The sequence below is a fragment of the Phyllopteryx taeniolatus genome, chromosome 15, assembly GCF_024500385.1.
Source record: "Phyllopteryx taeniolatus isolate TA_2022b chromosome 15, UOR_Ptae_1.2, whole genome shotgun sequence".
NCBI lineage: Eukaryota > Metazoa > Chordata > Actinopteri > Syngnathiformes > Syngnathidae > Phyllopteryx > Phyllopteryx taeniolatus.
The window spans coordinates 13,695,628-13,839,806 of NC_084516.1; the positions used below are offsets into that span (position 1 = coordinate 13,695,628).

At 40.9% G+C, this 144,179-nt stretch overlaps 6 protein-coding genes and 2 long non-coding RNA genes across 12 annotated transcripts; 5 read left to right on the forward strand and 3 right to left on the reverse strand.

Annotated features, from left to right (window-relative positions):
- Positions 1-6,192: 6,192 nt before the first annotated feature.
- LOC133490329 (uncharacterized) lies at positions 6,193-52,605 on the forward strand. 2 transcript variants are annotated; one of them, XR_009792167.1, is made up of 6 exons: positions 6,193-6,569; positions 7,911-7,983; positions 46,627-46,794; positions 51,935-52,023; positions 52,143-52,275; positions 52,506-52,605. It is a non-coding gene; the product is annotated as an uncharacterized LOC133490329 (long non-coding RNA). The 2 variants fall into 2 exon arrangements; XR_009792168.1 differs by lacking the exon at positions 6,193-6,569 and adding an exon at positions 7,427-7,631.
- LOC133465153 (uncharacterized) lies at positions 18,835-24,563 on the forward strand. Its single transcript, XR_009784555.1, has 2 exons — positions 18,835-19,658; positions 22,679-24,563. It is a non-coding gene; the product is annotated as an uncharacterized LOC133465153 (long non-coding RNA).
- On the reverse strand, positions 28,222-40,957 carry nt5c2l1 (5'-nucleotidase, cytosolic II, like 1). 3 transcript variants are annotated; one of them, XM_061800270.1, is made up of 18 exons: positions 40,722-40,957; positions 39,064-39,137; positions 38,248-38,365; positions 38,046-38,141; positions 37,809-37,900; positions 36,341-36,398; positions 36,163-36,256; positions 36,025-36,078; positions 34,815-34,898; positions 34,682-34,717; positions 34,091-34,180; positions 32,226-32,292; positions 31,964-32,134; positions 31,825-31,876; positions 29,586-29,646; positions 28,682-28,858; positions 28,514-28,596; positions 28,222-28,446 (listed from the first exon to the last, which is right to left on the reverse strand). In XM_061800270.1, the coding sequence occupies exons 1-18, from the start codon at positions 40,799-40,801 to the stop codon at positions 28,377-28,379; spliced, it is 1,557 nt and encodes a 518-aa protein (XP_061656254.1). In that variant the 5' UTR covers positions 40,802-40,957; the 3' UTR covers positions 28,222-28,376. The 3 variants fall into 3 exon arrangements, with proteins under 3 accessions (XP_061656254.1, XP_061656255.1, XP_061656256.1); XM_061800271.1 differs by having other exon boundaries at positions 28,222-28,429; positions 40,722-40,955; XM_061800272.1 differs by lacking the exon at positions 38,046-38,141.
- Positions 44,523-52,402, reverse strand: slc2a11l (solute carrier family 2 member 11, like). The gene is made up of 13 exons (XM_061800273.1): positions 52,370-52,402; positions 52,153-52,251; positions 51,918-52,078; positions 51,714-51,838; positions 51,090-51,219; positions 50,668-50,816; positions 50,397-50,584; positions 48,489-48,599; positions 47,816-47,917; positions 47,646-47,720; position 47,374; positions 46,857-46,984; positions 44,523-46,768 (listed from the first exon to the last, which is right to left on the reverse strand). The coding sequence occupies exons 1-13, from the start codon at positions 52,394-52,396 to the stop codon at positions 46,553-46,555; spliced, it is 1,512 nt and encodes a 503-aa protein (XP_061656257.1). The 5' UTR covers positions 52,397-52,402; the 3' UTR covers positions 44,523-46,552.
- Positions 52,606-59,672: 7,067 nt separating the features above from the next.
- Positions 59,673-96,520, forward strand: kcnn2 (potassium calcium-activated channel subfamily N member 2). Of its 2 annotated transcripts, XM_061747269.1 has the most exons (9): positions 59,673-62,126; positions 62,516-62,611; positions 74,973-75,391; positions 76,423-76,564; positions 77,738-77,848; positions 77,935-78,062; positions 82,546-82,554; positions 88,736-88,805; positions 94,150-96,520. In XM_061747269.1, the coding sequence occupies exons 1-9, from the start codon at positions 61,428-61,430 to the stop codon at positions 94,420-94,422; spliced, it is 1,947 nt and encodes a 648-aa protein (XP_061603253.1). In that variant the 5' UTR covers positions 59,673-61,427; the 3' UTR covers positions 94,423-96,520. The 2 variants fall into 2 exon arrangements, with proteins under 2 accessions (XP_061603253.1, XP_061603252.1); XM_061747268.1 differs by lacking the exons at positions 82,546-82,554; positions 88,736-88,805 and having other exon boundaries at positions 59,674-62,126; positions 94,150-94,326.
- A 2,819-nt stretch (positions 96,521-99,339) lies between these two features.
- drg1 (developmentally regulated GTP binding protein 1) lies at positions 99,340-105,175 on the forward strand. Its single transcript, XM_061747437.1, has 9 exons — positions 99,340-99,537; positions 100,468-100,591; positions 101,604-101,779; positions 101,877-101,946; positions 102,339-102,508; positions 102,639-102,769; positions 103,815-103,982; positions 104,113-104,235; positions 104,811-105,175. The coding sequence occupies exons 1-9, from the start codon at positions 99,499-99,501 to the stop codon at positions 104,908-104,910; spliced, it is 1,101 nt and encodes a 366-aa protein (XP_061603421.1). The 5' UTR covers positions 99,340-99,498; the 3' UTR covers positions 104,911-105,175.
- Positions 105,176-118,256: 13,081 nt separating this feature from the next.
- On the reverse strand, positions 118,257-125,929 carry stard7 (StAR related lipid transfer domain containing 7). Its single transcript, XM_061800131.1, has 9 exons — positions 124,801-125,929; positions 123,970-124,133; positions 123,841-123,890; positions 121,948-122,058; positions 121,390-121,472; positions 120,924-121,023; positions 120,694-120,778; positions 119,414-119,640; positions 118,257-119,192 (listed from the first exon to the last, which is right to left on the reverse strand). The coding sequence occupies exons 1-8, from the start codon at positions 125,247-125,249 to the stop codon at positions 119,459-119,461; spliced, it is 1,224 nt and encodes a 407-aa protein (XP_061656115.1). The 5' UTR covers positions 125,250-125,929; the 3' UTR covers positions 118,257-119,192; positions 119,414-119,458.
- Positions 125,930-129,322: 3,393 nt separating this feature from the next.
- On the forward strand, positions 129,323-143,874 carry slc20a1b (solute carrier family 20 member 1b). The gene is made up of 11 exons (XM_061800124.1): positions 129,323-129,642; positions 130,928-131,588; positions 132,995-133,135; positions 133,849-133,934; positions 134,048-134,144; positions 137,310-137,429; positions 140,323-140,598; positions 140,975-141,539; positions 141,620-141,805; positions 142,120-142,204; positions 142,296-143,874. Exons 2-11 carry the CDS (start codon positions 131,240-131,242, stop codon positions 142,458-142,460), a joined length of 2,070 nt encoding a protein of 689 aa, XP_061656108.1. The 5' UTR covers positions 129,323-129,642; positions 130,928-131,239; the 3' UTR covers positions 142,461-143,874.
- Positions 143,875-144,179: the final 305 nt, after the last annotated feature.

Sequence of the window (144,179 nt, forward strand, 5' to 3'; positions counted from 1 at the left end):
AGACATTTGTGACTTGGTGGTAGGGGTAGGGGGTGGGAGAAAAAAAAAAAGGCTCAATATTTGGGACCTGAAGACCCTCTCTAAGCCTGAACTGTCAGAACAAGAAACCCATCACCTCTCCATGGACATGGCAAGAAAAGATAGATTTATATATATATATATATATATATATATATATATATATATATATATATACACCTATATAAATAGCTGAAGACGATCATTGTGGACAACTTATTTTAATGAATTTCTTTTCAGCCCAAGCGGAGGATCACAGCTCTCTAATACTGCGACTGGATGGATTCTGTATAGAAAAATGGTGACTCATTAAATTAAGAACTGTGTAGTAATTAAACATGAATCCGGATGCATTCTATCGACACACACAAAAAAAATTTGTTTCCCTCCCTCGTTCAAGATTGTGCTGTAAATAAACATGACTCTAACTGTAAACGCTGTTGTGTCTTTATTTGGGTCAGGTTCCGGACAGCAGCCGAGCTTACCACAACACATTCAAAGACGGGTTAAGAGGCTGCTGGTGGTAACATGCTTTTTAATGAAGACCTCCAGAGACAGACAAATGTTAAGTGCTCTAATGCTGGGGTGTCAAACTCATTTTTGTTGCAGGCTACATCGTAGTTATGGTTGCCTTCAGAGGGCCATTATGCCTCTGAAAACCGTATTCATAAAACCTTAGTTACAGTAATCACCCGCTAGTCACGGGGATAGGGACTGAGCCCTGCCAGAAAAATATGCAAGTGATTGATGCCACACCTAAAAGTGGTTCCAATTGCATATGAGAAGTGTGGGTGTGTGTGTGTATATATATATATATATATATATATATATACGTATATATATATACATATATATATACGTATATATATATATATATATATATACGTATATATATATACATATATATATACGTATATATATATATATATATGTATATATATATATATATATATCTATATATGGCGGCACGGTGGCCGACTGGTTAGAGCGTCAGCCTCACAGTTCTGAGGTGCGGGGTTCAATCCCCGTCCCCGCCTGTGTGGAGTTTGCATGTTCTCCCCGTGCCTGCGTGGGTTTTCTCCGGGCACTCCGGTTTCCTCCCACATCCCAAAAACATGCATTATTTGGAGACTCTAAATTGCCCGTAAGCATGACTGTGAGTGCGAATGGTTGATTGTTTCTATGTGCCCTGCGATTGGCTGGCAACCAGTTCAGGGTGTACCCATGACAGCTGGGATAGGCTCCAGCATGCCCGCGACCCTAGTGAGGAGAAGCGGATGGATGGATATCTATATATATATATATATATCTGTGTATATATATATATATATATATATATATATATACATATACGTATATATATATATATATATATACACGTGTATATATATGTATATATATATATACGTGTATATATATGTATATATATATACATGTATATATATATATATATGTATATATATATATACGTATATATATATATATATGTATATATATATATATATACGTATGTATATATATATATGTGTATATATATATATATACGTATGTATATATATATATGTATATATATATATATACGTATGTATATATATATATATATACGTATACGTATGTATATATATGTATACGTATGTATATATGTATATATATATATATATATACATACGTATGTATATATATGTATGTATATATGTATACATGTATACATACATGTATACATATGTATATATATACATATATATGTATAGCTGTGACTTGACAAGCATAGCTTATTGTGTCAAATATTAGTGAGTAATTCACAACAAAGCCTCTAAATTAATTCATACTGAACTGTGTTAACTACTATTCAGTGTTGCCAGTTTAGAGATATTGTCACTGTATTTTGTGACTTTTCTGCCCATTATTCTTGCATCTATCCATCCATTTTTTTACCGCTTACCCGAGGTCGGGTCGCGGGGGCAGTAGCTTTAGCAGGGACGCCCAGACTTCCCTCTCCCCAGCCACTTCATCCAGCTCTTCCGGGGGGATCCCGAGGCGTTCCCAGGCCAGCCGAAGGATGTAGTCTCTCCAGCGTGTCCTGGGTCGTCCCCAGGGTCTCCTCCTGGTGGGACGTGCCCGGAACACCTCACCGCGGAGGCGTCCGGGAGGCATCCGAATCAGATACCCAAGCCACCTCATCTGGCTCCTCTTTAAGAATAAAAACTAATTATTTGGAAGTCCGATGAACGACTAATATGAGTTAGTGGTTTGTGCTCAGAATGTCAGCACACTTTAAATTGTGGACACTGTAGAGATGCTTCTCTTTTTTTATTTTATTTTTTTCGGTGTGTGAATGCTGTTTAAATAGTGATGTGATGTTAATGTGTAGGTGTGTCATTTTAATGTGACTGCTTTTTTTTTTTTTTTTCCTAATCATCACAACATATGCCACAGCTACACAAGTATAGCAGCTTATTAAAACAATACAATTTGCTGCTTTATTTTTTTTTTAAAAAGCATTCATATTTAACACAATTGCGGTTAGCATATTGGTGTGGCCCTCGACAATCGTTTAAGCTTCTCACTGGCCCCTTCGAAAAAATGAATTGCCCACTCCAGCTTGATACAGTGCTGTACTGTGAGGGGTGGTTGTCCAACAGGGGGCGATACAGTACAAACATCTGCTTACGAGCACGAGAGGAATGGCGGATTTTTTTTTTTTTTTTTAATGACCTAAAACAGAACGACGCCTACTTTAGCCTATGTATGATCACTTTGTGTATGAATATCTTAATGAATCGTATTTAAAAATATATATATATATTTAGAATAACCTTATATTTTTAAGAAGTTAACATCGTCATACCATTGCATAGACATTTTTTAAAAAGCATTTCAGATAAAGTGGCCAGGGAAACAAAACAAAAGGAAAAGGGAAATGATCAAATTGTTAGAAATTAAACATTAGTGAACATTAGTAACACAATTGGTGCCTTCGGGGAGAAGAAGGTGTGGGAAGGGGAGGTGGGGGGAATTCATGAGAAGAAAATGGCCGCCTCAATGACAAAGCAAAGACGCTGAGTCAAGAGTTTGGACTGCAAAACGCTGACTTCTTCCCTCATGCTGCCGCTCTCTCTCACTACAACTTGTTTTTAAAGTGTCTTATGCCACTGAAGGCAACTTAAACTCTATTTTGTTACGTTTTAGCTCTGCAAAACTTTGTAGTGGGCAGAAGAAACCATTAGACTCCATCTCCACTGAATCATGAGTAGCTATCGTCTGTTCATCTCCCTCTATTTACCAATTTTAAGTTTTTGATCACATTTGTCAACACTGTAGCCTTGGTGGAGGTCTGTGCTCTGCTGAATGACATTGCAGTAAATACTATAATGTGCTTGTTATAAACCTTAACTTAAAACACATTTCCTGTAGATTTTGTTTATTTTTTAATCTAATGGTAGCGTTAGACTATATTGTATTCTGACTTTATTGATCCCACCAGATCGGACAATTGGTTTGAGCACATGCAATGTGAATAAATATATGGAAAAGTACTTGAAATCAGTAAATAATGTGCCAAACGATGCTCAAGGGATAGATAAGTTTAAAACATGATTTTAAAAGTCAACAATTTGTTTTTTAAAATAAATAAATAAATAACAGCTCTGTTTTACGTGGTGGTAAGACAAAGTCCTTTTGCACAGGACTATACTGTATATAAATTATTATTGTTTTAATGTCCACATTAAAACACATTTGCAAGCTTAACAGGGACAGCGGGCAGAGGAGGCAGAGCCTCACCTGCATCATAAAGGGTGAAAAAAATCAAACAAATAATGAGTGAATAACTGTGCTTTATTTGATCATCTTTTTATATCAAATAATAATTTCGTAGTCAAAAATGCTGAATTTGCATATTTCCTATTCAAATACATGGGCCAGACATGAAGTGAGGCAGCAAACAGGCAGCCTCACCCCAATCTGTCCCTAAAAGTAGCGATATGATATTATAATGTTAAGGATGAAACTGTAACTATGCCTTTCAGTCACTTCATTCCCATGAGTGGTAACAGAATACACATTCATATTCACATCTAAGCACTCCACACACAGACTCCCCGAATCGAGACAGTTCGATCTGTAATGTCCCTTTGTGTCTTTGGTCTTTAATCTTTGTTGATGTCACAACCGCCAATCACCAGGCCCACACTTAGAGTTCAGGTATTTCAATATAGCAACCACCACCAGCTGTATTAAACAATCAATCAAATTTTATTTATACAGAACTTTTCATACATAAGATATTCAACCCAAAGTGCTTCACAGAGATAAAAAAACAAAACAAAAAAAAACAAGCAAAAAAAAAAAACAGAACACACACACATGCATCTACACACAAACGCAGCACCTACTTACGAATAGTATAGAGACATGGCAAGGCAGGGCGGATCCTGGGCGAGAAAAGACAACCTGTGGGACGCCACCAAAGAGACCACCACGGCCGTGGTAGACCGGGGGGAGGGGGACTCCCCACATTGCGCAGAACCCCCCAGCAGCTGGAGGAGACTCTGGAGTAGAACTTAAAAAGACAATAAGACAGGCAATGACACAGCATAAACTTACTCATTCTTGCTCGATTTACAACTTCAGTTGCTCACCAGTCCAGGGTCTCCGTTGTCGTATTTTACGCCACACATTTTTAATAGAAGACAGGTCTGGACTGCTGACATGCATGTTTATTGTCATGAACATGCATGTCATGCATGTTCATGACAATAAAAGATGATTCTTCTTCTTCTTCTTCTTCTTCTTCTTCTTCTTCTTCTTCTGACAGGCCTGTCGAGTACTCGCACTCTTTTACTACGGAGCCACTTTGTTGTGAATGTGCAGAAAGTGGCTTGGCATTGTCTTGCTGAAATAAGCATGAATGTCCCTGAAAAAGACATTGCTTGGATGGCAGCATATGATGCTCCAAAACCTTTATGCACCTTTCAGCAATAATGGTGCCTTCAGGGATGTTCAAGTTACCCACGCCATGGGCACCAACACAACCCATACCATTACAGCGGCTGGCTTTTGAACTTTTCACTGATAACAATCTGGACAATCCTTATCCTCTTTGGCCCAGAGGACATGACGTCCATGAATTCCAAAAACAATTTGAAATGTGAACTCGTCAGACCACAGCATTCTTTTCCACTTTAGGTCAGTCTATCTGAGATGAACTCGGGCCCAGGGAAGCTTGCTGCATTTCTGGGTGTTGTTGATAAATGGCTTTGCCTTTCCATGGTAGAGTTTTAACTTGGATTCATAGATGTCGTGACAAACTGTGTTAACTGACAATGGTTTTCAGAAGTGTTCCTGATCCCACGTGGCAATATCGTCCACACAATGATGTTGGTTTTCATCCAGTGCTGTCTGAGGGATCAAAGGTCACGAGCATTCAATTTTGGTTTTCAGCCTTGCTGGTTAAGTCAGGAGATTTCTCCAGATTCTCTGAAACTTTTGATGATATTCTGGACCGTAGATGATGAAATTCCTAAATTCCTTGCAATTGTAAGTTGAGAAATGTTATTAAACTGTTGGACTATTTTCTCAGGCAGTTGTTCACAAAGTGGTGAACATCACCCCATCCTTGCTCGTGAACAACTGAGCCTTTCGGGGATGCTCCTTTTAAACCCAACCATGACACTCGCCTGTTTCCATTTAACCTGTTTACCTGTGAAATGTTCGAAACAGGTGATTTTTTTTTTTTAGCACTCCTCAACTTTCCCAGTCTTTTTTGGAATGTGTTGCAGGCATCAACTTCAAAATGAGATAATATTTGCGAAAAAAAAAAAAAAAAAAAAAAAAACATTAGTTTGAATGATAAATATATTGCCTTTGTAATGTAGGCAAACAAATATAGATTGATTTGGAAGGATTTGCAAATCATTGTATTCTGTTTTAATTTACGCTTTACACAACGTCCCAGCTTCATTGAAATTTTCCATAATCTATTTATTATATTTTTGTCAAGTATTTAACTTTGCTGATCGCATTTAACCGCAGATATTGCGCGAGTGGAGATAGTATTCTGCCTCCATAATGTGGAAGCAGCCTTTTTTAGAGCGGCATTGGCATCCACACTGAAGGGGGCGTAACAGAGCACACAGGTTCGGTCGGTGCCATTCGTCTCATTCTTCTTCTCTGCCTAGCCAATGAGCCTGTTCTTTGATTTTGTGGGACTAAAGTGGACTGTGGACTGTATAGCTCATAAAGGTGCGGAAAGAATACAAAACATCCGGACAGCTTCTCATCTTTTTGTCTGAAAAGTATTTGATGTAGACTGTGCTGGGGGGGTGACAAAGTTACTCCAGTTTGTGGAAAGATAATTCATTTTGAAAAGCTGGACTGATCAAGGAAGACTTTTGTTGCTGGCATTAACTCATTCACTGCCATCGATGACTTTAGAAGTCAAATGGCCATGTCAACTGGGAGGGCTGTCAGTGAATGAGTTGAATCGCTATTTAACCGGATCGACTTTTGATGCTCAAGGAAGAAAATAAGGACTTCATCTGTAAGGAAAGGTAAACCAGAAAAAATGTTTTAAATTCAACCTAAAATGAGATCATACTATGAAACAAATAATCAAAACATTGAATTAAAAATTTGATTTTGAACTTCAATATGTTTTTGTAATTCTTTTGTTGAATGATAGCAAAAGTTTAAAATATAAATGTAATATTTCAGTATAGGCCTAAAATAAAATTCATTTCTTGCACACTTTGTAATTTAATAAGTAGCCTTTTAAATTACTAAGAAATTGCAATTTCTAATACACTCTCTCAAAAAATGACATTCTTTATGGCTAAATACGTATGTAAAAGGCACACTTTAAAATGGCTTTTTCTCTTGTCGCTCCTCGATGCAGTGGCGTTTTTTTCAGTTTGGCCCGACTCCAATCGAGGGGGTGGGGGGCAGAATTTAAATTTTGACTGAGTATTACGGTAACATCCTATCCATTTTGTCACCGGGGGATGGGGGAGGCGTCCAGATCGAAAATGTTGACATACGAGTTTGGTTACATTATATCCATTTTGTCAACGGGGCAAGCTCAATGTTAGAGGGAACTGCCCCCCCCCCCCCCCCCCCCCACTAGAACTGCCACTATCTTGATGACCCCCCAAAAATTGTGTGTGTGGGGGGGGGTGGAATTGTGATATCTGAATTGAGTGTAGGCCTGTTGATTGGTGGTTGTGACATCAGCAAGCGATGGAAGAGTAAAGGAACAAAGGAACATTTGAGATGAAAGCGCAAAGGGACATATAAGCATGAACGTTGGCTCAAGTCAGGGAGTCTGAGTGTGGAGTGCTTGGATGTGAGTTGTTGCCGATAGCAGCTCTTAGAGGAATGTGCGTTCTGTTATGCAGTGACTGAAAATACATCCACCGCTGTGCCATACTTAAACATATACGAGGGCATTATAGTATGTTGTTGTTGTCTAATGTCTAATATTACATTTATTTCAATTTTTTTTATGATGCCCTGTGATTGATTGGCTGGCGACCAGTTCAGGGTGTACCCCACCTCTCGTCCAAAGTCAGCTGGGATAGGCTCCAGCACACCTGCGACCCGAGTGACGATAAATGGTATGGATGGATTGCCTCATGATGCTGCCTACTTCACCTTAAATTACCTCCATCCTCAATTGAACAGATCAGGCAATTCCACCCTGAAGTGAAATTACTAATGAATGTAATGTATTCAATATGTTATTCACTTTTTTATGTATAGGGAAAAACTGAAAAAATGGCATAGGCCATTGCTTTAAGAGGGTATCAATCTTTTCTGTCGTAGTAATTATGCACTCAATTTGTTTCTCTCAACATACATGCAACCCTGTGACAAAAACCTTTTTAACCATCTAGAGGAAGAGAAAAAAAGTGAGCCACATGACTCAGCAGAAATGACATCTTCAAGCTGACCAGAGGTCGACCTAAGGTAAGTTTTGTTTTGTTTGTTTCCCAATTTTGTCAGCCATATCATCGTGTCACTCAAACCAACTCAACCCTGTTACTCATGTTATCAGAAAAAGACATGTTAATAAAATACAAAAGTTTTAATTATTATTTCGCTAAGTTTGTTTTTGCCCAATTAGCAGAGCAGCTAGTATAGTTAGCATGTCTGCTTGAGCAAAAACTCTTAACATTGGCATTAAATATAAACCCTGTTACTCTCAGTAGAGTACAGTGATGCTGGAATTAAATTAGAATTTAAAAAAAATATGTTTTTATTTGATTGTAAAGGATTTATTCATAAAATATGTTTTTCAGGTGCCTTAGCAGGTTTGCACTAAACACAGCAAAATATGTGCATGAAAAATAAAATAGTTCATATAAAGTGTACTACTGTTGATGGTTGAGCTGGACAAATCAAACCGTATGATGGGTTATTACCTGTTTTTCTTGAAAACGTAACAAAAATGTTATTCTGCAGTCACAATGTAAACAAGTAAAAAGTGCAGTGAGATATGATCTGAGTCAAAGAATGGCATAAAAGTACGGTATAAATGTAATATCTGATTTTAAGCAATAGAACACCTGGGTATACATACTCATGACACTACTTAAAGGAGGAAAAAATGCTTTTTTTTTAAGGTTAAGGATGAATCAAATGAGTGCTAATATGATTGCGCTCTTCCAGCAAAGGCCAGTTGACTGAATGCACGTCATCTTGACTGTTAATCATTTCAACGAGAAAATGAAACCATTCAAAGTCGGGCTGGAAACTTAACGTGTGAAAATTCCATGCGTCCGTCCACTTTGTACAGCACGTCTCCTCATAAAGGTCATGGCTGAGCTGGAGCCTGCCCCGGCTGACTTTGGGCGAGAGGCCATGTGCACCCTGGACTGGTCTAATAGACAACCAACCATTCACACCTACGGACAATTTGAGGCGCGTTTGTAAATTCAATCCGACGCCCTAACTCGACTGCGAGAGAGCGAGTGTGCCGAGAGGCAGAGCGTGCGCTTTCTTTGACTGTACCAACATTTTGTTGTCAAATCCATTCAAATCTACGACCGTACCTGCATACGAGGTTTCTGGGTTATGAATGGCGCCCAATCAAGTGGTTTGCGCAGCGGTGTAAACTGAGGACCCCGCTGTACAACTTGTCACATGAAAGCAAAGCCAAGTATTTGTCAATCATTTATACAATATTTTGTTGTAATGATTAGTAGCACATTGTCTTGTGTCGGCCTAATAACCAACAGGTGTTCACAAATTCCACATCTAATCTGACGAAAAAAACGAATCAAAAACATACAGGTATCTTTTGTCTCTTTAGCTAATTTAAAACTTGGTCGTTTTGGTTTGTTTTGTTTTGTTCAGTCCTGATTTTCCTGTCAGAATTTCGCTTGCAGCAAAGGTGTGTCCTGTGATATGTTTTTTCTTCACACTATGAGCACTTTGCAAGTTAATCAAAGAAGGATACTACTTTTGTGTGCGAAGATGGGTTTTATATTTGTTTAGTTTCATTGTGCAAAGTGATCCAAAAGATTATTGTATATTTTGCACTTGGCAGTAAAAAATGTATTTTTGCATTTAAACATGTATACTGTAAGTACATTTCAAAGTGCATACTTTTTTACATTTACTAAACTAACGGAGTTGAATTAGTAATTGGGCTTTAACCAGAGTCTTACCCAAGTATCTGTACTTCTGCCACCTCGGCTTGGCGTTAGATTACGGCTCGTTCAGATTTGTACAAATCGAGGTTACGTCGCTGCTGTAGGAATGGAACGCCGTCGTAAACTGAGGAGCCCCCCCCCCTCAATATTTTATGGCCACACGTAACATATTGTGTCAAATATTTGCGATGAATTCATTGCAAAGCCTCAAATGAATGAGATTACTGTACTTAGTTGCATGGACTTGCAGCGCTGGTTAAAAGTGACAGATGTTAAGAAAGGAAGGCTCAAGTGACCAGTCGCTGGCTCGTGATGGGCTCACTGACACGGAAGGTGGGGGGTTGCGGCACAGTTCAGCGAGAGGGGGGAGGGGGGACGAGGTTGGGCGGAAGGTCGGGGAGGTCAAGGCAGGCGGGGGCCCGCCCCTCGTCCGTCATTGGCCGCTCGTCCCGGCCGGCCCTGCGCCGCTTTGAAGCGGCCAGAATTCCACCACGGCCATGGGGATTGTAGCACGTCATTTGAAAGGAAATTTGGCGAGGTGGTCCTAAAAACAGAAGATGGGGGGCGCGCTGGGAAGTCTGGGTTTTGTTGTCCAGGGATGCTCATACGTCACATGACCGGGCCAGGTGATGAGGGCCAGCTGCTATTAGACGCATTCATTTACATTTAGAGCACGGTTTCATTCATTGGAGACCGACAACACTCCCACTCCCTGCACCACACACGGACACAAACGCACACGCACACACTAACCAGTGAATTGATTCTTGAATTGATTGATTCTTATTGTTGTAACCTTCTCAGAGAAAACTATTTTATTGCATTCTGAGGACCCAAAAAAGAAATCCTTAGCTTTTTTCACTTTAATGACATCCCTCATTTGAATAGAGTAAGACTATAGAAACACTTGGATACATATAATAATGATATTTAATTAGGGTTTCATTATAGATCTTAAAGCAGCGGTTTTGCGAAAACATCAGTTCCCACTTAATATTTGACAGTTAAGCCTGGAAGCTTTCCATGAACTTTGTTCAGGTTGTAATGTAATAAAATGCCTCCTAATAGTTTTGCACACTTTCTATATTAATTGTATATATACTGTATATGTGTACTGTATATATACAGTCTTGTAATTTGGTGAGTTCCACTAGGTTTATGATATTTTGTTCTGGTTATATTGTAATTGGGGAAATGGAGAAATAGTACAGTTCAGTTTGGATAGAGGCAGTTTCCTGCTTTTGTAATGTAAATGCAGTTCACAGAAACACTTTTTACTGGTTATAAAATAATCCAAAATAATTGATCACCATAAGTCAACAAATATGAGGGTGTCCTAATAATATTATGTTGCACAGTATTGTATATATGTAAAAAGTCTTAAAGAGACTTATTGTAAGATGTTTATATTTTTTCTAGTTATATCATAATGAAAAGGCTTTGAAATAATTATAAAACACCACATTTATGGTGACCTAATTTGTTGCACAATATTGAATATCGTTAACAAAATCAAATAAACACACTTTTTGTGTGAATCATATGATTCAGGAAGTTACACTATGTTTCTATTTTTCTGAAGTATTTTCCGTTTTTATTTCTGGTTATATCCTAATAAAAAAACAGAGAAATAATTATATACATCACCACAAAACACAAAATTGAATAAATACACAATAGTACACAATAAATCATTAAAACTAGTTGTACGAACAGACTTTTTGTCCAATATGTTGTGATGTTATTGAAGTTGGGCTGATTTTCTTAATGAGAAGTGACTGGTGTGTGTGCGGTCTTGGTTGGAGGGACTCTTCGAAACGGGCCCATACCTCAAGAAGACGAATTCAGCGTCCACAAATTCAAAAAAGTGACACAAACTACGCATTAATGTAAACAAATTTACCTTTACGTGCAAAAAATGTTAAAAGGCGGTCCGTAAGCACAACCTGTGGGGGCATTGAATTAAACTGAAAATTCAACGTATTGCTTCTTTCGGAAAAGAAGAGTCGAATCATTCCTAACGCTCAAGGAAGTGAGGCAATGTCGCAGTATTTGTTGCCAACAATTTCGCCACATATTTCGAAGCATGGACAGCAACAAAATGAGCAGTTGTGAACAACAGCAGAGCATTTTATTGCCGGTATAGTCACCGGCCACTTCATTAGGTACACCTGCGCACACTAATGAGATCCAGTGCTGTACATAAAAAAATATGCTCAGGAAAATGAAATAATAATAACAGTTTTATAACAACCCACTGTTATGGTTTGTGCCAAACTGACACATTTTGAAATTAGTAACAAAGTAATAACTCGAGTCATTTTTCACTATGAAACCTCTGCTTAGTTCATGTCGTGTCATCAGCACATCACCTTGCAACTGCACTTGAGTGAATAATGACTTATAAGTTTTTTATGCGGTTGTTTGTTTGTTTGTTTGTTTGTTTGTTTTGGACAATTTTAAATACTTAAACAATTGCCCTGGTTCCACATTTTGCTGTTGGTGAAAAATAACATAACAGAAGGATAACAATACGTTTATTATTGTGGTTGTGTGGAACTGCACTGTGAGCATCTTCCAACTATTTTGCACCTTTAAAGTGGCTAAATAAGAACAATCCAGTGAGAAAATGTCCTTACTGCTACTTTCAAAGCAACTTCTACTGCGACATTGTCGATCAAAAGTAAGTGTACGACTCTTTTGAATTGGGTGTGAATATTGTCTTGAGTGTTGAAGCTCTCAATGAGGCGTTAGAGGTCGTTTTAAAAAGTGTTGCTATTTATTGACCCCCCCGTGTTCATGTTCTTGTTCTTCTTCTTCTTCTTCTTCTTTTTCTTGTTCTTCTTCTTCCTGCACACAAGCAAGCAGGCAAAGCAGGCATTCCAGGCTTGTTTAAATAAGGCCGTCCTGCCTGCCTGCCCGGGCGCGGGTGGATTCCCCTCTGGCCCTTTGCCCTTCGACCCTGAGTGCATTCCGTATGTAAAGTGAGGAATTCCTCTGAAGTTCATTTAATGGGCCTGAGTTTTTTTTTTTTTCTCTCTCTTGGACTCGGCTCATGCGCTATAGTTGAAGTGGAAAGGGGGAGGAGGAGGAGTGAATGTATGTATGCACCGTGTGGAGGGAAAGGAAGACGTCGACTGTGAGTTGCGGACGAGGCCTCTTGTTCTTGATCACGTGCACTGCATGCACACTAGGAAATGATCAATAAGTAATCAATGCGCTCATCAATAAGTGAACACGGGAGCGTTTCAGGGTCACCGTTCGCTCACTGGCAGCACTTCGGTTTGCTTTATGTATTTTACTCGTAAAAAAACGACAGCAAGGTGCTAATATCTCTATATAGTGTGTTTATGCAAATATGATGTATCTAGATGGTAGAGAGTCAACTAGAAGCTCTAAAATGTGTCTACAAATGGTTTATTTTCTATTTTCAGTGACAAAAGCGTGCAGATATGCAAGCGTTTCCCCATGAGTGATGATGGCTGTCAATCAATTTGTTTAAAGAAAAAGTACAAATGAACTATTTCGTATAATCAAATAGTAAATCCCAAAGACTCGACTTGTGCACTTCTTACTTTTTTAGGACCTTTCAGACTGAAATAATAATAGTGTATTGACCGAGGTTGTTATTTAAAGTGACGGTTTCCATGTAACAATTATGTTCAGTAAAAAGGAAGCTTTTAACTTTGGCAAAAGGGCCCCAAAGTCTTGATTATGACTCTTATTGTCCTTTGCAGCAGGTAGAAAGCCATTGAGAAGCGATTTTCGTTTGCAAGTCAGTGAATTGTACAAAATATTGTGTTAGTGTAGCATACCGCTCAAGTGCATAAACTATATCATGACTACATGAACAATGAAGTGAAAGAGATGATGAAGTCCGTTTTGGAAATAATGTTCTTCTACGGGATCCTACTTAAAGCTGTTTTAAAAAATGAAGTGTTCATCTGCTCAAAAAAAAACAAAAACAAAAAACGAATCTTCCATTTTCTGTGATCTTTATCTACTGTATACACACTCAAAAGACACGGACGGGATCACCTGCACAGTTTAATGAGATCCAATACAAGGGCTATATTCAGAATTCTGCTTTACACGTGTCATAATTCTATCAATACATTATCAGTAGTGTGTAAAATTGTTGTCTAGTTAAATGAAAGCGTCACAATATTAGAAACGGTAGTTATTCACATAAATGAAGTTCTAATAGCTCTTCAAAGCAGATTGTTGTCTTTGTGCGCTCCTGTGAATTGTTTTTAGTTGCAGTTATTACCCAGCATTCATTGTGTGTTCAAGACAAAAGGATTCTCAGGCAACGAATTGGATTTGGATTCATGACGAGTCAGTCCTGACAACAAAATATACGTATATATGCCCACAGCCCACAATATTAGGTTAACGTCTAATTCAAAAATTCTGCATTCACCATGACAGTAACGCCAAGTTTATCCAAGTACTGATGGCTATTTCTATTGTTTTGAGTACTTTGTGGGGGGAAATACAGTATTACCCCGCAAGAGTCAGTCCAACAACAACAGCAAAATGTATAGAGTACACCCACAGACGGGGGGGGCATTTCTAGAGCCCCTGGGGGCGAGGGCAAGAAGCGCCCTGCCCCCACCTCATCGCCACTCCCCCCCCCCAAAAAAACAACTAAAGCCAAAACCCAGATGATGGATAAACAAAGATATCTTTTATCAAATAATTGACATGTACAATAACAAATAACCAACTCTAAAAGTAAACATAAAACTTTGGCGTTTATTTAGTTAGCTTGCTTTGATACGTTCATGCCAGTAAAGAATTGAACTCGTAGCATTTTGGACAGACCAATCTGACAGCGGAGTTTAAGGTTGCGATCATTCCATAACAAATGCGTTATTCTGCTAATAGGAGCAATTGCATCATGACTAATGACATATACCTGCACTGTGTGAACAAATTCAAACGGCTATATCGTGTTATGTCTCAGCTAGTTTCTTTTAACTAATGTTAGCCAATAATAGGCAGTAAACTTTTCTGGTGCTTGGTGGGACTGTGACAAATTGGCCTCAGATACATATTCACATTTTGACCACGATCTTGTTTCTTTCTGTTCATCCTCCTCTTGTTTTGATTCTCTCTGCGTGCCCTGACTGATGACTTAGTTTGACTTTGTTGTACTTTATGTGGTCGTATTCCAACAAGTCTGCTCGTAAGCGATACACGTTGTTGTCGTTGCGGTGCTTTGTCATTGATGCGAGACGATCTCGGCCATCTCTGGAAAGCAACTTCAGCTCAGGCCCCGAGGCAACAAAATCTTAGGTGCGCTGAGCTGTAGCCAAAATTCTGCCTTTACAAAAATAATCATGCTTGCAATGAAAAAAAAATGATTAGCATTGTCGTTTGTCGGGATGTAGAACTGGACTGCATTTGGACTGCTTCCTCGGGTGAAATATTACCCAGCATGCATCTTGAGCCGAATTTGTCCTAAAAATAGTCAACAAACTCTCTCTGTAAATCCACCATTGCAAACTACAACTAGTATCACTATTAACTTAGTACCCAAGGAGAAGTACATAATATTGTCTTCATAAAGACAGAATTATGGATACTGTGAGTGACAGTACATCACAAGATAGTATCATGATAACGAAAGATTTGACAAATGGGAGGAAAAGAATATCTACGTTGCATGAACGGGCAAACAAGCGTAGGTGAAGTATTGATATTAAAAATAACGATTACTATGCTGCAGGAATCGGAATATACTGTCTGCAACAGTATAGTAGGGAAGGGGCAAAATATTGATATTGTAATGTATCATAGCATCATTATCTCTTGTGTTCTAGTATCAATACACCAGCAATAAATGCCAAAAGTGATATCGATTTCATGCAGCGCGTGTCCATCAAACTCACGTTTGTGGTCGTTGTTTTTTTTGTTTTGTTTGTTTTTTATAAGAATGTTCTTTCCACTTATGCTTGTTGCTGTGTGAAGAAAGAAGGTGTTTTCCCCTGCAGTATGCTTGTCATTGACCTAATTATTGATCATTCTGCCTTCATAAATCAAATAATGCTCACTTTAGTTATTGTGATTTGCTGGTCAGTGCAGGTACACGATACTGAGTGATTTGGATTACCTTATTTAGGGTCATTTTCTTAGAAACAGCTCTCAGCGCAGTTGCACACATACCGGAGCGTCATTCTCTTCATAAAGGTTTACATTTGGGCTCTCATTAGATCGTGCGGTAGTACCTAATGTTGTGGGGTTGTTTTCAGCCAGGTAAAATGGAGGCTGAAGAAAGATGGATGCCGGGGTGGCGGCTGGCCGTCCTTGCTGTTGGGAGCTTCAAGAGTTGCTATGTACTGTTGGAGACGCAGTTTAAAAAAAAAAAAAAAAAAAAAAAAAGGCGTGCCACCCACACAGCTGGAATGTCATGCATGCAATCCATAGAGTCTGTTTCAAGGGGGAGAGGAGGAGGAGGAGGAGGAGGAAGAAGGGTGGGGGAGGTGGAGTCCAGCCACTGCTCCTTCATGAGAAAGGACAAGAAACCTCCCACGGCCACCCGAAACTTCACCATTGAGCTTCTTCCAAATTATCAATGACGATCCATCACACTGCTGTGGCCTGATGGGGGAGTTTGGGGGTGAGGTGGAGGCCGTCCGTGTGTGTCTAAATATGCCTATGTGTGTGTGTGTGTGTGTGTGGGTGGGTGGTGGTGGGCATGGGGGAAGGGAAGAAAGAGGTCAAAGTGCAGAGGAAGAAAGGAGGTACATTTTGGGAGGATGGGAGCTGCTGCGTGGGGGGGAAGCAAAAAAAAAAAAAAAAAGAAGTGCAACAATAAGTGGTATCTTTTAAAAGTCTTTTCTCACCCAGGCCCACGTGACACCTCACGCACACACACACACACACACACACACACACAGGCAGCCATACTACTACTACTACTACCACTGCATGCATGGTTGTTAAAGACCCCCCCGACCCCCCTTACATCCATCCCCTTAGGCTCATTTTAAACAGAAACATTTTCCAAAACATGAAAGTGATTTTTTTCCCCTCCCCTTTTCTTTCTTTCTTTCTTTCTTTCTTTCTTTCAAATCATCTGCTTGAGTCATAAAAACAAGGTTATTTCCTGACAAAACTTCTCTTTTTCAAAAGGGAGAACCACAGGAAACACTTTTTCAATTTATCTCTCTTTTTCCATCACAATTATTCGAAATATCTCCAGAATAAAAATACACAATCTTAGCCAACAGTTACAAATTAACAACGCATGTAAGGCCTTTTTTGTTTGTTTTTTTTTTTAAAGAAAAATGTAAAATACATTCAAAGTGTATGTGACCACCTTATTAGGTACTAAAATGTATTAGTTCACAAACTGCACACTGAAACAATCCTTTTAAATCCTACTTGTCATTTTCCAAATTTTACAATTATTACTCAGTGATTTTAACTACACGACTGGTTCACATGAGAACATAAAAATCAGTTAAACTAAATTAGAATTCATATGTAAGCAAATTAGCCATAGTGTAGTTATTCTCCCAAAGTTTGTAGCCGAAAAGATACTATTTCCCTTGCATTGTTTCATTAATTGTATTTGATTGTACTCATTATTAAATGCAAATGAGATGAAGTGAGAAAATGTAACATTTTAATTAGCAAAAAAACAAAAACAAAGGGGAAAAGCAGCTGAAGTTCATTTCGAAGCAGTTGAACCATTTTTAATTGAGTTTTATTTAGTTTATCCTTAAAGTCATTAAAACACTTTAAAAATAACGCATGTATTTTTGTTTTTGTTTAGTTATGAAATCAGTTCCAACAATTAATGTGTGCACTTTTTCTGTTGTAATTTTCATTCAGCAAGCTCATTTCATGGCATTTTACATAGTTTTTGTTGTCTCATTTGTTTTAATCATACAATGGCAACACTTTTAAACAGATCATACTCACTTTATGTGCAGAGTTTTGGTTTTTTGGGGATTTTTTTTACAAGCGTGTAAATGAGAATGATGTCCAAATAAGATGAGTTTCCTCCCCTTTTATTCCCATTTGAATCTGTCGTATCGTTCCTCCAGCCGACTGTCGCCCAGCGTGTGTGTTTGTGTGCGCGCCCCGCAGTAATGAATGAGCTAATCAGGCGTTTGGACATTAATTCCCTGCTCGACTGTGCGTCCTGGTGCAGTTTGTGTATTAGCAGCAGGACGCTGTGGACCACCAGCCGTCGCTATCAGAACTTATTATTGGAACTTGAGAGACGCCCAGAGAGAAAGAGGGAGAGCTCGTGGATCGGTGCCTGAAATTAACTCGCGTGTCTTTTGACGCGACACTTTTAGAGGAGGAGGAGAGTCGAACCATCATCACGCCCCGCCTTATAGATTAAATCAATCAATAAATAAATAAATTGTAAAAAAAAAAAAAAAAAATGTAAAAAATGCACCGAGTTGGCTGCACAATCAGATGTGAGTGGACCGAGTGGGGGGTTGGGATAATGCCATTATTTCAGCTCCTCTGGGCCAGGAATGCCAAATTTCACAGGCCGCTTCGCCTCTCTGGGCGTCAATCACACCAAAAAAAAAAGAAAGAAAAAAAAAGAAAAAGGCTGGCCGCGCTTCCATTTTGTGCACCCACCAAGGTGACAAAATGAGCCGCTCGAACGTGACATTTTGTCACCCTGGTGGTGCAGCGGTTCGACTCCACCGTGCGCAATTACGCATTTTTTTAATTTTTATTTTTATTTTTAAATCCAAATCGGTTGTCTTCATCCAGATTTAGTGCAGAAGTCAGCGAGGAGAAGTCATATTTGACGAAATGTCCAGCCTCGCTAACGGCAATTAAGGCCTGATTATAGTATTAATATATTAGCTTCCTCCTTGTTTTAAGCGCCCCCCCCAAAAGAAAAAAAGTGAATAAAATAATCAGGATACCGCGAGGGGAAGGAGGCGGAGCTTGGGTCGGATTTTGTGAATGGGACACAGCTCATCAGGGATTCGCTGCACCGGCCAACGCGTCATCGCGCCCGGCCAATGAGCGGCGCGCAGGGAGCGGGGAGGGCGCTTCGGGCCGGCCAATCCGCGCGGACTAGCGCAGGAGGCAGCCAATGGGCGCGCGGCAATGCAAAAGCGGCGACAGGAGCCTGGGCAGCTTGTGAATGTCAAGTAGTCAAAGATGGAGTCCGGTATGCGCGAGGGCCGTGTGTCTTACGTGTGCGTGGAACACTTTTTCCGCCCGCACCGCCGCAAGAGGAAGAAGAGGAAATTCGTGCGGGATTCGACGCTCGTTTTCGGAAGCTTTTCGGCTCCGTTTTGTGCGGTTATTAACGACGCGGGGACAACGAGTACCGAAGCCATCTAGCCCCCCCTCCCCTTCTTCCCCCCCCCCCCCCCCCCTTCCACGCGGCGTGATTTCGAGGAAAGAGGCTCGCTTTTCCCTTGTCGTTATCGTTTTTCTTGGCCTATGCACGGATTCTCCTGCTGATAGTATTCCGTGGGAAGACGAGAGGTAGAAAAAAGGGGTGGGGGTGCGTGTGTGTGACGAGAGGAGGAGGAGGGGGGTGGGGGGGTCTCTCCACGGTGAGTTGTAGCTTCTTTTTATGCGTAAATCTCGCGCGAAAACTTGATTCCACGCGTGGAGAACAGACCGTGGATGGGTTGCTGGAGTGGTGGGTGGACTTGAAGAGGATAAAGTGCACCTTATTTGGCCACTTAATGGGTATCCGATGATAGGGAGGAGGAGGAGGAGGAGGAGGAGGGAGGAGGGAGGGGTGTCGTGGGGCGGGTGTGGGGTTACATTTTCACGTTGCGGGCGTGTGCGTGCAGCCAAGCCTGTTGTGCAATCGAACAAGTCGTCAGTGTTGCGCCGCGAGCTGGCAGGAAAGAGAGACTCCGGGCGGGCTGGCTGGCGTGGAGGAGGCGCATAGGCCGCGCGCACTCCTTCTCCTTCGCCAGCTTCCTTGTAGACATGGCGGAGAGAGACAGAAAGAGAGAGAGAAAGGGGAAGAAGCAGGTAAACAGCACCGTGCGACCACATGATGTTCTCGTTTTTGGTTTTTTTTGCGTCATACTATGGATTGTGGACGTTGTGTAACAGGCTGCCACGGAAGCCGTTGCGCAAACGCCTCACGTGCACTTTTGAAGGAGGAAAAAATAAAAAGAGAGGCGCTTTTCTCCATTTTTCCAACTTTATTTTCCCACCTTGCTCTAGAGACAACTTGCACACGCGAGAGCTGCAACTTGGGACTTATGTCAGAGTAGTAGTTTGATAGTGAAGGTGTGGAAGGCTTTAATGTGCACCCCCTCCTCTCCTCTTTCCTTTTCTTCCTCTCTTTAACCCCCACCTCCCTCACTCCTCCTCCTCCTCCTCCCCAAATTAGAATGCATGTCATTGCCTGAAGAGAATAGTATGGGCCCACATGCTGGGAAATTCCCATTCTCCCAGGGCAAGAGTATAAGCAACGCTGTTAAATTTAGGAAGTTAATTCAGCACTCCAGCAGCTTTTTGTTAATGTGCCTTTCCCCCCCCCCCCACATCACACACAGGCATGTGCTATTTTTACATTTTCTGTGTTCATCCAATTTCTATGTGTGTGTGTTTTTTTTCTCATTCAAGTTTTTCTGTGCAATGGAGGCTCCATGGTTGTTGACCACTGCCCTTTTTCTGTTGCACTACTGGCCATTGGGGATGAGCAGTGCAATATTAAAAGGGCATTGGTTGATGGACCCACACCACTCTTTGACTTAGAATCTAAAAGAAAAAAAATTGCATGTTTAATACAGGGGTGGGGAACCGTTTTTCCCTATTTCAGTTTAAGTGTTAATGGAAAATATATGCGAAAATAATCGGACAAATGGTTATTACTGCATATTGTGAGCATTTATGGACTTTTTGTACAGTTTTAGTTGACTTTAAAATTGCATGGTTCTCCCAATCAAACTTCACGTGGGTTGTGTTTGGCCCACCAGCCGTATAGGTTGGATCGAGAACTCAACAATGGGTTAATTTGACCCAACAATTTGGTTACTTTGAGAAAATTAAACCAATAAATATGACCTAATCAAAAATAACTCAGCAATCGGGTTACCATATTAGTCAGAAAACCCAATAAATTGTTAAATCTGACCCACCACTTTGGTTACTCTCAGGAGAATAGCCCAGAAATTTGACCTAACACAAAACAACCCAGGAATTGGGTAAATGAAACAACCCAACTGTTTTTAGTATATCAGCGAAAACAGCTTCCAACATGAATTATTAGCATGCATTGCAGTCTGGCGCAATTGCTCCGGTGGATCATTCATGGCTCGGCAGCTGTAGCTTCCCCAACTGTAATCTTTCAGTTAAAAGAACTTCCTACTTAACATTAATATCATGTATGATGGGCTTTTTAAAACGTTGTGTGTTTCTTTTTGAAATTCGTGGCGGTCCCAATTAAAATCTCCGACTGGCCTCATGTGATCAACCAGCTGTAACTTCCACGCCCTTGGTGTATTGGCTGAAATAGCTTACTATATTATTATTATTATTATTATCGTCTTCATATATAAAGAGCATTTTGGAGTTTTTAATCAAGTATTTATTTGCTTTCCGATTGGATGACGGTCCCAAATAAATGCTCCCGACTGGGCACATATGGTCCACTTGCTGTAGCTTCCCCACCCTTGGTGTATTAGCTAAAACCAAGTATTTAAATACCATCCCAGAATTGCAACTAAACCTTTTTAAATGTAGATTGGCAGCAAAAACAATGGCCGCCCCCACCCCCCTACTCTCTGCTCTCTTTCTCTTTATGCTGTTCGTGTGCTGACACATGCTGAGGTCAGCTGCTTTGACAATGTTGCACTACTGTACCATCCATTCTAGCAGTGCAATAGTATTGTCATAGCATTTGGCTTCAGAACTGGCCAGTGGAAGTGGACTGGTTGACTTGACTTGACTTGACTTGACTTGACTTGATGGCTGGTGGCAGGTGGTGGAGCCTCCTGCACTGTTTACTCATCTTTTTTTTGTAACTGACCAAACAATGTGAGTCACCTTTTTTTTTTTTTTTTAAGATGGTGAACATGCCAAAAGTCACTATAAAACCTCCCCCAAGGCAGAACAATCCTAATTTGTACCAAAATGTACGTCTTATTACTGCATACGTCTGGTTTTTGTCACGCATTCTCTCAGAAATTGAGGAAAACATCTTCTGAGTGTTAAAACGGATTATTAAGAAATTCTGGATTCACACGTGTATCCAGATCTGGTCTTGGTTTAAAACAAACAAAATGAAAACGGCCTCCTCAGTGGAAGTAATACAACTACAATGGTGGTTTGCAGACATCCACCAAGGCAAAATTGTTCGCCTTCATAGATAACCACCCCGTGCCTTTGCCTGAATTTCGCCATTGGGGATTAATGTATTGTTCTAAGTACACAAGAATATTTTCTTTTTATGCCCACATAAAAAGTGAAAAAACAATTCCTGTATCTGCATCATGATGGAATGGCTTCTTCCTTGGCCCATTACTCACCCCTCCATAAAGTTTAGTGGGAATTGGTCAAGTTGTGAGGGTAACGTACACACAAAATTAAATCAACCTCTTTAGTGGATCTACTAAAACTAGAACCCACAGAAGCCTAACAATTCAAATTTAAATGCCTGAAAGTTCTCAATTTAAGTAATTTGATTCACAGATTAATTCAACCCAAAAAAAAAAGCCCTCAGAACAACAAAAGAACTGTATCTGCACCTTTTATCCACATCTGCACCAAAATGTAAGGGCTTCTTCCTTTACCCATTCCCCACTGTTGAAAGTTGAGTGGATATTGGAGTAGATTTTGTATTTATTTATTTTTTTCAACCTCATCCAGCTATATTGATAATAGAATGCAAAGAGAACAACCTCCTTGGTGGATGTAGTAAATCTAGAATGGGCATATACCTCTATTTTTTACATCATATTCATAGATTTAAAAAATGTGCTTTTTTTTTAATGGCCACTCAAAGCTGAAAAATACATCCTGTGTCTGCAACCTTTATCCAGGTCTGGCTCCCAAAATGAAATGGCATCTTCCTTGGCCCATTCCTTACCCACTCTACAAAGTTTTGTGGTAACTGGTGAAGCAACATTAGTGAAACTAACAAGAAAGAAACCTCCTTGCATGGTGGAGGTAATAAACCTCGACCAGCACTCCATAGAATTCTACCAAGACCTAAAAAAAAAAAAATTTTTTAAAAACTTGATTTTTGTCATTGTTTTAATGCTTTTTCTCAACTCAGAAATTAATGAAAGTATCGTGTAAACATTAAAATATTCCACATCCACAACTTTTCCATGGGTCCACCTCTTCACAAAGTTTTATGGCTACAAAACGTTAACAAAAGTGATCAAATTGTTGAGTTGAAGTCGTTTTTGGCACGCCATAAAAGTCCAGACCAGAGTTTCAAATTGCAAACCTCATACAGATTATAGACCACCTGCAAAAACTAAAATGTCCTCAATATTCATGGGCTCAGATGAAATCACTGAGAGGTTAAGGAAAAGTGCATGTTAACCAAATAAGTGGCCAAAAAAATGATGCTTTTGCAGGATTTGCACTAGAATGATACTCAAAAGTGCTACATTGATCTCTTCATAAAACTGTGTGACAATCGGAGTAGTTTTTGTATAATTCTGCAAACTCACAATGAAAGTGTATGCACGGGTCCCTTAAATATTAGCAAAAGTGATAAAAACAAATTCCCTTCATTTTTTTTTTTGCCCGGGACTAAAACCCTGCCAAGGCCTAATAATCCTTATTTGGATCAAATGTACCAAATCGGACACATTTTACAGATCCTAAAAGTTGCATAGTCTTGGAATGTCATGCATTTACTGAAAAACGAAGGAAATTGAGCCCAGCAATGTCCCATTTGCACACTTTTCAAGAAGAATGTGGCGTTCCCCAGTATTGGCTTGCTTCAGTGGTTGGGAATCCACACCAAAAAGAAAAGAAACATTTGAAGTAGTTTTTGTGTGGCCTTAACTTACAAAACATTATAAAATTAACCTCCATGGCTGAGGTGAAATTTGTGTTTATCACATTCAACAGTAACATGAGGTTTATTTACACCCACCGCCCTCACCCGTGTGTTGTTGTGTCATCAAACACGGTGACACGGGAGTGGGAGCTTTTGCTCAAAGGAAGAAGTGGAGTGCAGCAGGAGGGTGAGGGTGGGCCTCTCTGTTTTTCAGCATCCTTGTAGTGTATAGCAAGTCTGGGGGGAGCTGGGGGGCGTTAGGGGAGGAATGTAGGCCCCTCGCCCTCCCCCAACCGTCCCTCTTGTCGTCCTTTTCTCTCTCTAAGGTTGTGTTGAGATTAGGTGTCAGTGCTCCCGTTTGTGCCTCATGTTTGAACCCCGAGGGAGACCTCCCGAGCAAAGAGCCTTGTTTGTTTGCACCTTGCTAAAAGACCCTTCCCCCCCCCCCCCCCAAGACCACCGGTGCATATAGCTTAAAAAAATCCAATGTCTTGGTCATGACGCTAACTGACTCATTTACTTGTTTCTGCAATTGCACACCACTATGGTCGGAAAAGTGTTGGCCGAGGGCCCCCCTGAAAAAGAAAGAGAAGCCGCCGCAAGTCACTTGACTGTGTGAAATTCCGCCCCTGTGCAAGAACGTGACTTGTTTGGGCTTGCTTGCAATGCTTGCTGGGAAATCCTGGAATGTGTGGAATGGGGGACGGTGGTGCTTGTGCATCTGCAGTCCACACAAGAGCGCACAGTATCCTGCCATGAGAGCCACACATGGCTGCTAAGAAGCACTTCCAAGTGCAAAAGAGTAACACTAACAACTGTTAAAACGAAAGCTTCATATTTTTTTTTACTTAAATGTGTTTGTACATGTACTTTTGTATTTGTGCTTCATTAAAGCTGAAAAAAACCCACCTATTTTGCCTCTTTAGTGCTTCCAAAGACCTTGGTACTCATAAGTTATCCATCCTATTAAAATATACTGCTCAAAGCCTCGTACTCACTAATATGATATCTTTTGTTCTTTTAATATGGATTAAGTGCCAGGAAGAAATGGCTGCATGTCACTTACATTTTGAAGAATTTAAAAAGCAAAACAAAGTAACTGGTTGGTTAAAAATAATGGGCTTTAAATGATGTAAACCTTTGTATAATGCAAACAACTTTTGTTTTTGTTTGCTTTACAAACTTCCCAAGTCCTGTAAAACACTCCAATGATGATGATTCAAGATGTGTACTTTGCATGTAACTGCTAATTATGGGAGGGGAAGAAACAATACAAGGGGGCCTGGGTTTGTAAAAGCAAAGTCCAAAGTATATATATAAAAAAACAAGACGAAGAATATAAAGTCAAATAATTACACTAAAGAAGAATGAAGTGAAAGGTTTGTGTTCTATTGGATTAAAAAAAGAACAAAATCCAATTTATATAGTTATTAATTATTTTATTTAATGCAGTATTTCAAAAGTAAATGAAAAATATCTATTTCATCTGTTGAAATATGAAAAGGTGTATTTTTTCCACTTTGAAAGACTAAGCAAACTAAATCCCACGTTTAGGTTTAAAATATATCTAATTTTGTACTGTGATCACTTGTTTACTATGACTTGAATTTATATATACTACGGGATATGGAAATAGTTGCTTACAGTTTACAATATTTTGATGTGATTTGTTAAAGGTGAAACTGAACACAAAGCTTTTTCATAGTCACACAGTGTCTTATATGAATTAAATTTAGAGTTCTTTTAAAAAGAAGAGTGTTTAAAAAGCATGTATGTGATTTTGTGTTGATTACTGTGTGTGGTACTGTTCCTCCAGTTGAGTTTAAACGAGGTTGAAATACCACTTAGGAATCAGACAAAATAACTCCATTATTTATACTTGTTTTTTTTTTTTTATTCAAATGAATATAATAAATGAATTTTTTCTTGGATTAAAGTATACAGAAACAGTTTAACGGTCTCTCAAAAGCAGTTCACCAAAGTATCTCATTTAATTATATACGCTGAATAAATATAAGTATATATAACTAAAAATGAAAGAAAAACTATGAAATGTGTGAATTTAACCCAAGTGCTACTAAAACAAAACAATGATTATTTAAAAAAAAAAGAGAGAGCGAGAGAGAGAGAGAGAGACAAAAACTAACAGTAACAATAATAAATCCAGCCGACAAGCAGACAATGAAGAGGGAAATCCAAATAAACCGAAATAGCCCATAATACAGGAAATGAAATCATCTGGGAAGTGTGTGTGTGTGTGTGTGTGTGTGTGTGTGCGCGCGTGGGGCCTATGTGTCTAGTTGTAGAAGGAGGCGGTGCCAATAAAAGCAGTGGGTGTATCCTCTTGGTGACTTCCTTTCATATTAGAGGCGAAAGAACAAGTGAACATCCACACTGCATCACTATCAACTTTGGTGTTCAGACAAAAAGGTGCCGGCAGCCGCCTTCTTCACGAATCCACCTTAAAATAAACACAGTAATAAACCACCAACTGCTTTCAGGATCTTAATCAACATTTCTCAGCATCCTCACCCAAAGCTGTTGTGACCTCTTTGCACATTTCCCACTGTTATTATCATCATTATTTTTGATTTGGATTGTACCGCCGTTATTATTTCAATCGTTATTATTTTAATCACAAGGAGACACGCAAACGCACACGCTCCAACACTGACACACACGCATGCGGTGGTGACTTCCGCAGAACAGACAAATTCCATATGAGCACTGAACCGGCTCTCCAAACTTGTCTGGTGAAGTTCTGCAACACAAGTGAAAAAAAATGGGAACATCTCCACCCCTCTGCCCATCATCTATCTGTCGGTCTGTAAAAAAAACGGTGCTAATATTGCTACAGTTTATACAAATACGCTGCCTGTAGCTATATGCTCAAGAATCAAGGCTCTCTATCTATCTATCTATCTATCTATCTATCTATCTATCTATCTATCTATCTATCTATCTATCTATCTATCTATCCATCCATCCATCCATCCATCCATCCATCTCTATCTAGTTTTCTAGTGTTTCTCTCCCAACAAACAACAAAATGTCACAAAAAGTATGGCGTACTCCGTTTGAAATCTGGGCCTGTTTAATTGAACACAAAGTTGATCTACTCACATCAAGCCATGACTTATTCAAAGTCTGTTGTACAAACAGCAACAAGTGGGTACACAGGTTTATTGTTCTCTCTTACCATCTAGCAGAAGAACATGTAATTGTTCTGCCTGTCACTGGCATAGATAGATGAACAAATATTTATTTGTCATCACTGAATAATTATTTACAGAAAAATTAAGTGAACTTGAATAATTTCCTGATTGGGAATCACAGATCTATTTTTATATGGTTTCTCCTTTACTGTATGTTAAAGGCAAATCATGTACAGGGGTCTTGGTTAACATCTGTCCTGAAATATATGACTGAATAATAATTGGAAAAAAAAAAACACTTTTAATTGTACTAATCTAGTTCTAGATAGATTTAAAAAGGTTGTGTAAAGTTTCCTTTTTTTAAAAATGGAGGCATGAAGAGATGCAACAAAGACGAACACAAAGCCTAAATGATCTCCTTAGAGCAAAATTTGTTGCTGCTAGCACGGACACCACGGCTAACGTTAGCGCCAATTGTCATTCTTGTTAGCATTGTTTTAGCATTAGCATCCTGAGTACACAGTAGGCAGAAATGTCTTCTTCTTTTTCTTCTTCTTCATTTGTTTTGACAGTTGGCGACAGTTTGAAAGCAGCCTGTCGGGCTTTAGTGAAACAGTAACAACTGATGTTTAAGTTCCAATATACCGGAGATCCACACTTTTTTGCGACTTTTCTTAAGACATTTCTAAGTCTCGAATGGCGCGCAACGAGCTAGTTAGCCAGCGGCGTAAGGCAATGTCATCACGCAGCGCAAGAGGGCACACACTCAGTTACCACCATACTTAGTTTTTTTTATTAGATTGTTTTATATTTATGGCTTAGTGTTCTTCATACAAATATTTTCTGTAATTATGACTTTATGTCTGCATTTGGAAAGGTTAGTGATCGACTACGACGTGTTCCAACCAATCCCATAGTAATTAAAAAACACGTTATTTATTTCATAGTTTGTGTGGAATGTAAAACAAATAAAATAAAAAATCACATCCGAGTATCCAGCTGTAAATAGTTTATAAGAAAACAGTGATATTAGCGGTATGTGTTTTTGCATTATATTGCAGCACTACTCTATACAATACAATATACTTTGTGTGTGCGCGTGTGATTGACGAGCAGGTTTGCTGCAACGGTGGTTTACTGCCATCCAGTGGCCAACCAATGGAGATCAGAAGATTACATTCTTTTAAAGGGCTTGAGGCTTTTCGTACAAGTGTCATTTGCGGTTTTTGTGGTAGCATATTTCTTTGGAGAGTTCAAAGCCCCAATTGTGAGTTTACGTTAAGACTTTTTTTTAATGTTAAAATGTTACATTGTATTGTTTATCTCTGTATTCTGTGTTTTTACCAAGATTTTTTGTAAAGTTTTGTAAGCACAATAAAAGGGAACACAAATAACTATACTGAAATTAATATTATTTTCTTCCATACTCCAATTTATTTGATGCACTTTTAGGGGTTCACTCAATAGTGGATGAAAAGCAACTCCCATCCAGCTGGGGGAGCTGCACATTAGGCAACAAGTTGTGTGTCCTCATGACTGCCACGGAGTACTCCAACATGCAAGTCTTTATGCAGAGGCTCTTGAGGAACTGTCTTTCTCATGCTGTCTTGTTTTTAACGCTGCAGTGGAGACAAAACTGTTCATAATTCGACTTTTCTTTCTATTTTAAAGATTTGGTGTAAAGCAAAACAAACCAAAACTACCTTAGCGTCTCCTCACACTGACAGTTGGTGAGCGGCGTCGAAGTAACGTCTGCAGAGTTGAGCGTCGGGGCCTCGTGGGGCATCTGGGAAGAGCGACACTTGACGTTTGACCAACTGGAGGAAACGTAGTGTACTGTATACTTCCGGTGTGAGCAAAGGCGGACTGACCAGCACGGGAGGAGCCATGAAGAGGTAATTTAGGGGGTATTGGAGCAGGCTGATGCAGCTGGCCGAGTAGAGGTCAGCGTAGCGCATGAGCTGGCCGGCAAACAGCGTCTGTCTGGAGCCGCTCCGAAGTAGGCTGCCCATCTGGCCGTAAGACATGTCCATCCAGGTGGTCAGAATCTGGGAGAGGGGGCACTCAGACCATCAACTAAATCACAATTTGGAGATGCTTTTCATTAGTTCTGAGTTTTTAATCAAATGTTATTCAAAAACCAAATAAAACCTTTTTTGTTTTTTTAGATTAAAAAAAAAACCGCACAAAATGTAGAGATCAATGGTTTTCATTAGATACAGTTTGTGAGTTTTTTTTTTAAGTAAATGTTTTTTGAAAACTAAATAAAGTATTTTTGTTGCTTTTTTGGATTTAGAAAAAAATCACAATCAGTTCCTTTCACCAGAATTTTTCTAAATCCAAAAAATGAACAAAAGTGTCCAGTAAACAAACAAATAAATTCATATTTTATCATTCTAATTTGAAGAAATCACAAATGGCCATTCATGATTTTCATTAGACATATTTTGTGAGGTTTTTTCTCCGTTTTCCAAAAAACACATTTTTTGCAGTTCTTCTTTGTTTAACAAAACAAACAAAAAAACAACAATTCTATATCACCAAATTTGAATTGAGCTTTTCATTTTGGGGATTTTGCTTGCATGAAGTTTCAAATGAAATGTTTCAAATGAAATATATATTTACCTTAGTGAGACAGTCATTTTATTAACATAGTGATAGAGTTAATTGTATAGCTTCAATGAAGACGTGTAGGGACAAATTTAACTTAATTCAATCTAATATGCTGTGTAAATAAAAGGATGAACTAATGTGTACAGTAGTTGACTACCTTACCTTCATTCTGGTCTGAGTGCTGTTGATGTCAGGAGCATCCTGACTGCCACCGTCTAGGTGCCTGCATGCAACAATGTCTTCATGTCAATAGTGCTAGTAACCAGCGAGAATGCTCATATTATGCCAACAAAGGTGATGGATTATTGTATAAGATATACAGTATATACAGTGTATATTGAAAATTATTGGAAAAAGTGGTTAAAGAAACAAATTTCTTCCCATCACAAAATGTACCTCATTAGGATTGTGGGTGAGCTGGAGCCTATCCCAGCCTTGGACTGGTTGCCATCTAATTGCAAGGCACATGTTGGCAAAAAAAACACAACTATTTACACTCACATTCACACATACAGGCTGGAGCCCCCCTAAAAATCTATCAAGCCGCCCACAAAATATTTGGTAATTTGATGGTTCATAGTCCTAGCCTCCCAAAACCCAATCTCGAGCCCCCTAAACAAATATTGTTCTCCACAAAATAACCCCCCGCACCCCTCCACACACGCACGCACACACACACACCGCCCCCCTCCTGACTTTGGGGCAAAATGATTTTTTTTTTACATAATTAGATATTTTGTGAGCTTTTTTTTTCTCGTGTTATTAAAAAAAACTAAATAAAGCATTTCTTAAATGATAAAAACAAATTGAGCGTATAAATGTTTTAAATATCTAAATCCTGACAGGTTTATTTTTGTTGACATAAGGACTCATACATATACAGGGTGATTGAAAAGTAACTCCCTATTTTTAAGTACTTGTAATTTTTTTCTGAACTATAATTCTGACAAGTGTATTGCATGGAGTTTTATTTAAAATTCGATATGGGCGCCAGCATTAGCCACCAGTTTCTCAAGTGGCCTAGGAGCCGCATTAACTGATTTCAAAAGGAACTCTCGTATTCGCCCTTCAATTTCTTCCAAAGTCGTTGGTTTGGTAGCATAGACTTGCTCCTTTAACCAACCCCATAGAAAAAAGTCGTGGGGTGTTAAGTCAGGACGTCTGGCGGGCCACTTATACACAAAAAAAAAAAAAATTTGAAAAATATTACATCATATGAATCAATTATTAGTATTTTAAAATAGGGAGTTACTTTTCAATCAGCCTGTACTACTCACGAAAAATTAGAGACTGAGATTCGACCTTTAAAAGTGAACTCAAGACTGTGAAGTCAATTCAGAAATGTGTTTCTAAATACATTATACATGTTTGAAGATAACTGCTGAAAATGTGCATAGACTGAGAACTATGTACAGTATAGTAGTCAGTTGTGGAGCTAAAGTGTTAAATTATTTGTCAACATTTTGGGGCGTGGCTAAAGGGTCCCAATGACTCACGTGAGCCTCCGCATTAGTCACGCCTCCCCCCACTATATAGGAACTTGAGCACCTCTTTTAGCGTCACTTCGTTATCAGGCGCACTTGTGATATGCAGGTAGCTAGCAAGCTATGCTTACAAACGGAAAATGCATCTTCCCTTCGGATATAGTTCACTGGCGTGGCCACTTTAGAGGGCCGCGTTGTCGGCCCTGAGTGCACGCGGGTCACACAGCAAAAGGTGGAAGAGTGAGAAGGAGGGGGAAAAGGTCAGACTTGACAGCAGCAAGTGGACTGAGACTTCGGGCAGGCGTGGCTGCTGACGGTGGGATTTATTCCAGCCACCAGACGAGGATATATTTTCATGGCACACAGTTGAGCGGTGCGTGGTTTCAGTGCATTCACTAGACGGACCCACAGCGTTATTGAAAAAAGTCCTCTTCATCATGCATGCCATTCACATTCTGACATCATGACATAAAGATGACAATTAACAAATGATCAACAGTACCAATAAATTCTACCTGCTGAGGACTCTGCGAATATTTTATTTGACGCATCGCAATGATGAGGTACTGTTGATTAATTGTTTGTCATTTCGGTCTCATGATGACAAAATGTGAACAGCATGATGAGGACTGTTTAAACACAAATTTGAATTGAACTAGGAAATGTATTGGTCAATGGTTCAAACACTTGTTGTGAATTTTGCTGTTCAGCTTCCTGTTGGAGAAAAGCTAGTAGTGCAAAAAGTAGTAAAACATGGAACATTTGGAGGTGTGCATTCAAAGGTTTAGATAATGTCAAATGACGGTCACCTGTGAAGGTTTTAGTGCATTTTAGGTTCATCCTGAAATTTCACCCGAAAGCCTAATATCACACATTTTTGAGAATAGTGTAAAAGAAACCAGCTTTTGAGTACATACTTGTAAATCTCAGCTAGGAAAATGTCGAGACGTTTCAGCTCTTCAAACCAATCTAAAAGAAACAAAAACAAATCCATAAAAAAAACAACTCAAAAAATAACAAATTAATTGTGGGAAGAAAAATGGGAGAGCGGCATACTTTTCTTCTTCTCCCACACTTGTAGCTCTTTGGTGAGCTCTGGAACCACCAGGAACGTCTTCCAGCCTTGGCGCTTCTTCGACTTAAGGATGTCGCCGAAGATATGATCCCCCACGTAGAGGATATCTTTACCTTTAACGTCCAGCAGGTCGGACACGATGTCTGACGAGCCTGCGGCCGTGTTTTTAAAATTCTTTAATTTAAAGAAGTAAATCCAGTGACAGGGAGCAATTCAAAGATGGCAAGTTCTGGTTAGTCTCACCTCCGGAGTACACGGTTCCATGCTGGAGAGCGCCAGTGTACGTCCCGATCCGAAGTTTACCTGTGTTCTGTATACCAAATACGGTTACAAATTTCCAAAGTTCAAATATATCTTGGACTACGAACCTGCGATACAAACTGTCAAACATCAAAAGGATTACTCTGCCATTGATTTGGCTTTTCCTTTGGTTGTTTTCAGATATATAGATATTTCTTTTTCTGAAAAGCGAGCGAAAAGAGGAAGAATGGCCCACCAAATGTGGTTGTGAGGTAAGCAGACTCTTTTAAAGTGGGTGTCCAATTACTTTTGTCCAGTGTTTGCCGGTAGTTTGAGATCATCGGCAGTAGTCCGACAGAGTTGCTTCTGTTAAGTCGTGTTTAGCGCTGCTACTGTTTTTAACATCATCACCGATTTTTTTTAAATGTGAGAGACTCCACATATGACATATGACAATGAAAAAGTTGCCGGGCCTTTTCTGACTTTGATCGGAACGGGAGAAAAATGCTCAAATTCAGCAGGAATTCGGTATGTGTGTAGCCCGTTTTAGTGTCTTGTCGCTTGTGATCAAAAGGTGGTGGAGTGTATGCTGTGTGCTATTTAAAACATTTCCATGACTGGAGTGGTTGATTGAATTTTACATTTGTGTGACTGTCAGTGCGTGACCTTTGTTAACCATTTAACGGTCAAATCCTGTTTTTCTGTTTCTGAGGTATTCGCGACAGACTGGTTAGCTTCTGCTTGCTGGTGTATGGATGACATGATTGTTTGAAGTCGAACTGGCTGGAATTGTGTTTTCTTTACGGCTGGTGTCTTCAGACGAAAGTTAAAATGAATACATGTATGTCATTTACTTCTACATATGTGGTATACAGTATGTAGGCCCAAACGAAGCCTAAACACAGTGGCTCTGGGGTGACATCTTGTGTTAAACAAAGACATTGTAGATGTCTTTAAAGTTCCTACGGTTGCTTTGTATCGGCCCCCTTCTCCATTTACCCAAACTGGGAGGAAGTGCCTAATGCGGAAGGAAGTAGGCTGTGCATATACCGGATTCTCGAAGTGTGGTACATGGGCTGCCTCTAGTGGTAATGATTGATGTCAATTTTGTCCGCTCCGGCTTTGCAGAGAATTTGGTCTCCGCCTCCGTCACTGATGTCACACCAAGACGTGGCTATGTATCGATTTGGCCGATGAAACGCGGCCATTCCCAGGGCAGTTAGTTATTTACGGATTGCTCCAAAACGGATGGATATTATTGGAAATGACTGCCAGTTTAATTTTCTGGAGCAAAAAACACAAAGACAAATTGCTAGTGAAATATAGGCCATCTGGATGCTATAGGTCCTTTGATTCTAAATATAACACAAACTATGGTCACAAAAAAACTTTAATTTCAAACTCATTTCAAACAACAAACCTTAAAAATAAAATGGCTTAAGGATTATTTGATTAAAAACAAATAATAATAATAAAAAAAAAAGCCCCGAAATGCATGTGTACTTGTAGCAAAGACTCTTCTTCCACTAACAACCCAGGCTAAAGTAGGTCCTCCCTGACATACAAACCTTGTCTCCCAGTTGAGATGTATCACTTCACACTTTCCTGGTAGACAAGGCTTTGGTGCCATCTTGTGTTTTCGAGGGCGTTTCGGAAAGAACGGTGGCTTCGTCACTAGTGAGTTGCGAATATGCGAGGGATGACTGTAGTACGACTTATCCCAAGTATAATCGATCTCAATGGGAAATTCACTTTTGAAAGTCGACCAAGTCAAGATTGCGGTCGTATTTCAATGTAGCTACTGTATTACTGTACAGTCCAACGTTGATGGACGGGTAAAGTGTCAGAAAGCAGGAATTCCTTCATACCGTGTCGACCTGTCTGAGCAACGTTCCCCCTGCGAAGAACAGCGGCTTCTTCGTATCCACAACGATGAGGTCAAAGAAGGAGCGCCACGACTGCGGTGGGGCAGAAAATGAGAGTAAGAACCTGCAGTGAAAAAACAGCTCTGTTGTTCCCATGGCGACCGTGCTACACCTACTTAAGCTGTGTCTTATATTGGCGGACTAGCCGAGACGCAGTTTGTTATTTTAGCACTATCGTCGGTGCTAACCTTACCAGGCGGAGTTGTGGGTTTATTTTCTCAAAGAGATAACCTTTTTGCTTCACCTTGTTCCTTATCTTTTTTGTTGTGCATCCATCCATCCATCCATCCATTTTCTGAGCCGCTTCTCCTCACTAGGGTCGCGGGCGTGCTGGAGCCTATCCCAGCTATCATCGGGCAGGAGGCGGGCAAAGACACCCTGAAATGGTTGCCAGCCAATCGCAGGGCACATATAAACAAACAAACAACCATTCGTAACCACATTCACACCTACGGGCAATTTAGAGTCTCCAATTAATGCATGTTTTTGGAATGTGGGAGGAAACCGGATATTCAACCCAAATGATCTTCTTACCTTTGCATCGTTTTCAAGAAGATATGTCATGATGGCCTTGATAAAGGTAGGAAGGAGTTCAAAGTTATTATTAGTCTCTTTGAAAGTCATCTTTGTAACAGTCTTACATGGTTTTCATCTCTTGGGGGCTTACCATAGTGTAGTTGTAGTCACTGTTGGTGGCAAGAAAAATTTTGGCCACCTTTTTAATCCGGCTCAAGAGAACAATAATATTCGGCTGTAAGAAAAATATTTAGTCGTTAATTTATTTGAATCAATGTTTTAAATGTACTCTGTCACTACCCAGTTTACTTGTCACGTCTTATGAAGAAAGATGTAAAATGTTGAATTACATCAATTTTTTTGGGGGGGGGGGGCGGGTATTGTTGGTCACTTTATCACTCAAATCTTTCAAATTTTCAAATTTAAATTTGAAAGGTTTGGGGGGCTGGTGTATCACTGGTTAGTTTAATACCCATTATTATCAACTTAAGCAACTTTTTAACATATTAATTCATGCTTTAGTGTTTTATTTCAGTTGTGTAATTTGTGTGTAATTTGTCAGTTTAATCCTCAAATTATATTCAGATATTCAATTATCGTTATAGTTATGTATATAGTTCTAATTATAGTGGGGTATCACTGCCACTGGTCACATTTTAATACAATTTATATTAAGAATATATAATGTATATATGTACTACCAGGTGATTGAAACTCCCTATTTTGAAGTACTTGTAATTTATTTCGGAACTAAAATTCTTACAAGAAATGAACATGAGAAGAATGCGTATTGCACGGAGTTTGATTTATAATTCGATATGCGCGCCAGCATTAGTCACTAGTTTCTCAAGCCGCCTGGGAACCGCATTAACTGATTTCACAAGGAACTCTCGTGGGATGGAAGCCATAACTTCTCGTATTCGCCCTTCAAGTTCTTCCAAAGTCGTTGGTTTGGTAGAACAGACTTGCTTCCTTAATCATGGATCATACACAAAAAAAATGTGTGTGTGTAAAAATTTACTTTTCAGTCACCCTGTGTGTATATATATATATATATATATATATATATATAGTTTCAAATTGTCTAAAATGTTAGAGTGGGCAGCTTGTGCAATAATCATGGAATCAGCATCTTGATTTGCTACTGCTGTGAGGTGGATGGATTATCTCGGCAAAGGAAAAATTAAAAGATTTGTAAACAATATTTGAGAAAAATAGGTCTTTTGTGTACATGGAAAAAGTTAAAGATCTTTGAGTTCAGCGCATGAAAAATGGGAGCATTTTTATTTTTGCTCAGTGTATATTGTACGATATTGAGTATTGTATTCTGTTGTATTTTTGTGTTATATTTTATTACTCACATCTTGGACGATATATTTATCAATATTCTTGATGGTCTGGTTTTTGAGGATGCCCTGCACAAGCACACAGAACGTAACACTTATTATGCATTATGCATGAAACAAAACAAAACAATGTCCGTGCTATGAAAATGTTACCGTGTCATGAATGAAGTCCATTGCATCTCGTACATCCTGGAACATGCTTCTGTACGACATGAACAGGTCGCCGTGGTGGTAACCTTTTAGCACGCTGGGGGATGTGAAGTTTTAACTTTCATTTGGCATGCAAAATAAGATGGTCGAACTAAGAGGTTAACCGAAGGTGGATACTCACGATTTGTATCTGGTACATTTGGTGAAGAAGTTCACGAGGCAAGCGTAGAGATATGTCTCTGCAAAAAGTTGGAGAAAACACTTTAGTTAGAGCTAGGCCTTTATTTGTTGAAATGCATTTTTCGAATAATATCAAACAATACTATGTACAGATTTGCATCAGGCAGATGGGGGCGGAGAAGTCGACTAGTTCCCTGGAACATAAACATGAACACACACACACACACACACAACACAACATTGTGTAGCGATCACATGTGAGTCTACTGGAATGTTAATCAAGTCTCCAAATAACATAAACTCATCTTTAATACTGCATCATCTTTAATACCGCAACTGGTGGTAAGACTCTACACTTTAATTAGTCTGAGAAATTACCTCTCTGGGTGCTGCTGTTTTGGGGAGCAACTGAATTTAAATGATGAGAAAAAGGGAGTTTTTTTTGTTGTTGGCGTCTATAGTAGAGCAGGGGACCCTGTTGTTGGAAATACTGTATTTTGTTATGCTATTATTTTGGCCAATTTTAGTTTTATGAGAACATAGAGAATTGAATTGAACAAGTTAAAGGGCAAGGCAGCCCAATGACCAAGTGGTTAGCACATCTGTCTCACAATTTTGGGGTTCAGGGTTCAAGGCTTCTACCTTCCTGCGTAGAGTTCCTCATGCACAGGTTTTCTGCAGGCACTCTGGCCTCAGGCGCTACGTTGGCAGCATGACTACTTCTTCCTATTGGAGTGTTACTATAAAACTAGATGTTGTTGCTTTAGTCGTGTATTTTTTTTAATTTACCATCATTTAACTATCAATCAATAAACTTCCCTGTTGAGCAAAAATGTTGCTAATGCCACGTCGCTTCTGAATCTTCTCAACTGCCTGAGGTCCTTTTGCTCTGCTTGTGTTTGCTAGTCTTGTGCTTAATTGCCCAACAAGGGATGGGCATTTTTTATTTTATTTTTTCTGAGGTGAAAATTCCACTATAGTTTCAACAAAGCTCCTGAAGCCCGAGGTAACATGTCTGTGTGAGGCCGCAGGGGTCTGCCCGCTCTGAGTGTGCTCATGAGTACATGAGAAATGATTGACGCCTCGTCAGTCACACCATTTGTCTATGATTGGTTGTATTTACTGCGGCGTGGCGGTTTCTTGCAAATCAAATTAAGAGGCACGAGATGGGCCAGAAGCATTTTTTTCCCCCTCCACAGCTCATGTACTACTACTGTAAGGTCATGCTGATAGTTTTAACAAATATGACAAGAAGTGACCTTTTTAAAAGTTGCAAACCACCCTTTAATGTTCAAATTGTACATAATGGTTCAGTGGCTTACAGTAATAAAAAGTCTGTACCTCATTTGTTATGAACACTTTGGCCTACTACATTACATTGTTGCTGTTGGTCATGATGGTGGTACTTATGGTGTAAAAAGTTTGGGAACCACAGGTGTAGAAACAGAAACAAGCGTTAAAAGTGACACCTGACAGGTTGAAGAGCGTGTTGAGAATGTAGAAACGGTCCGTGTCGTCTCTCTGGATAAAGTTGTTGGGGTAATAGCGGAGAATCTCCTTGCTTAAAGGCACAAACAAATATTTGTTGTCATTGTTGGAAAATTCATTGCCGTTTGCTTTTTGATCCCTCGAAACAACAACACACACAAAAAAAGATCACTTTTTTTTTTTTTTTTTTTTTTTTTGATCCCTAAAAAAAACATTACCCTTTGAGGAACCAAAAGCCATGACTGCACACTAGAATGTTCCCGTTGGAGTCCACCTTCAGGAGGTTGCCGTATGTGGTGTCGATCACTAAGCCCCTGAGGCGAGGTGGGCGACATGATTGGTGGCAGTGATGGTGGAACTGATTTAACGCCAACCGCTCACAAGTGAAAAATTGTGTTGAAGTGGAGTGGAAAAACCCACCTTGTGGGGAAGCTCGGGTCGTACGTGTATCGCAGAATCTCATGAGGGTAGCCAGCAGACACCATTCTGTCCCTTATGAGCTCAAAGCCCAGGCTCTCATACTCTGGAGACTTGTACACTATCATAAGAACGCACAAGGACAACAGCGTGACTTCTTAATCTGAAGATACCTCATTTTGCACACGGAGGCATGAAACTGTTTACTGATCAACTGTGATAAAATTTCTAACAATTTGAATGGTGCCTTGACTTAGGAATTAAATTTGTTCCATGACCACACTCGTAACGATGTGCATATCAAATCATCTTTACCCATTGAAATGAATTGAATGTCGTCCGAGTCCGAGTCATGCTTCTAAAGTGCACTCGACTGCAGTCTGCTAAAATTGTCAAGATAATTTTTGAACAATTTTGTTTGAATTTGTGCTGCTTTATTCCCGTATGACCCGCTAGTCTGTCCAGCAAACCTTTTTTTTTGTTTACATTCTTGCGACCAGTAAAAGAAGAGACAGATGGTTGTCACGTTGTTTGTTGTGATGCATTTGGGGATCTTGCGTTCCTGATTTTTTTTTCTTTCCTTAGTGTGTGAAAAGCACGTTGCTGATTTTGTATTTTTATGATATAACTAAAATGTAATACACTTATGGTGTATATATAGCATATAAAATATTATATTATTAATAACATTTGTGTCGTCTTTTTTGCGTGATTGTAATAATACCGATTTCCATGATCCTTTTGGTCACTAGAATCGTGAAATCAAATTTTGTTAGCATTTCATCTCTAGAGGTTTTTCGGAGGCGCTGCTGTACTTACTTGCGAGCGTGTAGTCCATGTCGAAGCCATAACATTTGATGTTTTCCAGCGTCAAGCTTCTGTTGACGAAAATCCTGTGAAGGTACACAAGGACACCCAGTAGTTGAGGTCGGCCGACATATGACCACCGAGAGATCACGTCTCAACTTCTTTGTCTGAGATCAAGTCTACAATGTCCTACATTGTCACAAAGATTCATTGGAAAACACGATCCAGGTATTTACGCTCATAACGTCTGTGTACAGACCCTTTAGGTCAGCCTATAGCTTCTGGTGAGCCCGTCGCTGGACTCCACCAGTCAGAGCTCTGCCAAGACGTCTCATAACAGGATCATGGTTGACATATTGACATACAGTATATTCCTGTTTAGGGCTCCAAATCTGCGATATTGCGAGAGCATCTGCTGTAAGCGGCCGTTTGAGGTCACCCCATAGTTTTTAAAAGGGTTTTTCCCTTTTATTCTTTAGGTAGTTGCCCAACAGTGTAAAAGTAAAATTACTTTTCATATTTAGCTTGCTAACAAACGCTAGGAGACTTCCGACAGTTATCTGAAACAAGTAGTATTTGGATATTGGCCATAATTGCGATGCTGTGTGTCCAAATCCACCGCTGGCCAGAACCAAGAAAGAGGCCTCTTTAATATTAGTCAGAGTTTATTTATTAAAAATACTAAAATCAATCCAATGTAGGTCAAAATATCCTAAACAGTTAAATATATTTAAAGAAAAATAGCCTTTAAATCAAATAGCCATTACTATTTGTGTGACATGAATTTGTAACGGTTAATATTTAAACCGTTTGTTGTAAGATTATGATTTTTCTACTTTTTTTGTTTTCAGTGCAGCCTTAGTCCTTCTTCGTAATGTTCTGACGCTGGCCGTGTGAAATTATACTGAGAACAAATATTGTGGCCTAATTAAAAAATAAGATGTGTGCCACAAATGGCCCTCATCCCAAACTTTGGACACTGCTGGGTGAATTCAAAGATTTTTGAAAACAGCCTCACACTGGGCTCCAAAATTATTGTATGTACAGCCCCATCGATTTTCAGTGGGATTCCTCTTTTTTTGTTGTTGCGTCTGTATGGATTAGGTTATATTCGCCGACAAAAGAATGGCCTAGCATCTTTGCGTTTCAGCTTGTTTTTGCAGTTTCCCACAAATTGGTTTTGGATTATAGGCCCACATTCTCCTCCTTTTAATCTGTAGTTGTTATTTTGTACAGAATGACTGCCTGCAGTCTTTGCAGTAGGTAGGCCTGGGTGGAGACTCTTCAGCATTCTCAGCCTCGCCTCAATTGACTGACAGTCAAAAAAGACGTGCGTTTGCTCCGTCAGGGACCTCAATGGTCCAGTTTTCAGCGTCCTGATCATACGTAAAGGTGTCTATATGAATAATTAATACACACACACTTGTTTAAACTCTGAGGATCTTACTCCTTGATGATTCCTGCAAAATATTCCATATTCTCGCGGGACTACATTGTTCAGTATCATCTGATGACAAGTAACTCCTAAGAGCAAGGGAGAATGAAGTCGTTAACTAAAGAAATAAAGGAAGGAATATTTGGATTATTCATGTACAGTGCAGTCGGAGTGAAACATCTTTCCACTTGTGGCATCTGTCTTAGTTTCAACCATTACAAAATGTAAAACTCACTTTTGTCCAATGCTTCTGGTCACCTTGGAGTCGTCACACGAACAGCTTTCTGTGGCCATGGCGTCTAAAGTTGCGGACATCTAAAAATCAGCTTCTTGTGTTGTTGATGAGGTATGCAACCTTCTCTTTAGTAGTTGCCCTCAGTCCACATTAAATTGTAAATTGTCCCAAGTGACGAAAATTTCAGAGTGCCCCAGCTCCTCCCTGCTCCGGTTTGTTTATTATTGATGCAAATGACGTGTCAGGCCGCTTACTGCCACAAATAAGCGGGCGTGCAGGCTTAAAGATTGTCATGCAGATTGTGTTATCAGAGGAGCACACGCACTTGCGTGGTGGGGGCTGCACCCCTGAGTGGTTCTTGAAAATTAGGAGTTTCCTAATGGGAGTCATGCTCGGCAGTGCCAAAACAGACATTTAAATATTAAAATACTCTCACGAACCTCTTCACTAGTGCACGACTCAATGAGAGTCAACAGGTTTTTCTTTCTGCTCACTTTCTTTCGCTTCACACTGTCAGAGAGGGTGATCATTGTAGTTTGCAGTAATGCACTGCATCATACTGAGAGCTGCTTCTAATGTTGTAAAGACAAAAGTTTGCCACGTTTTGTATTTGGTCTCAACTTTGGGTGTCAACGTGCACACCATGTTCATTTATCCATTCTATACATTTTCCTTTTAAAGTTACTGTTAATTTATTTATAATTGTACCTATCTAAACTCAATTTGCGTTTACTGTGCTATTGATGTTACTACCAGATAACCACATTTCTTTCTTGGCTCAATAATTTATTCATTATGTTGATGTGAATATTCAATTCTGCAAGTTTTCTTATTATGTTGTGACCAGAGTCAAAATATGCATGGCCAAAGCTGAAGAATGAAGTTTATCCAGGCTGCATGCAAAGGAATTTAAGATGTTGTTCTGTCTGATTTGTTAAGCGTGATGAGTGTTCCGCATGTAGCGGTCACAGAGAGCCTTTTGAAATCTGTTTTAAAGTGTATCGTTACTATACAATAACTTAATAACCCAAACACAAAGGCATTTAATGTTTGCGTGATCCATCAAGTACGGTACTTAAATAAAACAGTCGATGTAACCTTGTTGCCACTAAACGGTAATAGCTGATCAGCAAAGCCAAGTAAAAAGCAGCAAGCCCCAAAGTAGTAAGAACTAACAGAGTGTATCCAAAGAGGAGTAAAGGTTAAAAGCAGAACACCACATCCAGTATGGTTGGAGGCACATTCAATAACATGAGCACATTACTTATCTTTACAGCTGTACCCTGCGGAAGCAGGCAAAAGCAACATATTTGCCGGCGGAGACACGGGCCACAAGGGCTCATGTTTTAAGAGAAGGTACACATGTTTGAGCACATTAGCCCGTGTGACCTTGAGTTGACAAAAAAGGTGCCGCTGAGTTTTACGGTATACTTTCAGCTCGTCTGGGGCATCTTGTTCACACACATTTACGTGTTCTATGGATAGGGAGGTTCATTTAATGCAGCCCTATGGGGGGCACAAGCCACTGCAAACTGTAGGCCGGTGCCAAGCCCGGATAAATGCAGAGGGTTGCGTCAAGAAGAGCATCCGGCTTAAAACTTTGCCAAACAAATCTGAGCGTTCATCCAAAGAATTCCATAGCGGACCGGTCGTGGCCCGGGTTAACAACGGCCGCCACCGGCACCCTGCAGGTTGACGGCGCCAGTGGCGGCAACTGTGGGTCGAAGTCGAAGAAGAAGAAGAGGTGGAAAGCGGGTTCTTCGGCAGAAAGAGAACAGGAAAGCACAGAGCCTAGAACTGAATGTGGGGACTTTGAATGTTGGGACTATGACAGGAAAATCTCGGGAGTTGGTTGACATGATGATTAGGAGAAAGGTTGATATATTGTGTGTCCAGAAGACCAGGTGGAAATGCAGTAAGGCTAGAAGTTTAGGGCCAGGGTTTGAATTATTTTACCATGGTGTAGATGGGAAGAGAAATGGAGTCGGGGTTATTTTAAAAGAAGAGTTGGCTAAGAATGTCTTGCAGGGGAAAAGAGTATCAGATCGAGTGATGAGGCTGAAACTTGAAATTGAGGGTGTTATGTATAATGTGATTAGTACCACAGATGCATTATTTGCCTTGAGGATGTTGATGGAAAAGTACAGAGAAGGTCAGAAGGAGCTACATTGTGTCTTTGTAGATCTAGAGAAAGCCTATGACATAGTACCCAGAGAGGAACTGTGGTACTGCATGCGGAAGTCTGGAGTGGCAGAGAAGTATGTTAGAATAATACAGGACATGTACAAGGGCAGCAGAACAGCGGTGAGGTGTGCTGTAGGTGTGACAAACGAATTTAAGGTGGAGGTGGGACTGCATCAGGGATCAGCCCTGAGCCCCTTCCTGTTTGCAGTGGTGATGGATAGGCTGACAGATGAGGTTAGACTGGATTACACGTGGACCATGATGTTTGTGATGACATTGTGATCTGCAGTGAAAGCAGGGAGCAGGTGGAGGAACAGTTAGAAAGATGGAGGCATGCCCTGGAAAGCAGAGGAATGAAGATTAGCTGAAGTAAGACAATATATGTGCATGAATGAGAGGGGTGGTGGAGGAAGAGTGAGGCTACAGGGAGAATAGATAGCAAGGGTGGAGGACTTTAAATACTTGGCGTCAACCGTCCAGAGCAATGGTGAGTGTGGTCAGGAAGTCAAGAAACAGGTCCAAGCAGGATGGAACGGGTGGAGGAAGGTGTCAGGTGTGTTATGTGACAGAAGAGTCTCTGCTAGGATGAAGGTCAAAGTTTATAAAGCAGTGGTGAGGCCAGCCATGATGTACGGATTAGAGACAGTGACCCTGAAGAGACAGCAGGAAGCAGAGCTGGAGGTGACAGAAATGAAGATGTTGAGGTTCGCTCTCAGAGTGACCAGGTTGGATGAAATTAGAAATGAGCTCATCAGAGGGACAGCCAAGGTTCGATGTTTTGGAGACAAAGTTAGAGAGAGCAGATTTTGACGGTTTGGACACGTCCAGAGGAGAGAGAGTCAGTATATTGGTAGAAGGATAATTGATGATGGAGCTGCCAGGCAAGAGAGCTCGAGGAAGACCAAAGAGAAGGTTGATGGATGTCGTGAGGGAAGACATGATGGCAGTTGGTGTTCGAGAGGAGGATGCAGGAGATAGACTTACATGGAAAAGGATGACGCGCTGTGGCGACCCCTAAAGGGACAAACCGAAAGGACAAGAAGAAGATCAAGTACTGGATCACATTGGAAGGCAATTAAATCCAAAAGGGAATGAAATCACTAATGGAAGCATTCAAAAACAAGGAAAATAATACTCAATGTAGTATTTTAATGGAAATGTGCCAACAGAACCCGCTACCCTAGTGAGGGTAAGCGGTTCAGAAAATGGATGGATGGATGCATGTACCATCCACAAGTACATTTAAAATTAAAATTTAAATAAAGTAAAACTATTAACCTTGTAGAATTCCCTGTATATTACCATACCCAGAAACTAGTGTGTTCTTGCTAATAACAAGCATATTTGTCTTATACAAATCTATTTTCAAAAGTAATTTTCTCAAATTGTTGGGAAAAAAAGAAACTGCTGCTATTGCAATCATCTTAAATCATGAATTAGTGAATTAAAAAAAATTTCACTCCCACAGGTTAATCCCTTGAAGATCTTATAAATACGAAATTTTAAACAATAAAATGAACCCCATATCTTCCATTCTGCGTGACGTGTTGAATAATATGTCTAGTTAAAATTTTAGATTCATAAAAATTTTATTCACAATTTGAATGCTAATTTATTGAACAACAACATCTGTATTAGTACACGAGTATATACTAGCATTTGTATTGGCTGATGAATTACAATTTTTTTCTGTTTTTGATATGATACAATTATTTACAGCGTGATTAACAACTTTAAATAAAAATAAAATGTGCTTCAAACAGAAAATTACAACAACAAAAAGCAGTATGTACAACGTATAATCTTTGCTGAGACAACTTTAGAACTATGGGAAGTCCAAGCATAGAGTAGTCACGACACCGCAAAAATATTTATATTTATAATATAAGTTATATCTCATCAAGATATAAAAAAAAAAAACAAAACACGCACACAGACACACACACACACACACACTCATGTGCGAACCCCACCAATTCCAATGAAGTTGGGACGTTGTGTACTGCAAATGAATATTTAATTGAATACCCTACAAAGACAAGATATTTAATGTTCTAACTGATTAACATTAGTTTTTTTTACAAATATTCACTCATTTTGAATTTGATGCCTGCAACGCGTTCCAAAAAAGCAGGGACAGGGGCAACAAAAGACTGAGAAAGTTGAGGAGTGCTTCAACAAGTAATTGGAAACAGGTGAGTGTCATGAAAAGGAGCATCCTCGAAAGGCTCAGTTGTTCACAAGCAATGATGGGTTCACCAACATGAGGTTCACCACTTGACAACTGCTTGAGCAAAAAGCAGAACGTTTCTCAATTTACGATTACAAAGAATTTAAGGATTTCATCATCAGTGGTCCATAATATCATTAAAAGATTCAGAGAATCTGGAGAAATCTCTGCATGCAAGCAGCAAGGCCGAAAACCAACTTTGAACGCCCGTGAGCTTCAAGCCCTCAGGCGGCACTACATTAAAAACCGACATCATTGTGTGAAGGATATTGGCACATGGACTCAGGAACCTCCAGAAAAACATTGTCAGTTATTAGAGGTTGTCGTTACATCTACAAGTTAAATCTCTACCATGCAAAGTGAAAGCCATATTTCAACAACACCCAGTAATGCACCCGGCTTCTCTGGCCTTGAGTTCATCTGAGATGGAGCGACACAAAGTAAAAAGCGTACTGTGGTCTGATGACTCCATATTTCAAATTGTTTTTGGAAATCATGGATGTCGTTCCCTCTGGGCCAAAGACGAAAAGGACCGTCCTGATTGCCATCAGCTCAAAGTTCAACTTCAAAAGCCAGCACCTGTGATGGTATTGGGGTGTGTTGGTGCCCATCGCATGGGTAAATTGCACATCTGTGAATACAGCATTAATGCTGAAAGGTACATACAGGTTTTGGAGCAACATATGCTGCCATCCAAGCAAAATCTTTTTCAGTGACGTCCCTGTTTATTTCAGTAAGACAATGCTCAAGCCACATTCCGCACGTGTTACAAAAACGTGGCTTCATAGTAAAAGAGTGCATGTACCACACCTGTCTTCCATTGGAAAATGTGTGGCGCGAAATACAACAAAGGAGACTCCAGACTGTTGAGCAACTGAAGTCAAGTCAAGTCATCAAGCAAGAATGGGAAAGAATTCCATCTACAAAGCTTCAACAGTGTGTGTCCTCAGTGCAAAGAAAAGGTGATGTAATACAGTGGTAAACGTGCCTCTGTCCCATTCTATCCATCCATTTTCTGTACCCCCTATCCTCACTAGGGTCGCGGGCATGCTGGAGCCTATCCCAGCTATCTTTGGGCGAGAGGCGGGGTACACCCTGAACTGGTCGCCAGCCAATCGTCTCCGTCCAAGTTTTTTTTTTTAAACGTCTTGCGAAAATTTGTGAATATTTGCAATTAAGCAATAAAGTTGATCAGTTTGAACATTGAAAAGCTGATCTTTGTAGTGTATTAAATTTAATATAGGTTGAGAAGGATTTGCATATCATTGTATTCTGTTTTTATTCACATTTTACACGTCCCAAGGTCATTGGAATTGGGGTTTGTAAGAAAGTATACCTTGCAACTAATATCAGCACATTTTTTCTAACTATTTTATCTTCATATTTGAGTTTTGCAATCTGAACTTGACAAGTAAAGCTAAAATTTGGTTTCGTATGTTTTAAAGACATCACGTGGCTTCTCATCTGTTTTTTTCCTCTTCAACCTTCCAGACTTGCTGTGCATCTGCTGAAAGTCAGCAGCGATCTCCAATGCTGTTTTATTCCTCATCTTGGGCACGTTGAAGTACACGTACAGCCCAGAAGTAAAGCACACCAAAAAGAATATGAGAAAGCAGAAGGAATCAAGGTAGTCCTGGAATGGAAGCAATTGCATTCTGGGTGAGTTTGTGATCCGAATAAGAACTTTCTGCATAAAAATGCAAACATGTGAACAAGCTCACCACTAAGATGGGGAAGGTCATCCCCACTATAAACATGCCAGTCCAATTGATGGTGCAGCCGACAGTGAATGCACTTGCTTTGAAAGCCTGAGTGAAAATTTGACCCGGAAGAGGAGCTATTACTCCGCCTAAGTGGCAAGAACACATGGACACAATTCATTCTGGCTGGCCGTAAGCAAAATGTGGTCTGCTTAGTTAGTAACTTAAAATTTTAAAACACAATTTAGCCAGGGAAAATAAAAAAAAATGTTTTTACAAGAGTGTCCTGGTCAAATATTGTCCTGGTCTTTAAACATACTGTATCTGGTTCTTTTATGGCACACCTCGCAAATATAGCCAACAACATGCCCCAAAATGGCAGGTTCTTTTGTAGCACACTCCACAACCATGGCCGCCATTGCAACCAACAAATCTTGAATCCTACTACACCACACTCCAGAAATAATGGTCGATATTATAGTGGGAACCGAAAAGAAGCCCTGCCTCAAATAGCAAAAATCTACGAGTAGTTGACGACCCTAAAAAGGTTTATAATTGCCTATTGATACAAGATGGCAGCAAAGCACTACTTTTGCTTAAATGAAAACTCAACTCCCATCAACTTAGTTCCTTGGAACGAAATAAATAATAATAATGGAGGCAAAATAATACTTTGGTCGAAATGAAGCTCCCCAACTGACTGAAAAACATTTACCATACTATCACCAGACACTTTCGGAAGCACACCCACCCAATTCTTCTTCGTTCATTCCTTCGTTTATATTTTGGGCGCAAAGTGACAAACTTAACTGGCCCAGTGGAAAAAGTGGAGATGAAGATGAAAATGAGGGCCATGCTGCAGTACGATATCCAGGAGATGTGATGCTCGGGAGGGGAAGAAACCAAGACATTAATTGCCAGTTGTAGCTTTTCATTTGAACATCTTCAAATGCAGAAATCCAGTTTTTGTTGTGGCTCACCTGCAGATAGATAGTGATGGTGAGGAGCACCAGAGTGACAGCCATAGCGATGTATCCTGCGAAGAGGAGCAATTTCTTTCCCGTGCTGTCAATGATCATGAACTGCAGTATCAGGGAGCAAGGCACAGAGCAAAGCGCAAACATGATTATAGTAGCATGATGTTTACACAGAGGGAAAACACCACAAGGTGGGGCTATAATGACACTGCTGCCTTTCAGTTCGAATCTGTACTGGCCTGGGCCTTTCTGTGTGCGATTTGCATGTCGCTAACCCTTCCTGTCCAGAAGCATGTAAGATTAGGTTAATGAACGAATGTGAATGATGTCACATTCGTTGGATGTCGCCCTACATCCAACTTCCCACTTCCCAGGATGCACATTGGTGTTAAAAGGTTAGGTATAGCCAGCAGATGGCATCTTTTTCTCAAAATCACACTTTATTAATACAGAAACAATATTTCCTTGTAATTTTGTTTTGGGAGTTTTTTCTTGTGTGTATATGCCAGTTCTCCCTCCAAAACAACACATATTATTGTAAATGTCCTGTATCTAACGGGCCTTGTGGTTTGCTCCTCCTGCATGTTTTCGTGTAAAGATGTCATTGCATGTACATTAATACACTGCACTTCCCAGGAGTCTATACACAGAACAGTCACGATAAGATGGTACTTACACACACTAGAGAGGAAAACATTTCACACATCCCCATTCCCAAAGTGGTGTAACGTAGCTGGTATTCGTGAATGCCTGCAGCACGGAACACGTCAAAGGAATAGGCGTACACCTGCAGTGAAATGTAATAATGTATGTTTATTTACGCATATATAGACAAATAACTTGATGCAAAAAAAGACTTTGATTCATATGCAGCATTTCCTGGAAAAGGAGCCAACTTTAACCATTGACCGAAACCACTCATAATGATTGCTTGAAATGGATCAACGGTTAAACAATGAAGGGCATTGCACTTCAATGCAGCAAACAACATCATCAAATATTGTGGAGCAAATAGGCAGGTCTATGGGATGAAATATGTGCCACCAGGAATTGAATTTGAATTTACAAACTGAATTTGAAAAACATTATTTGAATTAGTATTAACTGAAGTTCAATAAACTTGAAAGTGAATGTAAGATTTTTTTATGAAAAAAAAAATGAAAATTCAAATGATATATTTTCACATTTTCACACGACGTTCACAATTTCCAAAAACGATTTGAAATGTGGACTCATCAGACCACAGAATACTTTTCCACTTTGCATCAGTCCATCTTAGATGAGCTCGGGCCCAGAGAAGCCGGCGGCATTTCTGGGTCTTGTTGATAAATGGCTTTTGCTTTGCATAGTAGAGCTTCAAGTTGCACTTATGGATGTAACTGTGAACTGTATTTACTGACATTGGTTTTCTGAAGTGTTCCTGAGCCCATGTGGTGATATCCTTTACACATTGATATCGGTTTTTGATGCAGTGCATTCAATGTTGGTTTGTAAATTGGAACGCAGTGTAATTATATGACTATTTACCTGTACTGTACAATGTATGGCTTATCCGCTGCAACTTTGAGGCGTCACAGAGACTCGCGACCACCTGAGAACCCCCACTCCTCCACGCTGCCCTGCTGTGAAACGGCCACTAGGACAGGGCCTGGTGTACGTCAAGTGAACCTTAACCTAATTAGCAACTTCCCGTCAAATCTTGATTCCTGTCTTCAAAAGACCTCTTCCCGGACCAAATGGTTGGGAAGACTATGTGGTTAATATCCACCGATGCGTGTGAGGCTCCACCCACTGGCGTTGAGAGGAACTGCAAGCGCCAGAACTCGTGTACGTGCCTTTGATGTTCGTTAACAGATAACAATTCTTATTTCATACATAATCGCTACACAGTCATAAGGGCTCTCTGAGGAAATTCATAACAATGTGGCCTCATAAAAAAAAAAAAATAATTAAAACGTTTAGTAAAATATTTACTGTAATTATAACTTTACTCCTGCTTTTGCGCAGGTTAGCGATAGAGCAGAGGTCACCAACATGGTGCCCACGGGCCTCAGGTAAAGGACCATATGAGTAGCCTGCAGGCCTGTTCTAATAATAGCTCGCCAATGATGGGGCATTGTGATTCCCTAGGTATGTTGTAGAAGTGACCATATAAATATGTAAATATATCAATATGTAAATATTTTTAGTCACAGTGCTTTATAGAAATAAAGTGTTGTGTACATAGATTTACAGGATAAGCTGTTGATTTAAAAAAAGAAAAATCTGTAATGCCGCAATTTATTTTCAGTGCTGAAACTTAATGGCAGTGTTGTGGTTTAATACTAATGGACATACTAGTTGGCATATGCCAATAATTTAATGGCCCTATGAAGCAGTTCAAATCTTTCCCTATGAACTCTGCCTTGCAAACGTGCCCAAAACGTGTGACACTACAAGGAAAATAACAGTAGGAGAGCAAGTAGTTTTCCTGGTATTTAGCCTACAAAAATGGTCAGTCAGTAAGCCATCAACTTTGTTATATAGTCTATATATGAACACTACTGTTGCAATGAAACGTTTTAGTTATTGATGACTCACTCACTGTGTTGATGCCAGAAAATTGCAGCGAGACGAAGGTGACGATGATGGTCATCAGCTGCCAGCGAACGCTTCTTTCCCGAATCAGCTCCATCACGGAGCGACTTCGGATGTTCTGGTGGGCAGCTTTCTCCTCCAACATCTCCGCCACCTCCCCGCTGTGGTCCTTGTTACCCCAAAGCCTCGTCAAAGCTAAGCGGCCGTGACATGGCAAAGATGTGACATTGGTGGCTGTGTGTGTGTGCCTGCAAAACAAAACATTTGTGTGGTCGCACCTTTCTCGCAGGCCGGCTGGTCTCCTCGGTTTAGCAGCAGGAATTTGGGAGACTCCGGCAAGAACGGGAGGGTGACGAGCTGAAATAGTGCAGGGAAGCCACTGAAGCCGAGCAGCCAGGGCCATCTATCCTCTGTGCCAAGTAACTCACTGCAAGGAGTGTATCTCTGAATTAGCACCAATCGGAGTTAGATTTGTTTGAATTTTCGAAAACCTGGCATTTCAACAGGTGTGTGTAGACTTTTTCTATCCATGGAGAAGGGCAGTTGAATGCGAGACGAGGATCGTTTGCTCAGTCCTAAACAATTTGACACTCCCCCCACTCACCCCACTTGAAAGGATGTCTACGCCCCTGAAGGCTTCCGCAGTATTCCAATTTATTGATTTGCACCTGTGTTACTATCCCTCAGCTGCACGTCTCACCTGAGGCCCAAAAGCTGACCGCTGAACTTCCCCATGCCGATGAAGGTGGCGATGGTCACGCCCACCATCCCTTGCAGCATCTTTGGGGTGCATTCAGTGAGGTACAAGCTGTGAGCGGACAGACTGATTCCTGCATATACACACAAAAACAATTTGGTAGTGACCAAAGACTGCGTTAGACTGGTAACAAAAGAGAAAGGAAGCCGATTTAGCAGGGAATTTAAAAAACATCAGTTAGGATAGACTCCAGTTCACCTGCGACCCTAGTGGTGGCAAGTTGGTTCCACAAGTTGCCTCAAAAACATTATCAGGAGCGGTTAGGGGTGTTTTAAGTTCCTCCCAATTATACTCAGAAAACGGTAGAGGCCGATAATCGTAAATGTTAAAACTGTTCAACATTAATCATGTGTGTGGTCAGTGTTGGTTCCAACCACCGACTCTGTGACTGTGATGTGAGAACTTATGTGCGTGTTGTGCTGTGTTGGTTGTCTCCAGTATACCGCACACTATGCTGTAAGAGTAGTAAACTCATCATTGCTGGTTCTGCCACATTTACAAAAAACAAAAACAAAAAACTTACGATTTTAAAAACCGTTGTGTGTGTAGCCTGCTTTATAGTCTCACCTGAATTGATGCCGGACAGAAATCGCCCCACCATGATCATTTCAAAGGACATGGCTGTTTGGCTCAAGACCATCAGCACAGCTCCCATTATAGCCACAAAATTGTTTAACAAAAGACAATTTCTCCTGAGTGGGATGGGAAAACAGCGACCTGCATGAATGCCAAGTGTCATCTTAAAAGAGAAGTCTTATTTTCGACACTAACCTGCCAACAACCCCCAGGCACGGGGCTGCCAGTAACGAGCCCAGCAAGCCCCCAATGCTAAAAATGGACACAGTGAAGGACCAGATGAGCGAGACCTGCCAGTCCTGTATGTAGACATTGTATCGCTCTATGCATGTTTGGTTCATCAGCTCCTTGAGGTACTGCAATTAGCACATGGCAACATTGTTTGACTAACATTTCTTCTCACTGCTGATATCCAAACAGTTGGACTTACAGCAGAAGGGGATGTCACCACAGATATTCCGAATCCATACTGAAATGTCCCGCCGATGCCCGAGATGAAAATGGCAACGATAACAAGAGGACAGTCCAGCTGCAAAGAAGAAGGAGGAGGAAGGTGCATTTTCTCTTATCAATATGCAGGCTATAATACAGCATTAACTGAAGATTGGAATGCATAATTACATTAGGAAAATAGAATTAGGACCTACCAGGAGTGTTAGGTGCTGTAGCATCATTGGTCTCTTTATGTAGGCCAGCTTGATCAATCACTGACATGCTAATCTGGTGCCCCACGTTCATAACGCTGTCCTGAAATGATTAACCTTGTGTCAATTGTGTTTGCAGGAAAGTGATGACTAACACTCTGGGCGGTCTGTATTAGAGATATATTTAACCACCGTCTTCAAATCAAATAAAGATCCTTGATAAACTTGTTGCATTCTAATGGGCTACAGTGAACCTACAAACAAAACTCTCCTACAGGCAACAGTGACGATAATCTTCCTCCAGAGGCGTCTGGGCAAACTCTAGTAGGAGCATTCGGAAACAGAGATGTCAAGTAACTGAGTACAAATACTTGGTTACCTTAAGTAGGTCTATCTTTAAGGGAGAGCCCGAACACCCTGCGAAGGAAACTCATTTCGGCCGCTTGTATCCGGGTTCTTATTCCTTCGGTCACGACCCACAGCTCGTGACCATAGGTGAGGGTAGGAACATAGATCGACCGGTAAATTGAGAGCTTCGCCTTTCGGCTTAGCTCCTTCTTCACCACAACGGAGCGATACAAAGTCCGCATCACTGCAGATGCTGCACCGATCCGCCTGTCTATCTCCGTTCCATTCTTCCCTCACTTGTGAAAGATACTTGAACTCCCCCACTTTGGGAAGGATCTCATCCCCGACCTGGAGAGGGCACGCCACCCTTTTCCGACTGAAGACTATGGTCTCAGATTTGGAGGTGCTGATTTTCATCCCACGGCTGCGAACCGCTCCAGCGAGAGTTGGAGATTATGGCTTGATGAAGCCATCAGAACCACATCATCTGCAAAAAGCAGAGATGCAATACTGAGGCCACCAAAGCGGAACCCCTCTACGCCTCTGCTGCGCCTAGAAATTCTGTCCATAAAAGTAATGAACAGAATAAGTGACAAAGGGTAGCCTTGGCGGAGTCCAACTCTCACCGGACACCGGTCGTACAGGGACCGAACAGCCCGTACCAGGGGGTTCGGTACCCCATACTCCGGGCTAATCTCATCAACCCCTGGGGCCTTGCCACCGAGGAGCTTTTTAACCACCTCAGTGACCTCAAGCCCAGAGATAGGAGAGCCCACCTCAGAGACCCCAGACACCGCTTCCTTATGGGAAGGCGTGTCGGTGGATTTGAGGAGATCTTCGAAGTATTCTCCCCACCGACTCACAACGTCGGGCGTAGTTCCCAATAGGCCCCTGTGACACAGCCTAAGCTTTTGTCTGAATGGAATATTTTTGCATTACTTTTATTTTTATACTACTTGATACATTAACTTCTACAGAAGTCTTCTTAAACCCTAATATTCTATTGGAGTAGTGAACGTGAATAATTTTGACGCCTCTGTTCGAAAATACATGAAAATAAGTTTCCTCACAGTTTCCAGGCAAATGTTTTTTTATAAGCATCAACCAAGAGTTGTTGACACTTAAGAGTTTTATTTTGTTTTCGTGTTTGAGTTTACTCGTTAAATGAAGTTTGACTACAGTTGCAATTTTTGCATATGCAGATGGGGCTACGGTGAAAAACAAATTTGTTCAGTATTTGTTTTAAGGCGACACGGTGGACGACTGGTTGGAGCGCCAGCCCGACAGTTCTGAGGACCGGGGTTCAATCCCCGGCCCCGCATGTGTGGAGTTTGCATGTTTTCCCTGTGCCCGCGAGGGTTTTCTCCGGGCACTCCGGTTTCCACCCACATCCCAAAAACATGCATGGTAGGTTAATTGAATACTCTAAATTGCCCTTAGGTGTGAATGTGAGTACGAATGGTTGTTTGTTTCTATGTGCCCTGCGATTGGATGACGACCAGTTCAGGTTGTACCCAGCCTCTCGCCCGAAGATAGCTGGCATAGGCTCCAGCACGCCCGCGACCCTAGTGAGCATAAGCGGTACAGAAAATGGATGGATGGATGTATTTGTTTTGCCTAAGCTTTTGTACTTGAGCAATTTTTTCCTGAGTACTCAGTAATTGTTTGGAGGACTGCTTTTACGTGAGTCATATTATTGTAAAGTAAAAGTACTCTTATTTGAGTACAATTTTTCAGTACGCCTCCTGCCCTCAGTTAGCTTCATAGGCTCCAGCACGCCCGCGACCTTAGTGAGGATAAGCGGTACAGAAAATGGATGGATGGATTGATATATTGAACTTTATAAAAAAATACAGTAATGACATAATTAAATAAATTGTAAAGAACAACAGGTTTTGCCACTACTTTTACTTGAATGGACACTGTACTGCTGCACCTTGGCCTCAGTAAGGAAAATTGGTTGTTCTTCAAAGACAAAGATATATGCCTGCGACTATTATTATATTGTGTTGCTCCATCATTTGCGTTCAAATATATGTTGCTTTAAGGGTTATAACACCACATTGTTCTTCATTAGCTCATCTATGGCATTTTGAATTGGTTGTTAGCAATACTCTTAACTGAATTACAGTACCTAAAGCAAAGCTATGTGTTTTTTTTAAAATAAACAATGTGTAATTTTTTTTTAGTATGACAGCAAACATCACCTGGGAGTGGCAACAAACAGTTTGTAGAATTGTTCACTACTTGCCAAAACTGCTACTTGTTGCGAACTGAGTTGTGTTCACTGCTGCCATTCAACACTCGTTTCTCTTATTTTTGCTCACAAGTCAAAGCAAGAAACTGGCCGAACGACAGCTCATAACTTGAAAAAGTTGAAAGTCAGGTCACTTGTATCTCAAGACAACACTGCCTTTCAGTAGCATACAGTGGTTAACCTCTTTTTGCACTCGCATGACAATTTAAGGGGACTATGAAGGAAAGTACTATCAATGTTTTTACCCTCTTTTATGGCACTTGCTTTTTTCCTTCCAAAGCAAAATTGAGAATTGGGGCTCAAAATGGCTCCGTTGCTTGTCATCATGGTAATGAAAAGCAGACTCGCCACTTAAGATGGGTGAGCTTATTTGCATGAGATTGGACTGCCCCCCCAGTGCGACTGTGGATATAAACCTGTGAGTCCAAATCCCGCATGGTATCATCATGGCCTTGAGCGGGACATTTAAGGCAGATTGACCGTAAATCTCCAGCTCAACGTAAATGGTCGTTATGTCAGTTGCAGCGTGAATAAAACCCAACTGGATTTCCGGGTATCAAGACACACTATAGAGGAAGAAGTGGAGACAAAATGTGAAAGGAGGTTGCTGTTGGGATGGGCACCTTTTACTCCTATTTGGGGTCCTGTGTACGGATGACGATGAATGGTAATCATATTGCGCAACGATGGACATGAAATTGGATAGGATGGAACTTTCGCTGAGGATCATCCTGTCAGTGATCTTTAGAGAAAACACTCAGGAGGCTTTGTGTTAAAACGTCTGTCTGTGCAATACCAAACTTAAACTGGGTTAAGCTCCAACTCACCCACGACTACAAGTGCAATAGAAAACAGATGGAGGACTTTGATGACTGAGGAGAGCAGGGCAATACATAGAGCACTCTGGTGTAGACTCCTTTTTTTCCCACCCAAAAAAACCAAGGGTACATGTTAATTGTAAATATTATGACCCTCTCAAAGAAGGTACTGTACTAAATAATGCTGTTCTTGTTAAATGCAAGCAGGATTATGCCCCAGAAGAAATCATTAACTGATCTCCTGGAAAAATGGATCCAGTGAATAGCTAACTACATTTTAGTGATGACTTGGATGAGGATGTAGATACAGGATTTTGTTCCCACTTCTAGCAACATTGTGAGCATCTTTACTACTCAGTAAATTCTTGAATGAGATGTGTATCTCTGAAGATGTAGATGAGGCATGTTTGTCCTTGGCAACAGGGTGGACTAGTGGTAAACACGTCCCTCTCACATGTTTTCCCCACGCTCGCGCCTGGAGAAAACCATCCAGGCTTCCTCCCACAATCTGAAAAAATGCATTTGAGGTTTATTGAAGACAAAATTGTACCCTGCCTCATGCCCCAAGTCAGCTGGGATAGACCCCAACTCAGTCATGACCCTAATGAGCACAAGCAGTATCGAAACTGGTTGGATGGATGTCCTTGGCAGTAGCGATATTTCACTGCTGTAGCTTGCTGAGGTCGAGATGCTGAGATCTTCTTACTGACCACACAATGTCCTCCAGCACTTCCAGGTGTCGCCTTTATTAAAAAAGACCCGATCACTACCATTCAAGACTTCAGTTGTCCAAGGTGGAATGATGCGAAAGTGCTAAGTACACAGAGGAGCAACTTTTTTGTAGTTGCTGCAGGTGTTAAAAAGAACGACATTGCCACGCAGTTCACTAAGTCACCAGTGACACGTTCATGCTCTATCAGCCAAATGGTGAATGTCTCATTAAAAACAAAAAAGCGAGAACAAATTTGACAGGGGTGACCCTCCTGCCGCTTAGTCGGTCACCAGACTTTGTAGACAAATGTCAAAGTACAGAGAAATAATGAACTTTATAATCGCTCTCTCGCTAATATGCACTCCTCTTTACTCACCTCGCTGTCCCGTCTAGTGTTTAATTGATGCTCTTAATCTTTAATAGCGATTCTGATCCTCACATCCAGACTGACATCTGTAGTCTTAATTATCCCATTCCTGGAACGCCTTAAAGAGAAGGCCCTGAAGCTAAAGAAAAGTTCCGTGCATAACAAGTGAAAGTAATTACTTGCCATCATGGAACTTCTTTTTTTTCCTCGCGGCAACCTACACGTCTTCTGCCAATGAAAGCCTAAGAATCTGACCTGGTGACTTTGGAGATTAGGCACTACTAGATCATCTGACTTATGGAGTGATAATGCATAGGCTTCTTAAAAATATGTAGTTACGATCTTATAGATATGCATTAGCAATAGGCCAAGAGAAGGAACAGCAGATGGATGGATTATTACAGGAACCAACCGCCACTCAGTGTGGGAGTTAATCATAAACATCATGCAATACATTGAGGCGCTTAAAATGCAGTCTTCACAACAACTTCTCAACACATCCATGTCTTTTCTATTGTGACTTCGTTAGAATCACGGGTGAGCTGAAGCATATTCCAACTGACTTTGGGAGAGCGGCGGGATACACCCTGGAATTGTCGCCAGCCAATTGTAGGCGCGTCCCGAACCGATCTTTAAGATCGGAAATGAGCCCGATGTTAGCAAAAAAAAAAGGAGTATCGGATCAGATTGGACTGTAATCTCCGATTTTACCACTCTTACACAAGTAGACAGACCAGACGGCGTGCAGAGTCCACGTGATCAAAACAACAGGTTGCTAAGATACTACCATAGGAGCAAGGAGTGAATGTTGCTTGTTTAAAGTCTCATTTATTGACGCTCTGGTTGAAGTTCACTGTAAAACTAAACTCACACAACAAATTAATTACACCTATTGAATGTTCAAATACATCAGAGATTTTGTTTGTTTCTTTGTTGTTGTTAAAAAAAATCACTAGCTCAAAGTTAACACAATGATTCAAAAACACTGCATTGAGCTTGTGACGTCTATATCTCTTAAAATAATGAATATTGGTACACAAACGCTGTATAAACACATACAAAGAGGAAATTTAACAATACTCTCTCGCATATATTCTTCCAACTGTGAAAAATGAGTTATAGTAATATAATTCGATCGTGACGATTTTTTTGTTACTGCACCTGTGGATCTCATTGCGTTCACCACAATGCCCCTCAGAGGTCAAGACGTGCATAGCAGGAAAAGCGATCCCACAATCCGCACAAAGTCAGCTCAGCGCCTCGACCTTCATGATTCCTGCCCACTACGACATTTGTCAATCAAACACAGTTGCATCAAGAAGTTCAAAAGTGCCCGCACATGTGAAGAAAGCTAATGCTGTCCCCACCATATGCTGACAGTAAAAAAATAACTAAATTCAACTTCAATTGTTATGTTGCACTTTAAAAGTATAATTTGTATTCAATAATTATTGCGGTTATTTGTCATGGTTTTATAATTACTAATAAGCAGTGGTTATGTTGCCATTTAAATATATACAAATATATATTTTGTAATTGATATTAGTTATTTTCAGAATTTTCTAATATATTTTTGTATTTTATTCAGTGTAGTACATTATTGTTTTTAAAGTTACTTTATGTAACCCGTTGGTTAATAATAAATAGGTCAGTTTTTCTCATACCTACTTTTGCTGATTATTGTTCTCTGTTTGAGTAATATCACTTCATCGAGCCTTTTCTAACATTCCATTCTACAAAATAAGTAAAGTATGTATGATTATTCCTGATATCGGATCGGATCGGATCGGTAGCGCCCAAAATTCAAGGCTGCGATATCGGTATCGGATCGGAAGTGGAAACGTTGGATCGGGGCATCCCTAAATAGATCTACTGTATTTCAAAACCAAACTACAAGTTTTCCCTTTCAAGTAATCCCCCTGGAGTCCAACGTACTTTCCCAGCCTTCTCTGCCACATCTTCTTGCACTCCTGGATCGATTCTTCCGAGATCCTCCCAAGCGCTGTCACCGCCGCCATCTTGATGGTGTCCCGATCCCCTAGATGACCCCGTAGAGCTTGAGAAAGGCGGCAGTCGCACTGAGCCAGGTTGAGTGCAGGGACATTGCTTCAGCATAGCGATGTTCTTCTCGGCCAGGAACTGTTGATGCTCAGGGCATTGTGAGCAGGAGCATTGCTATGGTCAAGCAGCCACGAGTTGTCCTGCCACTGCTCTCGCCTCTTCTCGAGCACTGAATGAAGCAAACGCCACATGATCTCTTTGTAGACGTGCTGGTTGATCGTTCGGCCCACGTTGAAGGTAGAAACTTGGTGTCTGTAGTTTAGATTTGAAACGTATCTTTTGTGACACCAGTCCTGGAACCTTCCTGACACACGTATGTGTTTTTGGTATGTGGGAGGAACGCAGAACCCCAGACAAGTTAAACATGTTCTTTATATCACTATTGCTTTAATGAGTAATTAACTAATAACATGATTTTGATGTATAGTATGTTTGTTCAGTGCATTATAACATTCAATAACTTTGATATTAGAAGGTTCATGTTCTTTAATCCAGCCTGCCGAGCATTTACATTATATAAAGTCCTGTAATATTTGTTGATTAATTTAGCTTTTACTTCCCTCAAATTGGTTAATCGAACCATTGTTGTTGTATTTATTGATTTGCTGTAATAAAAAAAAAGAGTAAAATAAAAAATGTACACAGGCATTTATTATTAATTGGTTAATTAATCATATCTAAATGAAATGCAATAAACTTTTCTTTTTTTAAAACCTGACCTGGCCCATCTGTCCCTTAAAAAAAAAATAATAATAATCAAATATGGACCTTGAGCACTGAAGATTGACCACCGCTGTTCTATTGTGTCACTCAAATCACTCATCTAGCTATACTGTTTCTCCATATGGATTTTTTAAAGTGTATATAACCCTTATGTAGACAGGAAAACCTATATTTTTTTTAATCCAGCGCCAATGTATATTTTGACTTTTGACTATATTGACATGTAGCCTACAGTACAATGGACTGACAATCGTAATCACTGATAATCATCATTTAATTATAGATAGAGAGGTGGATGGATGGATAGATATCACACATGCAAAGAGGAGGGGAAGGTGGGGGCGGTGTCACGTGATGTGCTGACCCAGCCAATCAGCAGTAAGTGCGCAATGCGATGGCGTGCAGAGGGACAGTTTTATGGAAGGGCGCTTCGTGATAAATGAGCGAGTGTGCTTGAACTTCGTTCACGCTCCGACTGGTGCATATGGAAACAACTTTAGTGGGAGAACTTCACTGTCGAAAACCATCAAATATAACCAGTAACGTCAAAAGTCACGCAGTTGCTGCATCTGGGTGTGTTTGCATCACTTGGTTCATCCTCAAAAGTGTGATCGACACGAACTCCACTTACAGTCGGTTTGTAGGAGGGCCAACAACGGTCAAGGCAATACGGTTCCAAGCCGCTAAGGACCAGCAGCCAACCCAAGGAATCAAGTCCCCATGGCGTAAAACCAAGAGGCTGGACTGGAGGGACGCGCGCGCCTTTGGAATTCATGAGGAGCCCTTGATTGGGTGCTATAGGTGCAGAAAGATTATATTAGGTTAGAGTTACATTTTTAAAGGATAGGTTTATATTTAGATCTAGTTTAATATCGAGCCGTGTTGGTGAAGTATTTGGTCACAAAATGAACTACGGTCGCAAAAAGTTAAGAGTTGGAGGGGGATAAATGGAAGGGCTATTTCAGACCGAAGATAGATGATAAATAAATATTTGATAGATAGATACATTTCTTATGATGGATGGATGAATATTTTATAGATGAACAGATGTATGATAGAGAGCTATAGATTGATAGATCTATTATAGATGTTTCATAGCTAGAAGATAGATAAATGTGGAACTAAAAGAAAACAAACAGGACGCGGTTCGGAGGGGGAATGCAAAAACAAAAGACGTTCTTATTGAGATGGGTGGAGAGAGGCTGTAACTGGACAGAGGTGCTTCCTAGGTAGATGGCAACTATCAAAGCAGCCAAGTACGCTTCCAACTTTACAGCCGGGTTCACCACAATTTTTAGGAGCATGAGTTCTTTTTGGAGCTTGGAAAACTACAACCATGTGAGTGCCTATATGTTTTTCTTTCATATGGAGGAGTGGCTATACAAAGTGGCTTTCCTTTCCGAAGACCATACATTGATGTTGGGGTTATACATACATACATACATACATATATATATATTTTTTTTTTTTTTTGAGGGGGGGTCAGAACAGGACTCCTGCTCTACTTCTTCATATACTGTCTGTGTGACGGTGTGTATATAAGGCAGAGCGAGTTAACCCGTGGCTTGCAAACATTTCATGACGTCGAATCGGTTGTTTTGGTCGTCGTTGCCCAATCGAATCTGCTGTGGTCCCCGTTCTACAAAAGCCGACATGGCTCTGTCCTGCTCCGGGTAGCACACCACTTTTGCTGGGTGCTCAGTGGAAGGCCGATGCTGCTGCTGCTGCTGCTGCTTTAAAAAAAAAAAAAAAAAAAAAAAAAAAGCAGCCGTGACATGGGAAGCCCGTTGCAGCTGCGGAACCATTTCTACCAGGAGCAGCAGTTGGACCACCGGCACCCCAGCGGACAGCCGTCGCGCTCCACCAGCACCCGTACCCGCACCGACAGCTGCCCCTGCCATGCCCCGGCAAGCTGCGTCCTCCGCGGGACGTCGCCGACATGCACCGCGGTAACTTTGAGGACGCCTTCGGAGACATCTTGCGGGCGAGGCGTCCGCGACCCGACTCCCTCCAGTCATGCTACTTCCTCCAGGCAACCCCCTCCTCAGCATCCGCAGCATCCGCAGCATCCCGGGGCCAGCCACGCGAACGCCTCCCACCATGAGACGGCCATGAGCAGCTGCAGATACAACGGCGGCGTCATGCGGCCGCTCAGCCACTTGAGCTCGTCCCGCAGGAACGTGCACGAGTTCGATTCCGAGTCGCAGCCCCTCTCGACCGCGGACGCGTCGGACACCTTGGGAGCCGCCAAGCCGGACAACCACTCGGCCACGCACATGCCGTACGCGCCCGGGGACGGAGGCGGGGGGAAATCGGGCAAGAAGAAGAACCAGAACATTGGGGAGAAGCTCGGTCACAGGAGGGCCTTGTTTGAGAAGAGAAAGCGCCTCAGCGACTATGCTCTAATCTTCGGGATGTTTGGGATCGTTGTCATGGTTATAGAGACTGAACTCTCCTGGGGAGCCTATGGAAAGGTGAGTATCTTGAAATGTAGGCGTCTTTTCCCCCTAAACACAAAAAGTACACAGACTCAAGCACATAAGTACTGTAGGAGTTTGTTTGGTCCTTCAAGGTGCAGTAAACCCTAATACCTCAGTATAGGAGTTCCAAGGTTACTGTTGTTCAGGTTCCCAAAGTGTAAATATGCTACTGAGTTGCTGAAAGTCTCGGCTTCACAAGAACTCTCTCTTGAGGGCGATGAGCCATTAACGTACTTGTTTTCCCTTGGAGCAAGCTAACCAAAGTGCTGTCCTAATCAGCCTTCATTGGGATTTAGCCACCCGGGTGCAACATAACTGTGTGATATTTCTCTTTTTAATGCCACAATCTTGTCTTTGGTTTTAGTGTTGTCGCTCTCTTCCAGGAGTCCCTGTATTCATTAGCTCTAAAATGCCTGATAAGCCTTTCTACAATCATTCTCCTGGGACTGATTATCATCTACCATGCAAGAGAGATCCAGGTAATGAAACACACCTTGTATTGTGGTTTGTTGTTTTTACTTTTGCACGATGTGACCAAAGGGGATAGACGTTCATACAGGATCATCACAATTTGTTTTTAAAAAAAAAAAGAAAAGAAAAAAAGGCTATTTTTAAACAGAACTTGAGCAGGCAGGCGACTGTATTTGTAGAGAAGAGGAGCTGTAGATATGCCGTATATTTCCACAAATAGTGGTCGTACGCATTCTTTTACTGAGGTGCAGATGGGGAAAGCATCTATTTTTTTTGTATGATAGCAATTTTAGAATAATAATAAAAAATGTTACAAGTATGTTCCAATTCATGTCACGTGAAAGTGAAGCTAAAACTGATTAAAAGGGATGATTAAGGTGGGAAAATCCAAGAGCCAATGCAGACTGTAGAACCCCAAAAAAAGTAATGTAGTACATCAACATGGAGTAAGAGTACTGGAACGCTCCTCGTTATTAAAGACTACGTTTCCACATAACCTAAGATCGTCTTTAACACTGTGCAGGAAACTCGTTTATACAACTTGCATTCATTCGCCACACTTGAATTCATCTGAGACTGATTACTTGCGTCAGTTGATGCTGCTGTTTTGGTTAGCAACTCTTTAGTGAACAATAGCGTCTGAGATGATTATGTGTAATAACCCACAGACATTCTTTGAGGAAATGCAGTAGTTTCGTTGACCAAACTAACCCTAACCCAGCACGGTTAGGTTCAGGTTTATCATCTTAAATGTGCCAGTTTTAATCTCCGGACATTCAAAAGATATCAGAGATAGATGTATATATGCAGTTGATGATAGTGAGCTGTGACGGCAGTTGAAACACAGATTCAATCGGATTCAAGAGCTTCATGGAAGTGTATGGATACGGACAGTCGGCCACAAATAAACACCCCGACCGCCTTGAGAGTTCCTCAACACTTGGGCAGTTTAATGACCTTGCCCAGAAACAGCGCTGCAACAGTTCATCTTCAGGCGCAGCACTTGCGTCTTTGTTGAGCAGCCACAAAATCAATAGTGACACATTCTGCACCCACAATCTACTGTGTGTTTCTTTCACATATGCTCTCTCTTCCTCTTCCTTTTTTAATTAACTTGAAAGGGAAACAACTTCAACAGATGCGCTGTTCTCATCATCAGTTTGAGACATGTTTGCCTAACAGTTCACTACTCAATTCAGGTTAATTGTCATATTTTGCGCCAGCCTTGTATTTACAGTATATAACTTCCAAGTCTCTAGGGAATATCTGTCATTGGAATGGCCCAACTGCAAAATGTCTCATTGTAAAGCTTTCTTTTATCAGGGATAATAGAAACGCACATTACCATATTTCAATGTGTATCCAAAGTGGTTCCATTCCCTCCCGTAGCTGTTTATGAATTAGAGATCTTCCGATTGCATGCAAGTATTAGATTCATTGTTAGCATCCTTACAGCCTTCCATGCTTATCTGTGTCAATTATTCAATTCTTAAATGAGGCCTCTCTTAACCTTTCTTTCTGTGAGTCATGTGGGGATTTATTTGTGATTGATATCTTGCCGCCACGCATTCTTCATTATAGCAGATTTCCATTAGTAGAATATAACAGGTTGGCTTGAATTGGTGGTGGTGGTGCTTCACACACATGCACATTTATTCCTGCATACGCCTTCATTTTCCCATTAACATTCATGAATTCTTTATTCTTTCGGAAACATGTCAGAAAATGCTCTATTATGCAATGTTAACAAAAGTAAACAGCCCATATCCTGGATCCCCACTTTTATCCACAACAAGATTTCATGGCTTTGTCCTTTGACCTGCAAAGTTTAGGCAAAGTCGGTTTACATAATCCCGCTCACGGGAAAGTAAACAAACGGAGATTAAAAACACAGCCACATCGGTGAAGTTAACAAGGTTACGTTAAATATAAAAATACCTCTCAGTTGAACACGCTTTTTAGCCGTTACTGACAGACAGCCTTGTGTACTGAGATTGTTTTATCTGGGCCGTGAGTGACATATTTAAAAAACAAAGGATTATTTTTTTCCATTTTTAGGCTGAACAAAACTAAAAAGCTTTACTATTCAGATGAACAGGCTCTACATGAGGTGTTATCTGTCTATACAGTTGATAGTTTGCACCAATCTGTTTTTTGTTGTTGAGTCCAGGTCCAGTGTTGCCGGTTTATTAAACAGTAATTTTAGGCCCAACGAGATGTTGCCCCCCTGCAATGAAATCCATTATGCATGCACGTCCATGTGTATTCACAGACGTCTGTCACGCTGAGCCGTAATAAGTCGTCGCAATGAAACGTTCCCCTCACCACTCCCAAGCCCCTTAAAAGTGATTCACTTGTCAAGCTCAGTAAATATTACTCCTGCTCATTTATCTACTTCCTAACAACGTGAAATGTTTTTGCTCGCCAAAAAAGGTCACGTCGGACAGGGAGGGATGCAGCCTACCTGCTGTGATGGGAATTAGTTTGGGAAGCATCTGCCGTGCTCTGGTGGCCTCCAGAGGCACGTGTATTGTCACAAAAAAAGAGGCGGGGTGTCCGTGAACTAGATTGGTTTCATCATCTCCAACCGCTTTTACGTGAACTCTTTCTTTCCCCAATGCTGATGTTCAGCCTATTTTTAGTCCTCCTTGAAGTGTTAGCAGATGAACAAGTTGCCTTGATGCCTCTTGTTGACACATGGCCATCCGCCAGAGGAATTCTTAGACTTTTTACTTTAGCCGCAGTTGCTGTGTTGGCAGGCAGCGACTTAGCGTCCCAATGGAGATTGCGTTGCGTTGCGTCGCCCTGTCTTTGATTTGTCATTGTCACCGTGCAAGCGTCATCCTGCTTTGAGATGGTCAGCGGGTTTGGGAGGAAGGTGACATCCATTTTCTGAACCACTTATCCTCACTAGGGTCACAGGCGTGCTGGAGCCTATCATAGCTGACTCTGGGCGAGAGGTGGGGTACACCCTCAACTGGTCGCCAGCCAATCGCAGGGCACATATAAACAAACAACCATTCACACGCACAGTCACACCTACGGGCAATTTAGTGTTTTCATTTAAGCTACCACGCATGTTTTTGCATGTTCCGGGAGGAAACCGGAGTACCCGGAGAAAACCCACGCAGGCACGTGGAGAACATGCAAACTCCACACACGCGAGGCCGGATTTGAAGCCGGGACCTCAGAACAGTGAGGTAGATGTGCTAACCAAAGTGACATGTTGAACTTTTTTTCCCTTACGCTCACATCAAAGGGTTTTTATTTTTTGGTTTGGCTGAGGGCCGTTTGTGTGCAGGCTAACGTTGTGATGCTTTGTTTCTTAAATGTGGACTAAAAGTAAATTCATTGGGCACTCTTATGCCTTTGATGTGCATTTAAAATTTGCATAGTATTAAAGTTAGTTACACAAACAGAGCCGATAAGACAAAAGGCACCTTCTAATTTGGTGATTGGAGGAATATCTGTCACACCCTATTGGGGCAATATCATTGCAACTGTGATCTAAACATGAAAATATGTTTACCTGATAAATATAAAACTTACAACTACAATAAACCTTTGTATATGTATTCTTATGCTGAGTTTACATTATGTTCCTAGTGGTTGTCATTTGGTGCACTGTGGGATTTTGGCCTCCTCTTTATTCAATTTTGTTTGAGGACCAGGGAACGGGATGGCCGGGGTCCCACGGCAGGCTGCATTTTGGGTGGGCCACCGGAAACAACGTAAACCAGCATGAAATACATGTTTGGCTTATGTCGTAAACCATGGATCCGCTGTATAAGGATTATAATAGGTTATTGTCAACGCACAAAGTAATGTAATCTAAACTTGATTTTAATTCAGCACCATTTAAACAAAGTAATAAGGTTTTTCAGCTGTCTGCTTGAGCTGTGCTCTACTTTTATGAAAGAGGAGATTCTGATAAAACTACTGCTATGCCCCTCGCCGCTTTCTTCAAAGACCTACTTGATAGTTTTGGTCGTTTTTGTGGCACCATTGGTATGAGTGTAAAACTTGGAAAGATTGATAGAATGTGTCGTGCTGTTTGACATATTTTAAACAGAGAACAAATTTAATGCTATGGCAATTTTTTTTCACGACATTGAGGTTTTGCAGCTTGAAAACACAAAACGGTCTTGAAGTGTACATTATTTTTTTAAGACAACAATATAATCTTGTCTCCATAAACTTTGAAAACAGTGGGACGACATTTTTATGTGCGCATGTGTTCAGTGCTGAATTTGGGCATGCACGACAACACCGTGGGTGACCAGCACAAGGGGTCCTCGGTTTACGATGGAGTCCAAACTCCATCGTTACATCCTCAAGACATAACCTGAATTTGTACGTAAATTGTAACGCACCATAGTCTATCACGAACCTATGCTACTGCTGCAATAACTTCATAATTACAGTAAATAGTTTTTTGAAAAACACATTTAAGCCTTAAATATGAGACTATCATGAATCCAATTGCATAAAAAGCACGCATAGTGAATTTTTCCCTCAACTGTAGGCCTACTTGAGACTTCAGGCTGAAGTCAGGTGACTCCACTGCCTGCTGACCTCAATGTTTTCTCTGAACATACAAGCTTTTGGAGCAGACATACTTCTTTCCCTCCTGACCACAACCCTAAAGATTATTTATTGATGGCATCCTTTAAAGCGTGCTCTGCATGGTAATGCGAACATGTGGGGCATTTCAGTTTACTAAATGTGTGCACCTTGGCCGCAACAATAAAGGAAGAGAGATTTATTCAGGTGCTTACTTTGCTTGATTAAAAAGACTTTATTTGCATTCATGAAACTTGATTTCAGAATGGGGGGGGGGGGGGGATCAAGGGGAACGCACGACAGCTTCAGATTTACACAGCAAAGGGGCCCCTCAGTTGCTCGCTTTGATATCATAAATAAAGCATTGCATTAATGTCTAATTGGGCAGAACCTCTCAACTTTGTTCGCTAATGAAATTGAGCGATTTCATTCTGGATGGCAAGATATATGTTTCCCATTCGACATTACACAGATTAAATATTGAGCTGGACTCCATTAGTTATATTGAGCGTGGGGAAGGCGGTAACCAGTCCCAACCAGCAGGGCAGATGAGTCGTCCCTAAGGCAACCAAAATCTCAAACTTTCCCACCGTGAACTATGATGTCACTCAGTAGAATGCAGACCTGCAGTAAGGTTGCGCCACCTCTCAGCAAATAAATGAATACATAGATAAATAAATAAATAAGTAAATAAGTTGGATTTTGCAGTTTATGCCTGATCCTGTTAACTAGCTATTTCACTAACCAACAGTGAGCATTCTCTTTAGATTTCGGTACTGTGTACTGTGCTGTAATAGCGTGCAGGAATAGCGTGCGGCTCAGGTGAGTGAGCGTACTCGTTGTGAGCACACGACTCCTTTGTCGGCTTAACTGCCAGGTGAAGGTTATTGGATCCAATCGTATTACAAAGAGCTAAACATGAGTGTCTGTTTGGAGCTAAAAGGGGTTCACGTGCCAGAAAAGGGTCAATCCATTGAGAACGACAGGCATCGTACGCTATTTACTCACTTTCCTAAGAGACTGCCTGCATGTACGGCATCTTCAAATAGATTAAACTTGATTCGTTCTTTGTCCCATGGACCACAGAAACAATATTACTGCAAATTTTCTTAATATATGTTTTTCCATGACTGAAATATGACGACGTGAACAATTTACAGGTCGAGGTTTTTCCTTAAATATGTGTTGACCTGACCTTTAAATTAATCATCATTGGAGCATCTATAAACGAAGCTGTGGCATATAGGCTTCATGCAAAGGTGCTGCATTTTGTCGTTTATGTACACTTTCCACCAGGTCTGTGTTCATTCCAGCTTGAAAACAATTTTTCTTTCTCCTGCTCAAGTTGATGAGTTTTACACCAGCTACACCGCTATAGACGAGCACACACTCTATTTTGCTCTTTTTTTTTCTACTTATTAATTATTCTGTTGATGTTTGCCGTTTCTTCCAGCTTGTAAACAAAAACATGAATAAGTGATTTCTCAGTGTTTTCTCACGCCACATCAAATTTGCCATTAGAATTTAATAGGAAATGGGTGCAAAGAGCTGTAAGTTTATAAATGCACGGGTTTCCTGTTGCAAAACGGTCAACAAACATGGAGGAGGTTCTGTTTTAAAGGCCTTACAGAGGGTGTTCAATAAGTTGTATATAATTGGAAAGCTTCACAAATATTTCATATGCGTATGCAGCACGTGACACACGTTTTCCTTTTTTGCCTTCCTTTTTGAATTGTCATACAACACGCTATGTTATGAAACAAGTTGAGACCGACCAGCTCGTTAAAGTGAAAAAACTATTCAGGGCGCCCACTAGTTCAGCGTAATGGTGAGGTGTATTTTCAATCATTCGTTTTTATTTGGTTCTATGCCAGTCCGTTGAAATATGTCTGAACATGAATCTGCTCCCTGGAATGAAAAAAGGTTGGGGACCACTGTACTGTGCTGAAAATATCAATGATGTCCTCGATTAATCGACTTGAGCTCGACTTTCACCACATTATCGTCGACTACGACAAATCTTGTAGACAAAACATATGTTAGCTTGCTAGATGCAAATGAGTCCAACATGACAAGAGGCCGCTGTTTTAGTCTTTGACTCCATGCTTTATCGCTTTGTATGTATTTGTGTGTCATAACTGTTGTTCTTGTGCTGCCATTGAAGAGTTGATGCTCTGTGGTAAAGGGCCCTTGAGTATTGTATTTCAGGTCAGCCATTACCCTAATTGCTTTCAGCCACCGTGTAGGCTCTCCTTTTGCAACCCAGGTCTAAATGTTTAATTACATTGTTTTGCGGTAACAAGCTCTGTAAACGCTTCACACAGGGACTGGCGAGTTGTTTAAAATGGAAATTAAAACGCAGCTTGAGCGCTGTAGAAAACAATACATTTAGCTGGTGTAAAGTAAGTAGGTAAGAGGCGGGAAGCAGGAGGCCGGCTGCCGTTTGTGTGTCTGTGTGTGTCTACATTACACCGGGCAGGTTGGGGTTACACACTTCTCTGACAGATGTCTGCTTGTCAAAAGAGCTCAGTGTCACTATGCTGATATTAACAACAGCCACTGAAAATTTAATTGACGCGTCATTGTGTGTTTAGAGGAAACGGATTGTGGCTTTGAAATAATTATAGATGAGTCGAGCAGGCTTTGTGGGGCCGCTCCAGGGAACTTGTAGCGTGCTCTGTTCTGGTTGTATCAAAGCAGCCTTTGACATGTGTTGAGACGAAGCAGGCGGCTGCAGTCCCATTCATTATGCGTTCATGTGTATTCCTCTTGTGAAGAAAGTGGCATTACACCATATTATTGATTTTTTTTTTTTTACCCATGTTTCCTTTGTCCTTGAAAATGATGAAAATGAGCTTCCAATTTCGCACTGGGGGGGGTGGGGGTGGGAGACTATTCAGCAATTTAATTTTATGTATCACTGCTAAATTTACAATCTAGGTTGCTGATCCCATTAGGCCTCCAGGACTGTTTTCACCTCCATAATGAGAAATCTCAAATTAGACTAAATGGAAACTTGCTGGCAAGGTTCTGACATGAGCTTGGAGTGAGTGTTCCATATGATGGATATTACTGTATCTGCATACTCGAGATTGCTGTTCTGACCTCTTTTCAACATATTTTATGTGTGATTATAATGTAGGGTGCTCAAAGCAGTTTCAGTTTGTTTTTGTAGGCCAACTTGGCTCGATGAAGGCCTGGAGTTGTAAATTTGCAAAATGCTATAAAGTCTTTGTGCAGCACCTCCATTTAATGACCTATCTTTGAACTATGGTAAATTGCAATGTCCCTATCAAATAAATGAATGAGCTAAAATACAAGTGCAGTGGCGGTCGAGCAAAAACTATTCTGTGACGCTCATTGATCGCTCATTTATTCGGCTTTCAATATAAGAAATGATAGGAAATAATAAACATATAATAAATAGAAATAATCTTCTCAGGTTGAACTGTCATTATCATAAAACCTTTAACAATTGTGCAGGTACTGTTTGGAGTGTGCTCGTTAGTTAACATAATAACAAGACACTATCTTAATTTTAGTCACAAATTTAAAAACATGTATTTAATGATGCTGGAATCTTGCTGCATTGAATGTGAGTCAGCTTATTGATGTAGGAGGGGCACACCGATGTTTAAAAAATCTTAACCGATTTTTATAATGTGAGAGCTCGCCATGTGTGTGATACATGCTCCTATAGTGTGTGTGTGTGTGTGTGTACTCCAGATGACTAACACGCACAACAATATTGCTGACATGAGTCATGAGTTTCCTCCCCCAAACCAGATGTCTGTTGTAGTACCAAGACTGACCTGTGAGCGGCACAAGGCATCGTGACTGCCTGAAAATACAAAGAGCAAGAAAAAGTAGTTGGGCACGAAGAAATAGAAGAAGCTAGGATAACTGTTAGCTCATCGCGTAACTACAGTACAATGCGTTTGTATTGAATATGTTTTAACATTTACGCTTGTTGGTCCTAACCGTTTTCTGAACAGATCGGGGAGGGAGAATAACGCTTTACACACCCCACGCCACAGGATAAATGATCACCATAAACTTTAGAACCATCCAATAATCGCTGACTTTGACTGAAGATAGGAAAATGCTCAAATTATACCCGGTTATCGGTAGGCATGTACCCCACTTAAGGTCTCGTGATGTACACAGAGGAGTCTTGTGCGACGAACACCAGAAAGAGGCGAATTTTTTCAATGTTTTGGTCGAATGTTAATTGTACTACTCCAGAGTTTGGAGGTATTTGTAAGCGGATTTTAAATTTACCTGTGCTTTTCTGTATTATGGAGGAAATCTTTGTTGGACACTTACAAGTTGCCTATAAGCCATGACACCATAATGCAAAATAAAGGCCATCCTTCTTGATGTATGGTGTAGTAATATCTAATCTCATAATGGCAACATCATATCATGATAGAATTGTTACTGTGTCACATTGTGAGCTACTGCTATTTTCCTCATTGGGAAATGAATGCAGAAATAGACACCTGCTTTCCTGGGTTCTGGATAAATGGTGCAGGCCGATAAATGGCTACCACTTCCACTGTGGCAGCCATAATTGCTTTATAAATAAAAACATCCCAAAGATTATGTCTTCGAATAGACAATGCAGGCCAACCCACACGAGAATACAGGTCACGATGATGTGTTGGAGCCTTAAGACTTGTAATAAACCTCAATGCTCCATGATGGACAGTTGATCACATTGATGTTTTTTCTTCCTATAAGGCTTCTACTCTTGTGGCAAAAACAGCCCACCGGGAATCATCCCCTTTACTGTATGTTTGCCTATGGACACATTTTGAAAAATACCTGCTGTCAGTCCTGACAGCATGCACATAAGGCAGAGGAGGACCTTAATGGGAGCTCCAAAGGGAATAGCAGGGCGGAAAATGTTGTGGAAGCCAATGCAATTTGATGAGCTTTAATCTGCAACGGAGAGAGTTCCAAATAGTGTGTGAACCCGATAAGAGAGCACTGTGATCGGACTGCTGCCATTCGTTTAGGGTGAATGCACTTGGCTTTAGTAGATACTGTAGTGGGGGGAGGGGGGGTTGGGGTAGTGATGGAGGGTGTTAAATTACAGCCACATTCAAGTCCCTGATGACTTCGCTGGTGGTCACTGGGACCGTCCACTCGGAGGCAAGTGCTTAATGTGGCGGCAGCAGATGTTTGCAGCAATGCAAGTTGGTGTGCACCAGGAAATGCTGACTGCACGTTGCTAATGTTGAACCTTTCTCTGCTCTTGTTTTATTCAAACAGTCCAAGTGGTGAGAAAAATCACAGAAGTGGAAGAAAGCGAAAAAGGTGCCGGTGCTGTTAGAATCCATCTGCATGCATTTATTACTTTTTGGTGCAAACACCACTGCCCTAAGTGCTTTAAATCCTTTCACATTAATATGAAAAATAAGAAAACGTGACTTGAATTGGCAGGGAATTTGTCAGGACACGGGTGTGAAATTTAATACATGACACTTACCTCTCCCGCCCTGTTGTGTTGAAAGCAATTGGCGCTGTACAACAAATATTTTATTCTTCACACCAGACTCGGTTATCCATCAAAATATCTGTTTGCAGGATGCCGTGTCACTGGGTGAAAGTGCGCATAGTTGCAGCATTATCCCGCTGTGCTGGGTTGTGCACTAGAGGCACAGGAGGATAAATGGCAGAAGGATAAAAGGTGCTGGTAGTGCAATTTACTGCATTTGAGTGCAAACCCCACTCCCCAAAGTGCTCTAAATATTTTTACATTAATATGAAAAATGAGCAAGTGTGGCTTAAATTTACAGCCTTTGTGTGGGTAAGTCACATGGAAAAACAATCAAGCCATCAACTCAGTCACGATATTTGACCCACCTGCATCATTTATTGACATAATGGGAAAAATGGTTTAACAAAGATAATGTTCAGTTTCAATTCACGCTGCCAGAGAAACTTCGATGTAACAATATTCCATTCATCCATTTTCTATACCGCTTATCCTGTTCAGGGTCGCGTGGAGCTGGAGCCTATCACAGGTGACTTCGGGTGCATGGCGGACTACACCCAAGACTGGTCTCAACTCGCAAGTTAATCTCAGGGCACATATAGAGACAGATGATCATTCACAGTCACTCTCACACCAAAACTGAGTGGGAACTGAACCCACATTTGTCTACACTGAAGTCAGATAAATGTGCCGCTACGCCATTTGTGACTAATTTAACAATAGTATTTTATTATTGTGGTTGTTGATTACAGTCGTGCGTCATACTGTATTTGCAAACTCTTATTGTATATGTACAGGAAAAGGGAATCTGTTTATTTTGTATTTATTGCAGTCTTGGACTATAGCAGCGTGGCATGATAGTGGTGAGCACATCTGCCTCACAGTTCTGAGGTTCGGGGTTTGAAACCCAGCTTCTCTCTACGGTGTCTGTGTGTCATTTGGCTGTTCTCCTTGTGTGGGTTTTCTCTGGCTACTTCCTCCCACATTCCAAAAACATGCATGTTAAGTTCACTGAATACTCTAAATTGTCCATTAGTATGAATGTGAGTTGTTGTTTATCCAAATGTGCCCTGCGACTGGCTGGTGACCAGTTCAGGGTGTGCCCTGCCTAGACTTTTATAATTCACATACTCATTCCCACCACACTTCATTTGTACAGCCGGGTTCACAACCCTTGTCCTGCATGCGTCTTCTCCTGTCCTTGTCCTGTTCTAGCTTGTCCTGTCCTTCCCTCACAGGGTGTAGCAGCCCCATGCAACACTCATATTTAATGTTTCATTGTTGTAGCTAATGTAATGACTTACTTTTCTCATCCTGTTTACAATTAGTGTTTTGTCTTTTGTCTTCGTTTTGCTCGCCCCTCTAGAAACTTTGTTCTGTTCAACTGATCGACTCTGATTCTCAATAAACTTCAATTATAATACGAAGAAACCACAGCTTAAAAACTCCACTGTGACACAGTCAAACTGTTCCGGCATAAAAGGGATACAGATCCTCCATTCTCCTTGACCTAACTGCCGAACAGGACAAAATAAATAAATAAAAGAAATTAATTTTTAAAAAAAGGGTGCGCCCTGCCTCTCACCCAAAATCAGCTGAGATAGGCTCTAGTTGGTGCTAATGAGGTGTATAGAAAATGCAGGGGAGATGGCTATTCTCATGATTTAAAGTCGAATGATTTGGAGCAATGTCAACAGTGACAGATTGAAGTTTCCACATGGCCCAAGAATTACAATAACTACTGTACAATAATAAGAATATTGTTAGAACACCCCCCATTCTGTAACCAGTGAATTTATGCAATAGCGGATTCTTTTCATAGATCTTGGATTTCTTTTATTGCTGCCTTTCCTGAATGTTGGCTTGCATTTTTATGGGGTTGCAGATTGTCAGAGTGGAATGCTGCAAGCTGTTTTATCGATCATCAAGCAGGCACGCGATTTCTTGGCGAAGGGCTTTTTGATTCCCATTTGTTGTAATACATTAGTGTTCTTTTTCATTAATTTGTACGTGCATGTCAATGTTAGATCAATACGTAATTTATTTGTGGGAGGAAATTTCTAATTTGGGTTTTGACCTGAAACAGTATTTGTATTGGATGTTGGGCAGGATTGTTGGGCATAGTCACAATCAATTGTCTCCTGCACAATGTCTTGGACCAAATCAGAAATAAGAGTCCTTCAGTAATGTGAGGTGAGAAATGTACTTTAATGACCTGTGGCCATTAGTGACATATTGTTCAGAGGCTTTAATGATTTCCTATTGTGTCACAATGATGAAAATGTTGGCTGCTGTTTTCACAGTTATTTATGGTGGACAACGCAGCCGATGACTGGAGGATAGCCATGACGTACGAGCGCATCTTCTTCATCTGCCTGGAAATCCTTGTGTGCGCCATCCACCCCATCCCGGGAAACTACACCTTCATTTGGAACGCCCGTCTGGCATACTCCTACGTGCCATCCCAGAGGGACGCCGACGTGGACATCATCCTGTCCATCCCCATGTTCCTGCGGCTGTACCTCATCGCTCGCGTCATGCTGCTGCACAGCAAACTCTTCACGGACGCCTCGTCTCGCAGCATCGGGGCGCTCAATAAGATCAATTTCAACACGCGCTTCGTCATGAAGACCCTCATGACCATCTGTCCCGGGACGGTTCTGCTGGTCTTCACCATCTCTCTGTGGATCATCGCGGCGTGGACCGTGAGAGCTTGCGAGAGGTGCCTGGATCCATTTTTTTTCTCACGCAGTTCTGTGCCACTCAGCATCAATCATTGATAACACACAAAAATTGATAATTTCTATGCATCCAAGAGCTCAATTAGTATACAGCCATAAAGTGTAGTAGAAATTTAAAGCATCCGTTCTCAGACACTGTGTGATTATCTTCTGTTTTGTTTATTGGGGAAAATTTTTTGAAATTGAATTAGGCAGCACGGTGAATGCGTGGTTAGAGCATTCACTGTGGTTTGAATCCTGGCGCTAGCCTTCTTGTGTAGTAGGGGCCGGACTTGCCTGCTAAATTCCGATTAGTTATTTGTGCTGGCACTAACGAATGACTTCCGAATCACAATTAAAAGATGCTGTATTTCCAGCTAATGAAAAATCCAATTAGATTATTTGAAAACTATCTATTGAACCGGAAAAAGAGCACACTGGCGCGTCTTGGCTGCCGCTTCTTCCTCCAGAAAAGTTATTTAAATGACTTACTGTCCGCGATTGGCTGACGACCAGTTCAGGGTGTACCCCGCCTTTCACTCAGTCAGCTGAGATAGGCGCCAGCACACCAGCAACCCTAGTGAGGAGACGCAGTTAAGAGAATAGATGGATGAATGACTTACTATAACCAGGATCCCTCGTCATACCGTGACCAAAGGTAAAACCCGGGTTGGTTTCGCGCCCTCCGTAAATCCTCGCTGGCTGGGTAACCGGCTAGCTCTCGTCATCTGCCACGTTCTCCCATTCATTCTACCGCTAGTCCACCATGCTACCCATTGTAATAGTAATAGGTTTAAATAAGCCATAAATAAAGCATAATAAAAGTTCTCAGGTTTTAGCATGACCTGTCACACAACTGTAAAAAGAAGATACCCACTAATGTAAAACATTACAACAGTGAACCACAGGTCTGAATGGTTGTTTGTCTATATGTACCCTGAAATGAAATGAAATTCTGTGCGAGAAATGCCGCAATGTAATGTCCCTGCATAAGAAACGCTGCTAAGCCTGTTGTATCCATTATTTATTGTAGATACCATGACGACCAGGACACCAACAGTAATTTTCTAGGGGCCATGTGGTTGATCTCCATCACCTTTCTTACAATCGGATATGGAGACATGGTCCCAAATACGTACTGTGGAAAAGGAGTCTGCCTCCTGACTGGCATTATGGTGAGAACATTGTCATTGCTTTGACAGATGCTACAATATATGCAAAAATTCGGGACAGCTGGAAATTACATCAACGGGAAGTGAAAATGGAAGAAAATATGGAATTGCTTTTCACACCTTTCCACTCTTCTACAATATTTTGAAGTCTGTGGGAAATGTTGCCCATTCATCCAGAACAACATTTGTGAGGTCAGAGCGAGGGGCTGGCTCACAATCTCTGTTGTAGTTCATTCCAAAGGTGTTTGGTGATTTAAGTTCTTCCACACCGAGCTCATCCAAGCATGCTTTTATGGATCTTGCTTTGGACACTGGGAAACAGAAAAGTACCTTCCCCCAACTTCTCCTGAAAATGTAGAAGACTACATTGGCCAGAACAATCCAGTGGTCTGGTCCAACTCTTAATTGATTTAATGACTTACTATGCTTTAGTCCGTCCATATAATGTATTTGATCATATACCATGCATTGTATTTATAGTTGTTTGGTTGTTGTATTTTATGACAAGGGGATGAAGAAAACAACTTCCCTACTATCTCCACCAACTTGATTGGTGCTTTAATCCAGTGGCATAGCATCTACACTGAAAGCAAAAGTACTTAATTTTCAGTGACACATGATTAAAAGGTGGTAAACTGATTTAATTCCCTCCTTCTCCTTGAAAATATTCAAATAATATGTTAAATACATTTTAATCATGTGCAACCAATGTAGGTTTGAATTAAGTAAATTCAAATGACTTTTTTCAGTATAGTTGATGTAGTAGTGTTTCCTGTAGTAGTAGATGTAGCTGCATAAGTACACTGGGGAGGGGATGCGGGGGGTTTTGGTTGCACAATGTGCAATTGATGTACATGTTCAAATTAAGTAAATTCAAAGGTCCTTTTTTTTTTTCATCGTACTACTACTACTACATCTGCTACAACTACTTCCACATCTACTGTACATCTATTATCATATCTATATTGGATTTTCCTCTGAAATTTTGAACCCAAAACATGTTACGCCACCACCCTTAACCTCCCCCCTACACTACTGCCTTCCTGGACTTGTCTATTAGAATGTATGAAACAATCCAGAAGATTCACGTTGGGATACATGGTGCTCATTACATTGGAACTTATTTAGGTGAAAATGAGTTGCATATAAAGTGGGACTTTACTGCCTATTTCCCAGGGTGCAGGCTGCACTGCCTTGGTGGTGGCTGTGGTGGCAAAGAAGCTGGAGTTAACCAAAGCTGAAAAGCACGTTCACAATTTTATGATGGACACCCAGCTGACCAAACGAGTGAGTCATCCCTCCATGCCCGCTTCTGTCGGCCTGATCACTTGCATCGGATTTTGACTAAACTTGTGCTTTGCTCGGCCCTCCAGGTGAAAAATACAGCTGCGAATGTTCTCAGGGAGACGTGGCTCATCTACAAGAACACCAAACTGGTGAGGAAGATGGACCATGCCAGAGTCAGGAAGCACCAGAGGAAATTTCTCCAAGCCATTCATCAGTAGGTGCCACACTTCTCACGTGCTATGCCCACACCTTTCATTCAGCCGAACCTGAATCCTGAATTGTTTGACACCTGTAGCAAACTAAAGAACTCTCATGTGTATTTGAATTTTTTTCCCCCTCATTGACTCACTTTTATTTCACAGCTAACGAGTTGATCTGGCTTTGCGTGGGCTCTGCATTGCAATATGCGCTAGAATATGCAAAGGTGATAAATGTATGTAAATCACTCTCGGCACCACGTAAAACTAAGAGGCTCTTGTAATCCATTTAATATTAAGAGCACCGTTAAGAGTTGTCAGCATAAAAAGCTGTTAAAAAGACTTCTTGCAATGAGTTATGTACAACCCCATTTCCAATGCAGTTGGGACCTTGTGTTAAACATAAATAAAAACAGAATACAATGATTTGCAAATCATGTTCAACCTATATTTAATTCCTACATTCCTAAGACAAGATATTTAATGTTCAAACTGATAAACTTTATTGTTTTTAGCAAATAATCATTAACATAGAATTTTATGTCTGCAACACGTTCCAAAAAAGTTGGGACAGGTAGCAAAAAAGACGGAGAAAGTTGAGGAATGCTCATCAAAAACGTGTTTGGAGCATCCCACAGGTGAACCGGCTAATTGGGAACAGGTGGGTGCCATGATTGGGTATAAACAGAGCATACAGGTTTTGGAGAAACATGCTGCCATCCAAGCAACGTCTTTTTCATGGACGCCCCTGCTTGCCAGACTTGCAAGACAATGCCAAACCACATTCTGCACATGTTGCAACAGCGTGGCTTCATAGTAAAAGAGGGCGGGTACTAGACTGGCCTCTGCAGTCCAGACCTGTCTCCCATTGAAAATGTATGGCGCATTATGAAACGCAAAATATGACAACGGAGACCCCGGGCTGTTGAAGAGCTGAAGCTGCACATCAAGCAAGAATGGGAAATAATTCCACCTACAAAGCTTCAACAATTAGCGTCCTCATTTCCCAAATGTTTATTGAATGTTGTTAAAAGAAAAGGTGATGTAACACAGTGGTAACCATGACCCTGTCCCAGCTTTTTGGGAACGTGTTGCAGCCATAAAATTCTAAGTTAATGATTATTTGCTAAAAACAATCAAGTTTATCAGTTGGAACATTAAATATATTATCTTTGTAGTGTATTCAATTAAATATAGGTCGAACATGATTTGCAAATCATTGTATTCTGTTTTTATTTATATTTAACACAACGTCCCAACTTCATTGGAATTGGGGTTGTAAAAACATCCTGGTTATATGCGTGTGCGTATGTGTTGCTGTGGAGATGAAACATCGTCACAACTCATTTTGCCGTGAAGTATTGATTCATGTGTTGCTGTCACTGTGGATGCGTTGAGTCTGGCGCCAGGCTGACCTGAGCGTTTTGTTGTTATGCTTTTTCTAATGGGCTCATTCTCACTCTTACCTGGCAGCTGGTCTTTCAGCCCGAGCCTCAGAGGATAGCCAAAGTGCACTGTGAGTCCACTAAAGTATCGATCGTAGCCTCACCTTGCTCGTGTTTTTTCTCCATTGACATAGAGGCTTCTTTCAGCGGCAATCAGCTCAGTGCTTTGTTCAACTAAAGGTGACTGACTGTGCTTTTATTTAGTTTTAGAACCGCTGCTGTTTGTATGTTTGGTCACTCTCTGTTGTTTGATGTCTGTAAATGGGCCTTTGTGTGTAACTTTCATTTGACATATCCGTTCATGTTTTTAAGGCCTGTTACTACACAAAATGTCTGCTGCTGCTGCTGCAACCCACATCCACATTTGGCGCTGTTTATTCAGGCTTGTTTTTTTACAGTCACCTCGTCGTGTCACGATGCCCTCGCAGTTCGAAGCGATGTTGTGATGATGACACACAGACCTTGTCCCTAAAGCTGAATCTATAAAGGAAGCAGATTGGGCAATTGGGAGGGAAAGAGTCACGTCCAGCGCCGCGTGGTCGTCTAGCGCTGAGTCTCCTGTAGAGTAGAGATTGTTAACGTGCACAATTTGTTGTGTACTGCATGTGTGTGTGTGTTATCTTTGAGCGCCTCAAGTATTGGCTGAACTGAGTGCGTTGCTTGTATCAAGATGAATGTAGGACAGGAAATGGCCATCAGCGAGTAGATCAAAGTAGCGGGTTAGAAAAGACTGTGCTGCTCTGTACGCAGTGCGTTCACAAAGTATTCAGACACCCTTTAATTCTATCCCATTAACCTAAGGTATACATTGGATTTATAATTGTCTATCCACTGTAGAGATTTGTATGTAAACACAGAGCACTGCTTTAGTTGGATCATGTTCTCAACAGGGACCAAAAATGGTATCCCCTGCTTCAGTTTGGATGAATTTATGACATTTTTATCTCATATCTTAGGCTACTGTCATTCAAAACACAGGTAACAGTTTAATCGAGCTAACCATTATTGGAAGATCCTCTTTCTGTTGAACAACTTTAACGGTGCATATATGTAAGTGGCGGGCTGTGCATTTGGTACCTGGGACTTCAGCAGGGACTAATCCACTATCATGTCGCACTTATAGAAACCCTCAATTCTTAACAAAAACACAATATAACTGCAGCCAACTGTGCCATATATCTCATCTGGAGCAGTTCAGAATATGTTTTCAATAACATACCAAGATATTTTACAAAATGTAAGGTACATAATCACCGGCAGCGCTGATTAGTAAATGTATGCGTGTGTGCACATCACTCCAGACGTGTATAGTTAGTTGAACTTGGCATGCGCTTGTCAACCATTTAGAGGATGTAAAAAGGCTGATATTATTGTGAGAGCTGGCCCTGGAGAATTTGAAATCTCATTGGTTAAATAAATAAACAGTGCTCATATATTTTAAGCCAGTACAACTGATTCTGAAGGCCCTGGGCAGATTACAGTATATTGGCACGGCATTACACATAGAGGCTTAAATCTAATTGGACAAAAAACTCTGACACCCACAATTCCACATACTGTACACATACTATAAACTGCAGCAAAGAGAAATGCCACAAAATGAAAAGAATAATATGAGGGAATAAATAAAAACAATTGGAACAAATATTAGAATTTAGGTTGTAAATGTAGGCCAGTACTTATGATGGTGTTTAGACTAGCAGAGAAGGCCTTGTTGGCCCTGATGGCTCACCACTGATATGAATACTGTATGACATAAATGCATAGAGGAAACCGAGTGACATTCATTGTATTTTTCTGCAATCATGCCTTTTAATTTATCAAATTTGTTATAGAAAGACTAAAATGATTTAAAGAAAAAAAACATTCCACCCTAAAAGAATCTACACTCAGGAGTTAAGTTAAATGTCACATTGATGTAGCAATCATTCAGCTACTTTTCCACTGCGGCGTACCAGCTCAACTCCACTGCAGGAAATTGCAAAAAACCATGCCGCATTGAACGCATCAGTCAGAATGAGACACACTAACAAACAATGGAAGAGCAGGTGTGTCTTGTGTATTTAATTCTTGGTTTGTGGCTGTTGTCATGCAGAGGAGACTGAGGGAAACATAAAAACGGACTGCTGCAGCAAAGTGGAGATTGTGGAGTCAAATCCTGGAGCAACATGATAAGCTATTGTTCGCATTTGTTTTCATTTGTGTCATTTCTAAGCGTGTATCCTCAAATGTTACAAGGACAATGACAAATCCATAATCTATTTTGTTCAGAAGTGTTGCAGTCCAACCACAAGAACAAAAAGCAAGATTTGAGGAGTTTGAGAGCAGGTCAAGAACAAGGCATGAAGAGACAGACACCATGTTAAGGCTACAGTAGTATTATAACATATGTAGTAATCTATAAAATCTGAAAATAAAATGTTGTCTGGAATACTTAAAAGAGGCACACTTGGAACCCTAAAGAAATAGTACCTCGTAAAACCAGGAGTAGTGCTGGCTTATTACGAAGAAAAATCATTTCAAGTGGTACAACAAGGGCCTGAAAAAAATGAATAAATAAAAAAAGCTGAAGGAGTTCGGAATACTTTGAGAATGCACTGTGTGACGTGTGGTGCAGCAATGTGAAACCTGAAATCACATCGCTGTGAGACGTCCTCCCTCGTGGCTGTAAAGGATGTGAGGCGCAAACAGCTGTAAGGCCGTTAACGCTTTGAGGCACCGTCTGTCTGTTTGGCCAAGCATAAGCATCCTGACGTCAGCAGCAAGGTTGTTTTCGTCGCTTCAGTGTCTGTGCGATGGCTTCGTGTAAGAGGGGGATTGGACGCAGTGAAGAGAGCGAGCACAGCAGCTAACAAGAGATACTGCAGAGAGATAACGCTGGTTACTGAAGCAATAAGTCAAGGCGGTCGAGATGAGGTTTGCGCAGCAGCCAGACTCGAGAGAAACAGATTATTTTGCCATCTGAGTATATGTCTATATGATGTTGCAATAATTCATTTGTCTACTTCATGTTTCCTTTTTTTTTCCTGTTTGTTGTCTTCACTCAATGCAATAGAGCTCGAAAGTAAGTGTTCGCCTCACATTTAGATCCAGACCTGTTGTGTGCATGCTAACGAGAGCTTGTCCTTGAACCCGATAGTATGACTAAAAATGACACACCCTCATTTGATAAGTGAAATTCATGCCGTAGTTTGTTTTTGTGATAACACATTTTGCGTTGCAAGCAAATCGCAATTACACTGATTTTATGACAGAGGAGACACACACTACGCAGTGTCAACACACCAACAGATGCCCGTCAAGTGAATTTCAATTATCAGTGATGGAGGGTGTTCTTCTTTCCATTTCTGCATGGGTGTGATGACAATTTGATCTTTAATCAGAAAGCAACTGATTAAACGACAATCAACTGTGCTTTCATGTACCAAAGGATGACGACTAGAGCTCTACAGCTAGCGAGTGCAACATTTTTCCACCATATCCCTTGTGTTTCGTTGAACAGCTTTGTCAGCCGGATCAGGGCTCGGGGGTCATCTTTCGGTGTGTGGAACCATTGTTTGGCCTGCTCCTACATTTGCAGCCTACATTTCCTCTTATTTCTCTGTTGGATGGCACAGCTGTCGCAAAGATGATGGCGGCAGCTGTCATACACTGGCCTTTCTTGAAACCTATAGGTCCTTTGAATAGTATGTTATAACTTCAGTGGGAAGCATACAAAAGGTGAAGCATGTTCAAACTGAACTATTTTCTAGCAATATGAGCATACATGTGCATACATAAATCAATAAACCGTGGACAAACATTTTATTCTCCCACATAAATTCTATATTTTTCTATAATTTAAAAGCTGTGATGTGGTTAGAATGTTTATCGGTAAAAGTAAGAAATGTTAATAACACTTCACCAAAACCCAAATGTGTATTTTTCCTCTTACACTATTATTAGTTCTTTACTTTTCATACCAACCCTACTGAATTATCATAAACACAGGCTGTAGCAAAGTCTGTTATTATGACATAACAATGCAGTGGAACCTTTGCCATCGTGATTCTCATGTTTGAAGACTAATGACAAAATTGTAATATGTATGTTCTGTTGCATCTCATCTTTTGAACATTATTAATTTCAGTGTGAAACAAAGTTGCCCAGCCATGTTGGGTGAGTGGTTAGCACATCCGCCTCACAGTTATGAGGTTGGGGGTTTGAACTCGAGCTTCGGCCTTCCTGTGTAGAATTTCCTTGCTTGCTTGGGTTTTCTCCGTGTACTCTGGCTTCCTCCCACATTCATCTGTTAAATTGATTGAAGACTCTATCTTGCAGAGGTGAGTGTGAATGGTTGTTTGTGTGCCCTCCGATTGGCTCACTCATAATAAGCAGTATAGAAAATGGATGGATGGAAGAAGTTAACCACATTAAGTATTGATAGTATAGTGTCCAAACAATTTAACACTCCGGGCTGTTTTTTTGTTGACAGTCTGCGACAAGCTGGGTTTTCCAGCGCAGTGAGTTTGTGTCCTTGGAGATGCACGCCATGGAGTGAAAATTTGGTGGAAGAAGGTCGATCTAAATTCACGCCTGCTCAGACCACGTCTGACTTTTGGCACACTTTTAGCCCACTGGGCTAATACAATTTTGGTGAATTTGATCGGAGCAAAAGCAGTGTGTGGTGAATATCAGAAGTATTCCATTCATAAATATGTGAAAAGTGGGAATTAGATTCATTGTAGAATGCAATTCATTGAATGCATTATTATTATTAAACCTTTAAATCATCCACTGGCCGGCACAGCAGCGCATGGACGATCAGGGGTGGGGTTAGGTACATGAGGGCTACGGACATATTTAAGTCAAACAGCGTTTATCACCAGCTCTTACTGTATTTAATAAGGGTACCCGCTCACATTGTCTGTTACCACACTGGCCAAGAACAGTGACAATGCACCGATCGCTGTTGCATCTGCCGCCGTGTCTGATTTACACCCCTTGTTTTCAATTATGAAGACACTGCGATGATGATTAGCGGTGCAGATGTACCTTTCGCATGTCAATTTTAACATTTGTATTTATCGTACATGAGTGTAAATGTGAGTTAATCTCTGTTATTATTGAAATAAAAACTATAAAAAATTCTAAGTGTTGATACAATTGTAATCGCTGATGTCCCTCACTAATCCTTTTTAACATTCTTAATTGTTTTACAAGTGCAAAAGGTTAACAATAGTAAAATGTAAAAGCAGCTAAGCTGGAGCCTCTCCCAGCTGACTTTGAACGAGAGGCGGGGTACACTCGGGAATGATCGTCAGTCAATTTCAGGGCACCTATAGACAAATAACCATTCTCACTCACATTCACAACTATGGATAATTTAAAGTCAGTAAATCTAATATGCATGTTTTTGCAATGTGGGAGGAAGCCAGAGTAAACACCACTTTCCACTGTGCTGCCTCTCTGTTTACGTATATTAAAATGCTTACTCTTACGCTTTAATGATATTTGTGATGCAAGTGTGTTGCATCACAGACGGCGCTTTTTAAAGGATTCAAGTTATCACTGTTATGTTATGTTCCATCCATCCATCCATCCATTTTCTGAGCCGCTTCTCCTCACTAGGGTCGCGGGCGTGCTGGAGCCTATCCCAGCTATCATCGGGCAGGAGGCGGGGTACACCCTGAACTGGTTGCCAGCCAATCGCAGTATGTTATGTTCAAAATCTGAATTTTACGACCTCAGAGAGGTTCGACTTTAGAGGTTCCACCATATCCATTCCATTAGAGGCGCTTTCCCTTCCCACCCCCAAGGTTAACATGGGAGACAAGGCGAGAGCTACGCCAGCAAAGCGACTCTATGTGCCTTTTAGCTGCGAGATATGCGAGGAGAAACGCGACCCAAGAGGAAGGTCAGGCCGAAGCCAGCGGCCCATCATTTGCGCGGCCGCGTGACAGACGCCGTAAAACTGTCAGCTAAGATGAAAGTATGACTCGGTGGCGCAAATGTCCACGTCGTCCTTTTATGAGCTAGACAAAATAATGAAGAGGGCCACGATAAAAGTCTAAATAAATAATAGCACACAGCGCTAACAAGGAGAAACACGGCGAGAGGCTTTGTGTTGCTTGGCTCTCCTGATGAATAGCAAGCAGATTTAGAGGCTGTTCCTATGCACGGGCGCCCATGGCGGGTGATTGACCGAGGAGAGGGGACGCGTAGGGAATAAAAGACAGGGCGAGGCGGACTCCCTGCGCTGACCTCCACACTGTTGTCACTGCTATCGGTCATCCAGCCGAGTCCTACATCAACTGAGGCCAGGCTCGTGTGACTTTGAATGCATCGTTACATATTGTCCGTCACACATTTGATTGATAAAGATGGTAGGAAAAGTCACATTTTTGGAGTCATTGTAGTTGCATATTGGGTGTTTTGGTGTCAAGGCTCCTTTGGCGCCCGCTGTTGGTCATGTGTGTGCCTGTCCCCTGGACAAAGAGGCTCTTCCAGCGTTTACACGAGAACACGCGTCAGCACATTTAGTTCCCTTGTGGTTGTGCAACCATTTACATGACTAAATGATCCTATAAGTGCATTCAATTTATCTAGAGGTTTATTGATGGAGATTTTCTTTCTAAAGGCACATGTGGTGAAAACTCGACAGCTGTTTTTTTTTAAGGTCACTGAAAGGAGAATAGCAAATTAGTACAGGTGAATTATAATGTGTGCAGTAGTTACAGTTCAGACTTGAGGAATACATGTTTGGGGGAATTGATAGATTACAATAAAATATATAACAAAAACTACAATTACGTCAACATTTAAATAATTTGTTATTTGAATGCAATTTAAAATTCAATGTTTTGGGGTTGTTAAATTTTAGTGGAATAATAATGATATAATTAAATAAAATATATAAAATATAATTACTCTTTTACCTAAATTATTCTTGGGATGGAAAATTAAAGTAAAATTTTAGCTGCAGATTGACTTTTGGAGTTGTTAAAAAATATTTTTGTAATATAGTTAAAGATACAGTGCCTGAAATAAGTATTTAACACGTCACCATTTCTCACTAAATATATTTCCAAACGCGCTATTAACATGAAAATTTCACCAAATGTTGGGAAACCCCCAAGTAATCCATACATACAATGAAAGTAGAACAAATGAGCTCAGAAATTAAGTTATGTGTAATAATGTGATATGACACAGGGAAAACGTATTGAACACGCCAACTGGTATTTATTTATTACTTTGTACAAAACTCTTTGTTTGCAATGACAGGTTCAAAACGCCTCATGTATGGAGAAACTAGTCGCATGCATTGCTCTGGTGTGATTTTGGCCCATTCCACAAGCTGTCTTCAAATCTTGAAGCTTCCGTGAGCTTCTTTTATGGACCTTTAGTTTCAGTTCTTTCCATAGATTTTTGACTGGATTCAAGTCAGGTGAATGGCTGGGCCATTCTAGCAGCTTTTTTTTTCTTTGAAATCAATTGAGAGTTTCCTTGGCAGTATGTTTTGGATCACTGTCTTGATGAAATGCCCATCCTCATTTCATTTTCATCATCCTTGTAGATGGCAGCAGATTTTTATAAAGAATGTCTTGGTACATTTTCCCATTCATCTTTCCTTCAATAATGTGATGTTTACCAATACCATTTGCTGAAAAGTAGCCCCCACACCATCATGTTCCCACCTCCATACTTCAGTGTTGGTATGGTGTTTTTAGGGTGATGTGCGGCGCCATTTCTCCTCCAAACGTGGATGCATTATGGCATCCAAACAGTTAAATTTTGCTCTCATCAGACCAGACTCATCTCCAAGTATTTAAATGGCTTGTCCAAATGTTGTTCAGCAAACTTTAAATGACCTTTGACATACTTTTTTTCCAGCAAACGGGGTCTTGCATGGTGAGAGTGCATCACTCACTGTTTTCCTTGTGAGAACAGTATCTGCTAATTCCAGGTCTTTTTGAAGCTCTCCACAGGTGGTCCTCGTCTGTTGGACAACTCTTCTGATTATTCATTGCATTCCGCTGTCAGAAATCTTGCGAGGAGCACCTGATCATGGTGGTGTGACTGGCTTTCCACTTACATATTAATGCCCCATCTGTGCTCAGTGGAAAGCTCAGAAGCTTAGATATGCGCCTGTAACCAATGCCATCATAATGTTTTGGAACAATTACTTTGCGATGGTCTTGAGGCAGCTCTCTGCTCTTACCCATCATGAGATGTGTCTTGACTCACACCTTGGTAATGAGACCTTTTTGTAGGTGTTGTCTTGGCTTTCCATGCCTTTTTGCACCTCCTTTTCTTCATGTGTTCAATACTTTTTCCCTGTCTCATTTCTCATTTTTACACACAACTTCATTTCTGATCTTATTTGTTCTACTTTCGTTGTATGTATGGATTACTTGGGTTGTTCCCAACATTTGGTGAAAATTTCATGTCAATAGCACCTTTGGATATATATTCAGTGAGAAAAATGGTGACGCGTTAAATACTTATTTCAGCCGCTGTATATGAGATAACTTATATTTACCTAAATTGTTCCTAGGAATACCAGTTAAATGAATGTCATAAGCATATACTGACAGATGGAGGTGATAAAATATCAATACAATTTTAACAAATGAAATGATTAAGCATGTTTATTAATTTGTTTGGATCCACTTTGCTTAATGAGGCCATCTCAAAACATCACACACTTTAAAACTTATAGTTTAGCAACCTGGGGGGGCATAAATCCAACATCATTCCTCTTTTCAGAACCATTCACAAATATACAGTACATCAACCCAAAAGTCTCACTTATAAAAAGCAGCAAAAAAGGATTGCAAGTATGATTTTGCATCTGCAGGATGTCCAATCTTTTTATGTTCAGATAGATAGTCACTGTCACGATGTTTTCACAAAAAAAAGAAAATAAATGCAAAAGACTTACTGTATTATTTTTTGTCAAGTGGCAATTGAACCTGTACCACATTAAAGTGCACTAGTGCTCCATTTGAGTCCATTTCATAGCTGTACAAGTGAAAAGCTCTACAGTAGCGCGTTCCCTTCTTGAGGCTCCTTTCCACTTGCATGCAGCTCCAACCAGAGTGACCCCTGCAAACCCTTGCATTCTTTCTCATTACACACACATCCTTGTGCATGACCCGGGCCCGTGCTGCGTGTGTATGCCCTGTGTGTGCACAAAGCTAACCCCACCCACTATTGATAGCAGCGTTCATTTACTGGCCTATGGATGGTCTTGTGTTCAGATTGAGAAGTGTTAAAATGGAGCAACGCAAGCTGAATGACCAAGCAAACTCTCTAGTGGACCTTGCCAAGGTAAGATATATGGACTATAACAGATATCTGCTGCATTGCACATGAGAAAAGACTGATACACTTCTCTTCTTATGTGTGTGTTGTTGTGGCGCATGCCACGTCACTCTTCAATCAAAGTCTACAGGTGTCAAATGAACAGACAGGCGTTTCACGTGTGCCAATTCTGGTTCTCTGCACTCATCTCGTCTTTTCTTCCACAATGTGTTTTGACAATTACTGCCCCCCTGTGTGTGTGTGTACTGTGTGTGTGTGTGTGTGTGTGTGTGCGCGTGTGTACTGTGTGGGTATTCTGTCAAGGTTTGTCTCCAGATGCACTAAACAGAACCTTTAAAGCCCCCATATTTTGCCAAACCAACTTTTTCTACTATTTGGGATGTAATATTCTCTCTTTGGTGCCACAGTAAACATGTGAAATATGAATTAAAGTCATCCGTCATCATTCCTAAGTTCCAGACGTTTTTCTGCCAAGAGGCCTGAAATCAGGTCATTTAAATTTTGTCGCGCTTATCTACGACACTGGTGAAGATCTCCGCCTTCCTTTTCCGCTCCCGAGCCAGCGCTGTCAACACAACAAACGTGGGCTCTCGCAAGTGGGTCTTCTACACGGAGGCAACCAAGGGGGCGGTCTTACCCAAATATGAACAAAGCGGATACAAACCTGGTCAAACAGAAGTACAGTGGTGTGAAAAAGGGTTTGCACCCTTCCCGATTTCTTATTTTTTTGCATGTTTGTCACACTTAAATGTTTCTCTTCATCAAAAAAATTGAAATGGTAACCAAAGACAACAGAAATAAACACAAAATTCAGTTTTTAAATGAAGGTTTTTATTACTAAGGGAGAAAATAAATCCAAAGCTACATGGCCCTGTGTGAAAAAGTGATTGCCCCCCCCTATTAAAACTACTGTGGTTTATCATACCTGAGTTCAATTTCTCTAGCCACACCCAGGCCTGGTACTGCCACACTTGTTCTCAATCAAGAAATCACTTAAATAGGACTTCTCTAACAAAGTGAAGTAGACAAGATCCTCAAAAGTGAGACATCATGCTGGGATCGAAAAGAAACAAATGAGGAAGAAAGTAATTGAGATCTATCAGTGTGGAGAAGGTTAACCCATCCATCCGTTCATTTTCTGAGCCGCTTATCCTCACAAGGGTCGCGGGAATGCCGGAGCCTATCCCAGCGATCATCGGGCAGGAGGCGGGGTACACCCTGAACTGGTTGCCAGCCAATCGCAGGGCACACATAAACAAACAACCTTACATTCACACCTAGGGGAAATTTAGAGACTTCAATTAACCTACCATGTGGGAGGAAACCAGAGTGCCTGGAGAAAACCCACGCAGACACGGGGAGAACATGCAAACTCCACACAGGCGGGGCCGGGGATTCAACCCCAGTCCTCAGAACTGTGAGGCAGACGCTCTAACCAGTCCCCACCGTGCCGCCAGGAAAAGGTTAAGTCATTTCTAAAGCATTGAGACACAGTGAGAGCCATTATCCACAAATCGTGAAAACAGAACAGTGGTGAACCTTCCCAGGAGTGGCCGGCCGACCAAAATTCCCGAACAGCGCAGCGACGACTCATCCAAGAGGTCATAAAAGACTCCACAACAACATCCAAAGAACTGCAGGCCTTACGTGCCTCAGTTAAGGTCAATGTTCATGACTCCACCATAAGAAAGAGAGTGGGAAAAAATGGCCTACATGGCAGAGTTCCAAGACAAAAACCACTGCTGAGCAAAAAGAACATTAAGGCTCGTCTCAATAATGCCAGAAGACATCTTGATGATACCCAAGACTTTTAGGTAAATACTCTGTGGTCTGACGAGACAAAAGTTGAATTTTTTGGAAGATGTGTGTCCCATTTCATCTGGCATAAAATTAACACCGCGTTTCAGAAAAAGAACATCATACCAAAAGTCAAACAAGGTGGTGGTAGTAATGGTCAGAGGCTGTTTTGCTACTTCAGGGCCTGGTAGACTTGCTGTGATAAATGCAACCATGAATTCTGCTCCTCAAGTTGAAATGAACTTCTTCCACCTCTGAATAGCCGAAGAAAAACAAAATGAAGACTTTGGAGTGGCCTAATCAAAGTACTGACCTGAATCATATTGAGATGCTGTGGCATGACCTTAATAAGGCAGTCCATGCTTGAAAACCCTCCAATGTGGCTGAAATACAACAATTCGGTACAGATGAGTGGGCCACAATTCCTCCACAGCGCTGTAAGAGACTCATTGCAAGTTATCGCAAACGTTTGATTGCAGTTGTTGCTGCTAAGGGTGGCCCAACCAGTTATTAGGTTTAGGTGGCAATCACTTTTTCACACAGTGCCATGTAGGTTTGGATTTTTGTTATCCTTTAATAATTAAAAAAAAACATGTAAAAAGCATTTTGTGTTTAATTGTGTTGTCTTTGACTAATATTGTTTGTTTGTTTGTTTGATCATGGGGAACAATTAAGTGTGACAAACATCCAAAAGATTAAAAATCAGGAAGGGGGAAAATACTTTTTTCACACCATTGTAGCTGCCAGAGGGGCCTTTTCTGGATACTCGGATGACAAAACCAAGGTGCTTTTTTTAAATGAAATTGACACTTTTATACTAACTCCATGTTAGAGAGTCACTCTATGGCGGTCCAACTAGCTTTAAAAAAAAAAAAAACTGGACCTTTAAGGCCAAGACCGGGAAGCAGGCCAACCTGACACAGCAGAACCAGTAAACTGAGAAAAAGAATTTCTGGGTTCTGATGATTCACACACACACACACACACACAGAGAGAGAGAGAGAGCAAGCGTTTGACATTCAAAAGAACACTGCAGTCAAACTGGATCTGATCCAGCATGTCATGAAGTCTAATATTTGGCCATGTGCTAGAAAAACAGCTGCAAGTGGGCTTTTATATGCACACAGCAGCTGGTTTTTGGCCCCTTTGTTGTAAGAAAGTGTTGCCACAAGAGAGCAGTGTAGATGCAAATTGCGCTTCGTGGAGCTGCGGTGCCATTTGCACCTCCGCACATTATGTGATACATTTAATAGAGCACTTTTCCTCCACTATTTTTTCAAATAAAAAAAAAAAGATGCTCAATTGAGTGAAAGTGGATAATTTCCCATGGCACGGTGGTTGGGAGTCACTGCTGAAGAGGTTGAGTTTCTCATATTATGAAGGCCTTTATTTTCTCATATATGGCCAGTACCAGGTAACTATTAGGTTAAAGGTGTTTATTAGATGGGAAGCCTTGCTATGTACAAATCCTTCCATCCATTTTCTATAGCGCCAGTGTCGCAGATTAGCTGGAGTATATCTCAGCTGACTATAAGCGACATGTGGGTTACACCCTGGACTGGCTGCCAGTCAGTCACAGAGCACAGCCAGACAACCATTCACACTCACATTTACACCTATGGACAATTTATTTTTTTCCAGGACAGAAAAAGTCGCAGCATTTGTAAGTCAAGGTACCACTGTATTTCCCATGCTATATATGCTGTGTTTTTTTCCGCACTGGAACGCCTTGTTTCTTGGTGGGGGAGCTATACAATGACGGTATATTCACTGAAGTTATCCCGACTCTGTTACTGTCTCTCTTCAATAGTCCTTTTTCAAAGTGACAGTTTCTCTTCAATAGGGGATTTTTTATTATTATGTTTTTAAATAAATGAACCTCGCTATCCATAGAACATGTAAATGTGTGTGAACAAGATGCACCAGACGAGCTGAAAGTATACCGTGAAACTCAGCGGCACTTTTTTTGTCATCTCAAGGTCACACAAGGCTAATGTACCAAACATGTACCTTCTCTTAAAACATGAGCCCTTGTGGCCCGTGTCTCCGCCGGCAAATATGTTGCTTTTGCCTGCTTCTGGAGGGTACAGCTGTAAAGATAAGTAATGTGCTCATGTTATTGAATGTGCCTCCAACCATATTGGATGTGGTGTTCTGCTTTTAACCTTTACTCCTCTTTGGATACACTCTGTTAGTTCTTACTACTTTGGGGCTTGCTGCTTTTTACTTGGCTTTGCTGATCAGCTATTACCGTTTAGTAGCAACAAGGTTATTTTTAATAGGTGGCAATAACATGACATTGACTGTTTCATTTAAGTACACTGCCTTTTTATAGGGCACTCGTTGAAATACAGTTTACCAGTCATACCTGTATATGACTTATATGCCGATAACTTTTTCACAATACAGTGGAACCAAATCTGCCCTATCACACTGGTTGACTTGTTGTAATTCCAGGCTCAAACTATCACTATTGTAAAACATTTTTAACTGTCATACAAGTATACAGAGAAGTTCACTACTGTATGATAAAATAAAATAAAGTGAAACTGCTCACCCTTTGTAGAGAAAGGGAACAGGAAGGTGTTTGCAGAGTGATGCTGTGTGGAAGTAGTAAATTCAGTGAGTTGAAATCTTGCATCCTGTCGTGCATTACGATGGTTTGAACTTCAAAATTGGTTTGACTTATGAGGAGAGTCTCTCCAGAAAATCTTGAAGTACAAATTGTACAAATACTTCATTCCACTGTATTATTGTATTTATTTTGGGCTTGGCTGGGGGAAATGGCATAGTTTTACTGCTTTGTGAGGCATCTGTTGTCTTAAAGGAGACATATTAAGCATTTTATTCAAATTTTAAAACAGTCCCAAGGTGTCTTAATAACGTTTTTGTCCAAATACACTTTACACACATTATTTCTTCTTGCTGAAATCAGCTCAATTTGTGCCTTATGCAAATGAGCTACTGTATGGCCTGACCAATAGTCTACTAGTTTCTTCTTCTTGCGGCAACCTGAGCCAGAGTGAGGGGCAAAGGTGAGCCCCAATAAATACAATTAAAAATTGCCACATCAACAAATACAAAAGCCAGCCCTAGCCCCTGGTTTCACACGCTCCATAGTTTCACTGTAAGTCAATTTCTGTATAAATTGAGACAATATCATTATTTCAATGTACATATACAGTAGTTATTGTGATATTTTTGTTAGGGGTGTGCTGTGAGATGTTTCTAATGCCAAATATGTGGTTGGAAAACACTGCTATAAGGGACTGCCATGATACTATAGTTACAACCTATTTAGGTGTATTTCATGATAAAAAATTCTAATTATATTGTTGTTTTGCTGATTTGAATTATGTTTCTGCGATTACATGATAGATATAATTGAAGATATTTTCATGTGCAGCCTATGTATGATTCTTATTTCTTTCCTTTTCAGAAATCCATATTCAGCCAGCTGCATTGAAGTCTCTTTATTAACGTGTAATGTTAGTGAGCAAGGGGGAAAGAAGAGATTCGAAGCTAATGCTGCGTCTTCTCTGCCTTTTCCCAGACTCAGAACATCATGTATGACATGGTGTCGGACTTGAACGAGCGAGGAGAAGACATGGAGAAGAGGATCGCAATGCTGGAAACAAAGCTGGAGACTCTGCTGAGCAACCTGCAGGCTCTGCCCACGCTCATCAGTCAGGTGATCAGCCAGCAGCACAGGGACTTCCTGGAGGTGCAGCTGCAGCCTTACGACAAACACAGCCCCGAACGCTTGCAGTCGGCGTCGCGGCAGCGGTCGTTGTCCATGGCGCCCACCTCTTCCGAGAGCAGCTAGGGTCCGAAGGGAAAGCCTCCATTGAAGACTTTTGCCATCATATGGCTAAGTTGCATTTATCTTAAAGCCTTATGGCTTCAATAAGTATTATCCAAATTCTGATGACAGAATCCAAGCTAGTGGGTAACTACATGCAGTTTATTTTTTAGTTTTTGCTTCCTATTACCTCAGTGTTGGCATCACTCTTCCCTCAGTAAAGGCCTGTCAGCGAGTGGGAAACTACTGCACTAAAATAGTGCTTCTCACTGGAAACTGACAGTGATATTGGGGGAAAGGTTTGAGGTGGGTGGACTGGAGTGACACCTGAAGGCAAATACGAAGAAATATCATCTTTTAGGTTAGAAACAGCTTCAACATCAGTGCCCTGTAGAACAGTACTGTGCAGAGGTCTCGTGATTCCCGGGGACAACTTCTTGATTGTATGCTCCCCCAAAGTATCAGGCCTAGTACAGTAAACCCCTGCAAAAATTCACCTTGTTGCAGATATTTGGGGGAACCTACCCTTAGTTGTTCACAGAAAAAGTCCACTATTTGCCAAAGCCATGTCTAAGGAAGGCGGCACGGTGACCGACTGGTTAGCACATCTGCCTCACAGTTCTGAGGACCAGGGTTCAAATTCCGGCCCCCCCTGTGTGAAGTTTGCATGTTCTCCCCGTACCTGCGTGGGTTTTCTCCGGGTACTCTGGTTTCCTCCCACATCCCAACAACATGCATGGGAGGTTGACTGAAGACTCTAAATTGCCCGTAGGTATGAATGTGAGTGCGAATTGTTGTTTGCGATTGGCTGGCGACCAGTTCAGGGTGTACCCCGCCTCTCACCCAAAGATAGCTGGGATAGGCTCCAGCACGCCCGCGACCTTTGTGAGGATAAGCAGTACAAAAATTGGATGGATGGGTGGATGTCTAAAGAACATTGCTTTTGTACCATCTGGTGGGCTCCTGGTGCCAAGCAACCATGTTGAACTGAGGGGAGGAGCTTCATTTATTTAGACCACAGTCTTGCCTAATGGAAAAAAAGGGAATGGCTGCTATCTTGTGGCATCTATGGGCAATTACACACCTTTTTCTGTGGGCAGCAATTGCAGATTTTTGCAGTTTGTCTATCGTCCTCTAAGAATGGTGGTTCACTGGACTTGGAAAAAATTATCAGAATGGAAGACATTCTGAATATTTAAACACAGATAAAACATGAAAGGAACACATTATTCGATCTAAATATCAATTAAACAAATGTATTGTTTTTTCCCCCCCAAGTGATACCTCCTCCTGTCAGAAAACACTTCAACTATTTTTACACACTTTACCTCAGCTGGAAGAAATCATTTTTCAACGCTCTTAATGATGAAAGCCAGACTGGTCAGGTGCTCATGTGACATTGAAAGACATGAGATATGTTTTTATTATTTTCAGTTTTGAAAATGACCTTTCATAACGTATGAATGAAAAAAGAATGAAATATGTTTTATCCGTCGGCAGCAGGGCTTGCCGTCTAATAAATTGATAGACTTGATAGTTGAGGTTTAAAGTACGTCCGATGCTGTAATTTGGGTTGTGTGGCATGTCCTTAAAATACTCCCACGATATTCCAGAGTATAACAATATGTATTTAGTGCATAGTGCCTAAGGTAAACATATTACAAAAATATTCAGTGTATATAATGTAATAATGACAATATACACTATACACTATATGCACTGAAATATTGCGATAATATTTTAAAGACCAACCTTGCAGCCCAAATTACAGCAGTCGCATTAATCTAGCTCTGTTAAACAACCATACTAGGGCTTTTTTAAATGTATTATTATATTTATTAGTACTTAAATTTGATTGACCAGGTAACCACAAATACAGAGTAAAGCCTGAAGGGGGCACGTCAAGAGTGGTTACCAGCAAATAAGCAAAAGACTGCCATGATGGCTTACACGATCACAACACGATCCCGAGCCCTCTTGCAGATGCAGAAACCATATTGTCTCTTTGCTTCCTTCGTATTATCATTATTTTGTGCAATTGGCTTGCACATTAGCGGTATCTGTATTTGAATATTAGCATGTTAGCATAACATAAATTTTTCATTAAATATCACCAAAAGACCCAGTAAAGGTAGTTGATTGCTGTTCTAGAGCTATGCTAGAGCTATTCACTGATAAGACTCACGAGGTAAAAGAACCAACATGGATGCAGAAAAAGTTATTTTTGGTAAGGGGGGCACAATACTTTATAATTAGGTGGGGTACACGTATCAAAGGCGAGGTACACACATAGTGACAATCGGGACAAATTGGAGCATTTTCGCTCAGTTGAGATCTACAGTAAGTCAACAAAGGCCTGACTCTCAGATGTCTGAAAGATTATGTTGAGAAAATATGCATTGGTGTCTATTGTGTTAAGAATGATTTTTCCCAATCTGATTGGAGAAAAGTCAGTCAACCATCATGTTAACAATGGCAAATCTACAGAAAGTTAGCTCGACCTGAAGGTCACGCTGTTTCCGTACACAAATGAGGGAACAACTGGTTGTGTTGAACATGAGCTTCAAGTCGCTTCCGCTATCTTTCTGTTTCACATCACAACCAGGTAGTTAGTAGCTCTGCCCAACTCTGTGTTGAACACAGACGCAGTGGCGTTTTTTGGGGGCGTGTTCATTATGTGCAGCAGTACAGGGCTGCATTGCTAGGGTGGTGGCAACGTGTCCGCAAAATTATATATTTTTTAAAATGCTACATGAAATGGTTTTCTGTTGTGTAATGCCGTGTCAATCATTTGCGTTTTTTATGGGGAATTTGCGCCGCGTTGTGGAGTCGCCCTCTGTGGAATAGATGCAGAGTGGGGTGCAGTAATCATACAAGGATATCATAGAAGAATTTGCATCAAGGAAGGCTAGTAGGAAAGGCTTTTGAAAGAATTTAACAATCTAAGCCTTGACATAAAAGAAAGCAAGCACACTTAGAAACAAAGCCAAAATGATTGCAATAAGGTTCCCTTGAGTTTTTTTATTTTCATTTTTGCAGTAAAATAGTTTTTTTGTTTGTTTGTTTTTTATTCTTAATGTCCCTTTCCTTATTTGCTGGTGCTGTATTTTTATTTGTTTATAGTTCAACAAGAAAACATAAGGTCCACTCCAGTGTGTGTGTATGTGTTGGTTAGGGGTGGTAGCGCCAAAGGGGGGTCCTGCACAGGGTGCCGTTAAAGCTAGGGACGCCACTGCAAGTAATGATTTGAGACCCGAAATAATGACGAGGTTTAACATTTGAGATGGTCGGCCACGGCCGTTTTTAGTGGTAGAGGGAGGAAAAATAACTCTTAACACACACTACAAGATAATCACTGAGAATAAGGTTTTAGAGACAACCGACAGATGGGCCAAAAGAGAGGAAAAGTGCTAGAAATTTGGCCTGGTTTTTAGTATGCGTGTACCTCGTCTTAGTAAAACTCCTCCAGTCAAAGTGAATGCATCAAAGTCGGTAACTGCACTTACTTTTAATAATCAATACACTTCAATATAAGACTGATGTTTGATGACGTATTCTAATGAAGAAGATTTTGAGTTATGGCAAGGGTGGACGAATGGGGACAAACCCCCTATTTGTGTTACACAAGCTGACGTTACATATCTATACAGTACAGATGTCACAAACTCAGTAATAATGAATTTTGTCTTGTCTTGCTGTGTTTCACTTCCTATTGCTCCTCCTTCCTTCGTGTGCTCCTCGTGCTCAGCTGGACAACAACTGATGCTGACGAACTCGCTGAATACCGTATCTACCTTATAGAAAAGTACTATTTTTGTATATTTTGATGAGGACAAGCACACCTCCTACAGTGTAATAATGAACAGCAACAGGGATCTGGGCACCCAGATTCAGCATATCAAGCATGTGGTGTTAAACTCATCAGAATGGAGTGTATATATATATATATATATATATATATATATATATATATAATGTTAAATAAAATATGCGAGGTTCTTTACAGAATGTAATTATGGACATGTTTTTTTTCTCAAATATATCATTGAAATTGCATTTATTTTTACAGGAAATTGTTCGACTGAGGTGTATTCAAGAAATGATAAATGTGGCTGAAAACTGATTTGTGATGTGTCTCATTTTGATTTCAATCCATACAGCACTCATCCTCTCTAAGCATACAGTATTTCCTCAAATAATGGGAATAATAGAAGCCGGACCTGCAGTTTTCATCTGCTGGACATCTAGACTGTCACATAGCCGTAGATAAATAATATGTTAATTATAAAGAAATTGTAATACAAACTTTAATATATATTATATCAATATGTGTGCATTTTTCATTACAATGGTTTAGTATAAGTGTAGTGTACATTAATCTGACTTTGATGTAGGCAGTGTGTGTTCAGGTCCCACTTAGTGAGAGTGTGACTGGTTGTCTGTCTTTATGTGCCCTGTAATTGACTGGTGACCAGTCCAGAGTGCAGTTTGCGTTTCACCTCAAGTCAGCTGGGATAGGCTCCAGCCCCCGTGACCCTCAACAGTATAAGTGGTATAGAAAATGGATGGATGGATAAACGATTGAATGAAATATAATACACTGTAAATTAAAAGTGGGTCGCAACTTCGCAACAATAGGAAAATGCGGGTCCCAGAGTGATGATAATACAAAACCACTGGATTATACTCTACACAAACAAAACAATTTACAATATTTAACTCCTCTGATGCATACTTCGTGTAAAAATATGCAATGAAAAAAAGGCATGGAAGTTACAAAATTATATATATAATACAATATACTAGATTTCTCTGTCATTGTTACACAAAATTTGCATCCTGAATTGACGTTTTAGTCCTCTAAAGAAAAACTTAAACGTATGGGCATTTATTTATACATTTCGTCCTATGAGTCAAACTAGGCCAAAGACTGGGAGGGGGTGGAACTACTGAATTCTCGCGAGATTTCGGGACAGGAAGTGCACGTTGACGCTTGCGTGGAACGGTAGCAGTGTGCGAGCCGCACGATTTTTTTTATTTTTTCCAAACTTTAGACACGTCTGTGTGTCATTTGCTTAACGGTAACGCAAGGCAGCCATCATGAGCATACTTGCCAAAATAGCAGAGATTGAAAATGAGGTAAGACCGTGGAAGCAAAAGTGGCGCTCGCGGAATGATTCACGTCACGTTGTAGCTAACGGCTAGCGTGGAGCGCGAGCAGAAATTAGCTGCGGTAACACAAGCTGGGCCTTCTAATACACTACGCCGCTCTTTAAGGGCAGCCGTTTTCCCAATTCTTTGCCGTCATGGAAGTTGTATCATTATTATTAAGCTCAACAGTATCTCTTGAGTTATTGCTGTCGTCGTTGTTTAATCGTAATGTGTGCCCTTTTTCTGGGTTCAGAACCGAATTTTAATCCACGTCTAACCCTGTCTCACCACAAAATAACCTAGCGTCCGTTATTCGCTGAACTTCTATCTATTAGAAAAATATTGCTTTGATGCCATCTTGGTGCCAAGGATGTCGCCCTGTCAAATATAAAAGTAGTGCTTTGCCGCGCGTAACACTTGCTTATATGACTAAAAACGAATCTAGAAGAATGAATGCATTTTAATAGCTCATGTTCGGCGTATTCAGTGAAAGTAGCAGCCACCACTAACGGTTCTCTGACATCAAGTGGCAAATCGTGAATATGCAGTGGAAGCACTTCATATTGTACAGACACTTATGTAGTATCCTCCGGTTTTTCGTCTCTATAGGGATGATATAAGTTGGAATGCGGTGTAGTCAATCACAAACCTACACCAACGGCGTAGTAAAAGTATGCAATATAATATAATTTAAAATTGACATAAAATAAAAAATAATACCATCCCAAATAATGTGTGTAGTTGATGAAAATATTGATTGAATATAGTCATTGTGTTAATTTGAAGACCCAGTCTTAAAAAATATATATATATATAGGAATGTCTGGAATTTTTCATTTATGGTAAATCTAGTGCTTGTTTCACAGCTGTCAGGCAAAGGAGCCCTAACGGGGGTCTCGCCTCTGTTTTTTGTTGTAGATGGCCAGGACGCAGAGGAACAAGGCCACCGCTCACCACTTGGGTCTGCTCAAAGCTCGTCTGGCCAAGCTAAGGAGGGAGCTCATCACGCCAAAAGGAGGCAGCGGTGGCGGCACGGGAGAAGGTCACTCTCACTGACTTTTTACGGTTTATAATCACATATAACTGTTTAAAGTAAGGACAGGATTTTGACAAATGTCATTGATTGGTGTTTCAGGGAAGTGAATGGCTAAAATTAGCGACATGACAGAACTCAGAGTGACAAATTAGCATACTTGTATTCCAACATTTAATTTGAATTAAATAAAATCTCTAGCTCAAAAAAGCAGAAAGCTGTTACAAAAATGCAGTTGAACCTGAGTCTCAAAATTATATCTCTTCATATTCAAAGACACAATTAAGTAACTGTGACATTATTGGTTATTGAGGAATGCAAGCATGTCAGTAAAGCAGATCCAATTCTAAGGACAAGCTAACTTTGCCATCCAGGGGACTCTCACTTGTTTCCATTTGCTTTCCACTAGTCTGTATTGCAGACTAAAGAGGGCCTTGGTTTATACACAGCCCTGACATGAGGTTTTTAGTTCATGCAGTAGGTTGCTCAGTGGCATAAGAAAACATGGTGATGTGGCACAAGAAGACACACTCAGTTAATACTATACTTACTTTTTTCATTTGATTGTTTTATATTTATGTCATAGAACTGTTTATTTATACAAATATTTACTGGAATTATGACTTTACTACTGCGTTAGCATAGGTTAGTGTTCGATTACAGCATCTGACGTTTGTACAAATTTAATATGTAGCTTTCGTAGGAACTGAATGGAACCAAGGACCACCGGTAGTGTGAGATTAGACAGAAAACTTTATTTCTTGGTTCATAATGTCCCTGAACCAAACCAAGTAGATTTAGATTTTAGCGGCAGCTCATTTAGGCAGGAAAATAGTTGGGCCTGAAATATTGTCATCCTCTGGTGGTTGCTGCCAACTGGTGAAATCCATTCATGCCTCAATTTCTGCAAGTTGTAGCAACTACACAACAAAACCTTTTTGATATGAACATTAAATGTATCCAATGTAACAACATTGATGTGTCCAGTCACTCTGTGTGATGTCATGTCGCTTTTTTCCAGGTTTTGATGTTGCAAAAACTGGCGACGCCCGTGTTGGCTTTGTGGGTTTTCCCTCAGTGGGTAAGTCGACATTGCTGAGCAACCTGGCGGGGGTCTACTCCGAGGTTGCCGCCTACGAGTTCACCACCCTCACAACGGTACCTGGAGTCATTCGCTACAAAGGAGCAAAAATCCAGGTACATGAAACATAAAAAAAGGTAAAACTGCTAAGCAGCTACAGACAGTTTTCAGTGTGTGATTTTATGTTGAGTTTGTTGCCATGTTACCTTACAGCTTTTGGATCTCCCTGGAATCATTGAAGGGGCGAAAGATGGCAAAGGCAGAGGCAGACAAGTTATTGCAGGTAACACCAAAAAACACCAACTTGTTTGCACAGTCAGTCTTTCAGATAAATAAAACTCTGCAAATGATGTGACATTATGGCAGTGTTGCAGTGTAACCCACCAGGAAATAGCCCTGGTAGTCTTCAGTTCACAACGGTCCTAACATACAAAGTTTTTAAGTTACAAACGTGCAGTGAGTTGCTTGAATGTCATCATGCGGCACAAGAAGGCTTGCTCAGTTACTGCTGTACTTAGTTTTTCAGTCAGTATTTTTGTATTCATATCCCAGAAGTGTTTTTCTTACAAATATTTACTGTTTTCATGTTTTGCAATAAATGATTATTTTTTTAATGTTTACCACATATACGACGCTACAACACTTGATTTCTATCTCCCACACTGTGTTCTCTAGTGGCTCGAACTTGCAACCTCATCTTGATAGTGCTAGATGTGCTGAAGCCTCTTTTGCACAAGAGGCTAATAGAACACGAGCTGGAGGGCTTTGGGATCCGACTGAACAAGCACCCGCCCAACATCGGCTTCAAGAAGAAGGACAAAGGCGGCATCAACTTTACAGCCACTGTGTGTGTCCTTTTAGTTGTATTAGTGGACAGTTACGTTGATTTTGCATGTTTATTTTCTTCTCCACATTATTGTACGGTATTAGTTTTTTGTCCTGTGTAAAGCATGGTCTGTCTGTTGTGCTCTGCAGTGTGCACAAAGTGAGCTGGACGGCGACACGGTGAAGACCATCCTGTCCGAGTACAAGATCCACAACGCCGACATCACCCTCCGCAGCGATTCCACAGCGGATGACCTCATCGATGTGGTGGAGGGAAATCGGTGAGATGATGAGCCGTCACAGGCTTTCCTTTGTAGTTCTCCATGGGCGTGGCCACTCGGCAGACGTCCCGCTTCACTGACGTCTGTGTGTTGGACGTGCTTCTAAACAGGAATCATCTCTAATCTTTAAAAGGGGGTGGGGAACACAGTCCACTGTGGGCCATATTGAAAATTTTAAAATGTTACTGTGTGGGTAAAAACAAATATTTAATATTAAAAGCATTTTTGTGTGTGTGTGTGAGTGAGACACAGACCCTTTCCAAAAAAATTGAATATCATGGAAAGGTTTATTTCCGTAATTCCATTCAAAAAGTTAAACTTTCATAGACTCAGGGCCCACAATTTAAACAATTTCAAGTATTTATTTGTTTATTCCTACATAATTTGGGCTTCCAGCTCATAAAACCCACAGAATCGTGCTTTCAAAAAATTAGAATACTGTGAAGAAATCAGCCCAAATTTTGCAGGCCATAAATGTTTTAAACTGTGTCTCACACACTAATCATCCACTAAACTCAAAGCACCTGCATAGGTTTCCCCAGGTGTCATTAAATTGCTTCAGTTTGGTTCAATATGGGGAAGACCGCAGACTTGACAACTGGCCAGAAGACCATCATTGATACCCTCCATAGGATGGGTAAGCCACAAAAGGGTATTATCAAAAGGAACATGAGGGGCACCAGACCCAAAAACGAAGAAAAACTGTCAGCAAGCATCAAGGATGTTGATTGATTTTAATTGTGACCGTAATTTCTTTTTTTTGTCAAAAATCTGAGAAGTAAATGGTGAAAAAAAAATACATTTATAATTGTTATGAGCATTTGGGGCTAAAATGGTTGGAGAATGTTTTAAGCATTTGGGGCTAAAATGGGTTCCTTTTATAAATTGCATGTTTTCCATGGAATCCGCACAACTGTTTTGGTAGCTCCAATCATATTCTAAAGTCTGACAAAAACATTTTATTTTGTGTTTTACCTTGACATATTTATGTGACAAGTCATTAATATGCTTTGCCCATAGTGACAGCACTTTTTGCTCTCTACAGGGTGTACATCCCTTGCATTTACGTGCTTAACAAAATCGACCAGATCTCTATCGAGGAGCTTGACGTCATCTACAAGGTGCCGCACTGTGTGCCCATCTCGGCCCACCACCGCTGGAACTTCGACGACCTGCTGGAAAAGATGTGGGACTACCTCAAGCTCGTGCGCATGTAAGTTTGTACCCAAACCACAGTAGATTTTGTATTGTTTTGTTTTTGTTTGTTTTTTTAACCCCCACCCGCCCCCAACCCCCTTGTCCTGTCTTTCCTAACCTGAGATGTGATGTGTTCACATGCGCAGCTACACTAAACCCAAAGGGCAGCTCCCCGACTACACTTCTCCCGTCGTCCTGCCCGACCAGCACACCGCCGTCGAGGACTTCTGCTTAAAGATTCACAAGAACCTCATCAAGGAATTCAAGTAGTAAGTACTGTAGCTAATTCTATACCTAATGAGTTGTCCAGTAAGGGTATACAATGTTTTCATTGAGGGTTTATTTAGATTAGAATTTTAGTGCATCGTTGACCACTGGCAATTACATGAAAAGTGCAGTATTTTGCAACAACTGAGCACAATTAGTACAATGGCACTTTATTTAGATTTATCCATTTAGACTCTCTCAAGAAAAAGTATTAAAGCTTAGTCCTCTATAAGATAAAGGCAGGAACTTGTCCCAAATCAACCACTAACCAGGAATCACAGTGCTCTAAAAGAGCCCATTTAACCAGTTACAGCCCTTGGCCTTTTTATGCACAGATACTGCAGAGACATAACTGCAGCCGTTTGGATCGGGGCTCCATCTCCAAATGGGAGCGCCCGGGTCGTCAATCAGTCAATACATTAGTGCTGCCAAGCATTAGCGATCCTTCGGGGAGGCGGTGGGGGTAAAGCGGTGTCACACCACATTAGAGAGTGTCTTTTGTGTCACTGAAGGGTGTTGTTTGCTATCGCTTACCTTTGCTTCAATCCCGCTTGATTCGTGCAATGCTCCTTTTCAGCGCGCTGGTGTGGGGATCGTCTGTCAAACACAACCCTCAAAAGGTGGGCAAGGACCACGTGATGGAAGACGAGGATGTTATCCAGTTGGTGAAGAAGTAATACAGTAATTGGGCGAGGGGGGAAAAAAAAAGATCACTCTCGCATCGTGTGCATGGCTCCAGTATCACAGGCAAACACAAGTCATCAAGGCATCTGTGTTATGTGCTCGTCACTATTATTTTAAAATGGATGACATGGATGTACATGTCACATGGAAATACTTCAACACCATGATTAGTTCATATTGAATATTGGTTAACGCTTGTATTGAAATGGAAACAAAATATAAAACAATAAAAATAAAAAGTCTAACAAGTGCAAGAAATGGACTTATTTCTGTCTGCAGTATCAACCTAACACCTATTTTCCATCATAACCTGTCTACCTAACCGAGCTAGCTACCTTCAGTGGATAGTCTTCACCCTCCTGTTCAAATGTCAGGATTTTGTGATGATAAAAGAATGAAACCAAGAAAAATCATTTAAGCTTTTTTCTACCATTAATGTAGCCTGTACAATGCAATTGGGGGTGGGGGGGGTGGGGGTAAATTAAAATGTGATTGTGTGCACACCCTACAACTGATGTGGCTGTGTTCAGAATTAACCAGTCACCTTCAAACTCATGTTAAACAGGACTTAGCACACATCACCCACCATTTGAAGTGCCTCTGATTAACGCCTATTGAATTTCAGGTGTTCTAATAGGCTTTTCCTGCCTTTTATTTATTTATTTTGCTTTCCATCAGAAGCCTGAAGGTTTGCACTAACACTGACTTCTATTTGGAAATGTTCTTAATTACTGCCACCTTGACTAAAGCCCCAATTCCAGCTGAGGAAATAACAGCCCCAAAGCATAATACTGCCACCACCAAGCTTCACTTTGGGTATGGTGTTCTTTTGGTGATGGGTAGTGTTGTTTATGGCAAACACACCTTTTGGAATTATGGCCAAAAAGTTTGTTTTCATTGGGATAGGCTCCACCAGCCCGCGACCCTAGTGAGGATAAGCAGTAAAAGAAAATGGATGGTTGGACCATAACACATTTCCCCACATGCATTTGGGAGACTTTGTATATATTTTTTGCTGTGCAAGATAAGGCCTTGCCACCCTACCCATCATGCAGCCCAGAGAGAAGGCAGGAGATTGTCATCAGCTGTATTAAATAGCCAGTACTTGCCATAAATTCCTACAGCTCCATCAACATTGCTGTCTGCTTCATGACCAACCTTTCCTCAATTTTAGAGGGACGTCCAGTTATTGGTAATGTCAGTACTTGATGACTTGACTGTATTCACGATGTTCCGTATGTTCACTATTTAAAGCCTTGGAAATGATTTTTAATCCTTATTCTGACTGACACATTTGAAGCTCTTGATATGGTGGAAGCTCTCTGTGGACCATGGCCTCAGTCAAACATGACAAAAAATGTCAGGAAAAGCCTACACGAACATCTCAACTTTATTTGAGGTCAATCACAAATGGTGCCAGGTGTGTGCTGACTCCCATTTAACATGAGTTTGAATGTAGTTTGTGAATTCTGAACACAACCGCATTCCCATTTCCCACTCATGGACCGCAGCTGGGTACACTTAAGGTCAAGTAATCTTTGATACAGCTCTTTGGTTGCTATAGGATCTCATGCATTCCGGTGTGTCTAAAATGTTAGGTGAGTTGGGAAAAAAAGAAATCAGTGAACCCAATGCACTGGAGTAGGTTCTAGATGATAGTTTCCTTGTAATGCAAAAGACTCCACAGCATCATGACCACTCAACGCTGGCTCAGAGGAGGAGAGAAGGGGAAAAAAAGTCATTTAAAAGGCCTGTCCACCTCAGTGATTTACGGGACATTGATGATGAAGCCACTTATTCAGCCCGGTGGCCCCCTCCATCCCTGCATCCCCCCTTTTCTTCCTCGCCGGTCGGGACAGCCACTCAGTTTAATCAGTTCATTCACTCAGACGCAGTTTGGAGACATCATGCAGCAGCTGTTCACAACTAACAAGACTCTGTTGAACACACACACAAGCGTAAAAGCATTTCATCAGAGTCGGGGCGTGCTCTGCATCATGTCGATCTGTTACATACTGTGTGAAGAGGCGCGGCCATTTTCTGCTCAACAATGGATGCCCTTGTATGGACTGTTTTGTGGCTAATATACTACAGTGTAATAAAGCATGGATATCAAGATCAAAAAAATTATTGGGGATTAATATAGTGCACAATAAAAAAAAATACATATTTACAGTGGGGCAAAAAAAGTATTCAGTCAGCCTCCAATTGTGCAAGCTTTCCCACTTAAAAAGATGAGACAGGCCTGTAATTTTCATCAGAGGGATACCTCACCTTTGAGAGGCAAAATGAGAAAAAAAAAATGACATTGTCTGATTTTTAATGAATTAATTGGTGAATTCCTCTGTAAAATAAGCATTTGGTCACCTACAAACAAGCAAGATTTCTGGCTCTCACAGACCTGTACATTTTTTAAGAGGCAGCTCTGTCCTCTACTCATTACCTGCATTAATGGCACCTGTTTGAACTCATCAGTATAAAAGACACCTGTCCACAACCTGAAACGGTCACACTCCAAACTCCGCTATGGCCAAGACCAAAGAGACACCAGAAACAAATTTGTAGACCTGCACCAGGCTGGGAAGACTGAATCTGCAATAGGTAAGCAGCTTGGTGTGAAGAAATCAACTGTGGGAGCAATTATTAGAAAATCGAAGACATACAAGACCACTGATAATATCCCTCGATCTGGGGCTCCACGCAAGATCTCACCCCGTGGGGTCAAAATGATCATAAGAACGGTGAGCAAAAATCCCAGAACCACATGGGGGGAGCCAATGAATGACCCGCAGAGAGCTGGGACCAAAGTAACAAAGGCTACCATCAGTAACACACTATGTCGCCAGGGACTCAAATCCTGCAGTGCCAGACGTGTCCCCCAGCTTAAGCCAGTACATGTCCAGGCCCGTCTGAAGTTTGCTAGAGAGCGTTTGGATCATCCAGAAGAGGATTGTGAGAATGTCGTATGCTCAGATGAAACCAAAATAGATCTTTTTGGTAAAAATTCAACTTGTTGTATTTGGAGGAGAAAGAATGCTGAGTTGCATCCAAAGAACACCATGACTACTGTGAAGCATGGGAGTGGGTACATCATGCTTTGGGGCTGTTTTTCTACAAAGGGACGAGGACGACTGATCCGTCCGTGGAAGGAAAGAATGAATGAGGCTATGTATCTTGAGATTTTGAGTGAAAACCTCCTTCCATCAGCAAGGGCATTGAAGATGAAACGTGGCTGGGTCTTTCAGCATGACAATGATCCCAAACACACCGCCCGGGCAACGGAGTGGCTTTGTAAGAATCATCTCAAGGTCCTGGAGTGGCCTAGCCAGTCTCCAGATCTCAACCCCATAGAAAATCTTTGGAGGGAGTTGAAAGTCTGTGTTGCCCAGTGACAGCCCCCAAAACATCACTGCTCTAGAGGAGATCTGCATGGAGGAATGAGCCAAAACACCAGCAACAGTGAGTGAAAACCTTGTGACGACTTACAGAAAAAGTTTGACCTCTGTCATTGCCAACAAAGTGTATATAACAAAGTATTGAGATGAACTTTTGATGAACGTTATTGACCAAATACTTATTTTCCATCATAATTTGCTAATAAATTCTTTAAAAATCAAATTTTTTTTCTCATTTTGTTTCTCATAGGTGAGGTATACCTATGATGAAAATTAAATTTTACATTTTAGTTGAGTAAAAATGGATGCCATACACATCCCTACAGAACTGTAGTAGGACCATTTGAGCGTAATGGTAACAATGGAAAACTTTGCACGCTGAAAGTGGTTTAGATCCTATCTGTCAAACAGAAATATTTGGCTAAAAGTGGATTTTTACAGCTATATTTTGAAAAGCAATAAGAAGGATTACAAACTGTAAAATACTAAATAAAAATAGGTTTATTTGTATATCCCTTAATCACAAAAGCGTGTCAAAGGGTGTCATACTGTAGGCTCACAGTTGACAAAGATTGACGACATCCCCTGATCTAAACCCCCCAACTGACAGAGGAAAAACTCAAAACCCATTTGTGGAGAAAAGAAGAAACCTTGAGAAGGGACCACAGATTGAGGGATCCCCCTTTCACGATGACCAGGCTGCAATGGATGCCGAGTGGGTAACATTGTTTGCATATGGTATTGTACAATTTTAGCTGAAACAACATGAAAGTTAATTTAAAGAGATGATATGAAGATGAAGCGCCGCAGGTATATGCTTTTGGGAAAGTGGTTCTTCCTCCGGACCTGGCCCGGTTGGTCCGTGCAGTCTCCTCCATAGCAATGCTTCCAGGGAAGTGGTCCCCCTCAGCCCTTGTCCTGGTCACTGAGCGCAGAATCCATACAGTAACTGCTTCAGATTTGGTCATCGCCGCTCAGTCCCGTCGCCAAGCATGAGAGGAAGGGGAAGCGAAAGAAGAGAAACGGCAGTAAAACAGGCCTATGTGTACTTAAATGCCAAAGAGTAAAAAGAAGTCTTAAGTCGGGATTTAAACATTGCTACTGAGGTAGCCGCTCTAATATCTACAGGTAGGGCGTTCCAGAGTTCTGGAGCCTGAATAGAAAAATGCTCTAGAGCATATATGTCAAACTCAGGCCCGGGGGCCAAATTTGGCCCACGATGTAATTATATTTGACCCATATTAAATGTGTATTAGAGCTGGCCCGCCAGTATATAGCACACTAATATTACAAACCCCAGAATGCTTTGCGAGTGTGTTGGCCCATCCATCTAGACCCCCGAGCGCCCCTTCCCTTTCTGCTGCAGTCGTTAGCAACTATGCTCCCAGTCTCCTCGACCAAATTTACACTTCCCCTTCCCAAAAATGGCCAAACAAAAGATGGAAAACAGTTAACTTCCAAGACAGGTGGGAGGCAGATGGTCTCTTCACTAAAGTAAAAGACAGACCTGTTTGTTGTGTGAGGAGCAATGTGGCTGCAACAAAGAATGTAACAACTGAAATGTTTTTTTAATGCCCTTTATCAACCCCTAGGCAGGGACCGTTAATAGTTTGAGGTTTGGATTTTTATTGGACATTATTTTTTGGGGTTGTTTTGTTGTTGGCCTTTGAAAAAAGATTTACATGAAAAAGAAAGGCAGTTGGAGATAGATAAATGGTAACGAGACAGAAAAAATCATGTTATCTATTTAAATACAAAACAACAAACAAATACCACTGATGTCTTTAATCGCACATTTGATTTCTCGTGTTTATAATATTAAAGTTTGTTTATTCCAGATTCAGTGTTTAAGCAAAATTTAAGTTTGTTGTCATATGATAAACTTTAACGCTACATTTCTGCAGAAAAGGGAAATATGCACATACAGTGATTTTTTTTTCATTAAATATTGAGTTTGGCCCGCGACGTTGTCCCAATTTTTTATTTTGGCCCACCGTGAATTTGAGTTTGACACCCCTGCGTCTAGAGCCTGTGGACTTCTTTTTGGCTCTCGGAGTCACCGAAAGACCAGCTTGTTGCGAATATAGTTTTCAGGACGGAACCACTAAGTCAGCAAGAGAGGAGCTAAGCCATGTAATATTTTATGATTAAGTAACAAAACCTAAAAAAAGGAATCAAGTAACAATCAAACTTTTTCATCCTCGTCAAAAGTCTTGCAGCAGTGTTTTGTTCTAACTGCAGCATGGCAGCAGGTGACAATAGTCAAAGCAAGACGTAACAAATCCATGGACTATGACCTTGCGTCACTAGTGGAAAGAATCGGCCGTATCTTAGTGATATGGCAGAGATGGAAAAAAACAGTTTTGGTAATATTCTTAATGTGTATTTGAAAGGACAGAGTTGAGTCAAATACAACGCTGAGATTTTTTTGTTGTGTCAGTTTGGGTAATGGTGCTTTTGTCAAAACTCGAGTGGTGTCCTTAAGTGGCTGTGAATGGCAGGGCGAATAATCAACAGCTCAATTTTCTCAGGGTTAAGGAGCAAAAGGTTACAGGACATCCACTGTTTAATCTCAGCGAGACGCCTCCAGATTACAGCAATCGTGTGGGTTAGTTTGTTTAAAGGTATGTAGACTTGGGTATCGATGGCATAACAGTGAAAGCTAATGTTCATGTCGGCATATGATATCACCAAGTGGCAGCATATGTATATGTATGTGTGTATATATATATATATATATATATATATATGTATATGTACGTAATGTACATGCCAAGTACCAACCCCTGCGGGACTCCACAAGTGATATTACAGTACTCAGAGGTCACATTGTCATGGATTACATGGTGCATCCTCTCTGAGAGAAATCTAAACCAAGAAAGAGCTGAGCCTGTAAGGCCAGTACACGTTCAGAGGCGATTTATTCGTATTTTATTATAGATGGTATCAAAAGCAACGCTGATGTCGAGTAATAATAGTATTGAGAAAAAGTGCCCCTGGCTGAATTTAGACTTTCCATTCATTTTCAGTATGGCTTGTCCAACAACCATTCACACTCACAGTCACAACAATGGACAATTTTGATGAACACTGAACTTAACCTGCATGTTTTTGTCATGTGGGTGGAAGCCAGAGTACCCAGTGAAAACCCATGCAAGGACCAAGAGAACATTCAAACTCCACACACTGAGAATCAAACCCAGAACCTCTCGATTGTGAGGTAGACTTTGTTCGTTCAATGTGCAGCGCTTATCGACTCGTGTTCACAAATGTTTGTCCAAAGTGGCTGCATGCAATTGATATTGATGTTACTTCACAATCGGAAGCGCTTTGTTTTTTTTGTATTTTTTATTTTATTTTATTTTTTGGTTAAATCATGTCACTCTGATGTGTGGTGGGCCACAGTTGTTTTAGCGAGTATGAATCCGAGGACTTGAAGGACTTTCCAGTCGGCCTGGCATCCTCACCAATCAGACTCGGCCTCCAATCCAACCCTCCCCCCCGGTTTCTCTCCCTGTAAATTATAGCAGCACTTTAGCTAATGAAAGAGTTGAAGACCGGCCACTAATAAAAGCCATTTAGTGAATAAAGCACTCCCACTCCCCCCACTAACAAAATTAAAGAAACTAGCCATTTAGGGAGGGCGGACACGGAGGGAGGCCTCTGTATTAATATTTATGAAATGCGGAATTGGAGCCATCCTCCAAAAGCAAAATCCCCCCCGCCCCATTCTCATGTCCAATGGTAGTGTTTAGCATCGCCCCTTGGCAGCGCACCTATCCCGAGAGGAGAACATCGCTGACCCCTCCTTTAGCTGGAAGGAGGGGCAGGAAGGCAATGGTGACTTGAAGGGTGCTGAGGACCCAGTCGGGACAGTCTGGCTCCAGTAGAGCAGTCTGGAAACATCTTCTCAACAACCACCACCACCACAAGCATCCCAGCACTCATCACCTTCAAGGACGTCCTCACAATGGAAAAGGTGGGTAGTTTTTTTTTCAGATGGTGGGCTAAAAAGGAAAAGTTCTCTTTTGATTTGTCATTAATCACTCATTTTTGCAGCACAACAGGTGAACATTGGTAAGCAACCGGGTAAGGATGCATACTTCATGTCAGTATCACAATCATCCATGAAAATATCATCCATCCCATCAAAATCTATCCATTTTGCCATTGGCTCACCACCAATGCAAGGTTTCGGACCATTTACTAAAACATCCCACAGGAGAAGAGAAACACTTAAGGGAAGGTAACAAGATTGTCATTCAACAAGGGTAGGAGGGAAAACATCAGGAGCGACGTGAAAAATGTCCGAGACAGACATCTTAGCTACTTAGCTTGTGTAATGAAAAGCAATCAGCGCAAAAGAAAATTGACCTGCTTGGGTACCACTTTCAGGCGTTATCAGTAAAGTTGGTCCGAAAAAATGTCCGAATTTGCCGAGATTCTTTTCGACAAAGTTGGGGTGACCGCCAAGAGGGGACTGGTGGGGTTTGGGTGGGGTTTGACGCAGTTTGTCCGCAAGAAGGGTGGGGCCCTCTTTTTTTTTTTTAAACCGCAGTGAGCCCTGGCCTATGAGTAATCTTGTTCTCTGTTATTAATGCTACAGCTCAAAACAATTCACAGCTGTTTTGTTAAAAAATGTCAGAAGTTGTGTTCAAATTTTTTTTTCATTCAGGCACTTGAGTTTTAGGACAATATCTTTTTTTTTTTTTTTTTTGTAACCCTTGCATTAGGTTGTAGGTCAAATCACCTAGATTTAAAGTTTAAAAAGTGGGGGAGGAGAAAAAAATGTTTTGTAAGGATCGGCTTGCTGTTCTTGTCTTTTCGTTTTTTAATTTACTTGGTTTATTACATTTTTACAGGGTTGCGATACACTTTTTTTTTTTTTGGGTTGTGGGTCACAATGACTCGGAAACATTTTTGGTTATGTTGCGGCTCATAGTGACCTGTTTTGAAATTTAAACTCTATATATATATATATATATATATATATATATATATAGGGGATTTGCTTCTTTTCATTATATAATTTGAAAAATGTTTTAGAATTTATTTTTGACTGACAGTGACACATACATACAGCGGGTCACATTGACCCATGACGATTTTTGGTTACGTTAGTTCAAGTGACCCATTTTTAAAAAATAACAAAACTTTTTTTTTTTCAATAAAATGAAGAGTACCTAGTTATTTTCTTCTTCTTTGTATTTTCAGCTGGCAATTATACATTTATACAGCTGGCCACATTGACCTGTGAACATTTTATGTCGTGTTGGGTAAATAATAATAAAAAAGTAGCTGTGGAAAAAGACTTTTTTAATTTCAAAAAAGTAATTACATGTGGCGTGTTGTTGTTGTCTTGATTTTGATTCTTTTTAATGTTGATGTTGTTTTTTGAAGACACACTTGTACAGCTGTTCACATTTTTGAGGTGCATCAACGAGACAGACAGAAGAGGTGAAGGGAAATTCGAGCCTGATGTAGATGATTCTAATTAACTATGCAATTAGAATATGGGATATGAAAAAAAGTTTCCAAAAAAAAAACTTGTTTTGTTATTAAATGTCTTTTGACACTTTTTTTTTGTAACTAACTCAAAATGGGGCCCAGGTATGAACCATTTGGGGCTTAACATTAAAACAAAAATGAATACATCTATACATACTGAAAGTGTATTTTTGAAGCCAATGTTCATTTGTCTTCCCAAATTCCATCAACTTGAAGATGACGTCGAACAGATCCACAAGAATGCTTCCGTTTCTCTTCCACCTTCTTTTTTCAAACGTAACTCAAGTTGTCGCCAACATTTGCTATTTTTCTTCTCACCGCGAGCTCCTGTTGAGTTTTTTTTTTTTTTTTTTGGGGGGGGGGCTTTTTTTCTCGGCCCTTTTCTCGCTTCCCTGCCCAGGGCACCATTGTGCTTGATCTAACCATGCAGTGCGACTCTGTCCATGGTTGTGCCAAGCACTTTGGAGCCTTGTGAGCACTTGCTGCATCCAAAATATCCTGCTGTTGTTTTGCTTCACACCACGTCTGACTGTTTTGCCTTATTGTGTCTAAGCTGCAATAAACGTCATGCCAACATCCCGTTTCTTTAAATGATGAATATGGGCCAAAGCCAACATGGCAGATTTGTGTGTCTCAATTAGAGTAAGTGGCTCAACTATATGGCCAATAAGTGGAGCCGATAGAGGTCATTTTATTAACGCTGTTACCAGATCCATAAATCAAAGCGAGCAGACGTTGTGTGCTCTTATGGAGATGATGAAATGTTATTACAGCACTCAACTTGATATATTAGCCTCAGCTTGTTTGAAATGCATAAAGCACACTCGGATCATAATGAATACATGTTTAATACTGTATGTGTCCATGTGCTCAGAATAGACATTTAATACATGAAGCCACCAGTGTCTTAATAACATTATGGTAAAAATATTAACGGTAGAAGTTAAATAGAAAGCGCAGTCTTGAGAGGGTGTTTTTTCCTGATTTGTTTTTTTCCTTTTATTTAAATTATTTTGTTATTGTTGCAGTCTAATAAAGAGAGTGAGTCATGTATTTATTTCAAAATTACCCAACGTCCCTATGAACACTCATGCCATGAATAAAGAACAGTATAAAGAATTCTACCTATTTTTATTATTAATAATGTTCAGTTTTATATCGACATTTACAGAGAGGTATTCATTTAACAATATGGTTATTATTGCGGCTATGTACAGTTCATAGGTCAATGAGAGTCAAAATATTAGGAACCGCTCTCAGTTTGACGCAGTGCAGTGGCACACCGCTCCATGTTACAATAATAAACATATTGTTACATTAATACCTCTCTGATGGTGTCAATCAGAACAGAGCCTCATTATCTTTATGAAAGCAGTGTACTGCACTGTATATCTGTAAATAGTGTTTATTGATATTGCAGCAACAGTTCAGCAGAAACCTATTCTATCACAATAGTAGACTATTATTATTATTATTATTATTTCTAAGCACACAAAGGCATGCAAGCAATTACAGTGTGTTTTGGCTGCCTTGACCTTTCTTCCAGACTCCAGGCAAGGAAAACAGGCTTTACGCACGTTATCCCATTAGGCTGCACTACGGCAGCCGTCTTGGACAAACTAAATGCTAATCGCTCATGGTAGCAAACAGGGTGAGGGAGAGTCTGCAGTCACACACTACAAAGGACCGGACTGGGGGGAAATATTTATACACATGATTTCTTACGTAGTCAACAATACAGTTACATCATCATTTCGATTTTAGAGAGCTGCATAGTTGGCGGGTGAGCGCGAGACGCCGCTCATCAACAAACAGCACAATTTATTAATTGCTGCATCAAATGCAACCAGTTGGGCACACGTTTGTTCATTCACAATCGTTAGAATTCGATTTGAAAGTTAGCTGTTCAAACACTTCACATTTGCGAAGCTGTCGCTCTTTCAACTCTTTGACGATGCTGTTCAGTGAGCTGTTTGGAGATCATCTGCCCCTTTTGAGGCTTTGCAGACTTAATTGTCGTATCTTTCAGTTTGCCCTTAGTGTCTGCCGTGTAAGAAAAATGTTTCCACATCTCACTGTGTGCCCTTTTCCTAAAAAAGACCCTGAAAAGGGAATGCTGAGATTTGATCTGAGAGACCACATCGCTGGGTCACTAGCAAGTTAACTTACACACGATAAACAAAGTGAGATCAGGATCAATGAAAGCAATAAAAACAGATAAGTAAGGACGAGAGGATTGCTGCTCAGCACACGTGGCCGCCCACACGGCTGTTGGCAGCCAAAGGATGTAGGTGTTTGGTTTTGTTTTGCGGCAACTTTTATTATTGTTTTTGTTTGCACAGTAATTATTGTATGATTATTTTATGCTACAGAAATGCAAAATAATATTTTGAGTGTGCTTTTTACTATGACTCATTTCCGTGCCGTCATCTCTGCTACGTCATTTGCGGTGCGCCACTAACTGGGCCAGTGCAGAAAATGTATACGGTAGACAGTTAATTTAAAAAAAAATATTTAAAAAAAAGATTTTAGAGGAGTTGACAGGCTTAATCAGCGGTGTCATCTCCTCTAATAGTGACTTGGGTGAATTTTTTTTTAAAACAAAAATAGTTGTGGACAGCAGATTTGATGGACAGAAAATAGCATCAGGTTGCAACTCAAAATCATCCCATTCATGCACCAGTGAGGTCAATTTGGGGAAACTTTTCAAACATTTTAAAGGCTATTTTTTTATATTTAATTACAATAATTTAGTGCTGTACTGGGTGTTTTTATCCCACGGAAAAAGTACAAAACAATAATTTTGTAATCTACTGGTGTTTTTAGGCCACAAAAAAAGCGTTCAATTTAATATAATTTAACGGGATGACCTCTGCACCCTATTAGTCCGTTAAATCAAGGTCCCACTGTATAGTGTTAAATTCTTTTTTCCCTATTTCAGTTGTCCAGATTTAGGGGGTTTGGCTAAAATAAAGCCTACTTGGGCTTTTTGGCATGAGTCGGCCTTCGGACACTATATACTGTAAGTACTGAGCGCCTTTCATCAGTGGCAGTCCGGCACAATTGCGATTTACGGTAATCCCCCCCCCCCCCCTCAATCACTGGGGTTACCTTCCAGACCAACACATTTTATATATTGAGAGAGCAGGAGCAACGGATAACACAAAAATATTGTAGAAACAGTATAAAAAATAAGTTAGCAAGGAATAATAAGTAACAACTGCAATAACAGTTCCTCAAAAAAAATTCTACGATATACAGAGAATGCGAAGCAGGACCTGCGACATAGCGGGGGATTACTGTACTTAGTAGTAATAACATGTTTACAACTACAGTATGCAGTTAGCCATCAAGCTGTGCCTACACAGGGAAAAAGGCATCTTCCCTAAACGCAACAATTTGCAGAACTACTTGGTGTCGTTATTCAAATTGCCAAATTGTTTTTGTGTTATTCGGGCTACTGTATTATGTTGAACCTCAAAACATTGTGGGGTGCATGGTGTCTAGCAGGCAGTACGTGCTCGAACGTCTGGAGTGTGAGCCACAGGCTGAATAATGTGTGCCGCCGTGTTTACTGTCTGCCCCCAGTGATGACCCGCATCCCTCGCGCATTCACATCAAATGACTTTATAGTTTTAGTAGATTTTAGTAGACCTTTTTTCTCAGTATGTACTATGACTATGTTTGCAATAGTCTGACTGCATAATATTACAACTTAATTTTTGTAAATGTGTTTTTTTTAAATGAGTATTGTAAAATTCAGATTTTTCTCCCTGCCAAGATAAGAACTTAATTCTCATAAAATTATGACTTTTTTTCCTCTCATAATAGTCTAACTGTATTGTCATAGAATTCTGGAAGATTGTATTAAAACTTTGTTCTTGCTCATTACTTTTTATGCATAAATAGTGCCATAGAATTAGTTTTCTCATTACTTTATTCTCATATGATTAGCCAAATACAGCATAATTGCCCAAGTCTTTTTTATCTTACTGTTATAATATATATCAATTTTAAAAATAATAATAAAATAGTTTTTTTCTTTTTCAATGAAGATTCTGTCTGACTACAATCAAATAATACTTAGGAAACTATGCTATCATGCAAACAATGTTTCATAATTGATCTTGGAATAGTATTTCTCAACTCTCAAAATTGTCATTTTCCTTAAAATATTAATACTGTATTCATAAATGTTATGCTCATACAATCCAGGCTACTTTCTTGTATACAATTCTTGCAAAATTCTAACTCCTAATACTCCAACTTTGTTTTGACATTTTTTCTGGTAATAATACAACCATCATAAAATTCTGACTTTTTTCCTCCCCAAAAACATATTTACACCACTGATCTACATTTTTCTTGTCATATTATTTTTTTCTTTTGAGTGTGACCGTCAATCTTGGTACAGACACACAGTGTGAGACACAAACTATTCTAATAAGCTCCTTTGTTTTAATGACATTCCAGATCAACATGCAACAGAATTCCACACCTTTGTTATCAGTTGCCATGTGATAAGAAAAACATATTTTGTATCCATGCAGGTCTACACAACAGTGTGACATTTGCGGGCATTAGCAAATATTGTCTCATGTTTCACTGGTTATTGGAACCCTTTTAGTCGGGAAAAGCAGGGAAAAAAGTGACTACCAATTCAACACCCTTGGATTGGTAAACTACTGAAGATCAGGAAATTGCTCTTTGCGGGATACGACAGGAACACGACACCAATACAGTACAGCTCGAGACAGAAAGGAAAAAGATGGAAATGCATGTTGTCTGCCACATTGCCAGGCTGTAAACGTTATTTAGACGTGATGCATTATTCCGCAACATGTTGCGCGCTTTGTACATTCATTATAGGACGAACACAGCAGAATAACATTAAACAACAGAGCTTAAACAAAATCACAGTGAAATGTTAGCTCGCTACGAAAAGGAGTTGAAATGGGGTAACCTTTTTTTCCCATTGTGAAATGATTGATACGTGAACAGATTGTGAAGTGCTGTTTTCGACAAGGACTACCAAGTGTATGTGTACCACTGGACGTGAGGATTTCCACGGTTGTTATAAGACACTGCGTCCCCGCTGTGGAAGGACTGGTTTAGCTTGCTTTTAAAGCCCTCATATTGTGTGGACATGGTAGCAGAAATAGCATGACTGTGAGTCATATGACGAAAGAGAGAAAGACATAGCATGACTGAGTCATAAGAAGGAAGAAAGAAGGAAAGAAAGAAAGAAGGATGGAAAGAGCAAGAGAGAAAGAAAAAGAAAGAAAGAAAGAAAGAAAGAGCATACCAGTGTTCTCCCATTGAGGCCTTCATCTATCAGTGCAGAAATGCATACTCATGTTGTATTGGAAATACTGCAAAAAAAAAAAAAAAAAAAAAAACATGTCCACCAAAATGTCAATGAAGGCCAAACAATGAATGCTTTGGCCCGAGTGTCAGTGTACACACATTGGCAGAGGTCTATTGTTCTCTTTGACATTTCATCTACCCCCCAAAAAATAATAATTAAAAAAAAAATTACATTTTTTTGTTTTATATATATATATATATATATATATCTTCACACACATCGTACCCACAAAGTAGGGTTTGGAGGGTTTCATCTGTATCCTCATTAACGTCAAGCGAACATCTGACCGGGACCGCCGGCGTGTTTCTTCTCAGCGGCGTGGCGCTCCTGGTTCTGCTGGCGGCCCGTATTGTCGTTGGACTTGATGACGCCGGCATAGTCGTGGATGCCCACCTCTAAGTTCTTGGCCTTCAATGCGGCCGTGTGAAGCTTCTCCAGGAAGTCCGGCATGCCTATCACGTCGGGATAGGACAGATCCGTAAATGCGTTTCATTTTGTACGTAGGGACCATAACACAAAAATGCTTGTATACAATTTATATTCTTCTGTACTGCATACCCCATGAGAAAATCCTCAAAATAATTCATTCAATTAAAATAAGTATTTCCAACTAAATTTGGATTAAAAAAATAATTATTATACAATTAAAACATAATCTTGAGCAAAGATTAAATTACCAGTCAACTCAGGTTTTTCTACACCATTATATTTTGCTCTGGTCTTAATTAAAAATGCACTTAAATAAAATACTTAAAGTAAATTGAATTATTAAATTATAATAATTATATTTTCTAATTGTCAATGGTCAAATTTTTAAGACAGTGTAAATATTTATTAAATTTCCAATTTTTTTATTTATTTTTTTACAAAAGAATCAAATGTAAAAAATTGACAACTACATTGAAATATTTAAAGCAAAAGTACTTTTTAAAAGAATAATTTAAAAAATGTGCATTTAATTTTGTAAATAAAATAGAAAACCTATGGTGATGTTTATAAAAGGAAAATATTTGATTTTTTTTCTAAATACATAATTCTCTTTTTTGTTGAATTATTAATCTATTATAAAAAATTTAAATGCATATTAAATTTAAATATAAATGCAAATGTTAAACAGCATTTAACATTTTAATGAACATACGCATATTAAATACAATAGTTGTTATTAATAAATCAAATAATGTGGAATATAATCCTTTATTAGTTAAATGCGTATTTTAAATGTTAAATAAAAATACAAAAATGTAACTAAAAAGTATTTTAAATCTTTAAGTTAAAAATAATAATAGAGAGCAACTTACCAGATCAAACAAGTATACACAAACTTTTGGACTGTTTTGGACTTGAAATAAGAAAACAGAGCAGACCAGCGGTAGCTGTTTCTTCTAAGAATATTTATAGGAGTCCTACTGCATTCCGCCCCTAGAATTTCTGAATATGGACTAACGAACAATGAATGATGTATTATTTGTGAAAGTCACAGAGTTGTGAGATGAAAAGCTCACCACTTGACACCATCCAGCTCACGCAGTAACGAGGGAAGGCGGTCTGAGGGTCGTCACTGTAGGTTAGCAGGTAGTCAAATCCATTCTGTCAACATCATCATCATCATCATCATCATCATCATCAAGTGTTTGAAATGGTTCACTTTGCATTATGTAACCTGGACATTTCAATATTCATAGCAAGGTTCAGTATATTTGATGACACAAAATGATCAGGGTGTGATTCTAACCTCATCGAAGGACTTGTGTGGACGGATGACCATCTTGGATTGATATGCGTGAACTCTCACAAAATCCTGAGACTCGGGAACTCGAGGATGCTGCACGGCTCTAACGAACATAGTGACAAAAAAGTTGATTTTACTAAAATTGGTGAATTCAAATATATTCTTCCATTTTTACGTTTGTATTAATTTATCGCTTTAAACAATCGATATATTGAAGACAAAAATTCTAAATTGGTAAAAACCTCAGAATTGGTTAATTCTAATTAATTCTAAGGAATACATTTTAAATTAGCACTAATCATTATTTTATTAACAAAAAACTATTTTACATACTCAGTTTATCTTTTTTTAAGCTTATCTACAAAGGATCATCCTGATTTAAAATGCAAATGTGGCCCCTGAGCACGAGTTTAAAATTAATAACAACAACAATAATAATAATAAGTATCCTTTAATAATCATTTCTTACCTGGACACTAGAATCATCAGGTTGTTTCCCAAGTCGACCTCATAGCGTCGCACATACACGTAGTCCCTGGAGTACATGGGATACTGCGAAGGAGATTTGACATGATTTAAAATGGGGAAAAAAATATTTTTTTAAAAACGAAAGAAACAAATATTTAATTTTTTTTTTTTTTTAAACCTGTGGTTCTCAAACATCGTACGCCTCCTAAAAAGTATATTTCAACATAATTGTAAGGCACTGCAACATTACGCAGAGCTTGAACATTAACATTGTAGTTAATGGAGGAAAATTTTAAACGGTAATAATTCAATTGTAAAAAATATATAGATACTGCACGTAAAAGTGAAATAACTGGACCGAAATAAATGTTTAAAACCAAACTGTTCTTATAGATTAAATGCAAATGTAAGGAACTTAAAAGTTAAATACAACTGAACTGTACTTAGGCGGTGATTCTTTCTGATACCACTAGAGGGAGCCCAACTACCACACTGAGAACCACTGATCGAGGAGGTAGCTTTGGAAAATAAATAGAGAATAAGAAGGAGTGGAACTGACAGGAAAGTGTGTAGCCCAGTGTAGAACTTCCGAGCCCGTGTTGACGTCCCTGTCCACCACTTCCAGTTTGATCACCAGAGCGTCCCACTTCTTCCTGTACTCTGTATCCAACTGGGGACAAACACAAAGCAGCAGTCAGTCAAGTGTAGTGCTATTTATATTCCGTATATTAGCAACCACAGTGTGTTAACATCACCTTTGTGATAAACAGCTTGCGCAACGGGTGACTCCACAAATACTTGACCATGTTCGCTTGACATGAAACGCATGTGAGCGCCTCAACAGCAACTGATGGTCGTGCGTCGATGTGTGCAATATATTTTAAGATAGAGATTTGTTATTGGGTTTTTTTTTTTTTTTAAGATTGTAAGATCTTTTTACAGCAACTACTGTGCAAAAATCAACAGCTTTGACGTTAATTCGGGTTTCATAATTCATGTTCCTGTACAATACATGCATAAATAACGTTAAATACAGCAGAAAGCACAAAAAACAAACAAATTCATTATTGTATTTTATTATTTATATAACTAAAAAATATTATATACTTTCCATGTAAAATAAATACAGGCATTAATTTATTTTTTTTAAATGCAATAAGTATTGCAAAAACAGAAAAGAAACAGCACTGTACTATTTGTTTTTTCATAAATATAAAGTTACAGTAGATAGATAAATACTGTACAATACTGTACTGTACATTTAATTACAATAAATTTAATTACAGTAAGTTAGCACCCATTATTTCTGTCCTGTTGGTTTGACTTGACTGATTAGAATAACAGAGCAGTGATTTCCAACCTTTATGGAGCCAAGGCACATATTTTACAATTGGAAAATCACCCGGCACACCAACAAAAATGACACAAAAAGTAGATACACAGTAATTACTGTATGTACTTCCTGACATCTAATAGAAGAGCATTTATTTGTTCTGTCTGTCACTATGCATCACTGGCATAAATAGAGGAACAAAGATACATCATTTCTTGTAAGGGAATACTTTTTTGAACAGTTAAGTACAATTTGATAATTTCCCACAGCACACTGGTTGGAAATCCCTGGACTAGAGAATACTTTTGAAGATACTCAGTATACAGTACAAAAGTATATGCAGTAAATGAACAAGTCATTTAAATAGATACATTGCTCCATGTTGTGATCGGATCGGTGATCGGTTATCTCTTTTTTAAACTCGCTGATCGAGTAAAGCCAAGCCCCAGCCAAATTTGCATTTATTTGCATTATTCATCCATCTTTTACAGCGCTGCCTTGCCCTCATTAGGGCCGCTAATAAGCTGGGGCTGGGCTTGACACCAGACCGTATTTCTACTTAGAGACTTTTCTTTGGCTTTTTTGGTCATTCCACCAAGTAAAGAGTGTGATGACAGCCACGAAACCAGAAATTGAACTTACGGTAATGCAGCAGTTGCATAGCAATCAAAGTGGTACACACAGTACGGCTCCGTCCTGACTGCTCAGTACCATAGTGAACAATGTCATCATAAGTGTGTGTGTACCATTATTAACAGTGGCAAACTCAATTTTACACTTATGACATTTAAGAATATTAAAATATTACATTTAATGTACTGTAAAAGCTTGAAATGTGAACAAATTTAAGTTTTGTTGGGAAAACTGTTTAATTTAGTATTAACTTTTTTTTTTTTCTACTCATGCATGTAATGTATAATCCCTGTTGTTTTTGTGGTTTACTGGTGATTTCTATGTTTCTAGTCATATTTTCAAAATATTTGCTCTTTTTTTGCCATTGTAATATGCATAACAGTCTTTATAGAGTAAAGAGTAGAGCAAGAAACGAATGCGAGACCTCAGTTCAAACCAATAGGCCATTAAAAACCAGAGCGACGTAGCAGAAAAAGACATTTGTACCTGTACATTGAAGAACTGCCTTGGTGTGACATCAGTGTATGAGCCCAACACTGCAATAAAACACAAATAGAAACAGATTTTGACAGCCCAAAATGGTCCACCTGACAAGCCACTTGCTCCGGTGCTAACCTCTGTACTCGTAGAGGTGACTGCCGGGGATCGGCCGCTTCCACACTCGGAAGTCCTTCTTCTCCATCACAACTTCCCAGCCGGGCTCGGCGCGACCGCTCGCTGCACCCGAGTGTGCGTCTAGGCTCTTGACAGTCTCGAGGCCCTGCAGCTCCAGCCCGCATCTGCACAATCATTGCATTATTTGCATTATTCATCCATCTTTCACAGCGCTGCCTTGCCCTCATTAGGGCCGCTGGTGAGCTGGCACAAGCACAAGGAGAACATGAAAACTGCACACGAGATTGAACCCTAGGACCTTGCGACTGTGAAGCAGATGTGCCAACCACTAGGACACTGTGCTGCCAAATACAGTATGAGAAAGTCCGAATTAGGGTCACCGCCCTTTTTGAAACAGAGCTACTTCCTTGGTACCCATTAAAGTGAATGGGCTACCAGTTTGATACACATTTCCGAAATAATAAATTTGCTCAAATTACCTTTAATTATATGTTATTAAAACCTACTGAGGACAAGCAGTGTAGAAAATGGATGGATGGTGTATAATGTGGAAAAAAACAACATATCAATATGCAACACTTTATTTCTATAAGTGTTTAGATTTTCAAATGATTACTTCTACAATATTCCTAGGAAATCACAATGTCCCATCACTAGTGAGCTATTTTTAGAACAGGCCCTCAGGTCATGCGTCCTTGGTGTTCATGTTGGTGACCCCTAGATAAACATAGGGTGCATGACAAATGAAGGCGTTCCTTTGTGGTTGGAATGTTGGACTCGTGTGTTCAAAAAAAATAAAATAAAAAAGTAAAAAAAATAGAGTTTCCAAACCTGTGCATTTCGTCATCTTGAATCTTCTCATTGTCCCACATGAAGACCCCAGCAAGGGCCGCGATCAGCTTGCCCGGGGAGGAATGCTTGCTCTGGAACCTGCGCCATATGCTGCCCACCAGGGTCCAGCGGGTCCTCTCCGAGTACAGATTGGAGTACAGTTCGGCGATCCGACACGCACGCCGCAGCCTCTGGCCGGTGACGAAGCCGCAATGGTCGGCGAATATGGACAGCAAGCCCTTGCTCCTGTGTCTCGATCTAGCGGCGGTCTCCAGGACGCCCACCCTGTGGAGGGTGCACAGGAGAAGGCCCGCGGCCTCGCCCAGCCACGACCCCGAGCCTCGGCCGTCATCCTCCTGCACAGCCCGCCGGAATGCCCTGACCCCCGGGAGCCTGAGTGACCTAACACCGACCTCGGTGGTGACACGACGGGGGACTGAGTGAAACATGACTGCTTGCTACGACCGCGACACACGCTCCCAACAGACTGGATGACTCCCCCAAAACGAGGGTAGTAGAAGTATCTACCTAGAAGCACTCGACGATTGTTTACATCAAAAGTTCATGTGGCAGATTTGCGCTCGCAAATCTCCATTACGTTATCGCTCGGCGAGCACGCGACATTTAGCATCGGCTAACGTTAGCGCGACACTTGCCCAACACAACCACTTGAGTTTGTTCTAAATTAAACGTGCTACTACCTGCACTATAAGCGCCTTAAATCCACCGTTAATATCTTCGAACTGGGATAATATCTTGGAGACGCGCACTGTTGCACACGTTTCGCATCCTTTGCAGATTATTTGACCTCCTCTTCCTATCGCCCAGAGACACGCCCACTCGGAAGTCAGCCTTCTAACAAGCGACCTGATTGGAAAGAGACTGACGTTAGGCGATTGTGATTGGTCAAGATTTGAGTTCGTCGTAAACGTATTGACTCACGTACCAGCATGTGCGTTTGGTCACCTTTTCGACTCGAGAGCGATTAAATGTATTGTTCCGAATTTTCACAAGCCAGCTTTTGTGCCATGTCTCATATTTTTCTTTTATAAAACACAATATTCGCTTTATGCGTGACAAATCGCGTAATTAAAGCTGTTTTTCGGCTTTTTTAATAATATATTTTTTAAAAAGGAAGTTTGGCTATACGCTAAAAATATTACGTCATCAATATGCGTCCACTACACAGCTCATACCTGTGGCAGTAATCTTATTTGTGGTATAGAATGTTGATTCTGTAAATTCCACTAATCATTATGACATTGTTATTGTATTCATTAAACTATTTTATGGTTTGTTTATATTTATATTATTACTTATAAATAATGTAAAATTATCGTGTGTATGTGTTCTGGTAGTGTGGCAATATACCGCATCACACCAAAAGGTATTTCTATTCATTGTTTTGTAACAAGATAATCTTTATTGGTCCCACAATGAGGAAATTTGCATCGTTTCAGCAGCAATAGTCATCATTTGTCATCTTTGAGCAACACGAGTGGGACAAAAAAAAATGAAACATCTTACTATGAAGCAGCGAATATATCAATCAAAACTATAGACGTCTTGAATTGAACATTAGTGAACGAACGGGATTAGCAGAAAATGTTTGAATGAACATAACGGTGAACCTTTAGGGAGGTAATGTGTCCCACTAGGCGGCAGGTGGCGTTAAGTGACCGCTTGCCCACTGCCTACGAGCACGCGAAGATAGGGGGAGCAAAACCGGCAGCGCATTCCCTGTGTCTGGACGCCAAGCAAATTAAAACAACCTCCACATTGTGCTGCATACGGTTGACAAAAAAAAAAGAAAAGCAAGAAAAATAAATCTCGTGAAAATCCGTTGATATACGAGAAAGTTACGATTTAATTTCCTCATGTCATGATGGGAACGTCAACATCCCCAACATGGCCGCCGCGGAGCGGCTAGCGCCGATGTGCTATCTCCATCGGCTGCTCCAGCGCGCTGGCGTATCTACTCTTCATATCAATGAACTTCACAGGGAAAAGTCACTTCTTCTTCTATGATTAGACGACGTAAATACTACTTTTGAAATTGACCAAATGAGTGTCGTAATTCAACTTTAAATACTTTTATTTTATTTATTTTCTCAGCATATGCTGGCTTTTGCCGATTGAGTATTTGGCAGCACGCCCACCGACGCCTTCCCAGGCTGATTTCACCCTGGTTGTCTCCAGCACTCGTTGCTAAACGACATTGCTTAACTATCCGGAAACGATCATTAATGTTGCTGGAAATGCTTCTTTATGTCATTCAAGATGGGGGGTGGCGCCCCGACAAAGCGAGTATCAAGGAGTACCAAGTTTGGTGGTGTTTTTCCCCCTACTACTTGTCATACAAATATAAAATGATTGAGAATTGTGATGAAGACAACAACAACAAAAACTTTTCATACAATACACTACTGTTTTTCTGTATTAAAAAGCTATGTCAATCACTCTGACCGTAGGTAGACCTAAGGTATGTCCTTACTTCTGTTTTTTCATATTTCTTCAACGTTTTCAGCCATAATGGTGTAACGCAAACCAACACAACCCTGTTACTCATTTTAGAAAAATACAGTTTAATATCCAAACCAAGTTTGTTCTTGACCACTTTGCACAGCAGCTAACACATTGTACTCTTGAGCAAAAACTCTTAATATTAGCATTGATTTTCAACCCTGTTACATTAAATTAAACCCTGTTACTGGATTGTAATACTGAAGTTGTGTTAGTATTTAGATAAAATTCAACTTTAATTGTATTTATGCAGTCATATTTTTCAAATACAGTACTATATGTTTTTCAGAAGGCACAGTGGACAAGTGGATGGGCTTTGGCCTTCTGTGGCGCTTGCATGTTCTTTCTTTACTTGCGTGGGTCCTCTGGCACCATCCCATGTTCCAACAATATGCATGCTAGGTTTACTGAAGACTCTAAAATGTCCTAAATTGTCAATGTGATGTCAATTTGTCGATACAGTATGTGCCCTCGGATTAGATCCCGGTCGCCTGACTTTTGTGCAGTCCGCGTGGGTTCAGTTGCGACTCGGTGACGGTGTGACGAGTTTAGTGTATCTACAGAATGTGCCTTGTGATTGCCTGGTGACCACTCCGGGGTGTCGTCTGCCTTTTGCCCGATGTCAGCTCAGATAAGCTCCAGCTCACATGATTCTAGTGAGGATAAGGGGTACAGAAAATGGATGGATGGATTTAAGCAGCAATATCATCAAGATATATTTTGAGTGTCTGAGTATCTGTAACAGGGTTGCGCCAAACGAGGCAAAATACTGTACATGATATGACAAATATTTCATAAATTGTGTGCTGTTGATGGTCGAGTTGGACTAATGAAATTATATAATCGTTTATTACCTGTTCCTTAAAACATACCAACACATTATAAGAGGGTTTCTATATTTTTAGTGGCCACCAGATTTTTTTTTAAGTGCATTAAAATGGCAATGTTTGATTTTTAGAATGTTATTTGGACCCTTTGCATTACATAACAATTGCAAGCAGAGCTGATTTCTTCTACCAGACATTTTTAGAACCATTAAAATAAAAATGGTATGTGACTGTCAAGGGGTGACATTTTTGACTGAAAGGCAAATAATTTTACTGAAAATCTTATATCATCACTCAATCTCACAATAAAACAAAAGGTATCCTTTCAAACTTTGATAGCATAAACAATATTTATAGTTTAAGTACAACTAAAAATGGCCCTTCCTTCCAAAATGTCTCTTTTTGCAGTATGTCTGATGCAATTTGAATAGTCCTTTAAATTTCACAGATCATTACATTTTTGGTTTCCGTGTTGACTTCATTTTGGACACCCAAATTCATGTGACCGTCACAGAGTGACAGGTTTAACAGGGACAGATTTCTGATGAAGTGTGAGATTATTCAAGGAGACTGCGTATCACATCGGCTGACTGGTGAATGTTTGAAGAACACAATTTACGGGAAAAGTTTGCCTATTCAATGACTGAATGGGTTATCCAAGACCTTAATTCTCAAAAACATTGCGATGGGACACGTCAAGGAATGACATTTTATGAAGAAAACATTATTTATAAGATGTGTATAGCAGCCTGGGGAGGGGGACCTTGCGTGCTGTGGGAAGTATGACTATCATTTAATGCTACATTAACAAAGGTATTTTTGGATTTTATACGAGGTAAGGAGCTGGGAGTGTGAGACACCTGTGGCCACTAAAAATATAGAAACCCTCATACAATAAAGGCTCAGTTTTTCCAAAATGTTGGGATAGATAACCCGAGTACATTTCAAAGTCTTTACAATTTTCTTTGTTTTCTTTTACTCAAGTACTGGAGTTGAATTAGTCATCTTACTTTGACCATTGCACCATTGTCTTTTTTTGACACAAATGTCTTTACTTCTACTTTAGTACAGAGTGTGAGTAGTTTGTCGGGTTGTGTTAGAAAGTAACCACAAAACAAAAAAAAAGTGCCTCATTGAATATGAAAGCAGTCGTGCAGTCCGTCAGCTGGCTGGTGGAGGGGCGGCACGAGCTCATGATAAACCCCCTCCTCGCCTGCTCGTTCGCCGGCACACACGGTGGTGAAGCCCGGTCCAATTGAGACGGTTCTGGGCTATCTCGTTCTGTCAGATCGCGCTACGTACTAATGTAATTAATTTGCGGGTGATTATTCTGACGCCTTTATCGCTGATCGTATTTGAATTTTAACTAAAATTTTCCACGGTCCCTCCCGCGCGTTCTCGTAACGTTCCGGTAGGCGCGCGCGTCATCCTAATTAGCTTGCCGGCTACTGGAAGGAAATTCTTCAAACGACAGTTGACAACTGGACGTGCGGTAAGTGGATTTTTGTTGTGTCACATTAAAAGTACGGAACGTGTATTTATTCCCCCCATGCGACTTGTTGGCCAGTGGATGTTAGCTAACTGTTAGCATGGGTGTCTACCCGGAATTATTTCAATGACACGTTATCTTAAATAAAAAGTCTTACTAATACTACTAACGCAGCGTAAAGATAAGAAACCCAACCGTGAATTTGTATGTCGTTTGACTAATACAGACCGTCCAAGAAAGCATTTCGGCCAATGTCTGACTCGAGTTGTAACTCATTTTTACGACACAATGAAAGTCGTCGTTCGGATACTAGGAGTGGTGGCCATCTGTCCGGAAGTTGGCAGGTCATTGAATGCGGCTCGGCACCGTTTAGCTACAATGTAGCCACATCCGGACCTTGTGTACATTTCCTTTTTTTGCGTCAACGTGCAAATACTGACGCCAGTGGTTACCATCCCGGTCCGCTTTCCATGTATGTGTAGAGTGTGGTGTGATTAAAGGCGCTGAAAAAGGGTCGCGCTGAAGATGGCGCTTAAAAAGTCGTATGAATGGATGACGACACGTGCTCGCGGTGAAAACGTCTCGGTCCACAAGTGTTTTTTCCACCGCCGACACGCAATACACTTGGGTCAATTGAACGCCCCGGGCCGTCTAGAGTCGGGTAGTGCGGGAGTCCGTTGTATAGACGCACGATTAAAGCCGGAGTTGTGTGGCGACGTTCGGCGAAAATGGCAGTCGTGAGGCGCTTTACGTGTCCTCCTGCATACTGTAATTAATTGAGTGAGGCGTTTACAACCTCAGGTTATTCCGCACTCCGCTCTGTGTTTTATAAACGGCCTTTGTATTGTCATCAACCTGGGACAACACTAATCTAAAGCAGTTTCACAATGAGTAGTTTAATTGAGCCGTGAGGGAACATATTGTTAATTTGACTAATATCATGGCAAACAACAATATTGACTGAAATGTTGCTCTCGTCTCAATGTACTCAAATGTACATACTTGGTGTGATCTGGTAAAGACAAAGCTATTCTTTTGTTTGAATGGCAACAGATGGATACACAGGTTAATTGTACCTTCTGCCATCTAGTGGAAGAGCATTTAATTGTTCTTCCTGTCACTATATGTGGCTGGAATAGATAGATGAACAACAATACATTATTTGTGGTAAATCATTTTTCAGACTAACTGGAAGTGGATCATTTCCCGCAGCATGCCTGATGATCTCTCGTGACACACTGGTTGGGAAGAACCGCTCTAAAGCAAATCTCCCTGTTTGTTCTTTCAGGATGTTCCCCTGTTCACCTGCTGCTGTTACACCTGCACAATGGCCGCCTCTTCACACCGTGCACTAACTCGGACCCAAAGAAACTGCAACCTGTTTAGTATAATTATAGGATAGCAATAAGCCCCATAAATTGTCACGCTATACCTCTCTATTTTCTTGCCTGTCCCTGATAAGTCCTGTAAAGAAGCTGGGCCTTCAAGACGATATATTTATTTCCTCATACCTCCAATAGTTGTTCTGTTTGAATATTATAGCATTAATAGTTTATATATATATATATTTATTTTTTTTGAAGTACTGTAATCTACAGTTATGGTTTCAACAACGGCAACCGTGACTGTAATCGTGGTAGCCACTACGGTAGCGGCGCAGGGCCCCCTCACGGGTTACTTATGGCTGCTGATCATCGGCTTCATCATCGCCTTCATCTTGGCCTTCTCGGTGGGCGCCAATGATGTCGCCAACTCGTTTGGCACTGCGGTGGGCTCCGGGGTGGTCACCCTAAAGCAGGCTTGCATCCTGGCCACCGTGTTCGAGACGGTGGGCTCGGTGCTTCTCGGCGCCAGGGTCAGCGAAACCATCCGCAATGGCATCATCGACGTGGGCATGTACAACGGCTCCGAGCATCTGTTGATGGCCGGATCCATCAGTGCCATGTTTGGTGAGTATCTGTGCCGATTCTCTGATAAGGCTCACAGATCCATGTCAACAAAGTGCAAATGGTTTCTTTTGCCATGTTGCATTTTTATTATGTAAGCAGCTGGGAAAAGGCCCCCAAATAATTATTGTAAAAATATGATCCAAACCTTTTAAACCAAGCACCACCTCAAACGAAAAACTTGCCTTTCCAAGTACCTCAATAATGACCAACAGTATAATACAGAAGTGTAGTAGTGTTAATTAAAAAGTAAAGAGGCTAAAAACTATATTTAATATCATTATAAGCCACTGTAATATTATGCACAGTTTGAACCTTTAGACTGGGCTTAATTAAATATAGGAAAATCAAAAACGACTCCAACAATGATTCAATGAAAATCTATTGCACATAAAGGGAGTGTCTGTGAATATTCTCATTCATCCAGCTCATTTTATTCTCAATTGAATCAATTGCAGCGGGACTGTTCTGGTTGTCTTAGAAGATGTTTAACCTCTCATCCGAGCAGGCTTCATCAGTTAATGCAACAAGGCTTAGTTAGGACAGACTAGCCTGAGTTGGTGTGGAAAAAGTAAAATGTAAACTATTATGCTTTAAGTTCTGGAGGCACGCGCCAGACCACTTATGGTATCATTCTTTTGGAATGCAATGTCCGTCCACAAGAGCCGTCAGGTGGAAACTCCCTCATTAATATTCCATTCATTTGCATGCACATGTAGGTTAAATAAAAAAATGTATGTAAATGTTTGAAAACAAACAGTTATTAAAGATTAAATGTGACTGAACTCTAATATTCTGTATGGGATTTAAAAAATTGTTTAAGCCACTGTAATGTTATGCACAAGTTGGACATTTAATTCAGTGATTCTTTTGGATACCACTAGAGGGAGTCTATGTAGTACTGGTGATACTAGTACTCCACTTTGTGAAGCACTCCATTAAAAAAATCATGGAAAACTAATTCAATTTAAAAAATAAAAAAAAAGTGAAACTCACATTTTAGAGATTCACTACAGAGTACCACTTAAGAGTGAAATATTTCATGATTTAAAAAAAAAAAAAGAAAATATATGTTTATTTAGTCACCGCAGAAAGATTTACCAGGCATTATTCCCCATCCACCCACCCACTGAAGTAATCTGCTTGATCTAAAATACAACAGTGTATTTGGGGATATTATGAGTTAGAAATTTTCTCAGACTCTGCTTTTCAGATGCCATGTCACTTGTGCAGGCGGCGTATTGTGGTAAATGTTTACCATTACACATGGTGGTATCAGTTTATAGTTAGTTATTAGTTGTTTTTTTTGTCCCCCCACCCCCAACGAGGGCAAAAAGGCATTTTTTCAAGTAGACATATAGAGGATAGCTAAGATGTTGCGTGTGACCAATGTCCCGATTTGCCTTCAGGTTCTGCTGTGTGGCAGCTGGCTGCCTCGTTCCTCAAGCTACCCATCTCTGGAACACACTGCATAGTTGGTGCTACCATCGGCTTCTCTCTGGTAGCCAGAGGCCAGCAGGGAGTCAGGTGGCTCGAGCTTCTCTGGATTGGTAAGTAACACATGACCATTGTCAGCTTTTCATAGCCTCGGTGCATGTTCTAATGGTACGTGGCTGCTTTGTTAGTATAATGGAGTATGCTAGTTGTTTTGTTTTGCTGGGATGAGTGCCAATGTATCTGTAAACGGGACATGCTAAGGACAGTGTGTAACTGCACAGAACACATGAGACCCTGCAGGGTTAGAGGCGTTATTTAAGTTTGACACCACACTGTAAACTCTTTGACTTGGCGATTATGCCTACGAAACGTTCAGCAGATGTCTTAAAATTGTAACTGTATACATCAGAACATCATATTGTTATGCAACACCCTCCACACTGATGCAGAGGCACGCTGTGGGTTCTAATTACTAATGCTGGCGGTAACTGATGTAACTCGATACTGAGCAAGTGTTTCCTGTTTGTAACCTGACGGGAGGCACTTGCTTTCGAAAAAGTAGAGCCACGGTATTGCTCTAGAACAAGGGTCACCAGCGTGGTACCCATAGGCACCACGTCACCACAGGAGTCGCCCGTGGGCCCGATCTTAAGAATAGTTCACCAGTGTTGGGACATTGTAATTTTTAAAAGCGTTGGTGATGCCCGTTCCAGAATAGTCTGATGAGGAAGAATGAATGGAAATTCCGCATTGTTGCATCCTGTTCTTGTTTGCTATTTTCTAATTGCGACTGACATTTTAACTCTCCTGTTTGGGTTATTTGCAGTTGCTTCTTGGTTTCTGAGTCCCCTTCTGTCTGGGATAATGTCGGCTGTGGTTTTCTACTTTGTGCGCGTGTTCATCTTGCACAAGGTATGTTTAAGATTAGATCTTGGAGCAATATAAGAAGTAAGTTCTTCTTTGTGTGATGTTAAAACTGTAAAGGATTCGTTCTGGTTTTCCTGAATGGGATTTCTTCCTTGCAGAAAGACCCGGTGCCAAATGGATTGAAGGCCCTACCTGTGTTCTACGCTATAACTATAGGAATCAACCTGTTCTCCATCATGTTCACTGGAGCTCCGAGTGAGTGTCACTGTCTCGGTCATGTCCCTCTCCATGTCTGTCCTCAGGCACAGCTTAAAATAAACTGCTCCCTCATTCAGACTGCAGGATGCCCACGCATATTCCACACTCAACCAGACTGTTTATCCTTATAACTCTGTTTATTTTAACATGTTTTTCGGGGCTCTCTTGGTTGCTTGTGTTTGGAAGTGGGTCATAGGTGGAATGAAAATGTTAAAAGAGGAGCACAGCAGGCAGATGGAAAAGAGAAGTAACAAGGGTGTTGTCATTGGTTATATTTGGACTAATGCCTGTAGTCTGTGAAATCATAACTTTGATTCATTCTGAATACATGTTGCCCCATTTAACGTCAAGAAACACTTTTATTAAATGAGCAACTTTTGCTCCTTTTGTGTTCTTCTCTCTACAGGGCCTAACAAGATGTTAGCTGGCCTGGGCCATTAAATGGTGGCTACAGGCCAGAGTAGGACCAGATATGGTGCGCTGATGTGCATGTACACATCAGCGCACTGAGAGGCGATCACTTGTGGTTCCATCATAACCCATGAGCCTGCTTAGCCAGGCACATTCTGTACAATTGTCCTTGTACTTGGGTTAAAAAAAAAAAACACGCAAAAGAAGGTGCGAGAATGCATTTTAGACACATCATCAAATGCCTACTGCATCGTAGGTCACACTTCCCCCCCCCCCTTTCCACATTGTTAGTCAGGTAGCACTTGGGGCATATTTAAGTGAGTAGCAGTTGTCTAAAATCCAAATGGATTGTAGTCTCCTGTTGGATTCAACAGTGTAACATGGTAGCAGCCAAGCAAGGACAGTTGGCTTGGTTTCCTGTGACAAGACTCAAGGCTCAGATGCTATCGTCGTGGTGCGATAGGACACCAGGCATCCTAGGGCACATTCCAACATTTTATGTGTGTGTGTGTGTGTGTGTATATATATATATATATATATATATATATATATCTATACACACGCACACAAACACATAGCCGTGGCAGAGACCAAGTCAGCAAGGTCAGCGCGATTGCAGGTCAAAGAAGGTGAGGGTCAGCTCTCTGTATTCCACAAATGAGGTCAAGGAAGCCCAATTGAAATCTATACTGTGACCTTGTAAATGAAAATGAAATGAACTCTACCCCAAACAGATACATTGAGATTTGAAGACCATGTTATCTATCGGGTAAGGCAGTACAAACAGCAGGAAACAAATCCTCTTTTTGCTCGCCAGACAACTGTGTGTGTGTGTCTGGTTCAGTGTCATTATGATGGTACAATCTGACCCTGGCACCAGCCTCCATTGATGGGAGCTTAATGCGTTTGGCTGGACAGGGATTTTCTGCCTGAGTTACTCTCAAAAACAAACACCATTCAGCATTCGTCACTGTGGCGACACTAGCCAGTAACATAAAATGGACAAATACTTGGGCGTTGTTTTTCAACTTGAGTCAAGCTCCTGAAACTGAATCATCCGTGTCTCCCGGAGGTTGCTAGTTTTGATTACATTTTTCAGGCTCTAATACTGAACTCAAAGACCTTTTTCCCTAGCGCTAAACCACTCAGCTGGAAGTTAGGCAAACGTTAGGTCTAGTCGCCCACTCGTCCATAAAGTATCACTCTCGCTGTCACTTGTGTAATTAAACTTGGCTGCTCATTGAGGGGCGGGAAAAAACCCAACATGGAATTGTGTAAAGTGGCTCGCGGTGTGCGGAGGTTTTTCGAGGCGGGGTGTGGAACACCGCTGTGGTCAAAATTCCATTTCCTGTGCAGCCCCGTCCATCCCACTGAATGGCTGCGGCGGGACTGTTTTGCAGGATGCCTGTGAGTGAGTCACAATGACACACAGACAGACTGACGTGAATCTCGTCTAGCCTGCAAACCCACCCCCTTTGTAATTAATTTTTATTTTGTTAAGTCGTTCTGACACCCGTTTGTGAACATCTCGCTCCACATGAGCGGCGCGAAGGGCAGCGAGCTCAGCTATTCACAGAGCCGTGCCCCTCTTATTATTCTCCTTGTGCCATGCCCACCTCGAAGGGCGCACGGCTCTGTTGCATAACTGAATAAACGGCAGCGAGGTGCTCTTCGGTCTCATGCTACGGCGTGGCCGAATCAGCGCACAGATCCGCCACGGACTCCGACCTCAAACTCATATCGCTCGGCCTTGCTCTTGCATTTGCTTTTGTTTGCCTTCGCTTCATTTATTCAGCGACAAGGTCACTCTGCAGCAAGATGTCTGCTTCCCCTGGGGGGTTGAAGTCGTTACTTGTGCTCACGCACTGCATCATGCCGACGTCAGCAGCACGAGCGCTTGCTGCAGTGTTGGTATCAAGGTGCTCTTTGCTAAAACTCCCCCTTGTCACTCCCTGCGGAAATGTCACCTTTTAAGGAACTCGTTGTCGATGTGCTCTTGTTAGGGGTCATGCTAACATTGTTGCCCCCCCCCCCCCCCTTTCTTTATTTTTTAGATGTTACATAAGTATTCATTTAGAAGGGGACCGCATGTTTAACTAGACCTGTATAACAACGCCACTGTTAATATTTACTTACGGAGCACAGCAGTGGCGCGTGACCGCATGTCAGAGCCACAGAGACACTGCTGTGGCACCAATCAAAGCAAGTTCCTCTATCCCTACTACATAGTTACCCATAATGCACTAGTATTTAACAAGTAGACAAATTAAATGGAGCGCACTACTTGGCTACAACCAACAGAGTTGATTCACTTTCAACTCTGAAGTGGTGCTACAGCCACATTATGGTGATTTGTTTAGTTCAATAGAAAAAGGAGTTCAGAACAATCAGATTCTTCCGTCAGTTCTACAGTTTGCTGTAGCACTTGTCAATCGCAAGGCACATATAGACTAACAACCATTCCCTCTGTGACAATTTAGTCTTCAATGAACCTGTGTTTGGAATTTCCACCTTGCTGCCTTAGAAATTCTCCCGTTGCTTTAGAAATATTGAAACCAATAACTGTTTAATTACCCCTCTAGTCTCAAATAAAAACAAAGTCAAGTGCCCCTCCATATTGATGTTCACACTCCAAATGTGTGAGCTGCCCGCAAAGAAAGGTGGCACCCGCTGCCCGTTTGTTTAAAAACCTGCCTTTTTTTGTCTTTTTCCATTTGTGTGTCTTGTTCTGTGCGCCCGGTGGTCCTCCAGTGTTGGGATTCGACAAGCTCCCCTGGTGGGGCATCTTGCTCATCTCGCTTGGCTGTGCCCAGCTGACGGCCGTCGTGGTCTGGTTCATCGTGTGTCCGCGCCTGAAGAAGAAGATCGAACGTAAGTGGATGACTTGACTCATTTCCCCGAGTCTACTTAACCACTGAAACGGTTTCCTTGCTGACCACACCGCCTGAACCAGCTGTCTCAAGCTACACCTAGTTAGACGGTTTACTTTTTAATCCATTCATTGGGTATTCAGTTAAACTGATAGGCAGTAAGTCTGCTCTATGTGGGTCATAGTAATCCAACTAACTGGCCTTTAGCACGGCCGTCTAAAATAAGTCACGGTTGACTGTAAGGTGTTGACGCGACATATCCAGAGTGGTGTAGTATTTGTTGCATTAAGTTTGCCTTATCCCCCCCTTTTATTTAGCTCATTGAATATTTTATTTATTGTATTCATTACAAATTTACAAACATTTGATTGTACAGTGGTTGATTTGTACAGTGGTACCTAGACTTACATTTTTGTAGTAACAAGCTGTCTCTTGTTCTTTCTTTTTTCTTAGGTTTTAACTCATTCACTGCTATTGATGGCTGTTGAATTCAAATATCCATGTTAACATGGAGGACTGGACTTTAAAAGTTGTGTTTTAGGACTTAAATGTATTTATTGCTTTGGACAGTGAGCCAAAAGATTTTACAAGCGAGCTTCTTGTACGCCACCGCTTCTGTGAAGTGGGGAAAAAAGTTGCAGATGCCCTTTCGGCCATTTATTGAACGGGCCAATCAAACACAAATGCAAAATGAAAACACTTGCGAGGAGCATGGAGCAGATGCTAACAGTGAACTAATGGTGTGGTAAATGGCTAACAGGACTGACTGTAGCTCCTGAAAGTGCACATCAACACACTGATGGACTATGGTGTTTGTGACTTTTGGTTTATTTGCGTGTAAAACCAGTTAATTTCATTTATATTCTATTATGCATTTTACAGTTTTTTTCGTTTTTGTCAATACAGGGCTATTTTACAGAAAAAAAATATTTAAAAAAAAAAGGTAGTTTTTGTGGGTCAGGAACGAATTAATGGCATTTAATTTCAATGGGTAAGATGAAGTAATGGAAATGTAGCCCCTGAGCAATTAGGTTTTCCCACACCTGCTTTACTGGATCATCTTGAATCCACAAGCACTTGTCGTGTGAGACACAAGACGGATTTTCTAAGCGGTATTGTAAATACATCCCATGTCACTGGATCCTTTTAACAGTATTTTCCCTCCCCTGGTCATGTACTTTTGTGAAAGGGTCCTCGTGTCCCGTGCTTGTATTTTTTTTAATATTTTGATGCGTCTGAAGTAGGGCTGCACAATTATGGCAAAAATAAGAATCGCGATTATTTTGATTCATATTGTAATCATTATTCATGTTAGGGGAAAATCTGTATTTTTATTGCACTACTTTTCAACAAACCATGTAACAGTTTTCAGTGCCAAGTTAATCTTAAGAATTAATGATAAAAAATAAATTTACCCCCAGAATGTCTTCTTTGCCAAGGGCTCACTGAATAAATATGCTATTATAAAGTGCAATCACGAATTGTAACTTAATGGAAGCAAATACAGTTAATGCATAAAACGCACTAACATTAGGCTGTAAGCACCGACTTTTCATTTGAAAATCCCCATTGATAATATAGTGAATTGTAAAGGAAGGGTACGTCTCCGTTCTTCTTGATTGGTCAGTCGTACACGGTCACAAAATGCAAAGAACTTGACAGTTGTGATTTCCCTCTCTATGTACTTTTTCTTTGCCAGCCGCTACAACGATTGTTCGTAGTGTCTTACCGCGACACGCCCTCTCTCCGCCAATGTGCTGAGAGGGCCAACTTTAAAATAAACGCTTCATATATATTACTACATTGGACATCAATGCCATTCCCATGGGCTCACCACCTGTGGGAGGGGCCATAGGGGCCGTGGGCGGTGGCCGAAGGCGGGGACCTTGGCGATCCGATCCCCGGCTGCAAAAGCTGGCTCTAGGGACGTGGAATGTCACCTCTCTGGCAGGGAAGGAGCCCGAGCTGGTGCGCGAGGTCGAGAAGTTCCGACTAGATATAGTCGGTCGGACTCGCATCCACACACAGCTTGGGCTCTGGTACCAGTCCTCTCGAGAGGGGTTGGACTCTCTTCCACTCTGGAGTTCAGCACCTCCAAATCTGAGACCATGGGCCTCAGTCGGAAAAGGGTGGAGTGCCCTCTCCGGGTCGGGGATGAGATCCTGCCCCAAGTGGAGGAGTTCAACTATCTTGGGGTCTTGTTCACGAGTGAGGGAAGAATGGAACGGGAGATCGACAGGCGGATCGGTGCAGCGTCTGCAGTGATGCGGACTTTGTATCGGTCCGTTGTGGTGAAGAAGGAGTTAAGCCGCTGCTCCTCCGCATTGAGAGGAGCCAGATGAGGTGGCTCGGGCATCTGTTTAGGATGCCTCCTGGACGCCTCCCTGCTGAGGGGTTCCGGGCACGTCCCACCAGGAGGAGACCCCGGGGACGACCCAGGACACGCTGGAGAGACTACGTCTCTCGGCTGGCCTGGGAACACCTCGGGATCCCCTCGGAAGAGATGGATGACGTGGCTGGGGAGAGGGAAGTCTGGGCTTCCCTGCTAAAGCTCCTGCCCCCACAACCTGACCTCAGATAAGTGGAAGAAAATGGATGGATGGATGCTAGAGAATAGCAATGCCATTTAGGCTTTTGTTTTGAAGTTGGCACATGAGCACAGTGGCGCTGAATTGAAGCCTTAAGCATGCGTTCGCCCCCTGGTGGCTGGCTGACTAGGTTGGAGGCACGGCTGCCAACAAAGTGCTTCTCATATGCAGCAGTGCCCGCATTTTAAATGTAAAAGATTAGGCTCATTTCATCGTGGCAGCCAAAATTGCAATAACAAGATTTTATTAATTGGGCAGCCCTAGTCCCAAGTAATGTCTCACTCCCAACTTTTGTCCCCTTACTAGGAGATATTAAGTCTTCCAGCCCCTCGGAGAGCCCCCTCATGGAGAAGAGCGAGCTGAAGGAGCCCCACTGTCCCATCCTCAAACCCACGGACAAGGAGGCGTCGGCGCCGTCCTCCCCGGCTGCCGATCAAATTCCCGCGGTCCCGCCGGCTTCCGAGGAGCGGCGTGTGGCGTTCAATATCGGAGATTGCGATGAGGGCGACGTCGTCAAAGAGCGCAAGGTGGCCTTTGACATTGGGGAGTCGGATGAAACGGAGTGTAACAATGCTAATGGTGGTAAGTATATTAGAGCATAGCATTTTTAAAAAATCTACATTTAAAGTGAACTCTCAAAGATGGCTCAAAGGTCACACGAAAACCTGTAATAAGCTATGGCAGCATGATGGCATTGTGAGCAGTGAAGAAGAGTAATGCTAATGTTAGCTGCTAGTGTTAGCTACAGGCTGACGAGGTAGCATGTTCAGCTGAAGACATTCTTAGCTCTAGTGCTAGCTTATGTATGTACAGTAGTGTTTCCCCTCTTCCTGATTAATTTGTTTCCATATTTGTAATGGTTTTGTATTATTAAGGGAGGAGAAAAAAACTAAACCTACATTGCCATCACTGTGAACTGACTGTCCCCCATTGGACTTGGCTCTCTCTCGCTGTGCAGTCCCCAAGCAGCCCAGCAACGGTTCTGCCACTGGTGCCCATCAGGTCCAGTTCAACAACCGGCCGGCACAGATCCCGAGCAACGGCTACAGCCAGTACCACACGGTCCACAAGGACTCGGGCCTCTACAAGGACCTGCTGCACAAGCTCCACCTGGCCAAGGTGGGCGACTGTATGGGCGAGGGCGGCGAGCGGCCCATCCGCCGCAACAATAGCTACACGTCGTACACTATGGCCATCATCGGCATGCACGCCGACTTTAAGCACAAGGACGGCGAGCCCCAGGACGGGGACAAGGCCCCCGGACAAGGCCAGGACAGGAAGCGCATACGCATGGACAGCTACACCAGCTACTGCAACGCCGTGGCTGAGCACGCTGCGCCCGAAGGCCTGGGCGAGGACGACGTGACGCTGGAGATGGGCAAGGAAGACGCGGGCAGCACCCAGAGCTCCCTGGACGAGGACGGACTGGACGCGGACAAACCCGAAGTGTCCGTGCTCTTCCAGTTCCTCCAAATTCTCACCGCTTGCTTCGGCTCCTTCGCTCACGGAGGAAACGACGTCAGGTACGCGTCCGTTCATCGTGAGGCGACGCGTCGTCTCGAACGCATCGGCGGGGTTAACGATTCCATTTTGCGTTGTGCAGCAATGCCATCGGCCCGTTGGTCGCTCTCTGGCTGGTGTACGCCAGCGGCAGCGTGACGTCCAAGGAACCCACGCCCACGTGGCTGTTGCTCTACGGAGGCTTGGGCATCTGCATGGGCCTGTGGGTGTGGGGCCGCAGAGTGATCCAGACCATGGGCAGGGACCTCACCCCCATTACTCCCTCCAGGTAAGGTTCTACACACGCCTGACACCGTACATTCTTTCATCTGGCCCAGCGAGCATTTGACATGATCAAGTGTCCTGTAATATTGTTTCATTTGAATGTTTTTATTCCTTTAGTGATTGATTTTTACTTGGGAGTTAAGCTCAATACAATATTGGTAAAATAAAATTCACTTTTAAAAATGCTGTTTTACTTTATAAAAAGATATTTTTTCTTACCTCATTTACATGTATTAATTTAGACAAAGTTGAGTACAAAGGTCTGTTGAGTGGAACTTCAGGATTTGTGTCTAAAAGACTTTTGATTGCCTCGCGCAGTGGTTTCAGCATCGAGCTGGCGTCTGCTCTGACTGTGGTGGTCGCTTCGAATGTCGGCCTGCCCGTCTCCACCACCCACTGCAAGGTAGGCTGCGCTCACACTGGATTTTGTCAGTGTGACCGGCTCCAGTAAACAGGAAGTAGTCGGCGAGACTCACTCTGAATATTTTTGGCAGGTGGGCTCCGTGGTGGCTGTGGGCTGGCTGCGCTCCAAGAAGGCGGTGGATTGGCGTCTGTTCCGTAACATCTTCATGGCCTGGTTCGTTACCGTACCCATCTCGGGCCTGATCAGCGCCGCCATCATGGCCATTTTCATCTACGCCTTCAACGGCACCGTGTGAGGCTTTGGCCCCCTCATGGGGAGAAGAGAGAAGACGACGACGACCGCTCCGGTGTGCACCGAGAGGAGTGGAGTTGGGCGGGGTTCATATATCGCTTACCTCAAGCCAATGGAAAAAAAATAAACTACAGATGTTTAATGGGACTTGCGATATAGTCCTTTAGGGTCATGGCTGCATTATGTAACGGCTCACATTGTGTTGCTTGTTTCCAGTCAGGCCTCCCATTGAGACTATTGCATTTCCTTGTTCTTGCTTTTTTTTGTATCTTCTCATTCTGTAAAAGGCAACAACTTGATTTTCAAATACTTTTTTTTTTTTTTTTTTTACTTTGCAGTTCTGTCAATAACACCATGCAGTTTTAATTTTCTTTTGGAAAACAAACCAAAAAATTATTAAAATGCAGTATTAAAACTTTTGCAGATGTTTCAACAGAGTTGGCATAGATGCAAAAGTTTTTTTAGTTGAAAACCAGGTTATTGCTATGTGAGTGGGATTATACCCCCCCCCCCCCCCCCCCCCCCCCCCCCCCCCAATCAGGCTTCTGGAGTACTGAGACTCTATTCTCTACATTAAAAAAAATAATAAATCACTGCTGAGGAAGAGAAATTTTGGAACATTTGACTAATTATATTGCTGATGACTGGAGGGGAAAGACCAGCTAATTGTGGATCAAATCAGAAATGGGTGTCCATAACAAAATAGCCTTAAGGATAGTCTTCACCTTTCACCTATGCTCAAACCAATGTAATGTAGTTCAAAAAGTGTGAAAATTGTGAAATACATTAATGTTAAACTGCCTATATCTCGGTTTTGTGTTCTAGGTGTCAAAGCAAATGGTTAGTGTGATATTTGATGGTTCCTTTTGAGTGTGGCATGTTATTTTTAGAACATGTCACAAGCAAAAAAAAAAAAAAGTTGTGGAAAAACAAACAGCTGACTTTCTCTAATGTATGCGCCTTGGAAAGTATTGAAACACTGAATATTGTGAATTGAAATTGTCTCTCTAAACAAGAATGTGCTGAAATCCCGTTTGAGCTTGTTGGTATCGATCCTTGGTTACATTTACACGCAAGTGTCCAACTGCCCTGAAAACTTTTTTTTTTTGAGGGGGGTGGGGGGGGGGGTCCCCTTTTAGCGGGCAATTGAATATACTCAGTGGTCCATTTGGGGGAAAATGTGTTGCATTCCACTGGTAGCGTATATTTGCCTATTGAACTTTTAAATGCATTTCACACATGTACATGCTCGAGTTGCCTTAAATGTTTTCATTTACCCTTAAGGTACCAAAGAATGATCTTTTTTTATTTTTTATTTAAATATACAGACACAGCCACATCATGGATGGAAAAAGTCAAACATTGTAAAAATGTTTTATCTAAGTTGTACAATAAAGGTTTAGTTCTGTGTGTTGAAATGTTTGAAACCTTCCTTGTGAGTAAGTACAGTAGTGGCAAGGTATGGTTTGGATTTGAATTTTGGCCTTCCTATGTCAAGTTTTCATGTCATCCCATGCTTGCATTGGTTTTCTCTGGCTATTCTGGCTTCCTCCCACATCCCAAGAGCATACGTTAGGTTCACTGGACTAAATTGCCCATAGGGATGAATGTGAGTTAACAGTTTGTCTATAAGTCCACTATGATTGGCCGACCACTATTCCAGGGCGTAACCCGCTTCTCTCGCCAAAGGTCCGCTTAGGGTTAACTGAAGACTAAATTGTCC

Excerpts from the sequence above, each read along its gene's own strand:
- nt5c2l1 (XM_061800270.1), bottom strand. The coding sequence starts at position 40,801 with ATGTCCGCAACTTTAGACGCCATGGCCACAGAAAGCTGTTCGTGTGAC. Across the intron at positions 36,079-36,162 it reads TGGACTTCATTCATGACACG|GGCATCCTCAAAAACCAGAC; the intron begins GTAACATTTTCA and ends GTGCTTGTGCAG. Across the intron at positions 32,293-34,090 it reads TGCTCAGACAGGTCGACACG|AACACAGGTAAACTTCGGAT; the intron begins GTATGAAGGAAT and ends TTTGGTATACAG.
- slc2a11l (XM_061800273.1), bottom strand. The coding sequence starts at position 52,396 with ATGATGCTACAGCACCTAACACTCCTG. Across the intron at positions 50,817-51,089 it reads GGTCAGCTTTTGGGCCTCAG|TGAGTTACTTGGCACAGAGG; the intron begins GTGAGACGTGCA and ends CACTCCTTGCAG. Across the intron at positions 48,600-50,396 it reads AATTTTCTGGCATCAACACA|GTGTACGCCTATTCCTTTGA; the intron begins GTGAGTGAGTCA and ends ATTTCACTGCAG.
- kcnn2 (XM_061747269.1), top strand. The coding sequence starts at position 61,428 with ATGGGAAGCCCGTTGCAGCTGCGGAACCATTTCTACCAGGAGCAGCAG. Across the intron at positions 75,392-76,422 it reads ACCGTGAGAGCTTGCGAGAG|ATACCATGACGACCAGGACA; the intron begins GTGCCTGGATCC and ends TATTTATTGTAG. Across the intron at positions 88,806-94,149 it reads CTCTAGTGGACCTTGCCAAG|ACTCAGAACATCATGTATGA; the intron begins GTAAGATATATG and ends GCCTTTTCCCAG.
- drg1 (XM_061747437.1), top strand. The coding sequence starts at position 99,499 with ATGAGCATACTTGCCAAAATAGCAGAGATTGAAAATGAG. Across the intron at positions 101,947-102,338 it reads AGGCAGACAAGTTATTGCAG|TGGCTCGAACTTGCAACCTC; the intron begins GTAACACCAAAA and ends TGTGTTCTCTAG. Across the intron at positions 102,770-103,814 it reads GATGTGGTGGAGGGAAATCG|GGTGTACATCCCTTGCATTT; the intron begins GTGAGATGATGA and ends TGCTCTCTACAG.
- stard7 (XM_061800131.1), bottom strand. The coding sequence starts at position 125,249 with ATGTTTCACTCAGTCCCCCGTCGTGTCACCACCGAGGTCGGTGTTAGG. Across the intron at positions 121,024-121,389 it reads CTGATGATTCTAGTGTCCAG|AGCCGTGCAGCATCCTCGAG; the intron begins GTAAGAAATGAT and ends TATGTTCGTTAG. Across the intron at positions 120,779-120,923 it reads CACACAAGTCCTTCGATGAG|AATGGATTTGACTACCTGCT; the intron begins GTTAGAATCACA and ends TGATGTTGACAG.
- slc20a1b (XM_061800124.1), top strand. The coding sequence starts at position 131,240 with ATGGTTTCAACAACGGCAACCGTGACTGTAATCGTGGTAGCCACTACG. Across the intron at positions 131,589-132,994 it reads ATCCATCAGTGCCATGTTTG|GTTCTGCTGTGTGGCAGCTG; the intron begins GTGAGTATCTGT and ends ATTTGCCTTCAG. Across the intron at positions 141,540-141,619 it reads CACGGAGGAAACGACGTCAG|CAATGCCATCGGCCCGTTGG; the intron begins GTACGCGTCCGT and ends TGCGTTGTGCAG.